Genomic DNA, 137,104 nt, shown 5'->3' with positions numbered 1-137,104 from the left:
TCGGCGTCCCGACAGTACCGCTACTGAAACCATCATCCCAGCCAAGGAGGGGGGCGCTATGTGCACTATATAAAACTTGCCTGCTCTCGGTCCAATGGCAACTCACGGGAGATATAATAATTTGCGCGCTAACCATATATACACCGGAACACCAATACTGTATGAGTGCGTCTAAAATAATTATTAATTTAATTATTACCGTACCGATTTTCCAAAAATCACCGTGGGAAATATACCAGTTTTCAATTTCACCATCCCACATTTTCCTTTAACATACCCGGTACGAAAATATCGATAACAATATAAAAATAATTTTTCTCATAACACGAGGTCCAACAAATAATATTCCACGGGCATAATTATAAAATTTAAACTACCAATTTAAACAAATAATTTCCTTAAAATATTTAAACCAATTATGCCCAAAAATAATATTAAAATCCAGATACGATTTATTATTGAAAATACCTTACTCATGCGTAATAAATACAATTAAATTACAATAATAAAAATCGGGAATTTCTTAATAACCCAAAATTCCGTTTAACACCAATAAACATATATGTACTTATAAAATAATATTTTTCCACAATTATAATTAAATTCCACCACATGAGCATAAATCCAGATATCAATTTAACACAACATAAACATAATTAATCATCCCAAAATAGTTTTCAAGGTGGGTCACTCACCTAGAACATGCAATTAACCTAAGATCCTCCATAGGATCGATTCCACAACGCATCCGTGCTCCTAAAACAACAATATTACACAACTCAAATAAATTAATATTTTATTCGGGTAAATAATACCCGGTGCCGGGGGGTCTAACACAAACGTTAACCAAAATTGACGAGTAATATACCGAATCGAAGCTTGAGTGACGAGGATTACAAATCCGGTCTCACTTCCCGGAGATCGGACCCGAGGTGGCTGGAATCTCGTCGGAAAGCTTTTAGGATTCAACTCTTCGATTCTCTCAAACCGTCGCGAATTGGAGGAAAAGGATCCCGGATTTGGATTCAGGTGGTCAGAATTAGTGGAGAGGGACCGGCGGTGCAACTGGCTACTTGCCGGAACAGTGATTTCTGACGAGCTGCCGTGGTCACCGGCAATCGTCACCGGCGGAGGCGCGTGCGGTGGCCGATGGCTGAGATTTTTGGTGTTTTTGTAGATCGAGGGGAGCGGGTTCCAATGGGACCGGCGGTGAGGCAAACGGAAGCCGGATGGCGAAGAAATCTGGGTTTGAAGATTTTCGGCCCCTCGCCGGTAAATACTCCGATCCCGGCGCGTTGGAGGTCCGGTGGCCATGAAATTTGGTAGGTAGGCCGGAATTCCCATGGGTGAGAGATCGGTTAGGCGCGTGTAGCTTGGGATGGCCGGAAACTAGGCAAATCGGCGGTGGCCGGTGGTGGAGGGAAAAAATCGTCGTCGCCGAAAAACGCTTCGATCCGGCGCGTTGCCGGTCGGTTGGCCTTGAAATTTGGGTGGCTGGTCGAAAATGGAGAGGCGCTCCTGCCTGGCCGGCGCGTGTGACAAGATTCGGCGGGAAAACGGCTAAGTGGCGGTGGCCGGTGGTCTTTCTCTCTCCCTCTTTCTCTCTCCTCTCTCTCTTTCTCTCTCCTCCCCTGCCGTTTTGCCAAAATAAAAGCCACCGTGGGTGATACTATTCACCCACGTGGACCTCTCAAATGTCGACATGTGGTGTTTTACTATTTATCGATTCAAAAATATTAAAATATTACGGTATTTGGAAAACTTCACACGTCCATAACTTTTTAACCAGATGTCCAATTTAAGTGTGCTTCTAGTCTATGAACTCGTATCGACTAGTACTTCACAACCATGCATGAGTCAAAGCTCAACTATGCATGAATAAAAAATCAACTCCGGTACCACTTGGACAGTTTGAATCTTGACTTGTTTTGCTCATAACTTTCAAACTGTAGCTCCGTTTTCAACGTGCTACTAGTCTACGAACTCGTGCCAACGTGTACTTCGTAACGGTACCACAGTCAACCCAGAATTCCATCCAAATCAAAAAGTCAACTTTTGATCCCTTTCGATCAATGGTCAAAGTCAAAGGTCAATAATCAACCTCGGTCAAGTTTGAAAATTTTTGTTGAACCTTGGAACGGGATATTACAATAAGTACATCAGATTTTTGGTCTTTATAAGTTGGGGAACCATAAATTAATCTACAGATTGAGGAAGATGAATTTCTAGCATTCGTATGATTTGACCTAAAAGATCCCAACAGGTTCACCTTTTTAATCTGTTATGTAAAGGAAGCCATTGCTACCAACCAATACGCTAATATTTGATTTAAGCTTTCTATATTGATCCGATCGGACAACCATTCCCTTCTTTTTCCACCATATCAAACCCATGCCTAGTTTAATTGATCTTCTTCTCTTCCCTTATAGTAATCTTTATTTGCAGTTTCGACTTTAATATAATTAAAAAGAAAAATATGCCTTCGAAGACGAAGAGGGAGAGCGGCAGTCCTGAGTTAAGCAGAGAAATTTGGGATTTCAAAAACTTAAAAACATAGAGATTATGGGTTCCAAAATAATAAAAAAAATATCTTGTTAATGAATATGCTTTTTTTTTTTTCCCCAAAAGTGTATATCTATATATATATTCATATAATATTTATATATTTTTTGAATCCTTTTGTTTTTTTTTTTTTACAATTTAATTTTTTCCAAAATAAATCTCTTTCAGAAATCTTAATTTGTAAATAATAAAAACAATACATGTATAATTTATTACATATTTGTGGTATGGTATTACGGTTGTGGTACATTTTCAACACCCTCAAAGCCGGGCCTGCTGAGAAATTTGACAAATTTGTCTCATTTGACATTCAATTTCAATGAGGTGATATGGTTGTTTGCGACATGTCCTGCAGCTGGAACCTGTTATGGCTTGACTTGACTGCATCACCGTTTGGTGGATGTTGATATACAAACTGCAGACCGGAGAAAAGTGCAGTCTTTCGCAAGGGACAACCACAAACTGAGTCCAAAATTCCAATCATGCAATGAATAATTTCTAATTAGGATCCAAATAACCCAAAAAAAAAAAAAAAAAAAAACAATCAATGACGTAGTTGACTTTTGTGACGGTGCCAAGTCAATTTCACCGTTCTAATTCATTATTTTATTTATATTATTTTTATTTTTGAGAACGTAAATTTTTTTCAAGACTGGTTCTTCTCTCTTAGACTTTTTGATCTTCTGGGGTAAACTAGCCATCTTTTTCTTCCTCAGCAATTATGGCTCACTGGAGCTCTAATTTTTTTCTTTTTTTTTTTTTTTTTTTTTTTTTTTTTTTTTTTAATTATAGAACCATCCATCGACTCCTTCAATCTTGGCTCATTCAAAACCTGGGTTTGAGATGGGTGGACAAAGGATGCATATGAGCGCTATAACATGAGATTTTGCATAAGTGGTCTGCCAAGAGGTTTTGAATAGTGGTTTTAACCCAAAAAAAAAAAAAAAAAAAAAAAAGAAAGAAAAAAAATACAAAAAAAGAGTTTCGAATGATTTTATTTATTTTGTTTTAATTATTATATTTTTGGTCACAAACAATATTCCAAAAGGTGTAAGAAGGAGGGGTTTAAGCGATATAGGCATGGAACGTGAAAAAAAAGCTTCCCATATGAACTAGGAGTGAAAAAGACTGTCAATGGTGCTTTGATCGCCAAAAGGCAAGCCTAGGCGTGAAAAGGGGTTATTCCTTTTCCCAAAAAATAAAATAAAATAAATTTATTTAAAGTTAATTTATTATTATTATTATTTTTAAAAAGAGTTAATAAAAAATAATTTAATAAGATATTAGAAACTCGCACATTTAACAACAAATGAAAAGTTTTGGTGCTACAAAGAAAACGATTTTGTATCAACTGATGTAAAATATAAATTAGATGAACAAGATAATGAATTGGAATAAAATAAAATAAATAAGAGAGATAAATTATAGTGATAGCTAAATTGTCTAATTATAGATTACTGAAAGATTTATATTTTTGTTGAAAATTTAAAAATTATGATTTTCTATGAATCATTATGATTAATTGTTTACGAACTTATTTTAATTGGATGCACTAGGGTGATATAAACTTGTAGAGATTTTAATGTTTAAAATATGTATTATTTTTTTGATTTAATGATTTTAGAATAAATTTTGACTTTTAAAGTATCTATTATTTTTTGATTTAATGGTTTCAGAATAATTAAAATAATAATAAAAATTTTTAAAAAAATATTTTTACATTTATGTTTTACCTAAGCACACCTAGCTAGACTTATAAAACTTGACACTTAACTTTGCCGTGTTCTCATGCTTTCTCCCTTTGAAAACCTTGGTCACAGTGGAAAGAGAGGAAGAAGAAGCCATAACCATGCATTTTTCTCTTGGTTTTGCATTTTTCAGAAACTTAAAAAAAAAAAAAAATGAAGAAGAAGAAGAATTAATAAATTGGGAAGATGTTAATGTGGCAAAGTTATTTTTTAGCATTTGTCACAAATTGACTTGGAATGGCACCATTTGACCCGGTATCTGATTCTCCTTTTATTTGTTCGATCATTCGGCCAAGGCATATGATTCTATACGATTGAAGCTTGATGCCATTGAACACTGGTCCCCAGGCGATTATTGTTTTAGTACAAGTTAAAAAATCAAAGTTTTGACCATGAATGTAGTTTTGTCGACTGGCATATTATGCAAAATTAAAAACTTTCTCTAAAAATAAGAATGGCCATGTATTATTATTTTTTTTTTTAAAAAATAAAAAAAGAAGGAAAAGCCATGTGAAAATAATTCAGGGTTCGATGTTTTGATCAATTTCTCCTTTTCTTTTTGTGCTTCTTCGCATTTTGACAGCTCGTGAGCAATCATAATAGAGCATGTCAAAGTAAATGCTATAATAGCTATGTATAATGGCATTGAACAATTCTCAAATTTTGATATGGGCACCTCTTGATCTCAAATACTAAATTAAAATGAAAATGCCAAATTAATAATTTAATATAGCATCGCATTTTATCATTATGCAATTATAGAAGTTGACAACGTCAATCAGTTTAGTATTTTTTTTTTTTTTTTTTTTACACTCTATCGATGATATTTTAAAATTATAAGATAAAATTGATTCAATTACTCATCTATTCACATTTATGTCTAAGAATAAAAAATCAAAAAACATTATTTTATAATATATCTTAATTAATTTCTAAATCTATGTTACTTTCAATATCACATATAATTATTTTTAATAATTCACATAATTTATAGCATGGGCGAGATGACTGACTCGTACTTGTTTGTAATTACATCAACCCATAGAAAATGAGACGTTATTTCTTGGTTATTGACTTATTTGAGTGCCATACATTTTTCTTTCGGTCTACGTTTTATTTATTGTCAAAAGTCTTTGTTACCACATGGAAGCAAACTCTTAAAGTTGACCGACGGGTCGTCGAACTCTATTCGATTCTTCCGCTTGCAATCTTGGACCCATGGACTTATACCACCTTCCTTTCACACAGGGAGCTACACGGATACATAAAATCATTCAACATTACGCTTCTTTTGCATGGTGATATATACCATGTGTGTGTGTGTGTGTGTGTGTGTGTGTGTGTATTAGTGCTCTAAGAAGCTTTTTATTGCAATAAAGAACAGCTAATTGTATACAAAAAAACAAGTTTAGCTTTTTTGGGGGGGTTAAATGTAAGTTGGCTCAGGATCATTGGCAATTTTTTTTTTTTTTTGGTTGCAAAATGGCGAGTAATGCCAGCAGTGATTTTCATGAGAAATCCAGAACAAGTTATTCAATGGAAATGGGAGCTTTCCCTGCGGGTTCTACATATGACATTAATGAAGAAAAAAGTGATGTTAAATGGGAAGCCCTCCATAGACTCCCTACTTATAACAGGTTGAAGAAAGGTTTTTTGATAACGCCCGGAGGCGATGAGGCACATGAAATTGATGTAAGAAACCTCGGACTTCAAGAGCGGAAGGAGTTGATCCAAAGATTAGTGGGAGATAATGAAGAGGATCACTCTGACTTCTTGTTCAAGATCAAGAACCGCCTTGATAGGTTTGCGCTTAAAAAAAAACATATACATATATATATATATAGTCATTTTGCTATCTAAATTTTAGGATAAAATTTTTATGTAAATTTAAAATATTTCAAAATAAAAATTCACAATTATTTTAAAATACATACATATCCTTAATTAGATATGTTCGGGTCTTACAAAACTTTTATAAGAATACTATAATGATTAAATTGTTATATATATATATATTATGTTTTTTCATTATCTCTAATCTATATGAAAATACAATATTATCTATGCCTATATAATGAAGAGAGAAGATTTTCTTATATATATATATATATATATTCTTTAAAGTTGTTTAATTTGTTGGTACAAAATATGTAGCGATAAGTTTTTCTTGATTATTTATCTCTGCAGGGTGGGAATTTGTATACCTACAATAGAAGTCAGATTCGAGCAGTTAAACGTTGAAGCTGAAGCTTATGTTGGAAGCAGAGCTTTGCCTACATTCTTAAACTTCTGCGCCAATTTACTCGAGGTAATTAATTATACTAACAAACAGTACATATATCATGTTTTTTCATATGCACCTTCTATTTCTAAAAAAATTGCATTTACTGGCTTTTTAGTTTCATTTTTCTTTTACATGTACGGATAGCAACGAGTTGTCCTTGCTCCACAGGGATTTTCCATCTCCATCCCCACCCTATTTCCCGATTATAAGGGAGGCGGGGTAGGATAGGGATTTCCTTGGTCAGGGCGGGTTTCCCAACTCCCCACCTTATTTTCTTCTTCTTTTTTTTATTTTGTTTTATTTTTTTATTTTTAAAATTGTTAATTTATTAAAAAATATTGAAAAATTAATTTCTTTTAAATAATATTTAAAAATGTTATTATTTTACAATTTAGAAAAAAGATAAAAGTAAACAAAGAAATATAAAACTTATTATTAAAGGTAAAAAATAAAAAACAATCATTTTTATTATATATATATATATATATATATAGGGCGAGAATTATATTCCCATCCTCACTCCGACCTTGATATAGTGCAAAAAAATGTAGCTCATATTCACCCTGCGGCCTATATTAATCGGGGAAAATCCTCCCCATTAAGGGTTGGAACCACATGATAAATTGCCACCTTTATTCACATGCTCCCTTTTCCTTGGTTCAACTTTAAAATATTGGTTAATATGATTTAATATTTATAATGACAAAAACACCCCAAATGTAAAATATGAAAATAAAAAAAATAACTGTTCTCAAAGTTATTTTATAAATAAATTTGTTCGTTAAAAAATTAAAATAAACTATAAAGTGGCACTTTTTGACAAAATAAAATTTAAATTTATTTATTTTTAAAATTTGTTTATTTTGGTATTGTTAATTTAGAAGCAAAGAATATAAATCCTATTGAGTTTTTTTACTTTAATATTTTATACTGAGTTTGGTCATTATTAAAAAAAAAAATTAAAGATACTTTAATATTTTATATTGAGTTTGGTCATTATTAAGGAAAAAAAAAATTAAAGCTTGATGACCACCGAATTTCAAAATTTGACTAAAGGAAAGGGAGTTTATCAAAGAAAATTGAATGTAGAAGGAGATCTAGGAATTTTATTTATTGGGGAACCAAATTTAAATGAGCTTTATTTGCTTGAAATTTCTATGCAAAATTAGTAAGGTAACTAACTATATAGAGGAATTATGGTAAATTCCATTCAAAATTAAAATAGGAATTTTGACCATATAGACACCAATAATTACATAATAATGAAAAATTTAAGTTGAATGATGTTAGAAAACAATTTTACATAATTTCCATAGAATAAACAGCTATATTAAAGGGGAAATAATAACATTTTCTTAAAGAACTTTTTTATATAAAGGATACAAAATTTCATGTAATTTAAAATTAAAAATTGAAAAGGGCACTATTCTATAATGGGGCTATTTTGAGAGGGGTACTATTTATTATTCTAAATAAATATTTAAAAAAATATAACATATATTAAAAAAAAGTTAATTGAACTTTTCTTCCCGCGAGTTTTAAAATAGACTCTCTATTTTAGAACTCACCATATTTGACCCTCTATTTTTTATTTTATATTGATCTAATTAGATCTCATCTAACTCACCATTTTAGTTTTATAAAATAAATAAATAAATAAAAACTCGACATTTTAGTAATTAACTTCAACTTCTTTTTTCATATTACCCTCTATTTTTCATTTTATATTGATCCAGTTAGATCTCATCTAACTCACCATTTTAGTTTTATAAAATAAATAAATAAAAACTCACTATTTTAGTAATTAACTTCACCTTCTTTTTTTTTTTTTTTCATATTAATAACAACAAACATAACTCATAGGTTATAAAATACAAAATTTAATATTTCACATTAGATCATTAAATTATGTCAAATATATTTTTGATATCATGTCAATTGGATTAATTTGCATCAAATCAAAAATAAAAAGCCTAATGTGGGAGGTTTGAAAACAAAAGGCCTAAATCGCAACATCTTGAAACTAAAAGGTACCAAAGTGCAATTTAAAAATTAAGAGGGGTGCTGATCCATCAGTTTATGAGGGTACATGCAATATTAAAAGATGAAAGGGTGTTTATGAAAAAGTTTGAAACTAGAAGGAGAGTTTTGTGCAATTTACCCTTACATATGATACATATTAAATTTATATATAAATAGTTAATCAACCAACTGAATCACTTTTTTTACAAAAGTATTGTTTGTATTGGTGTTTCAAAAGGGCTTCCTCAACTTCCTCCATATAATTCCCACAAGAAAGAAGCAGTTTTCAATTCTCAAAGATGTTAGTGGGATCATCAAGCCTGGAAGAATGACATTGCTTTTGGGTCCTCCGAGTTCTGGGAAAACGACACTCATGTTGGCTTTGGCTGGAAAGCTTGACCCTAATCTTAAGGTTATTTGTCTTTACATATTTATATCTTTACATATTTATATGTGTATATATATATGGAAATTCTATGGTGAGAACGGTCCGCATGAGGACCGCAGTATTAATGATGGTTTTTCATAGTATTAACGACGGTTTTTTAAAAAATCGTCATCAATATTATGAAAAACCGTCACCAATACTATGGTCCGCATAAGGACCATCCACACTATAGACGGACTGTATATATATATATATATATATATATATAACAATTTGTGACTGGTTTGTTAGAAAATAAATAAAATTGTTTGTATTTGTGGTTTTAGTTATCTGGAAGAGTGACTTACAATGGGCATGACATGCATGAGTTTGTACCTCAGAGAGCTGCTGCTTACGTGGCTCAGCATGATCTCCATATTGGAGAAATGACAGTCAGAGAAACCTTGGCCTTCTCTGCAAGATGCCAAGGGGTTGGACCACGTTATGGTAATTGGTTTATTTACATATGACTTTAATTTCTTTTCTTTTTATTTTATTTTCCTCAAGCTTCCTTTATCTATATTCAGGATTTAACTATACAAATGAAAGTATGACTACTGGGTAAATTTGTTTTTACAGAGATGCTAGCAGAGTTGCTCAGAAGAGAGAAAGAAGCAAATATCAAGCCCGAACCAGATATAGACATCTATATGAAGGTGACAAAAGCTAGATACTAACAAACACTTCGACCTGTACATTGTTTCTTTAAGAAATTTATAGATGGTTAAAACCAAAATTGTTTATTTATTTATTTATTTTATTTTTAAATGATCAATAAGTTAAATTTTTACAACAGGCAATAGCAGCAAAAGGCCAGGAAGAAAGCATTGTAACAGATTATGTTTTGAAGGTAACATAAACTGCTTCAAAAATGAAAATATATTAAACTTAATTAGACATGACCCAGTTGATCATTTCCTCTGATTCAATATTAAGACGTTCGATCATTGATATTTATTTTTCAGGTTTTGGGATTGGATGCCTGTGCAGATATATTGGTAGGAGATCAATTGTTAAGGGGTATCTCTGGAGGTCAAAAGAAGCGTGTTACAACAGGTAATGTTGGCTTACAGCATAGTAAAACAGAGCAGGAGAAACAGGGGAATTACTATGTTCGTAAAGATGAAGCTGACTAAATGTTGTCTCATTTGAAATTTAAACCATGAAATTTCTGTAAATTAACGATGAATTCTTTTCAATTAATTTATCATAGGGGAGATGCTGGTTGGACCTGCTAAGGCATTGTTTATGGATGAAATATCTACTGGCTTGGACAGCTCAACAACTTTTCAAATAGTGAACTCGATCAAGCAAAATGTTCACATTCTCAAAGAGACTGCATTCATCTCGCTCTTGCAACCAGCTCCTGAGACTTATGATCTTTTCGACGACATTATTCTTCTCACGGATGGCCAAATTGTGTATCAAGGTCCTCGGGAACAAGTTCTTGAGTTCTTTGAATCCATGGGCTTTACTTGTCCCACAAGGAAAGGCGTGGCAGATTTCCTCCAAGAAGTAAGCTAGCATACAGATATTTGTTTGGCGTTTTCTTTCTTGAATTTATGCTAGTTATTATATAGTCACTTAAAATTTACAACCAATTTTAATAGGTGACATCAAGGAAAGACCAGGAGCAGTATTGGGCAAGGAAAGATGAGCCTTATAGTTTTATCTCGGTCGAGAAATTTGCTGATGCATTCAAATCATTCCATGCGGGACAGATGCTCAATGATGAACTTGCAACTCCATTTGACAAATCCAAGGGCCATCCAGATGCTTTGACAACTCAAAAATATGGTGTTACAAAGAAAGAACTTCTTAAAGCTTGCTTCTCAAGAGAATTTTTGCTTATGAAAAGAAATTCAACTGTCTACCTTTTCATGTTCTTTCGGGTAGGTTCTAAATTTTGCTTCTAAGTAAATTTTTTATTTTTATTTTTTTATGTTCTTTAAATTTCTTGTTTGCAAGATTTATTTTTCTTTTCTCCGTTTAGCTTGCAGCAATAGGGCTGCTGACAATGTCAGTGTTCCCACGAACTGAGATGCACCGCAATTCAGCAACTGATGGAGGAATTTATATGGGAGCTTTGTTCTACAGTCTGATCATTGTTACATTCAATGGGGTATCTGACCTTTCCTTGATGGTTTCAAAGCTTCCCGTTTTCTACAAACAAAGAGACCTCAACTTCTTTCCTCCATGGGCATATACACTTCCCTTATGGATCCTGAAGATCCCTATCACATTTGCAGAAGTGGGTGCTTGGGTGTTTATTACGTACTATGTCATTGGATTTGATCCAAATGTAGGAAGGTAAAAGATGAAAGTTTCAATTGTATATCAGACTTCGTAATTTATTTTTTTTACTTTTTTTTTTTTGGGGTCAGTTTTTTCCATTCTAATAACATTTCCTTGTTTATGTACGGCATGCAGGTTGTTTAGGCAATTCTTTCTGATCGTCCTTGTTAGTCAGATGGCTTCTTCAATGAGCCGATTAATAGGTGCAATTGGTAGGAGCATGATTGTTGCGTCTACCATTTACTCATTTGCTCTAATTACACTTTCTTCTTTGGGTGGTTACATTTTGTCAAGAGGTATGTATATCTGAAGCTACAAGCTTACTAAATGAAAAAAGAAGTCTTCCAACTTGTTGTGTAATTCTTCTTTCCTCTTTTAACTTGATGCCAGAGAATATAAAGAAATGGTGGATTTGGGGTTACTGGTTATCACCTTTGATGTACGGACAAAATGCAATAGTAGTTAATGAGTTTCTTGGTAAAAGTTGGAATAAGGTAATTTCTAACCCAACTGTTTATTAGTCATCCATGTCTGTTTTTCTCTTAATGCCAATATGACTTGAATTTTCTTTTTCTATTAAAGGTTCTTCCTAACTCAGTGGAACCTCTTGGAGTTGAGGTTTTGAGGTCCCATGGATTTTACACTCAAGCATATTGGTATTGGATAGGCATAGGGGGATTGTTGATATATGTGCTACTGATCAACCTCTGTATTAGTCTGGCCCTTACATATATCAGCCGTGGGTATCTTTACATAATCAACGTTAAGATTTAAAAATTGGAGCCTACATATTGAATATTGAAATCTATAAATTGTTGTGCAGCTTATGTGAAGCAGTATGCTGCTAAATCAGAAGTATCTGAAAGTAATCAGAATGTCAGCAAGACAAGAGATAGTAGTTTTAGTCGACAAGCTGACGGAGGTGATATATTTGTATTGGCCCTGCCACATTATTCATCATTTGTGCAATTTTGTTAAGATGGTAATTGAATTCTATTTGACATGCAGAGAGTGGAGATCGAGAAATTAAGACTGGAAGTAATCCCTCCAGGTCCTCATCTGCTAGGATTGAAGCTGTTGCTGATATCAATTATACAAGGAAAACTGGAATGATTCTTCCATTTGAGCCGCATTTTATCACTTTCGAGGATATCACCTACTCTGTTGACATGCCACAGGTAGCATAAAAGAAATAAAGCTTGTTCGACTTTCAGATTTGTCTAGTGCCAAAATATAAGATTATTTATCTAAGTTCCACTTTCAGGAAATGAAAAACCGGGGTATCCTTGATGATAAACTAGTGATTCTCAACGGTTTGAGTGGAGCTTTCAGGCCAGGTGTTCTCACAGCTTTGATGGGTGTAAGTGGTGCTGGAAAAACAACGCTTTTGGATGTACTGGCTGGTAGGAAAACCGGCGGATATATTGAGGGCAGTATCAAAGTCTCTGGTTTCCCAAAGGTCCAACACACATTTGCTCGTATATCTGGGTACTGCGAGCAAAACGACATCCACTCTCCTCATGTTACTGTCTATGAGTCCTTGCTCTACTCAACGTGGCTGCGTTTGTCACCAGAAGTCAATTCTAAAACTAGGAAGGTTGGTATTTTAAATCTAAATTCTTTGCAGGCTTTTGCTTTTCATAATCATAACCAATTAATTCAAAACTAGATATTTTGTTGAGCAACATTAAGCTTTGGCTTTAACTTCAACTGAAGCCAGAGTCAAATTTTGTTCGTTGAAACATCACTTTTGAGAATTTAGTCACAAATAGAGCTTTCCCTTGTCATGGATGACAAAGACAAGTCGCAGAAAGTTAACATGTATTGTTGACTTTGATATAGCTATGTTTTTTAATAAATCAGATAGTTTATATAATAAACTTATTATATGTGCAAAAGGAAAGCAATAGCTCAAAATATTTTCAATACTTGATACCTTGAGCAGCAAGTCAACAATTTACATTGAAATTATTTTCGTATTGCACGAGGAGACTTGAATCTTTACAAGCTTTAAGTAATGCTAATTTTTTTGACACTGGATTCTGGTTTTGTATTGCACAATGTACATTAAAAATAATTTACAATGAAATTATTTTTGTATTGCACAAGAAGACTTGAATCTTTACAAGCCTTAAGTAATGCTAATTTTTTTGACACTGGTTTCTGGTTTTAGATGTTCATTGAGGAAGTGATGGAACTTGTAGAGCTGAACACATTAAAAGATGCAATGGTGGGGTTACCTGGTGAAACTGGTCTTTCAACTGAGCAGCGCAAGAGGCTAACAATTGCAGTTGAGCTAGTAGCTAACCCTTCCATAATATTCATGGATGAACCAACCTCAGGGCTTGATGCAAGAGCTGCTGCCATTGTTATGAGAACAGTTAGAAACACAGTGGACACTGGAAGAACAGTTGTATGCACAATCCATCAGCCAAGTATCGACATATTTGAAGCTTTTGATGAGGTAAGAAACGCTAACAGTGCGAAATATTTGAACTTTATTTGTTGTTTTCCTCCATATATTATATATTTGACATGACATTGCAGGTATTCCTAATGAAGCAAGGAGGTAAAGCGGTATATGTGGGTCCATTGGGTCAGCACTCTTGCCATTTAATCAAGTACTTTGAGGTATGATGCTGCCAAAACCAGCAACTAATTGCGGTTAAATTGAATTGTCATATTTTTAAGAATTAAGTTTACTGATACTAAAAACATTTGTTTTTCTTATCAAGGGAGTTCAAGGAGTTAGTAAAATTAAAGATGGTTATAATCCAGCAACTTGGATGTTAGAAGTTACAACTCCAGGGACAGAAAAAGATTTGGGAATTGATTTCGCTGATGTATACAGAAATTCAGAACTTTACATGTAAGTCTTCTCATATATTACTTATATAGTTGCACTGAATAAAAAAAGAAAAAAAAACTACTCTGGATTGAATATTCCAACACAAAGATAAAATTGTTGCTAAAAGCTTGTCCTGTTTATGCAACATCTGTTAATTACTAATGTGTTATCTCATATTGGTTTAGGAGAAACAAAGCACTTATTGAGGAGTTAAGCAGGCCTGCTCCTGGTTCAAAGGACCTCCATTTCCCTTATGAATTCTCACAATCACTTTTCACACAATGCTTGGCTTGCTTATGGAAACAGTATTTGTCTTATTGGCGCAATCCACACTACACAGCCATAAGATTCCTTTTCACAACTTTTATGGCTCTAGTGTTTGGGACAATGTTCATGAATCTTGGTTCCAAATGGTTAGTTCAAATAGTACCACATGAACACAGAAGTTGAAACTTTTGCTAGTATTTTTGATTCTATATATAATAATTTGTTGTCAATGTTGAATCCCCAGGACAGTGAAACAAGATCTTTTCAACGCCATAGGTTCCATGTATTGTGCGGGTCTCTTTCTTGGTATTAAAAATTCATCGGTAGTTCAGTCGGTGGTTTCTGTGGAACGAGCAGTCTTTTATAGAGAACGAGCGGCCGGAATGTATTCAGCCTTCCCATATGCCTTTGCACAGGTGAGTGACTAAATTCCATACTCTTATTCGAAACTTCCATTATCAAAAATTATTCCAAACATTTCTCTGATGAAGTGGGAATTTCACTTGTTTATGTAGGTCATGATTGAGGTTCCTTGCGTCTTTGTTCAAGCTTTGGCATATGGGGCAATTGTTTATGCTATGCTTGGGTTCCAATGGACTTTAGCCAAGTTCCTTTGGTATATATTTTTCATGTTCTTCACATTTCTATACTACACTTACTATGGGATGATGTCTGTGGCCTTGTCACCAAACCTGCACATTGCTGCTATATATTCCTCTGCATTTTATGCGGTGTGGAACCTCTTTTCGGGATACGTAATCCCAAGAAATGTAAGTTTTGTAATTTGTAAATAATGTTTAATGGAAGCATCTGCTTTATTCATCGTTTGTTTTTTTTTTCTTATTTATTTAATTTCCTGTGATTTTTGCATTTGCCAAACAGAGAATTCCTATATGGTGGAGATGGTATTACTGGGGAAATCCCATGGCTTGGAGCTTGTATGGTTTGGTTGCATCACAGTATGGTGATGTGGAGGAGTTTATGGAGACAGGACAAACAGTGAAAGAGTTTTTAAGGGACTACTACGGTTATGATCATGAATTCTTGGGAGTTGTTGCTGCTGTAACTGTTGGGTTCACAATCCTTTTCGCATTTGTATTTGCCTTGTGCATTAAGATTTTGAATTTCCAGAAGCGATAGGAAATTTACTTTCTTCTTGAAGCACAGTTGGAAGTCTTTTTTTTTTTACCTTCTTCTTTCTGTGCAAATTAAAACTTATATATGTTCTCTGTGTTACAAGGCATATCTTTCTTTTTGTAGCTATGTAATTATATCAATATAAAGAAGATTGAGATTAATAAATGTAGAGTGTATAATTGTGATGTGTTTTATACACAATTGCAATTATTTGATCAAAAACATAGTTGAATATGTATTTGTAAATATGTATTATCCATATCTTATTTATATGATATATGACTTTGATATATACTTTTTTTTACATCTGATGTCTACCCACAAACTTTAAATTCATATAAAAAAATAATAAAAAATAAAATGCTGATAAATTAGATTTTGAGGAAACTTGGACTCCCAAATCATCAAGTCAAATAGAAATTCTCACCATCAAATATAAAAATGTTAATATATAACATACAGAATGAGGAACCTGCATAAACAATATAAAAAATAATGTTCAAGTTTCCTCTTGTCGAAGATAAGTATGATGACTTTTCCAAATGATTTTCTGTCAAAGATAATATTTTTTCAACCATGATGACCAAACACTAATATAATTTATGTACACTAAAATATACCAAAAGTGCTCGCTAGAAAAAATGTATTCAACAAAATGTAATCGTTGAAGATGACGCCAAGACAATTAGAGGGTGACACTTGGCATATGTCTCTATTTGTTGCCATAAAAGATAATATCCATGTGACCTTTTTCTGAGGGAGACTCGAAGAAAAGTATGACGATTTTCGGTCAAAAAGATAATGTATAATATAAGGGCTCTAAAATCCACCACAAAGTTGCTCGCTAGACAAAATGTTTACAACAAAATGTCATCGTTGAAGATGAGGCCACAAAAGAGACAATGCCCATATTTAGCCGTTGGCTCTTGGCATAAGGCAGGGTCATTGGATTTGGAGTAAAACAATGGTGTAGAAGAAGCAGCTGATCGACTCATTTAACATGAATGCACGCAGACAATAATAATAAAAAGTGGTTCAGTTTTGCTTCTATTTGTGCCTAATAATTTATTATTTGCTTGTACCAATTGGCAATGTACTTGATGTTAATTTCCGACTACAGGGAAGAAATGCTTTGATTCAGTCCTTGCCTACAAATTTGGGCATTTGACCCACATGGATTTATGAAAATATATAATTAAAGTATTAAATATTTGCTAAGAACGAGACAAAAATTTTGAAACCTAAACAAGTTCACAGACTGTGCAAAACACAAGTGTGAGAAAATTTAAATGGATAGATTGTAGAAAACAGAGAGAATTTTATTAGATAAAATTATTGTCAACTTTCTGTTCTCAGCATTAAAATAAATTGAATTTACTATGTTGTTACATTACATCTTATAAATAATAGATCAATATAACAAATTTATTTTCTTGAAACTAAAGCATATTTGATTTTAATATATATATATATAATTAAATTTCGGATAACAGAAAAAAAAAAATTGTTGTAGATAAATTTCACTCCTTTTTTCCTAGTAGTGTTAAATGACATTGCTGAATAAGAAGAAAATCCTTATAAATGGAAGAAATATATAATTCTTTTATATAAGGCACTTGTATTCATTTTGTTCAATATGACTATTAATATTTGTTAACATAAATATTTAGTTGTTTCTAAACATTTATCTTTACAACGAAAAAATGCAGTATTCTTTTGTATTTAAAAATGGTACTTAATTTATATCATGTTTGACTAGAACTATTCACAAAGGATTCATTTCTTTTGAAAATAATTTGTAATATAAATAGCAATTACAAAATCAAAGTTCTTTTCTTGTAATGTAAAATATATATTATATATATAATTTTTTTTATTATCCACTAAAGTTAAAACAAAAATGAAATAGAATTAAAAACAACATAAAAATATTCCCTATTGTTGAGCCAAAGTTGAATCTTTCACAATATATCATAATCAATGAAAAAAAAAGAACAATCGAGGAGGAATTTAGATTTGTTTTGTAGACACTAAAAAAATAATAATATCAGAATTGATTGCGATATGTAAGTCTAGGTATAAGTCAGAAATGATTTAATACTAGCAGGAAGAATTCAAGGATCATGGGCATATATTCAACAAAATCTGCTACAGATGCAGCCTTATGAAACTGTATGATTGAGAAGAATATTTTGTCCTGTATATGCGAAAAGACCTTCCTCGATTGCGGCTTTCAAAATCCAAGACCACGGCTTTCAAAAAGATGGCTATTACTAACATTCTTACTTGTAGGCCACCCTTACGTAAGCTTTTCTCTTTACTTCAGAGAAATACCAAGCTGCGAGAAAACACTCTCCAATCAATCATAATCACATGCGAAAATATGTCTACAAATTTGGGTGGCCAAAAATTTCATAAGAAGGAGAAATGAAACTTGGACTTCACTTCTTCCTCTCTCTCTCTCTCTTTTGAAAAAAATAGGAGATATCCAACTTTTTTCTTTTTTGATGAATAATAAGAGATATCCAAATTGGATATGAAGGTGGTTTTTATCATCTGGCTTTTGGCTGCTGTGGGTGTAAATGAGTTGAATCGGGTCAAATATTAATATTTTCAAATTTGAATAAGCATGATGTAAAAATATGCATAAAATTCTGTTTCAAATTCATAAAATTTTAAATTTATTTTATAATTTTAAATGTACATAGATCTTATTTTAAATTCATAAATTTTAAAATTATTTATTCAAATACAACTTAATTTATTATTTTAACTATAGCTAGGTTACAATATAAAAACTTAAAAAGTTAAGTTTTCATTATAAAATTAATTGATTAACTGTGTCTTTTTTTTTTTTTTTGGGGTTAAAAAAAAAGGGCCTCTTTATAAGTATAATTGGCCCAGGAGCTGCGTGGATCCTTCCATCAGCTGTGATTTGAGCATAACGGCTTGCGCACAAGACACTAATAAAGTTTGTAAGAGATGGAACAAGAAGCAACCTCGAACCCAAAGTGATTAATCATCCGGTTGTCTTCCCACTCACTCTACCGATCACGTGTGTAATTTACTTATAAAACTAGGAGGTATCCAATTTGGTCGTGAAGCATCCTTGTAGTTTCCAAAAAGATAAATAAAATTACCAAAAAGTCCTGACTCTAACGAGGTTTTACCTTCTGGGGACTGATTGGCAGACTATATATATCTCTTTCCACTCTTGTTCCAAAACCAAAGGAAAAAAAAAGAAAACTCTTCACATCATTTTCTATTAGTAAGCCATGGGAGAGGTTGATCCAGCTTTCGTCCTAGAACCCGAGCACAGGCCTAAACTCTCCATCACCGAAGCCAAAAGCATTCCGGTTATCGACCTCTCACCGGTGGTGAACTCCTCCGGCGATGGTGATACCAAAGCTGCGGCCGCAGTGGTCAGAGAGATAGGCAAGGCATGCGAGGAGTGGGGTTTCTTCCAAGTGATCAACCATGGAATTCCGCTGGAAAAGCGAGAGAAGGCTTTCGCAGCTTCTGCGGATTTCTTCGCTCAGTCTTTGGAGGAGAAGAGGAAGGTGAAGAGGGATGAGTCGTTGAGCTGCGGTTACTACGACACCGAGCTCACAAAGAACGTAAGAGATTGGAAGGAGGTTTTTGATTTTCAACTGCAGGATCCCACCATTGTCTATGCTTCACCTGACCCTGATGACAAGAAAGTCATTCAATGGAACAACCAATGGCCTCAAAATCCTCCTCACTTCAGGTAATTAATCACTTATCAATCAATGATTAACTATGATTATTATTATGTGGAATAATTCATGTGGAGATGCAATAATAACATTTGTGTTATTTATTGAACAGGGAAGCATGTGAAGAATATAGTAGGGAAGTGGAAAAGTTGAGTTTTAGATTGACAGAGCTTATTGCACTGAGCCTAGGGTTGCCTGCAAAGAGGCTCAATGAGCATTTCAATGACCAAACCAGCTTTCTAAGACTCAATCACTATCCACCATGCCCTTTCCCTGAGCTTGCTCTTGGTGTTGGTCGCCATAAGGATGGTGGTGCTTTGACTGTGGTCGCTGAAGACCAAGTTGGTGGATTGGAAGTCAAACGCAAATCAGATGGAGAGTGGGTTCGTATTAAACCCACCCCTAATGCTTATATCATCAATGTTGGTGATACCATGCAGGTATACTATTTTCGTATGATCCTTGATCTCTTCTCTGTCTTATTTTTCATTTATTTATTTATTTATTTTTTTGTATTTCCATTCTTATCCCATGGATAAATCATGAATGTGTTTTTTGAATAGGTTTGGAGCAATGAAAGATATCAGAGTGTGGAACACAGAGCGATGGTGAACTCAGAGAAGGAAAGGTTTTCCATTCCATTCTTCTTCCACCCAGCACACTACACTGTAGTGAAGCCATTAGAGGAATTGATTGATGAGCAAAATCCTCCAAAGTATAAGCCCTTCAGCTGGGGCAAGTTCCTCGCTCATAGGAAGCTCACTAACTACAAGAAACTCAATGTTGAAAACCTCCAGATTTCCCAATTCAGAATACAGGATTAAGCTGGCCGGTATTGAAACTTGGAGGGCTACCCTACATCTATAGCTAGCTATATATATATATATATATATATATGTATATAAGAAATAATGGATGTCTTAATTAAATTTTAGTATGGATATAAACTTATTCAATTAAAGATATGCAGCTATTTTAAAATATATGCTTATCTTTAATTGGATATGTTTGAGTTCACATAAAATTTTTATTAAGATATCCTGGTTAGAGACTTACTAAAAGAAATAACTAGTTGGTTAGCCCAACTTCTTGTATGATGTTGTAGTTCTATGTTGCATCTTAATGGACAAAAACAAATAGAAAGCATCCTGCCTGTTTAGGGTAGGAATTGAGACTTTCAGAATATAGGTGAGTTTTGTTTTAAAATGAATAAAAGCATATTTTAATTATAAAATTTGATATGATGGGCGACATAATCCACCCCATGTTGGTCACTTTGATGATGGATTATACATAATTCAGATAATATATCTTGCAAATTATTTGCAATAAAACTGCCCAACCATGATATGGGAAATATCGCCAGCCTAGCAAGATTGTATATGTTATAGCAAATGACAGCAATAAACATATAATGATAGATATTCATGTATTCCTTTTCTTTCTAATTAATCAATTTAATTTAGAGGGGCATATGTCCGACTCTAAAAATATTGCACTCAAGAATTTTTTCTGCTCCATTTGATAAAAATTTAATTTGAAATAAAATGATGAATGGGGTTTGTTCCCAGCAATGACAAAGATTATCTTATGCTTGGTTCTTGGGTGGTTTATATATATATGGGTTCATGAAATGAAGGAAAACGTCTTAACACTTTAAGGGCATGATTGGATTAAGCTATTAGCTTAACTAGCTCAAGGATATTACATTACAATATGTTTTGGTCATGGTTTAAAGACACGATGGCCAAGTATATATAATTTATGAAATATATTATTCAGAATTACATATAATAAAAAAAAAATATGGTAAGAAATTAATAAAGAGGAAATTTATTGTAGCAACTAACAAGTATAGTTGTTTCAATATATGATTTCATTAGTAATATTAGACACGTCAAACATTATATATATATATATATATATTAACTTTTATATTGTAGTGAGTGAACATTTGTCTTGCACTCTGCACAGTAGTACACACAAATTCGTGCATCGATCTCTTTCAATTTCTCAAGCATACAAATATATTCAACCAGATCACTTCGACGACCGAATTAAAAAGTGTTAAGAGGATGAATATGACAACTATGTTTAATTTCACATGGCAATGGCCCACAAAGCAAAAGGACATGTTAAATCTACAATTGACAAAACGAAACATGTAACGTTTATCACAAGTAAGGTTCATCAGGGACAATTCTATCATATAGAAAAATAAAGTTTATTATCAGCAACCATTTGCTTGCAATATGAAAGAGAGAAACCAACAATCAATACACACGGGGATGGTTGGGATTTTCCTCTATGAGATAAATTAATGAGGTGATTATGACCTTGATATTTTTTCGACAGAACGTCTTAAAAAATGTGCAATAACCTACACACAAATAAAAGTTGCATGGAGAACAACAAAACAAGAAAACACGTAAATAAAAGTTGCATGCATGGAGAACAACAAAACAAGAAAACACATAAATAAAAGTTGCATGGAGAACAACAAAACAAGAAAACACATAAATAAAAGTTGCATGGAGAACAACAAAACAAGAAAAACACATAAATAAAAGTTGCATGGAGAACAACAAAACAAGAAGTTGAAATATCAGTTATTGTAAAAGAAAAGTTTGCAAATTTTACAAACTATAGGCTTGACCCGATATCGTTAACTCGCAAACAACGCATTATTTTCATATATACTGAACATCCTTGATCTTCTCAATAAGTTTCGAGGGTAGTCCATGACAAAAATATCGACCCTGCTCATTGCCTTTGCAAATCGTAGTAAGGAAATCGTAGAGCACAATTAATGTCTATGAAGAAATCGTATGTAAAGCATGTGTAAGCTAAGGAACTATCTTTCTACATGCATGCGACTTATGCTACAAAAAGAGGCCACCCATTCTCTGGCTAATCATAGTGAGAGGGTGGTTTGATCATAACCAAACTCTCAATTTGCAAGTCCTTAATAGAAAATCAATTCTTCATAATATTAGGAAGATGTATTCAATTTAGAATTTGAAGGATTTTAAGTCTTTAAATTTAGAGGTATTCAGTTTAGATTTTATAAGAGTACATACAAGTCTAATGATATTCAATTTAAAATTTGATAGATTTTATAAAAGTCCATTAAAATCTAAGTGTATTCAATTAAGATTTTGTAGAATTCTTTTAAAATCTGGTGGTATTTAAAAAATCATTGATTTTAAAAGACTTTAAAAAATGATGGATTTTAATGGATTTGAAAGGATTTTAACAGTAAAATTGTGAAGAAAATTGTTAATATGAAATCCAGCTTTAAACACAAAGATTTCGTTGGATTCTTATAAAATTTTTATAAAGTTTGTAGAATTCCATAACAATTCATCAAATTCTTTAAAGTTTATAACTCATTTTAAATCTATCAAATTCTAAATTGAATACATCTCCCTTAGTTTGTCATGATATTGATAATTACTAATGACATATAGCAATTTTCGCTTGCTTTTACAATGGTCGTCAATTTTGAAAAACGTTTCCTCCACGGCTTGCCTAACCCATATATGGAATTAATTATAGCAAGAAAATTTTCTCAGCTGTTGAAAATATATAGTAAAAGATCTATTAAAAAGTTCCATATACGAGTTATCAACATCATATATCCAGGTAGGTTTTGCAGTTCTAGGGCTAGATTTATTAATTAACATTAACAAAGTTTTCTTTGACAGGTCCCGCATACCATTTAGTCAAAAATATTTATGGGGTCCATGATCCATCAAAAACTATGAGTTGCACAATCACCAAAGTTGCGTGGCAAATTTGTGTAGTAAATATTAATTAGATCATTTAATTTTATTATTTTTTTATATTAAAATTTAAAAATTAAATATTTTAATAATAACTATTTAAATTGTTATTTATTATTCATTAATAACGATAAATAATATTTTTTCAAATATTATATATATAGAGGGCAATACTGTAGATATCAAATCTTTTTAATCAAAATTTTAGTAACTAATTATGTGATAATTTTTAAATTATTGTTAAATTGATACTACCTTGCAATATTCATGAGAGGTAAAATTATAAAAAGGTGTTAAATCATTGGATACTAAAATTTTGATTAAAAGAATTGATCACTTTAAATTTAATCATATATATAGTTATGGGGAAAAAGAAAATTATAAAAAAAACAAATTGTACTTGCGATCAGTTTTAGCCAAAGCAACAACAACTAGTGGATTTTTGAAAATTAAAAATGCTAAAAGTAAATTAAAAATGTAAAACAACATTAAAATAAGTTTTTAGATTGAACTAAATTAAAGACATAGAAGAGTAGAGGATAAACTATGAGGCAGTACTTACATAAATACATTATCTTTTATTTTGCATGTAAATAATTTTTTTTTTTAAGATTAAGTGTGATTAGCTCAGTTGTTAAATGAGTTGGACTCAATTAGTAAACCATTCATATCTACACTTGAAAAGTGAATTCAAAACATCGAAATAAGGAAGTCGGAATTATTGTAAATGTAAATATGATATTCTTGTAAATAATTAAAAAACAAATAAATAAAATTATTTCAGTTGGTATATATACCATTCACACTGCCTATGAATTTTTTTTAATGAGATTTAAACTAAAAATTATCGTCTAAATATATACATACATATATATATATATATATATATGTTATGAGTGGGGCTAGCATCAGGTCAGTCCTGATAACAATATACACGGTCCAAAAACGTGGAAAAAAAGCTGACCTTTAGATTAAAAACGGATGGCTCAGATCACCCACAATCTATACGACGTCACTTTGGACACCCACAAAATCCACCCACACTCCTTCCATGGTGGATTCCTGGATCTCACACTCTCTTCATCTCCACCACCACCACCCCACTGCCACACGCAACAACAACAACAACAACAACAACAACAACAACAACAACACCAACAATGACAACAACACTACCCTCCTCATGGTTGGCCTCCACATTGAGTGCCATCCCAATTTCAACCCCCAGATTGACAACCCCATACCCACCTTCAGCTCTGCATCGCCGATCGTTGCATCATCTTCCAGATCCTTCACTCTCCTTCGATTCCAAACTCACTCATTGATTTTCTTGGGAATCGAAGCTGTGCGTTTGTGGGTGTTGGGATTCAATTCAAAACGATGTGACGAAGCTTCTGCTGGATTATGGAACACTTCCAATATATATGTATAGAACACTTCCCAAATTCTCATTCTCTAATTCAAGAATCTCATTGCCACCACCCACCCTTATCATCATCATTGTCAGCTATAAAACCAGTAATACTAAAAAGGTGGAAAAGGAGGAGAAGAGGAAGGGAAGGCATACGAGGGAGCATTTTTTAGAAGGAAATTAAAGGTGTGATCTGAGCCATCCATTTTTAATCTAAAGGCCAGTATCTTTTCCACGTTTTTGGTCTGTGTATATTGCCATCAGGACCGACCTGATGCTAGCCCCACTCTATATGTTATTATGAAATCATAATCACTACGCGAAAATTGATATCTAGCGACACTCACTTAGCGACGCTACGAAACAAACACGTCTAAAAAAACAAAACCGTGACTTTAAGGTTAATGCATCAATAAAAATTTAATAAATATACGACGTACTATATAGATTGTGTGTCGCCTGTTCTCTCCTCCTTTTTTTTTTAGTTCTTTTAATTAATCTAATTTTAATTCAACAACAAATAATCCATAAAAATATTAGAGCAACATAACTGAGGTTGTTTTTTTTTTGTTATATTGTGTAACAAGCAATGCACCAGTAAGATTGTGCGTCGCCTGTTCTCTCTTCACTTTTTTTTTTTTAGATCTTTTAATCAATCTAATTTTATTTTAATAATAACAATCATTAAAAATATTAGTGCACCAAAACTGTGGTTTTTTTTTTTTTTTATATATATATATAGTTAACAGGTGACACACCAATAAGATTATGCGTCATCTGTTCTCTCTTCACTTTTTTATTTTTTATTTTTTAATCAATCTAATTTTATTTTAATAATAAATAACCAGTCAAAATATTAGTGCGTCAAAACTTAGCTTTTTTTTGTTTTGTTATATATAGTTAACAGGCGATGCACTATTAAAATTGTGCATCGCCTATTCTCTCTCCATCTTTTTTTTGTCTTTTAATAATCAAATTTTATTTCAGCAACAAATAACCAGTAAAACTATTAGAGCGCCAAAATTAAGCTTTTTGTTTATATATATATATATATATAGTTAAATGGCGATGCACTATTTAGATTGTGCGTAGCCTGTTCTCTTTTTAAGTTTTTTTAGTTTTTTTTATGTAGTTAACAGGCGACGCTAGAATTTGCGTTGCCTGTTCTTTTTTTTTTTTTTTTTAATTTTTTTGTTTTAACATTTAAAAATAAATAAAATCAAAATAGGACCATTACAAGAATTGAACCCAGGACCTCCTACACTTTCAAGAAATCACCACACCACCAAGTCAAATGACTTGTATGTACTAATGTAATAAAAACTGGTTAATATAGTGTTAGGCGATGAATTATTTAAAGAATGCATTGCCAAATAGATGAACACGCATTCTTCAACAAATGCTTTTTCAATTTTTTCGTTTAAACATTTAAAAATAAATAAAATCAAAATAGGACCATAACAAAAATTGAACCCAAGACCTCCTACACTCTCAAGAAATCACCACACCACCAGGCCAAATGACATATATGTACTAATATAGCAAAAACTAGTTAATATAGTGTTAGGCGACGCATTATGTTAAGAATGCGTCGCCAAATAGATGAACAGGCGATGCATTCTTCAACAAATGCGTCGCCTATTCTTTTTTTTTTCTTCAATTTTTTTGTTCAAACATTTAAAAAGAAAATAAAATCAAAATAGGGCCATAAAAAGAATTGAACGCAAGACTTTCTACACTCTCAAGAAATCACCACACCACCAGACCAAATAACTTATATGTACTGATACAACAAAAACTAGTTAATATACTGTTAGGCGATGTATTATGTTAAGAATGCGTCGCCAAATAGATGAACAAGCGACGCATTATTCAACAAATACGTCGCCTGTTCTTTTTTTTCTTTCCAATTTTTTTGTTTAAACATTTAAAAAAAAATAAAATCAAAATAGGGCGATAACAAGAATTGAACCTAAGACCTCCTACACTCTTAAGAAATCACCACACCACCAAGCCAAATGACTTGTATGTACTAATACAACAAAAAATAGTTAATATAGTGTTAGGCGACACATTATTTTAACAATGCGTCACCAAATAGATGAACAGGCGACGCATTCTTCTTGCGTCGCCCTTTTTTTTTTAATTTTTTTGTTTAAACATTTAAAAAAAAAATCAAAATAGGGTCATAACATGAACTGAATCTAGGACCTCCTATACTCTCAAGAAATCACCACACCATCAAGCCAAATCACTTGGATGTAATAATACAATAAGAACTAGCTAGTATAGTTTTAGGCGACTCAGTCTTTTAAGAAAGAGTCGCTAAATAGAATAAAAGGCGACGCATTTGTAAACAACTGCGTCACCGTTTCACCCAACCAATTTTTAACTTTTTTTTCAATTTGAAAATTATTTTTAGTAATTTTTTAGTTTTGTAAATATGCTTTTTTTTTTTAATTTGTAGATGACCAATCAACAAAACTAATTAAAGATTAAAAAAAGAAAATGGAATAGGCGACATGTTTTAATGGAATTGCGTCGCCTGTTCCTTCAATTATTTTTTATTTTTTTAAAAAAAGAGCAATTTAATAGATTTTCAATTTTTAAAAACAAGTAAACTATCAATGACCACAAACACATGAAAGTTAAGCTCATTTAACATACTTATCTAGATAAATTGGTCAATAAATGCTTGTTGAATTAGAATTCTATATTCGGTACCCTATCTCAAATTAGGTTTTGACATATTTTGTACCTCGTCTGTACACATATATGTATAACTGAGAAGAGTATTGACAAAACTATTTTTTAATTTTTAGATCAATGGAATTTATGTTCATTGGATTGCTACATGAATATATTTATAGATGAACAATTAAAAAATTATTTAAAAATTATAAAGAAAATATAAAAAAATGAAACAAGCGACGCTTTTCGACCATAATACGTCGCTTGATCCCAAAATTCAAGAACAAGCGACCCTTCTTGAAGAGAATACGTCGCCTATTCTCTCAATTAAAAAAAATAAAAATTTTGAAAGACATGCAAATTTTATAAAGAATAAAGGTGTACTTGAAAAATAGAAAAATAAACAGCAATATTCGATATTTTGCTTTGCATTTTTAAGAAATATTTTCAGTTTTTATTTGTAGTTGAAAAATAAAAAATTAATCAAAGAAAAAAAATGCAATTGGGAGGAAAGGTGCGTTCTTGCCATTTTTTGAAAATTTTTGGCGTGTTTTAAAATTTTTACGCGGTCCTTTGAATCCATTTTTTCTTTTTTAAAACTACATCAAGTACACTACCTAATCGATATTAGATTTGGAAGCAATCTAAGAGAGACTTGAAGAGTGAGATATTTCAGGTTTCATTTTTCATTTGCCTACGTTGTCGTCGGCGGAGAAGCTGGATTTCTCTGTGTCACCCTCGTGATTTTTTGGTTTTCTTCTTTCTTTGTCTCCATCGTTTAGGTGAGTTTCTTTTTTCTTGACATGAGGTGGGTTGTTTTTTTTTTTTTTTTTTTCATTTTAACTGCAGCTTAAGTTCATTGGGTTTTATTAATCTTGCTTTTGTAGAAATTATGTTTGTGATATTGCTTGACATTGTTTTGCCAAGTTCAACAAGTATTTTATGTTGAAGATCAACTTGATTCAATATGGTCTATTGTTTTAACTTCACCACAACATTGTACTTTTGTTGAAGAAAATGTTCTTGGAGATACAAAGATGGCTCACAATCCATTTGTCATATAGTTGCCAAGTATCGATGAAAATGATAATGGGGATGAATGTGAGAGTGACTATGTTTGTAATGACTGTGAGGAGACAAATGTGCCTCGTCAAATCTTAAGAACAACGGTAATATTCTTTAAATTTTCATTTACTAAATTACAAATTTAATAATGATTAATATTTTATTTATTTTGCATAAGTGCTAATAACTTTTTTAATTTTTCCATGTGCAGTATGAGGATGTAATATCGTCAACAAGAGGATGTCAACTTCCATCTCAATGAATATGCATTCATGGAAGTTTAATTAATATTAAATTTGTTATGAAAAATACAATAGCTTACAAATTATGTAAAAATATATCAATGAGATGATATTTAATTTATTTGATAATTAATTTGTTATGACAAAATATTTATTTAAAATTTTTGTATTCTATTTATTTTGGATGAAGCTAGTTTTCATTTTTTTGTATTTTAATTATTTTTATATTTTTACTATTTTAATCGCTTTTCACAAAATTTAAAAAAATTAAAAAAAAAAAAAAGAAGGGGCGACACATTAACAAATAATACATTGCTAAAAGTGTCGATGCGTCGTTAAGTAGGTGACTCGATGCATTAACAAATAATACGTCGCTAAAAGTGTCGATGCGTCGTTAAATAGGCGATTCTATTAATGCGTCGTTAAATAGGCGATTCTACTAATGTCTCACTAAATAGTTAACTCTATTAATGCATCGCTAAATAGGCGACTCTATTAATGCGTCGCTAAATAGTCACTTTATTAATGCATGGCTAAATAGGCGACTCTATTAATGAGTCGCTAAATAGTCAACTCTATTAATCCGACGCTAAATAGGCGACTCTATTAATATTTAGCGACTCTATTAATGTGTCGCTAAATATTCAACTCTATTAATGCGTCGCTAAATAGGCGACTCTATTAATGCATCGCTAATAGTCAACTCTATTAATGCGTAGCTAAATAGGCGACTCTATTAATGCGTCGCTAAAAGTCAATATGCATCGCTAAAAACTCAAAGATAAGCGATTCTCATACTGCGTCGCTTGTTGTCTTATAGATTTAGCGACAAGACATTAGGCGACACCGTGTGATACGTTGTTATTTAATTGTGCAACGCATTTATTGCATCATTTATTAATACGATTCTAGTAGTGAATATGCAGTAGGGGTTGTATTTTCACTCAAATTATGTTAAGCTAACAACACCGTTTTAGTTGGCATGCCTTCACATCTATGAGGTTGTAAATTCGAAACATGTGATTCCGCCCGAGCCCGCTCCACCGATAACCCGCTGGGGTGTTGACTCGACACGGATGAAGACTAGGCCAATCACAAGAGCTCAAATTAAGAGATTTAAGGGCAAGCTGGGATTATTTATACAGAGGGTAATCAATCTCAACAGAGCTTGTCCATACTTGAAGATACAAAGCCTATTTGAAGCATCCAAGTGGTGGAAGCCGATACGGACTCGGGTGACGGTTTTGGTACATTTTTGGAGTCCGGGAAGCATGAAATGGTTCCAATGCTTTATGGGTTCAATACATATGCCTAAGAGGTCATGGAATCAAGTTAAAGCAGCCTCAAATGCAATCAAAAAGGGCTTGTACGGACAGCTTCAACAATTTGGCCGAATTTGCTGTATTGCTTGCTGGCTTTACTGTATTGTACTGTATTAGCCTTTTCTTATTTTTCCAAGCATGGGCAACGTGTGGGCCTTCATATTCAGTTTATTTGGAATCCTATAAAGCATCTAGAAGCTGATTTGGAGCTCAATTTGGTCAAAGATTGGTCAAAGTCAACTTAGTCAAAAAGCTAGTATTATAGTTTCCTAATTTGATTCTACTTTTTGTTTTAGGAAATTACCATTACTTTTTAGTTTTTATTTATTTATTTTCTGGAAAAATAAGTTTAGGAAAGTTATTATTTTATTATTTTCATTGTAAATTAATTAATTCCTAATTCAAAATAAAGGAATTAATTAATCCAAATTAGATTAGGAAAGGAGTGAGAATTTCGGTCACCATAGAACTCTTTATTGTGTGGCTTGTTTTACCTAGGGTATTTAGGGTTTACTTTGTTTCTTTCAAAGCCTATTTAAAGGCTTATTTTTCAATATGAATACAACTTTGATTTGATTGAGAAAATACTTGTGAGATTAATTATCTCTTTGTTCTTTGAGAACACCTAAAACACCATTAGAGAATTGGTTGTTTTAGCTTGACTTATCAATAGGTTTTCCATCCCCTATTGTGGCATCTACATTATACCAAGGTTTCTAACCACAGGTTGGTTAGGGGTTGAGGTCCATTCCATTAGAACTTGAACTTAATTAAAGATCCGGGCTAATATAATACGGGTTTAGGAACAGGTCGTCCTAGGTTCGTATCATTTGGTATCAGAGCTAAATTTTGTTCAGGTTTGATCTATCTTTATTTGCTTTATTTGTTTTTGTGTTATTCTGCAATTTTAGCATTAGGTTAAGGTTGCATCCATCCTATACACGTTCACCATCTTAAAAAAAAAAAAAAAAAAAAAAATTCATTCCTAGTTGAATTAGGATTTCCTAGTTTTATCGTATTTTTGTTTACTAGTTTGTTGGTTGTCTTTTATCATTGTTCTTGTTAATTTGGTTTCTGTTGATTTTTCTTTGCTGTTTTAGTCTTAAATATTTGCATTCATATATTCAAAAAAAAAAAAAACAAGAAAAAAAAAAAAAGAAGTTTGCGGCAACATTTAAAAAAAAAAAAAAAAAAACTGCACATTTTGTTTATTTGGAGGTCACAGGTTTGGTGTTTGTTTTGGAGTTGGAATTGCAATTTTGGTAATTATTCTTGCTACTGCAGTTGTTTATGTTCTGTGAGTGAAAAAAAAAAAAAAAAAAGAAGGTAAAGCCGAATAAAAAAAAAAAAAAGAAAAAAAAATATTTCGGTTTGTTGGAGTTTGATTTGTTTGCTGGAAATTTGTTGGAGCTGCTGATTTTTTTTATTATTTATTCAATATTTGAGTTGCTGGAGAATTATTTTTGCTGCTAGATATTTGGATTTTGGGTGCTTAAATTATTTGGATTAAAATTAGATAAAGGAATTGATACAAAACTTGAATTACAAGAACAACAACCAACACTTTTCTATAATTTTGTTCTCTTTGATTCTTGTTCGTATTTGAATTTCTTTTTCTGGAATTTTATTCTTGAACTCATAATCTACTACCATCTGGTGCAGTTTTCAAAAATTCCAACGTTTTCCCATTATTTTGTGTTTTCTTGTCTAGAAAGCCGAAAAATTAGGATTTGTTGGATTCTTTCGGCATTGCCTATTTTTTGCTTATTGTTTGTTGATAAGTTTAATTAAAACATACTAGTGATCTAATTGCTGTTTTGTGGGTGTTTTAATTAGAACTTTGAGATAATTCATGGAGTGGAAAAAGGCAAAAGTGTGTGAGCTTTAAAAGAGGGTAAAAGCCGAAATAAGTGTGCAAACACTAGTGTCGAGTCCTCATTTGAGTGAAACACGTAAGGGAGTGAAATTGTAAGGTCCTATTTTATTTCTATTGCATTATTATACTAACATGATAGAATCAAGAATGAGGAGAGGAGATCCACCCTTTAGGATCAATGAGGAGGAATCCGTAGCATTCCATGGCGATGCCCAAGCTACCAGGAGTGGAAACCAAGTGGACATGAGAGTTGTTTTAGAGTCAATACAGCGGGTTAGTGCTCAAGTTGAGCATGTAAATCAAAGGATGGGAAGGCTAGAAGTTTCCCAAGGAATTCCGAAACAAGAAATAGGCAAGAATTCCATGGAGGAGGAGGCCGAGGACAAGGAGGTCGCGAGAGACCGAGAGAGGAATTTAATGAGGAGCCATTCGGTGGAGACTTTGAGGAAGGTATGAACAAAACTTTTGCTGTCCAAGATAGAGCTGGCCATGGAAGATATAGGAGGGAAGAAACAGATGACAATCTTAGCAATATCAAGATCAACATCCCACCATTCATGGGAAAAAGTGATCCCGAAGCATATTTGGAGTGGGAAGAAAAAATGGAGATGATATTTGACCACCATAATTATTCGGAGGCTAAGAAGGTGAAATTGGCAGCAATGGAGTTTGGCCATTATGCACTCCAATGGTGGACCAATGAGCAAAACACCCGAAGGAGAGTTGGTGATGACTTGATTACTACATGGCGACAAATGAAAGGAGTCATGCGGAAGCGATTCGTACCATCACACTATCATAGGTTGCTGCATCAAAGACTTCAATCTTTATCTCAAGGACATGGATCCGTGGAGGATTATTACAAGGAGATGGAGATGCTTATGATGAGACTGAACTTGAATGAAGATAGGGAAGCAACCATGGCAAGGTTTCTTGGTGGTTTGAATCGTGAAATAGCCAATCAACTAGAATTGCAACAATATGTGGAATTTGAGGAGTTGTTGCATGTGGCTATTAAATTAGAGCATCAATTCAAGAGGAGGGGTGTAAGATCATGGTTTGGAGGTGTTTCCAACAGCGGAAGGTCCAATTCAAGTGGCTGGAGGAACAATCCCATCTATGAAAGCAAGCTAAAGCCGAAAGTCAAAGAAGAAAGTTCAAACTGGCCAAGGAAGGAGACTAGAACCAAATCTGTCCAAGCACCAAAGAATGAGGTAAAATTAGATCCTAAACCTTCTAGAACTCATGATGTTGTGTGTTTTAAGTGCCAGGGAGGAGGACACATTGATAGCCAATGTCCGAATAGAAGAATCATGGTGTTAAAGGGCAATGACGAGCTAGAATCGAAAAGTGAAGAAAGTGAGGATGAAGCCAAGCAAGAGGAGGAGGACTTGGAGGATGAACCCGAAACCTTGCAAGCATCCAATACTGAATTAAACTTGCTTTCTAGGAGAGTACTTGCTGCATACAAAGATGAGGATGAAATTCAAAGAGAGAACATCTTCCACACCCGATGTGAAATTCAAGGTAAGATTTGTAGTATGATTATTGACAGTGGAAGTTGTACAAATGTAATTAGTAACATTGTAGTTGATAAATTAGGCTTAATAACTATTAAACATCCAGAACCTTATAGATTACAATGGCTTAATGATGGTGGTGAAATAAAAGTGAATAAACAAGCCAAAGTAAAATTTAATATAGGTAGATATGAGGATGTAGTTTTATGTGATATTGTACCCATGATTGCTGGACATATACTATTAGGTAGGCCATGGCAATTTGATAAAGATGCTACTCATTTTGGTCGAGAAAATAGTATTGTTTTCAGGTTTAAAGGGAAGAAGGTCAAGCTGGAACCATTATCTCCTAAAGAGGTTTACAAAGACCAATTACAAATGCAACAAAGGAGAGAAGCCGAAAAGCTTAAGGAAAAAGCAAGTATGGCACCAACGGCTTCACCATCCTTTCAAGAAGGTAAGAATGAGGTTGTTGATCAAGGTAAGGTTTTTAAGACTCATATTGAGTGGAAAGATCAAGGAAAAATCAAAAGAGAGGGGAAAGAGAGTGGCAAACCTGAGAGCTTGGAGAAGGAAGGGAAATCCGAAGGTTTGCACCAATCCAAGGGGGAAAAAGAAAAAGAAAGAAAAGAAAGGTCAAGTAGCAACTTTTATTTGAGTTTAGGGGATATTAATAAGGTTATTGAGTGTAAGAAACCTTTGCTAGTCATGATTTATAAAGAAAATTATTTTAATGATCAAACTAACTTTGAAGAACTTGAATTGCCAAGTTCAATGATTTCTCTTTTGAAGGAATTTAGAGATGTCTTCCTAAATGAAATTCCAAGTGGACTACCATCCAATCAAGAGGGAAAAGGTGAGCTTGCTATCCAAGGTAAGTCTTCTAATACTCAGGTTGTGTGGAAAGATTTTAATAAAACCAAGAGTGAAAAATTTGGTGCAAAAGCCGAGAGTGAGGAAGGTGAGATGGCCGTGAGTGAGAAAGGAAAAGGAAGACAAGAAAGGAAAAATATAAATTTTTATCTTAGCTTTGGTGATGTTAATAAAGTAATTATGAATAAGAAATCATTGCTGACCATGAATTTTAAGGACACTTATTTAAAGATGTCTTTATTGAATAGAACTTTATCTACATTGTTGAGAGCTTTACTTAGTGGCAATTTGAAAATTTGGGAAATATTGTTTGCTAACTTTAAAAAGTGTAATTTTTACCATAATGAGCATGTATTTCTAGATTTTGTTGTAATAGTGTTTGACCCAGGAGAATTGGTTTTGTTGCACTTACGAAAGGAAAGGTTTCCTAATCAAAGAAATTCAAAGCTCATGCCGCCTATGGATGGACCTTTTCAAGTTTTGGAGCCGAATAACAAGAATGCCTACAAGCTTGATTTACCGGGTGAGTATAACATGAGTGCTGCATTTAATGTTGCTGATTTAACTCCTTTTGCTGCAGGTAATGATCTTGATTTGAGGACAAATCCTTTTCAAGAGGAGGGGAATGATGTGATTCCGCCCGAGCCCGCTTCACCGATAACCCGCTGGGGTGTTGACTCGACACGGATGAAGACTAGGCCAATCACAAGAGCTCAAATTAAGAGATTTAAGGGCAAGCTGGGATTATTTATACAGAGGGTAATCAATCTCAACAGAGCTTGTCCATACTTGAAGATACAAAGCCTATTTGAAGCATCCAAGTGGTGGAAGCCGATACGGACCCGGGTGACGGTTTTGGTACATTTTTGGAGTCCGGGAAGCATGAAATGGTTCCAATGCTTTATGGGTTCAATAAATATGCCTAAGAGGTCATGGAATCAAGTTAAAGCAGCCTCAAATGCAATCAAAAAGGGCTTGTACGGACAGCTTCAACAATTTGGCCGAATTTGCTGTATTGCTTGCTGGCTTTACTGTATTGTACTGTATTAGCCTTTTCTTATTTTTCCAAGCATGGGCAACGTGTGGGCCTTCATATTCAGTTTATTTGGAATCCTATAAAGCATCTAGAAGCTGATTTGGAGCTCAATTTGGTCAAAGATTGGTCAAAGTCAACTTAGTCAAAAAGCTAGTATTATAGTTTCCTAATTTGATTCTACTTTTTGTTTTAGGAAATTACCATTACTTTTTAGTTTTTATTTATTTATTTTCTGGAAAAATAAGTTTAGGAAAGTTATTATTTTATTATTTTCATTGTAAATTAATTAATTCCTAATTCAAAATAAAGGAATTAATTAATCCAAATTAGATTAGGAAAGGAGTGAGAATTTCGGCCACCATAGAACTCTTTATTGTGTGGCTTGTTTTACCTAGGGTATTTAGGGTTTACTTTGTTTCTTTCAAAGCCTATTTAAAGGCTTATTTTTCAATATGAATACAACTTTGATTTGATTGAGAAAATACTTGTGAGATTAATTATCTCTTTGTTCTTTGAGAACACCTAAAACACCATTAGAGAATTGGTTGTTTTAGCTTGACTTATCAATAGGTTTTCCATCCCCTATTGTGGCGTCTACATTATACCAAGGTTTCTAACCACAGGTTGGTTAGGGGTTGAGGTCCATTCCATTAGAACTTGAACTTAATTAAAGATCCGGGCTAATATTATACGGGTTTAGGAGCAGGTCGTCCTAAGTTCGTATCAATACCTCTATCACCTTTAAAAATTGCTTTAATGATATAACCCAAAAAAAAAAAATTAATTGTCCCCGTGTTGTGAGTATAACTTAAAGGAAGTTTCCCATGGATTATGCAAGCATAACATTATTCAATCAAAAAAACCATTATAAAGGTACTAATTTTGCACAAGCAATAGCCGGTATAGATGAAGAGGTCCTTCAAGAAGTTATAACCATAAGTAGTGCAGTGAACGGTGACCTTCTGACTGGGTACGGGTTTGGGACCCGTTCCAGGCCCTAGAAGTTGCTTCTGCACATACATTTGCTTTTTAATTCCGATACTTAATCTGCCGTTGCTTCTTTTGCAATTTGCAGAGCTTTCCTCTTATCTTCTCCTTTTACACCGTCCCATGCCAAATTTCTATGTTTCTACTAATTTAGATTTTTATTTTTATATTATTTATTGTTTTATATGGAAATTTATTTCATAAATAAAATATATATATATATATATATATTTTTAAAATTATGAAATTTTATTCTGGAAATATAACTATTGGCTAAATAAAACTGATTTGAAGTGATCCTTTTAAAGATTTAAAAAAAATATTTTGAATTTTTGGAAACTTAAAAAGCTTAGAAAGTGAATATTACGTCAAAGTCACAGATGAAAGGGAGGAAAATATATATATATATATATATACATATATATATATATATATTCTAAAAGTGTGTCAATGAAAAATATTTTAAGTCGAGAGAAATTTTTTGTAATATTGACAAAAGATTGGGGGAGGTGAGTAATTTTTTTTCTTTATACGTATTTGATAGCTGTTTTGTTTTTCTTTTTAGCAAAAGGATAGTCGTTTTGTAAATAAGGAAAAAATTGTTTAATGCAATTAAGAAATGATTATTTTATTTAATAAAATAGTTTTAAAAAAGAATTTAAACTATAAATACAAAAATAATTACTTATTAAATAAAAAAGTGAGTAATATTTTATTCAACTTAATATTATTTAACAACGAAAATTTTGTTTCCATTTAGTTCAGTTAAAGTTGAAAAATCTCCCTAATTTTTTTTTCTCAAATTAAGATAGAATTTTTTTTTTTTTTTTTTTTTTTGGAAAGCAAATTAAGATAGACTTGGAAGTTGAGAAGATGCATACTTTACACTATATTTGGAATTAAGGGAGGAAAGCGAAAGAAATGATAAATTTATGAGCAAAGGAAAGGAAAATATTTGTTAAAAATTGTTATTTAGATATAACAAATGAGAAGGAATTGAAATGATATGAAAGGTAAAAATTATTTTCATGCAATAATAATAAGGAAAATTTGGAATATTAAAAAAATTATTAAATACTTTTCACTTTCATGCGTTTTCCGTCAATTTTGAAAGGAATACAAGATCTGATAAAAATGAAAAATCAATTCATTCCATTTTTTTCATTGTCCTTTCTTTTTCACATCATTTTTATTATCCATACAAGGTATATAATCGTTTACTTCCTATTCCTCTTATTCCATAAATCTAAATATAGAATTAAAAAGTATATACATATAATTTGTTAAAAGTATTTACAATATATATATATATATATGTATATATTGTTGAAGTGTGGCAATTTTGCCACTTGATGGTGCACTCACCGGCTAGCATGCACACCTTGGTATTATCTTCTTTTCTTTTATGAGTTTATATTTTTTTATATGTTTTTAATTGATGCGAGGTATATTTTGATAATGTTTTGTGTCTAAGTTATGTATGCAAAAGTATATGCAAAACTATGCACAAAAGAGTAGGAACATTATGCTTGAAATGCCTATAGTGCTGGATTCATAATTTCCAGCAACATAGGTCCACTGTTTATCTTATATCTCAGATTGCAAATGGAGTTTTGAGCTGAAATTTTGATGGATGTCTATAGACATATATAGAAGACTATGATTCAAATTTCAGGTCAAAATAACATGGGAAATTCCATTTTTTATTCCAAGCATATTGCTGTATCTGATGGGCCCAGTATGCAGAGTATGTGTCAGTTTTGGAGCTGTTTGGCCCATGATCCGGTTCCAGAACCTTCCTAGCTCTTGAAGCAATATTTATTGATGACCAAGGATGCCTCAAACCAAGTTTTATAAGCAGATACAAAAGGGAACTAAGTAGGTGAAGCTAGTTTGTTTGTTTACCCAAACTAATTAAGCAATAGAAACTTAGTTCAAACCATGTGTCGCTTTTTGCTATATTTGAAATAGACATGTTGTAGCTGATTTTTTACCTCTTTTGTGTATGAAAAGTTAGGTGTTGACCATTTTATTTTTAAATTTCAAATACTTTACTCATTTTGTAAGCTCACATGCTTGACATGTGTCAATTAGTTGTAATTTCATACTTATATTGTTGAATTAATGAGATGGGTATACATCCAAGCCTCATTTCAAAAACCAAGTGGTTCCCTTCTTCTCATCTCTTCTTCAATATCTTAAAACACTCTAGGAACCCTAAAAACACAACTCACACAACCATTCCCAAAAGCATCACCAAAAACTTAATTGTTGCTAATACTTCAAGCTAGCTTGCTCTTGGTCATAACCTTTTCACCCCAACATATATATATATATATATATATATATAACTTTTTAAGGAAGGATTCGAGCAAAAAGAAAAAGAAAAGTTTAAAAAAATCAAATATATATATACACATATACAGCTCTAATATAAGAAGGACACAGTAAAAATTTTATATAATAAATATATTTTATATGATGAGTTAGATCAATTAAATATTGTTACATCATTTAAATATATTTTGATTTTGTAAATAAAATCTAAAAAGAGTAGTTTTGTAAATACAATCTAAAAAGAGTAGTAATAACCGTGTTAGTTTTGTATGGATTCCCAATTAACAATTATTATAAAAGGTTAATTGAATTTTATAAAATTTCATTGATAATTTATTTTTTTATATGGCAACCAACATAAATAATATAACTTTGTTTTTTCTTTTTTATCATGAAACACATAGAATATTTGTATCATAAAATCCTCGTGGTGTTATTATTATATAAAAATTATATATATATGTATATATTTATATATAAGTGAGAAAGAAATACACAATTTAATCTTTCTAGAACTGGGGCAAAATTAAGGTAAGTGAGAGGAAGAGACAAATATAAAACTTTTCTCTTTTTTAATTAAAAGGAGGGCACAACAAAATTTTGAAATTGTAAATAACAAAAAAATAAAAAATTCTTTTATTGAACGAATTTGATTCATTTAAAAAAAAAAAAAAAAAAAGAATTTGATGAGGCCATATCCGTATCTACTTTGTGTCCCTCGTTATGTGCTTTTTTCATGAAATAATTGTTACTTAAAAAAAAAAATTGCTATTATGACGTTTGAGACAATACTCATGTTAGTACTAATTCATAAAAATAAATAAATAAATAAAATTATTAATTTAATAATGTTAAATTTATTAAATTTATTTATCAAATAACATGGTAACATTTAATTGATTTATTTTTTAATTATCTTATTTATTTAAAATTTCATCTTTATATATTTAGATTATATAAATATATTAACTAATAATATTTTAATACATATCAATTGATAAATAAATTTAATAATAACTACGAAAATGTTTCAAATATCCTACATGGGTTACTGGGCATGCCAGTTTGATGTAGCCCATTTGATATCTTCATATCCGAGAATCAACAAATTCAACTATTTTGATAACTATACCATTATTAATTACTAGCCAGTACTAAATACTTTTTTTTTCTTTTTCTTTTTAATCATTATAACTACTCAAATCAAGATTTTGATAATAAAAAGTAAAAAACATAAAAATGTTACATATAGAAATGTGTGTACATTAATGCCCCTTATGGAATCAGAAAAACCTAAAGGAGCCACGAGCCATATGCCGTGTTATGCCAAAGCTGGATTTCTTTTTCTCATCCTACAGTCTAAACCGTTGGGAACCTTTAGAGGTTGTAACCAAGGATGGTACGCATAGTTTCTCCTCCAAAAAGATTAATTATAGCAAGAAAATTTTCTACGATGTTGAAAATAATATAGTAAAATATATATTAAAAAAATCTATAAGTTGTCAACAATGTATATCCAGGTAGGTTTGCCGGGGCTAGATTTATTAATAAACATTAACAAAAGTTTTCTGAATCAGTCCTACGTACCATTTAGTCAAAAATATATATGGGGAAAAGTAAAATAAACAAGAAAAAAAAAAAATTGTAGTTACGGTCAATATTAGCCAGTCCAAGTCCAACCACAGTCAGCAAACTTTGCTTTTTGAAAATTAAAAACGTTAAAAGTAGTTAAAAGATGGGAAAAACAAATTAAAAAAAAAAATATATATATATATATATGTGTTTTTACATAGATAAGATTGACCTAAAGACATTAAGAGTTTCATTTTTTTTTTTTTTTTTTGGAGTAAAAATAACATCAAGAGTTGATAAGGTTATAAATGAGGTAGTACTTACGTAAATGCATTATCTTTTGTTTTGCATGTCTATGGATCATTTCTTCCAAAAAAAGATTTATTGTTAATTAGAATGTTTTTAATTTTTTTTAAAAGTCTTTTAATTCCAAAATGAAAATAAAAGCAAGTATTTTCTAATGAGACTCAATAACCATTCTTTTTTTTTTTTTTTTTTGGGTTAATCATTGGAAGTTCAGGAATTATGTAACTGGGGTTATATTCTCACTCAAAAGGACAAATTATGCGAGCAAAGGTTACAGGGGCTATACTTATTTCTGATATTAATTCTATTCCTAGATCAATAGAAGATGTACCTTTTGAGTTTTGATAGTCCCTGTCATGTTGTGATTAGGTGAGAGGAAGTAAAACTTCCCATGGATTATGAACAAAAGGCTCTGAAGCATTTAATGACAAAAGCCCCTCCATGGCCAACCAAAACATTCTGCATGTTATTAATAATACCTAGTTAGATGATCCTTAAATGAATTAGTCGAATATATCTTTCAAAATAATCTCACATAATTTTCCATAACACGTTTTCCCTTTCGATGTTATAAATGGTTCAGTGCCATGTATCATTTTCTACATGAATAAATCGTCTAGTTGTCCAAGTTTAATAATTAACTATCATAGTAATTATACATATATTTTTACCCATTGCTTTAAACAAGTTTTTTCGTATAATAATTCTGAATGAGACCCCTCATATATCTAATATAAAAAATAAATAAATAAAAAGAAAAAAAAATGAAAGTTTAATTAGTACCAAAAACACGGAACCATTGGCTCAACTTTAAAGTGAGATAAAAATAAATAAATAAATAAGTAGAAACAAATAACTATATATATAGCATTAAAAAACTATACATTTAGTATGCGACCAAATATATATATATATATATATAATTTAGTTTTCTTACATATTCGTAACTTTTAGTTAATATTCCAGCCTAAAAAAATTTATAATTAAAATTTGTTAATAATTTAAAATTTTTTTAAATGATTTAGGCATATAAGAATTAAAAATTGGTTTAAATTCTACATAAATATGAAAAATTCTTATAAAAGTTTGTTTTGAGTAAAGAAGTTTGTAAAAATAAATGACAAAAAGATTGTTTTTTAAAACATTATACATGAAGAGAATAATATATAAATTGAACACTTACTCTTTTTGGCATTAACCGTGTATCTTTATTGAGGTGGTATATCATTTATGTTACAGGAACAAACTAGTGACAAAGCAATTGTTTCTTCAATCAATGATTCTAATTACAAGTCTTCCACCCCACATAAAAATACAAAAAATATAAAATAGCACATTTATTGACATTGAGTGCAATTTACACGTAAAAGTACAGAATATAAAAAAGAAAAGAAACAAGATATGATACATCACATGATTTTTCCATTCCAAAACTCTTCATTCCAATGTAGATTGCTGACGAGCCTGAGATGAGATGGGGACCCAAACAAAAAAAACAAAAACAAAAACAAAAAAAAAAAAACACAAAAAAGAAGGAAGATAATTTGGACAGTTAAAACCCCTACAAGCGGGAATGTAAATGCATTAAGGAATTTGAGGACCACAATGAGAACCTTAAGCATAAAACAATCCCATGTTCATTCATAACATCTTCACTGGAATTTCTGGCTTATAAGCATAGCATTAAACTTCATATCCAGGGTTCACTTTCTGCTGTACATCTCCATAACTCTCTAACTCGTCTATGTCCTCTGAACTCCCCAAAAACAGAGGCAGCCTCTGATGCAGCTTGACTGGTTGAATTGAAAGAATCCTATTTTTACCATCAGAACCTTTTCCTCCAGCTTGTTCCACAAGAAAGCTAAGAGGGTTTGCTTCGTATACTAGACGAAGATGGTCCCTTGGATTCATTGCAACTCCACCGTACAATAAAGTCCTATGAAGATCAGCTACCAGAGAACAGATATAACGAGCCGAATACTTTTTCGGATATCTACCTTTCCCTTGCCTCACATTGTCTATATATTTTCTTAACCCTTCAGGCCAGTCAAAATATCGTGCATCGTTTACAGAATAGATTTGTCCTGAAGAACACAAACCCGTTATAAAGGGATACAAAAGCTTATTCTTGCATTGTTTAAAGGTCACATGAAATCAAAATGATATTGCAATTGAAAGGAAAAAGACTACTGTAGTTCACCAATGAATTTACTTATCTTGGAATGAGATTTAAAGAACAGAATTATTCAAATCCTCTCCGAATATAGGAGTCATAATGATGTGGTTGTGTTCGTATGACCCATTTTTCAGTTAATGTGTGGTCCATTTTTTCAGTTAATATGTGGTCCATCACTTAACAACTCAAATGATTACACGACAGCAAACCAAATGAGTTATTGAGGAATTGAAGATTTTTGTTATTTATCTTGAAATTTATGTAATCAAAGTTTTTCAAATTAACATAGTAACCCATCATGAGACCCTATGCCATCATCTTTCGATATGATTCATCATTAAATTTGACAACAATATATAGTCCTAATTATAGATCTCGAGGAAAAGGAGCAAGAGATGATAAAATTTAATAGCAGATTGAGACTCAACTATCAATGCACATTCTACTATTAAATCCTGATAGCCGGATGACAACAAAATTTAGTCACTGTAATCTTGTTAACTCGTAGCTCTAGAAAATGAATGGATAAACAATCCATGCTCACATAATAGGTACTAGCCAGTGTATATAGGTTCCTTTCTTAATTTTTTCTTTGGATAGCCATTATTGTTTTGATGTAGTCTAGTTTAATTTTGTTTATGGCATTTACACCTGTTTTACTGGAAGTGTATATTTTGTAGAAATCATCATATGTGCTATATTGAGCGGTAGAATTTCAATGGTGTTACCTCGTGTTGGAATTTTAATGTTTGCATGCGTGAGAATGAAATCTCCAGTTGAATGATCCAGGGTAAATGCATGTGTTCCTGAACCAAAACTGGTGCAGAATAATGTGGCTGACGAATAGAGAACATAGCCAGCAGCTATTAGCCTAGTTCCACTCTGAAGTGAATTCAGCTGAGCCTTTTCCTCCCTGGGTAGATGATCCAATTCCACAAGGCGTCTATAAATCCCAAAAATCGTTCCAGTGGGAATAGATGCATCAATATTCCGAGAACCATCTAGAGGATCTGTTACCACCACAAATGGTCCATCATCTGTTATCCAAATTGGATTATTATCTTCTTCTGAAGCCATGACAGCAACTTTTCCGGAATTTCTAAGAGAAGATAAAATTATCTCATTCTGTAAAAAGGAAACTAAATCAGTTAGTCAGAAATGTTTGTTCTTGTCATCATTTTGGTTGTAAAGAAAGCCTAGTTGATTTGACTGATACTAAAACACCATGTCATAGGCTTATCTTAAGACCATTTGACATAAATTTTCTGGCACATATCAATCTACAGCCTTTAGGTCACCTGAAAAAAGCAACCCAAGATTGGGTCACGCTCTTATTCATATACATACAGATAAGGTTGCAATTGCTCCACAAAACCAGTTCTCATAGAAGGCTTAATTCTCAGACTGGAGTCTCAACCATTTACATTTACAGCATTTAGTCCAACTAGCATCCTTGATATCAAATTTGAAATTGTAAACTGAAGCTTCTACAATCAAAGTTAAAATCTCTAATCGTTCACACTAGATAAAAAGAGCAAAACTCCCAGAACTTGAAGAACCCCTATAATACAAAAAATTTCATAACATTCATACTATTGATTCCATATAAACTCCACATTAGATAAAAGAAAAGAAAAACAATCAGATAAAAGAAAAGAAAAACAAACATATACAAAAGTGAAAATGAGATTTTCTGGGATTTATTCAAAAGTAATCCAACTTACTGAGACAATATCCAATGGCTTAGGTGCATCCCTATCCGACCCACCAGCCACACTGCTGCCATCGACCCGACCCGTCTGCTTCCCAAGGCTGGAATTGAAAGGAGAAGCCACAAGAGCTGCAATTCTCTTGCAAGCAAACTGAATATGAGAGAGCAACACCACCAGATCATCTCCCACATCAATTCCTCCTTTGCCCACATAATCAATGAGAGTAGAGAACCCATTATCACTACCACTAGCACTGGCAGAGCATTTTGCTTGTGACCCAAAACCAAACCCAGAAAGAGATGCCATTTTTGGTCCCTGAAATGAGGTTCTCCCAAGAAACAGATTTCTTGGTGATGAGAAACTATGCAGCAGTTTTGAAGGGGAATGGAGTAACTTTGGCTGGAGAAGTGGAGCTGGGGAAACTTGTGCTGTTATATTTGGGGGTGATTGCATATTATATATCTATGTATAGAGATAGACAGAGAGAGAAAGCTTATGGAGGTTGATTAAGACTGAATCATAGTTGACGATGATTTGAGTTCCGTGAGTTTTTGTTAATGGTGGTCGGGAATCCAGATAAGGGGTTCTTGGTTGACTGGTTAGGACTTGAGATAACTGTAAACAGCGGTGGGCTATTGAAGTTGGGCGTGAGAGAACCATGGTGGGAATGTCAATCACATAAAATTTCTTTTTGCAATTGAAAACAAACTCTATACACCATACTTTTTTCCTTTTTTTTTTTTTTTTAAAAAAAAAAAAAATTTTGTGGGAGCGTGTATAAAGTTTGTTCAGCAATGTAAATATATTTTTTGTTTTGAAAAACTATAGCATTTAATTTCTGTTATTTTGTACAGCTGAAAAATATATTCAAATCATATTTATGAAAATCCTAAGATTATCATCCCAAAAATATATATATATATTTTACATAATTTATAGTTTTTTGTGGAATATATAATTTATACTTAATGGACTGTCAATTCAGCGTGACTATATATGGACAAAGATTTAATTGGGAAAATGAATGACTATATATGGAAAAAGATTTGTAATTGTGATGTATTAATTAACTTTTCTTTTTTCTAAGAAAAAAAATTATGCTATCATTTTCCAACTACAACAGACGATGAGATAGTTTTTTTTTTTTTTTTTAATTTTATTTTTCGCTAACAACAAGATGATAAGATCAATAAATAATCGACAAGAAGTGCAATTATTTTGTTGTGACGTTAGCCAAAATTGGACTGCACTTAAAAATATACTTTGCAAGACCCAAATTTCCACTACTAGTCAATGTCATGAAAAGTCAGTTTCCGGCTTAAAAAAGGGGTGTCTGCATATTTATATTGTTACATTTTGTATTTTTTTTTTGGTGAATTATATTCTTGCATTGTTGAATTTTGTTGTGGTGGAACAAAAATTTGGCTACCATCATTATTAATCACCAAACCTGACCCAATTTGAAGGTTGTTTGTCATGAAACATGCTAATCCAATTATATCCCACAATGTTAATTTATTTTAGGAAATATAAATTTTCTTTTAGCAAATGAATTGATAGTATCATGTTTGTTAAACAAAAAATAAATGAGAACAATCAAAATGTTAATATGTGTACTGAAAGTTTTATAATACTGTTTGGTGCAATAAAAAGACCCATGACCAGTGTATATGCTGGTTAAATAGTTGAAGTTAAGTCTTGTTTTTGTTCTTTTGTTCTTGTTTTTTTATCCTAAAAATTGAATATTTGAATTCTGAATCTTTGCTATAGAAAATAATAGTTTTGCTATTAGGCTGTTCTATGCAGATTCTAAACAAATATAACTAAAAACGGATTTGACTACGAGAACAACCTGCAACAAAATTAAAAAACAGCATAAAACCAACTCCGTTAGTTGGGTCCGTCAAGGAAATAAACCAACTTATATTAGCTAAGTCATGCCACTTTGTTCACTTTTTGAGTCCTTTTATGGCTATGGTTTGCTGCACTACAATAATTTTTCATTTATATATTCCATATAGACTCATAAGAGTCTGTATTTTAATATAAAAACAGCAATGCCTCATCCTGAAAACTATTTTACTATACAATATTCCAATCCAGTTGGAAACGTAATTGCATTGAGGATTTGATCTTATCCATTTTTGACTTGTCTACTAAAGGAGAATAAAAAAATCTAGGTTGGTTTGGACTTTAGCATTTAGACTCACATGGAAAGTCCTAATTCCACATCAGAGCCTATATAAAATGCGACAATCATTTCTCGTAATAATTTCAGTTCCACTTTGCTTGCTCTGTAAAGTAGTCAAATTTTCGAGCAGTGGAGAAAAACAAAATGGTGTTTCAGACAATTGATATTCTAAGAAATGAGATTCCACTTGAGCAGGAATCCGTAAATTTGCCCGAAGATGCTGTGACTGGCCTTGTTCTTGTGGATATAATCAATGGCTTCTGTACTGTCGGTGCTGGAAATCTGGTAAGTAACTCTCAAATTATAATTTATTTTTTTTTAGTTTTTTTTTTTTTTTTTTTGGGGGGGGGGGGGGGGGACGGATCGGCTGGTTTTGGTTTTTCACTTTGGTTTCTTTATATCTCCATCCTCTTCCACTATATGATCTCCTGGTTAACTTTAAACTTTTGAAACATTTTTTTTTTCCCCATCTAATTTCCATGTTTGGTTGGATTTTTATACCTTTTGTGTGGGTGTTTGTTTATGTTTTCCAGGCTCCAAGAGAACCCAATAGGCAGATATCAGGAATGATCAGTGAGTCAGAAGGAATAGCCAGACTCTTCTGCAATAAAAAATGGCCAGTTATGGCATTCCTAGATTCTCACCATCCAAACAAACCAGAGGACCCTTATCCTCCTCACTGTATTGCTGGAACTGACGAATCCAATTTGGTCCCTGGTGTGTATTTGTTTCTGCATCTCTCTCCCCACCAAAACATAATAAACTCCAAAATCCTAAATTTATTTACTTTATAAAGCACACATATCTCAGAATTCAACTAACCTGGTTTTGTAATTCAGCTCTAAGATGGTTGGAGAATGAATCAAATGTCACCATCAGACGCAAAGATTGCTTTGATGGATTTCTGGGTTCGATTGAGGCAGATGGTTCAAACGTTTTTGTTGATTGGGTGACCAAAAATCAGATCAAAACTGTAAGCTTTATTATTTGTGTTCATCTAGTCTCTTAACATCTCAGTGTGCTATATAATAACTCTTCGGATTTGTTTTTAAAAGACTAATTAGTCCTTAATTTAAACTTATCAAAATCGATCTCTTAAGAGACCGCATATTTGTAATATAATTTTGAGTGTTTTTTTGCTGGTGAAGTTACTGGTTGTAGGGATATGCACAGACATATGTGTGCTGGACTTCGTATGCTCAACATTATCAGCAAGAAACCTTGGTTTGCTTAAGCCTCTAAAGGATGTAGTGGTCTATTCACGAGCCTGTGCTACCTTTGATGTTTCGCTTCAAGTTGCGAGAAATACTAAAGGAGCTTTAGCTCATCCCCAGGTAATAACGATACTACTAAAAGATACTAATCACGGTACTCCATAGAGATTTCTCCAAGTCTGTCTATGCTTTTTGATAAAATATTGCGCCGAAAAGTAGAAATCCAAATTAAGTTTAGCTCATGTTTAATTTGGCAGGAGTTCATGCACCATGTAGGCTTGTACATGGCCAAAGAAAGAGGTGCCAAAATAGCAAACAGTGTGTCCTTCATCACAGCTGAAAAACCATGAAACCCATCATCTACCTTTTAAAGGATAGCTCTATAAATTTAAATAAACGGTGGGCATAGCTTGAGTCCAATTCTGGGTGATCCAATATATATGGAAAAAGCTATGTAAGAGATATATAGATAGAATTTGCTGATGGAAACATATATAAAATTGTGCACTTTGCTTGTAACCTTGCGTATGATGAATGAACCATGCAGAATAAACAAGTATTCACCACTACACATGGTTATGTTAACAGGGAGGCTTAAGAATGCACAGTGCTTTTCATTCTTTAACCGTTGTTGAGCTCAACCGTTACGTAAAATTTCTACGGTCAACGACATTGAAAGATGGGGAGACTTGAATCAAACAGTTTCTCATCATTAATCAAAACAAAAGGTTACAATAGTCTGGGGGTTAATCACACCAGACGAACGTTGCCCAAACCCTTAGGGACTCGGTTGAGTTTGTCACATAATGTTCTCCATAATAAGCTATGACACCTTCAAATAATATCCTATCTAAGAGGAAATATTTTTACATAATAACCTCACACCTCTCCTATGCCATGCACTTTCCAGCAGGGAAAATCATAACAGAAGCTCATGTCATTTTAACATAAACATTTGCATCAGAAAGATGTATTACATACTAAAAACGGAAAGCAGGTCAGAAGAGGCGCAGAAATGAATTTTCTTTATAGAAAGCTACCCAGATACAGGACTGCATAGCATATAATATGAACAAAAATATTTATTATAAGTTATCTTTACAATTGACCTATTCATAGAACAGAAAAAGAAGACAAGGTAATACAGAACAAACCTGACATTATGGGTCAATGCTGCCTGCAGTTAAAAAGGATTTTTGCCCTTCACAGAGAAAGGCAAGACATAAAAAATGCAAGAATGTGTTCTTTCTCTGTTGAACCATAAAACTGCATCGTATGGACTCACAACTAACAGTGAACTTACTTTCAATTTGATTCTTCTTTTCGTGAATATAAGCTTTCTAAACATACTGTAATCACCCACAATGACAAAAAATTTAAGCTTTAGCAAGGCAAAGGTATCATTCTGACATCATTAGTCATGACAATTCTGAAAATCAAAAATAAAAAAATAAAAAATAAAAAATAATGAATACCATATGCAATGCAAACTATTTTTTTTTTCCTTTTTTTGGGGTAATAAGCAATGCAAAACTATTTAGAAAACAAGATGTACTCCATACTGTACTTCATTTTATAATAAGACGTGCTCCAGCTAATCTGATGCAACATGCCATAGTTATTCTCTTAAACCGCCATCTGAGTAACATCCCCACAACTATACAACCACAGAATAGTACTATTCTCATTAATAAGACCCCTATATAGTCGTTACAAATATACTTTTAAACACACTTCATTTTTCACCAAGGAAAACACGCTATTTTCATATGCTACAAAATTTAAGTCCAAAGTAATAAATAAATAAATAAATAATGAAATAGCATTCAACAGAGATTATAGTAAACGTGGCCCTTCCATTAAAAATGCAGAAAGGAATACAAGATAATAATGTAATTGATTTCATAAGGCTTACTTTGAAATTTAAAGTTACATAATAGGCAATTTACAGGCTTCAAGTTATCACTTCTCTACCTCAGGCAATTCCTAAGTTCTTATACCACCTATCAATTGGAACTATCAAAGTGATACGAGCAATAAGAGTCAAAATTTATGGGGTATCAACTTCAAAAAGTATAAAAAGGACCTAAGAGCTGGGACGCAAATAAAAAATTTAAATACATACATTGATGGGTATATGATTTCCAAAACGAGGAGCAACAGAAAGGCCAATATTGTGTTCCAAAACCTCAGTGATTACTTCTGCTTGGTCAGTGAAGTGCACCATTCAGTTGAGTAAGCATTGAATACACATCAAAGATCTCAAAATTTCTGCATGCTTAACTTAGGAATTTTAGCAATATCTTCAGAGCTACAAAACAAAGATAATAAAAAACCTATATCAGAGCCTTATACCATCTTGTAATTGAATACATTTTAGCAATGTAAGTGACAAAGAAAAACCTTCCAATAATGATCTCAACATGAAAAGTAGTTCTATCTAGAATTTAAAGTTTAAATTCGTATACCACATTAATAACAAAAATGTGTGACTTAATAGCATGCATTTAATGTAGAAAAAGTGGAATGGAAAGACTTTGTAGTCTAAGTTTTACACTTTGTTTTTGCCCGAATGGATAGGCCACTAATAAAGGATTCACCACAAACTAAATCACCTTCTGAAAAGTTACCCAAAGTATTGTGCACAATATATCAACTAGATGAGATATTGCTAAATCCTGCAACAGATACCATATAGACAATTATAGGGTACACCTTTTTCCTGGCCACTAAATAATGTAATTGTGGTTCCAAAATATAATATAGTCCCTAATGCTAAAGGGCTCACATTATGTTTTAAGAAAATAGTGTACATTTTACACAAGCAAGTCTTACAACAACTACCCTTGGATTACCGTTTCAAACTAGAAATGTATGAGAATGGACATAATATAATATTAGAGAATTTAAAATATTGTTATCACTCCAGTATTAAAATAAATACATCAGCACCACTTCAAAATATATATACTTCAGATCTTTCTAAAGCATGGGAACTTACCCTGCAAAACTGAATGAAAAATCAAGAATCTTGAATAATATGTACAATGAAAATTTACTCTTGGAGCCTCAATCGATTAAAGAACACCAAGAAATGAGACTCCGGGGCCCAATATACAAATCCCACAACAGGCCCCCCTTTTATGTACTGCAAATTGAAAAAAAAAAAAAAAAAAAAAAAAAACCATCAACAGTTAGTATCCTATAAATGGCAATACAAACTATATTTTCTGATAACAACATAATGTATATGGTAAAACACTACATAAGATGAAAATGAAATTTAACCTTCCCATCAAGTATAACAAGTTCACCATCAACCCATCGAGGATTCCGAAAGCCTGGTGCAGCAAGTCTCCCTTGTCCTTTATACCGAGCAATCTGAGTTGTCAAATAAGATTATGAAGTGCTCTTCAACAAAACTAAAACCAAAAGGAGGAGAGGGGAAAGTATAAAAAATTATGAAATTTGATTTGATAAGCTGACAGCATACCACTCCAAATTCTTCTGGAATGATCCCTTTATGAGGAAGTTGGTACCTTTTCCCAACCTTTGCGCGAAATGCTACCTGCACAGACCAATTTCTACATCAGAATCAAGGTATATTATCTTTTCCTCTTTAATCAGTAAAACTTAATAGAACAGCAAAACCAAATTAAATAAAAAATCAATGGTAGGAAAAAGGGAAAATGTGGGATGGGCAGATATCCATGAAAACACCATCATAAAGTAGTCCTCAATCTCAATAATAGGATGCTACACTTCTTGAAGGAAACTTCTATTACCCACAGGCAAAATCTCTTTTCCATTAAGTTGGCAACTGTGAAAATCTCTCCAAAACTGCCACCCAAGCAAAGAAGCCGAGTCTTGGAGAATTTCCTAGTAGCTAAATCTCTCAAAACATAATCCAAGTTCTTAGGAATGGAGCAAAAGTAATCAAGGACGTTTAGAAAGACTAGTACAGCAGAGCAGCAGGCAGTACTAAGAAATAAGTTTAAGTCATAAGCTACACACCAAACCTAAAATTCCAAATAAGTGACAGATTAATCCAGTTTTAAGAAGTTACCTGGCCAGCAGGTACATAAGGATCCCCAGTGATTTTTAAGGCCTCTACATACTCATAGAACTCAAGATTCGAAGGATCATTAGTTCCACTATCCTCCTTCCATTGACCAAATTTTCGTTTCAGGTGAATGACTTCAGAAGTGTAGAGCCCATGTGCACCAATGTATAGACCTAATAAGATGAATTCATTTTCAATGTATATTATACAAGGCACACTTAAGGATCTTAAACAGAATATAGCATAGCAAAGGTTGGAGAATAAAAACATGAAAATATACTATAAACAGCATATCTCAAACAATGGCTCCAATCCAGCATATCTCAAAAAACGGCTCTAATCTAACTTAAGAGTATCATAAATTAACACAGAGATGAAAATAAAAGATAAATTACCATTTAAAGGATCTGAGGAAGCTGGTAACTCAATACGATTGAAGGTTGTTGATCCAGACAGTGGTTGATGGTCCTGAGCCTGACTAAAAGTGAGATTTATCAATTCACTGACATCTTTGAGCACCTGATATTGAAAACACATGATTATATACGAGGAAATCATTAGATATTTTCTCCACAAAGATATCAAAACTTAAATAAAATAATAAGCCAGTACGTCTTATACAAAATGAATACAAGATATGGCAAGCAGGAATCTGATTTCACCTTCATTGGTATTTTCTCTCTATCAATAAACTTAGTGAGATCTAACATAAGATGATCAATGCTACGACGACTTCTACGTCTACTTTTTTTATCTACTGAAGCCTGCTCCTTGTCATGGGAGTCTTGTTGATTAACATCTTTCTCTATTGAAAAAGAAAATGATGACCTTCCCTTCTTCTCCAGCTTAGCAGGCACCCGAAGCAAATCTTTTGCTGGCACGGCATTTGACATTTTCTGCACAAGACCATCAACTACAACCTTAACTGAAATTTCATTTCGCTCTTCACTTTCACCAATTCCAGTGCCAGCATCCAATTCAATCATGTCACTTTCTTGATCAATTTCACCCTTGATTTCCTCCTCTGTCTCTAAACTTTCTGTCTCATTGTCCTTATCTTCATCATCTTCCTCAATTATCTGCTCAATCACTTTAGATATCAGATCCCTGTCCACCTTCCCTGGTGCTGTGACTTTGAAAACCTTGACCTTCACAACAGGGATCATATCTTTCAAGATATTCTGAAAGCCAGAAAATCCTTCAGCTTGATCAGAATCATCCTTGTCATCATCATCTTCGCTTCCAGTATCTTCATTAACAGCAACAAGTAAATCGCTTTTATCTCCAGTTGAATCCAATGGATTAAAGGTGCTGGCGGAATCTGATGAGAAAACTGAAGAATCTTGAACAACACCTCCCCTCTTTAGATATACAGCCTGCACATAAAGAAATTACTCTAGGATAATATAACACATTCTAGAATCTACAAACAATTAAAACATAATTCAAAAACAGGGACCCAAAAAAAAAAAAAAAAAAAAAAAAAAAAGGAGGTAAAACCTGTCAAATGGAGGCCTACATGCACACACATGTACATCTGCAATTATTTATTGATATAAGCAGGCAGACACACAAGAATCCTTGCATACCTGGCTGCTGAAGTGAAAGGATAAGCCTCCATCAACATCCAAGCAACAAAGAATAAGAGACTCCAACAACTTTTCATACTAGCTTAACTTATCTGCATAATTGGGATTGAGCAGCAAGTTGCTAAAATGGTATTTAAAGTGAGTGGTGGAGAGATTTATAATGATATTGGTCAGGCAGAATAGAGAATACCAATGGATGTTTGGTCACCATTACTAGAAGACCCTCTATAAATCCCAGCATCCCAAGCAAAGAGATTAAAGAGAATCCAGCGTTCAGCAAACAGGCATGGTTAAGGAGGGAATGAGCATCATTTGATGGGTACGGAGAAAGTGCGTTGGCCAAATATTTTTTCTCTTGCTCAACCCCCACTAAGGTCTCAGGGAAATTTTAGCTGAGATTTTTATTAAGCAGGACCAATAACAAGTGACCTTCAGTAACTACATAAAAAATGGATCGAAAACCAAAGTCCAACCGTTAGAAGTGTCCATAAAACTTTACTTTTATTCTCTTTTATACATGTAGAGAATAGACATGCTAGGGTAGGAAGATGAGGCACTTCATGTTCTTAGCATAAAGAAAGAGAAAATTAACCAAATGTTTGGGATTCAAAGCACTTAATACACTTCAGTAGAAAAAAAAAAAATTGCAGAGTAAACCTCAAGTATGAAAACAAATTACATGGTCCAACTTTCCTTCCTCATTTCTTTTAATCGCTCTAGCTTGCATGTGGATTGCAATACAGGACTGCAGAACTAAAGATATCCGAATTTATTGGACATCAAACACCTCTCAATTAATTTATATGTAAAAATTCAGCAAGTTCCATTGATGCATCATATTAATTTTGGTTGAGCCTAAAATAGATACCAAAGCAACATTTAATTAAGCGGAAAAAGAAGATACCTGCTGTCTGTATTCACCCTTCTTACTCACTGTCAGGAAAATCTCAAACAAGGGAACGCCAGCTGCAGCAGTAGCAAGCTGCCTGAGAAGAAAGAAAAAACAAAAACAAAATGAAGCTACAAATGTAAGGTGGAGCAACATAAGCCCTTTAAAATTCATCATAATGGATCTTTTAAAGAAACGTAACTGCATAAGCAGCATGTATTACAGCACCATGACTAGAATGAAATTGATAGCATAACAATTGTCAATACATCTAAAGACTAAGCATCAGTAACATAAGCTTCCCTCATTATCTAACTAAATTAGGGATCCCTCATTAAAGCCTAACTGATATGTGTGTGTGTGTGTGTGTGTGTGTGTGTGTGTGTGTGTGTGTGTGTGTGTGTATTTTCGGTGAATTTCATATATATATATATATATATATATATAATATTGTCTAGAGTCAAAGTTATGAGAACCATCTAAAGAATCTTATAGCATGTCAGTCATGTGACTAAATTGTTGAATTAAATGGTTTTAAGTTTTAACCGGTGAGAGGAGTTGAATGACAGAAACAAAAATTGTTGCAGCTCAAAGTATAAAAATTAAACAAGATATAGCTATATCTAATATAATCAAAACTACATTCAAAATAAAGCACAATAATGATGTTAAGATCTCTTATTTTGAAGGGTAAAGGAAACTGTTTGTATATTGAATTTTTTAATTTTGCTGACAGTTCCAAAGGAGCACAGATTTTCAATGTACGTCCTATCCACCCTACAAGGCATTTACCAACTTTTGCTACCTTATCATCAGATCCCAGAATTAATTATACTCATTATAGTCCATAAACTTTCAATGTTAATATGCCTCCACTGTTTGCTTTCTTATCTTACCATACTTCTTCATATTTGTTCTGGTTCCTCCAAACTTCCAATCATTCCATCCAACTAGATTGGCATATAATGTTAAAAGACAAAGAGTAAAACACAGAAGCTGGGGCTTGCTTCTGGCTAAGAAGCTAGCACTGCTAATGATTCTTTCGGTTTTTCAATTTTAGGGGGAAAAAAAAATAATAAAAAATAATAAATAAAAGTCGAAATAGGACTCTTCTACCAGCAACTAAAAGAACATACCTTGGACTGTAACTTCTTGCAACATATCTTCCATGCTCTGCAGTTATTCGAATTATCATACCATGAGAATCATTATTAATTTTTGAAATGCCAGTCCACCATCCAACCTGAAAGCCAGAAGAAAATCCAAATTACATTAAAACAGAACATGTTATACAACAAGGAACCTTAAATGGTATTAAGTATTAACAACAAAATCTCTTTGGAAAAGACGGTACAATGATTTAGTAATGCCTAGTCAATATTCTGTACCAAAAGAAAAAATAAAAATACTAAGCAAATAAAATATTAAATCAAGCCCATTAGTTCATGATTTATCTAACAGAAGAAAAATAAATCCATTTTAATGGAAAAAGAGAATCAGACAAACAAAATTAAATTCGCATGACAAAATGGAACCTCTGCCCTAAGGAATATTGTTCACTAACTCAGTAACTCCTTAAACAAAACTGCATCTGAATTTCTTAACAAGTTGAAAATCCTGATAGGCAACAAAGCACAAAAAGGAAAATAGTTTTTGCTTATCGTAAAGAAAAACATATAAACAAGCCGCAGCAGAGCCCAGTCTAACGTCTGCCATGAACCAGAATCAAACATTGGCTCCATAATCCTTTTATATTTTTTAAAAGTAAAAGTAACCCAATATTTCTGATAAAGAAAGCTATTTACTCTATTTAATCGATTGAACTATGAGAAACAGGCACAACCAGATGAAAATATGAAGGAAAAAACTCCAAAATACAAAATCAAATAACAAGATTTATGATTTTTATCATCAACATAGCAATAAATTTCCTCCAACAACACAAATTTGCACACCATTATTGTTTATTGAGAAATTTATTTCAGTTTTGACTCACCAATCCAGCACCCCCATTATCTCTTACAAAGGCAGCATCCTTGTACCTCTCTTCCTCTATAGCTCTCTGTAAATGAAAGAAACAATGGATCAAAAGCAGCATAGACTTTGTAGAATATACAAACAAAAAAAAAAACAAAAAAATTAAATGCAAGTTAAGAAAATCCCACATTTAGCTTAGACATGACTCTGCCAACAGTGTCGTTTGTAGCCGCAGCTGCAATTGCCACCTTGAGCTTCGCAGCATCTCTGAAATCCTCTCTATTTACAGCATGACCCAACTGTGACTGTTTCACACACACAAACAAATACATCATTCAAAGCCAAAAATAAAAAAATAAAAAAATAAAAAATGATTCGGAATTTTTCGTTCGTTTTATTCAGCAATACCTTCAAAACCGAGAGAAGACGCTCTTGGTCGTCGACCTCACGGAAATGCATACGCCATCGATCCCAATCCCAAACGGGCTCGTCCGGCTCCGGCGGGTCAGGGGCGTCGCAATCGGAAACAACGCCAGGACCGTCGTGGGAGCGGTTAAGGTAGGAATCGAAGCGTTTGATGGCGGTCTTGATGACATCGGAGAAGGCGGTGTCCCATCGCCAGTGCCAGCGGACGGAGTCGGAAGGAGAAGGAGAGGAAGAAGAAGAGGAATTGTGGCATCGACAGGAAGCGGAATCGGGAACCCTAGAGAGAAAGGAATGGGAGTGAGAAGGGTAAGATGGTCTTTTGAGAGGGAAATTGGTGTTTGGGAATGCGAGCTTGTGAGGGGTTGGAGCAGATACGGAAGCCATGGATGAATACTTATTGGATTTTGATTGGGAATTTCAGAGAAAAATAGAAGAGAGAAAAGAAATTGTTTTTTTGTAATCAAAAAGGAGATTTGGTGGGGTTTTGATTCTTCAGGTGTTTGTGTTGGTGAGTTTGGTCTGCTTCTTCTTCTTCTTCGTTTCTTTGTTACTTGGTTTGGTTTGGTTTGGTTTGTGTGGCCAATTTCGGATGGGATAAGGAAGAAACAAATCTTTTTCTAACATACGGAAAAGTCAGAAACTCAAAATACATAAACATTTTAAAAATTTTACAAATTTTGCCTTTCACTTTAATTCCTGTCTCAATTTTACAAAATTACAATTTCCTAGTTAATTTTGTTCAGAAAGTTGTACTAATTTTTTAAATTTTACTGTTTATTATAATTGATGATATTAATAAATTTTAATCAAAATATTTCATTTTATTTTTATTTAAAAATTAATTAGAAAATCTTTGAAATTTTTTTTTATAACCACTCTTGAATTTTATTTTTCTTTTTTTCATAAATTTTCATTTTAAGGGGATGTATCCAATTTAAAATTTGAAAGATTTTAAAAATCTTTTAAAGTTTTGAGGTATTCGATTTAGATTTTAAAGAGTTCATACAAATCTAATGATATTCAATTCAGATTTTTATGGATTTTATAAAAGTCTCTTAAAATCTAGATGTATTCAATTAGGACTTTATATAATTTTTTTAAAATCTGATGGTATTCAAAAAGTCATTGATTTTAAAAGACTTTAAAAAATGATGGATTTTAATGGATTTGAAAATATTTTAATAGGAAAATTGTGAAAAAAATTGTCAATATGAAATCCACCTTTAAATCTAAAAATTTTATTGGATTCTTACAAAATCTTTATGGAGTCTGTAGAATTTCATAACAATCCATCAAATCCTTTAAAGTCTATAATTCATTTTAAATCCATCAAACTCTAAATTGAATACATCCCTCTTAGATTCATCTTTCTTTCTATCCTTTTAGAAAGGTATATTTTTTTCAACAAAAAATAGATAATTTCCATCTAAAATTAATAAATTATAAAATTACAATACCTATCTAATTAAAACATATTATTTACCATTTAATCTTTAAAAACTTATAATCAAACAATCATCTTAGCCTTAAAATTTATCTTCAAGGATAAAATTTACTAAAACATTGGAACACAACATCAGTTGTTCATTAGATATCATCTACCTATTACTTAAAATTTTTTAAAAAAAAAAAATTTGAATCATTTACCTATTTTCTTTTTTATGTTTCCTCTTATGATAGATGGATTTCAGTATATTATATTATTTAGGAATATCCAATTTGGCCAAGCATTCTAGGTAAAATCGCTCACTATTTCTCTATTTTGATTCTTTATTCTTATTTTCAAATAAAGTTTAGCATATATGTACCGTTTCTTAAATGTAATTATTTAGCATATATGTACCGTTTCTTAAATGTAATTATGGTTTGTAAGATTTACCTATGCTTAAATTATATTTATATGTATTTTTTTCTATCTCATATTATATATTTTAGCTACAACCTCGATATTCCAAGTCAATGTTGATATTAGAATTGAAATCAGAATAAAAATGATGCAATTTTCATATTTGATTGCAAATATCGATCGAAACTTAAATCCTTGTATAGGTATGCAATTTAAGAAAGCACAACAAACATTACATGTAGAAGGCATAACCATCAGAAATTGATTGAGGATAAATTTTGAGTTATGATTAGTATTTCAATACAAGTATTTAAAAGTCATTAATGGTTTGATTTTAATGCATAATCTATGTCAATTAGATGGGTGTTATGATCTTTTAACTAATTAATTTTGGATAAAATTATCTTTTTATGTTGGGAAGGGATAATCTTAAAAGAAAATGAAACTAGAAACGAAGTATATGAAAAAAAACAAAACACAAGGATGATTATAAAAAAATTTATAATTAGAAGGAAAGTTAAAGTTTTTGTAATTATCCATATTTTTTTATACTAAAAGTGAACTTTTAAAATAATCATTTAAATTGTTATGGGTGATTTCTTAATATTTTAATAAATAACAATTTTTTTCTTTTTCTTTTCCTATACGCACTTTTTGTTTTTTTTCTTTTTTTCATTGTTGAATTCAAACTAGGAATCTTAATACGTTCAATCAAATTTGGTTAGAAACTTTTCCATGTAAAAAGAATTATTATAAAATTTAAGGAGTAACCAAACAAATACTTCATAAGATTTCAATATATTAATATTATATTAGTTTTTTTGACTTTCTTAATTTTGGATAAATTGTGATATGCTTTTTTTTTTTTAAATATACTAATGATATAGTTTTATATGAAAAAGAAACTTATATAAAATTTATTTAATATTCTCAATTATATAATAGTATAAGTTTATATTTATTTTTCAAACATATTATCATATTATCTATCAATTTAATGTAAATAATTTATATTGTATTACTATATTAAAATGTTGATATAGACTCCAAATTCATAAGGATCCATGCTTGCTAAATTCTGTTTGTCCGATGCATTAATTAATTCGGGTTAGTTTATTATATTTCACTTCACTAGTTCCATAACATTCTATATAAGCCACCTGTTCTTTATACTTTCTTAAAAATACAATTGCATAGTGTGAAAAATCAGTTAAATCAATCTGGCTCCCAATGTGTCTGATTAAATTACTTTGAACAAATCTAAACACGTGGACTTCCTTAACGTGATTTGAAAGTGTGAAAGATGTTTATGTCATGATCAATTTGGAGTGACATGACATCGCGATGGTCTCGTCATTTCTATTTTTTCTACCCTTCCTTTTTGGCATTTTGTTCAGTTACTATTTAGGATGAGATTTCAACTTTACTATATGACTCAAACTCTCTTCATAGATCATTCAAAGATAGTTCCGAAAAAGTTCACATTAAAACGCAATTTCTTTTGGAGATTGCATTTTGACATTCTGTTAATTTAATTAATTGAGATATAATTAATTATAAAGATACAATTTAAATCTATAGACCTTATAGTAGTCATATCCTACTCTTCACGTGTCACACTATAACGTTGTACGACATTTTCAGATGTAATACCATCAGGAAGAAGAAAATCACGGGCATGTGTAAAGATCTCCACCTCTTGACACCGTATCATACACCAAACAAGTTATTCAACTTCAATCATTTTTCGAAGAAGAAAAAGAAATGAAGAACAAAAATGTAGCCTTTGAAATATACTTTTGGGTTAACTTTAGTAACCCTATTCATTTTATTTATTGTCATGGACTCCAATACTGTTCCAATTCCTGCACTGAATACAAAAATGGTCAGAACCAAAAGTTGAGCCTAAAGGCCTCATGAACATTTTCTGTTGATGGTTCTTATGAGCATTGTTTCTGTTTTAAACAGTAAAGTGGAAATATAAGCTAAATAGAATCTTACATCAGGGCACCAAATGTCCAAGAAAGATTATAATATTGAAAACTTGAAGAGTAACTTGTAATATTCGATTACTCATTATTGATCCAATCCTAGTTTACAATATGGGTTCCAAATACAGGTAATGAACACCCTAAAATACAAGTTGTGTAGTCTTATACCATGAAGTAGAATTTATCAAGTTCAAAACAATGTAGTGAAGAACTGCACATTAATTTGATAAAACATAAATTTAAAAGGAAAAATAAAGAAAAGTTACCGGGGAATCCAACATAAAATGCCGCCTTCCTACATTCAGTTGCTCTCTGCAAACCAGGTGCTGAAACTGTGCCAATAACTACGTCTCCTACTTCACCTGTATTCAAATTTGTTTTTCTCTATCACTGCCTGCATTGATAAGCTTCAATATATAAGTGCAAAATTATAAAAACTATAGCTTCACACTAACCAAACTTCCAGAAAAGCATAATCTCCAAGCAGCAGAACCAATCTTCGTTCTAAACATTTATTATTGAAAATTGTAGAAAATTTTAAATAAAGTTGATCAAAGGTATCCAACCTTCGAAATAGCAGCAAGCAAATCATCAGGAAGTGTGTCCTTGAAACCACCCTAATTCGATTTGGAAATGGCAGTGCGGTATGCACTATCTTTGCCATGATTTTTGTAGCGAATTATGGGAGATAATGAAAGACAAAAGCTTCCATTAAAAAAAAAAAAATGAAAAGAAAAGAGAGTTGCTATTAAATTATCTGAAATTACGAAATCAATAACCTACGCCACAATCACAACATCCTCTCCAAAAGAAATCTCCCTCTGGTATTCAGCACTGTTTCCTCTGATACTGTATATAAATTGGAATAAACATACAGAGAGAGTAGCAGAATTCTAGGTTCCTGGTTGAACGTCCTCCGAATCCATGTCAACAAGTACGATGGTTGCGAACTTAGAAAGCTGGGGTGCTGGTTCAGATAGCAGTATAGTACCAAAAATTCACAAATTACACAGAATCAAGCAAAATAGCAAAAAGGAAACCCAAAGAAAAAGAAGGGGGGGGGGGGGGGGGGCATACGACATCGTCGAGAAGGAGACAAACAATCAGAGGACGAGAACCTTGTCGATGGTGTCTCTGATGGTGCATCTTACATACAAATTCAAAAACCTATATTCATGATAGAGAATCTCAAAAATAAATAAATCAATATATAGAAAAAGAATAAGATCGATCAAAACCCAAAAAATAATAAAAAATAAAAAATTGAATGAAAAATTTGAATAATGTATTTAAAAACCCTAGCCTTAACATAATCGCTGCTGTTCGTTGAGGAAAAAGATCAAAAAGAGAAAGATGGTCTCTCTGAGCGGTAGCCTGGGCAGTGGGTTTCGGACGAACATTGGCTTGAACGGTGGCTCTTTCTGGTCGTGGGTTTTGGATGTCGATATGGGCTGAACGGCGGTGGCTCTGGCTATCGAACGGTCCCTACTTCTGGCTGGAAAGATGGGAGATAGGAGGGAAAGGAAGGAAATGGGATGGCTGCTTGCTTGAACACGGTGGGAAATGGGCGTCGAACACAGCCGGAGATGGGTGGGAAAGGAAAGGAATGGGAGGGAAATGGCAATCTAATCTGGACCATCAATTTCAATGCAACCGCCAGCAAAATAAGCATGTTTTTGGTCTGCATGATTTCTGTGCGGTCGGTCCCTATTCTAGACTCACTGCCAGTAAATATATATATATATATATATATTTATAGATATATATGAATATTCTTTCATTTTAATGTTTAGTAGGCTTGGATATCATCTGAATCCACTTAAACATGTATTTTATTTCTTTTTATAAACTTTAAAACAAATACTATTGATATTTTTCGTAACTGATGGTTTCAAATCATTTGTCGTTTATTTATTGAGTAAATATATTTGTCAAGTTATTATGGTGGACATATTGGTTGTAATTAATTTCTTTTTTATTTCTTGAAGACTGAAATTCTATATATAAAAGTGAATCTTAGTATCAGTTAACTATGGTCCTAACAAATCAAGACTGTTTATATATATATATATATATGTATATACAAATATATAATTTTGGCATAGTGTATTTATTGTCTACAAGAGACTGGTGGTACGTTCAAGTATCCTCAAACTTTGCAAATTTTTTCTGTGACAATATAGCTATCAGTAGCAAAGGCGCATGTCGTAGCAAACCCACCAAGGACAGGACTGATGCTCTTCTTCAAGAAGAAAGATTGGAACCATGCCATCTAAGTTCATTTCTATATGCTATTGTGGGCAAGACATCAATTCCCAGTCTCAAAGTACACAAATCTCAGGATCTTATCCCATAGTGAGTCTTTTCGATTGGTTGATTATTAGGAATACAATGTTCTGATCTCATATTGTCATCGTAATTAGATGATCAAAGAATTATGTGGTCAAGAATGACACGGGCAGGAGAGGATGATCCAAATGCAAATAGTGGTGCTAGTTGATGGAATTGGTGGTGGTGCATCAATGAGTAATTACTCTTTGTATGTTTGCAGACCTTCTTAGAATTTTTGAACATCGGACTGATTCTGCACCATATTAGGACCTTGCCTTCCACGGTTGTATGAATATATATAAATATATATATATATATATATTTTTTTTAAGGTATACTAACATTTCAATCCATTGCCCATATTATAGATCGACATATATTATTGCCTGTTGCATACTTTATTTACTTTTGCAGTAAGTTATGTGAGTTAAACAAACGATTCTGTATTTCTTTTTATTCTTTGCATGTATGGCAGCTTAAATTAGAAGTGTCAATCTAGGTCATGACACGATAACACGACTAAAAAACGATACGTAATAAATATGTTTGGGTTATAATCGGACCAACTCGTTTAACATGATTATTAATCGTATCATTTTCTGATTGACCCATTTAACTCGAAATTGATCCGTTATGACCTATTTATTAAACGTGTCAATTTCAACCCGACACGATTATATACCTATTACAACCCATTTAAATTATAATTTTATCTATAATATAAAATTTAATAACTAAAAAATATTATAAATTAAAAACTTTATAAAAATAATTTTCTATTATTAATTTTTTAAAGATAAAAAATAAATCTTTAATAAAACAAAAATAAATAGGTTAATTTTCAAGTTAATAGGTTAATTTTTGGATTAACGGATCAATTTCAGGTTAACAAATTAATAGGTCAACATGACCCATTAAAGTAATCGTGTTAAACGGATCGTGTCGTATTGATCTATTAATAAACATGTTGGGTTAGTGTTTTAGGTACCTAACATGATTAATAAATGGGTCGTGCTCAGATTAGACATTTTTGACACGATTATTAAACGGTTTGACACGAACACGACCTATGAACACGAATTGCCAGGTCTAGCCTAAATAATCTCATTCTATCAATTTATGAATTTTTTTTTTTTAATTTAATTTGAAAGTGCAAAGATGTTTTGATGGGGCATACTTTTTTATTTTTTGTTGGTATTTTACTTTGGTTTCTTTATTGGCAGAAAATTTTAGATTGTAGACATAACGATACATTCAGCAGAAAATTTTAATTTGAAAGTGCAAATTTGAGAGACATGTGATGCAATCATGCACTGTGATTTTCACGAGCTCTGTTTCTTGCTCTGTTTTCCTTCTTTTTCAGCAATATTTATCTGCTTGTTTAACGTGGGTTTGTCTTGGAATGTGTTTTTCTTGAGTTTTTTTTTTTGTTTGGGGTTGATTTATACCTAGAGAAAGAAAATGGAGGATCAGAAGGAAACAGGTTCATTATCATAAAGGAATTAATACTCAACTACACCAGCAGTTGATGGGGAATTTTTCTTTACATAAAGGAAAGACATTCTCATCAAATTCTATTTTGATTTTGCTCAGAAGAAAATCATGCCTTTAGTTTAATGGCTAAACCTTGTTCTTAATTACTTGTCATTCATCCCACATGGGCATCTACAAAGTAACATTCTGGCTCTCACTTGCTTCATAATTCATTCAGACATATTTTTTAGAGTTCCAGAAAAAGTTCCTACATAAAATACATGCAATTGCTTTTGGATTGCATTTCCTTGATAGTCTGTTAAACTTGCATTAATCAATTTGTCACAATTTTAGTTGTGTGTTTCAAAAGCAAGATCGGTACAAACCGGATGCCTTTCTATATAAAGGATTTAACTATTTTACTAGCAAGATGTTAAAAAATGGGTGAAGTTAATGTAACTATGTATACGGGTGAACATGAGGAAGTAGGATTTCTTTCCTGATTCTCACACACATACTGAGCTTATGAGGGGCTTTTTTGTGCTCTGGTTCTCCTGCAGATGCAAATGAACATATATGAAGATATGAAGAAGTCTCCAGATCCACCAGAGGGTTGCCGTCCAGGATTTTGTTGAAAGGTCCTCGGCTACTCCCTCATTGTGAAACAGAGTCTGGCCCATTCTAACGGATCCAGGCCTACGACCCATTTACAGTGTTTTGGATCTGGTCTCATATTGCAAATCTCTCGCCCAATCTTGGATTCCGGATCCAATCTAGATGTCCCAAATCCAATTGGGTGATTTTGGGTCCGGAACCAATTTGGATGATCCCAAGTCCAGCCCTCTTTTGTAAATATTAAAATGTTTATTAATTTTTTTGATATTAAATATTTATTAATAAAAAATAATTTTTTTTTTCATAAAATTTCATTGTTAAATGACCTCTCTTGAAAAAAAAAAAAAAAAAATTCAAACATAACCTTTAAGGTTATTTAGATCTAAATACACTTGTCCTTAAAGATTTAAGACCAAAGAAACAAACATAACCTTATGCGTGAGAGTTTTTTTAGGCATGAGAATTCCAAAATAATTAATGAAAGAGTGTTTGAATGAGGCCTCGGAATTGAAATGGAAAAAGGCAGCTTTGTTGTAGGCATAATTGCTTTGCGACCATGTATTCTGGTTATTAGATACGCTTCTCATCTCTCTTTATTTAATTTTATTGTATGCTGTACATTTTACCTTATTTTCATTTAGTGGTGACGGACCATTGACAGTATTATCGAAGTTATTCATACTATGTGCGAGTCTTTCCAACATGCATATTTGCTTCCTTCTTTGTGGTATTCTTATTCTTAAAGTATAATGAGCCCGCAAAAGCAGTTTAGTGGATCTGGCTTGCATTGTGTTTGATCGATTGCTCTAAAAAGAAATCTCTATATGCCCATTTACACCTTTAATGTAATTTTTTTTCTTTTCTTTTTTTCCTTGAGTAAACATTTAATTGATGTGAAAGCGCGAACATGTACCTATGGACCCACTTTCAAAATATAGTTTATACTTTTGATGACAAAAGAATAAATAAATAAACTATAGTCTAAGATTTTAGAAACAGTGGTAAATTCAATCAACAAAAAAAATTTCCAGGAAGCGTTATCTCTTTGCTTGGCCATCATGTACGGAATAGGAATGTCAATTTGTCCCGCCTATCCCCAAAACCGCGGTGCACCGCCCCTAACGGGGCGGTTTTTCTCCGAAAATTTGGGGATGCGGAACGGGCTCGGAGCAAATGCCTAAAAACCGAATCAGGGACGGGGAATAATAACCCCGTTCCAAATCCGCCCCGATATATATATATATATATAGATATATATATATATTTATTTTTTTTTTATAAAATTTTATTTATGTAAAATCATTTTCTTCTTTTTTTATTTATTTTTCTAAATATGTATTTTATTATAAATGTATTTTATTATATTTTTATTGCTATATTTTAATCATAAAATAATTTTTTTATATAAATTTTTTAAAAAAATATCAATTAAAAAACAAAATGGGGAAAACCGTCCCGTCCCTTCTCCGCCCCGCAAAATCTCCGATCCCACCCTGCACCTAAAGAAACGGAAAAAATTGTGGGGATGGGATGTAAAATTTCCCGCGGAGACGGAGACGAGATTTTAAAAACCGGTCCCGCCTTGTCCCGTTGACATCCCTAGTACGGAAAGTAATAGTGAGCCTTCTTTTATGAACCTTCAAAACTTTTTGTGGGGGGGGGGGGGGGGCGTGGGGGGGTTATTTGCAAGGTACTGTACAGGTGCAACTGTCAGGACCCGTCCAGAATTCCTTCCCCGGAACCCTAGACAACCCTGATCCCAGGGAAACCCTATCGGACTCTCCAATGGAAAATCCGGCACAGCCTCCCCTAAGGGATTTACTTACCACAAATTACCTGCACTGAAAAACACACTTCTATACTCATCTCCTTATTCCTCCCGCAAACTACAAATTATTCCACAATTTTCAGCACTTCTCAAAAACAACAACAGTCCAGTGCATAAATAAAACATAAGTATCCCAATAGTATACAGAGCTTTAAGAAGTGCTAAACAACAGAAATACAACAAGGATGAAAGAAATAATACACTGAAATGAAAGAGTACAGAAGTACTTCTCGAAACACAACAGCAGTGGAAAACTTGGTTCGCTTCGGAGAACGTCTACCACCACTTGCACCTAAGGGAACGGAATTTAAGAGTGTGAGATGCTAATCATCTCAGTGAGTGACCCTAACTACTAAACACTTTTAATGATAATAAAATAATATTAATAACAATTAAGGAATAGGACAAATACCAACAATAAATAAATAAATAATAATAACTGTTGGAAAATAATAATTTCCCTCAAAACTCTCACCAATCGCTCCGTTTGAAATGTTCCCTTTTTAAAACCTTTTCGCAAAACCCAATGTACATACCTCCCGAAAACCAAGGGATTAAACCATTCGATAAACAATAATTAAATAAATACATACCCCAATATATAATTAAAATGTAATAAATTATAGTAAATAATTTTGAACACCTTTGGAGTTTAAAACATTATTTGCAATTTACACCGACGCACCACACCATATACCGGTGATGCCCTCCGATACCCAGCGTCCTGAGCACCGACTGGCGGGGGGTTAAAGAGAGAAACCTGCAACCGGCACTTCGGCGTCCCGACAGTACCGCTGCTAAAACCATCAACCCGGCCAAGGAGGGGGGCGGCTGTGCACAACAATAACCTTGCCTGCCCACCGTCCAATGGCAACTCACGGTGAAGTAATAACCGCGCGCTAAACCACATAATAACTGCGTGCTAAACCATGTGTCCATACACCATACACCAGAACACCAATACTGTATGAGTGCGTCTAAAAATAAACATTATTAACCAACCGTACCGTTTTTCCAAAAACTACCGTGGGAAATATACCGAACTTTCACAAAATACCATCCCACATATTTTTATTTAACAACCCGGTACGAAACAGCGATAACAACAAACCACAATTTTCTCGAAATATGAGATGCAACCATAAAAATACAGCGGGCATAACTTGTAAAATTTAACCAAATATTTTCGTAAAATATTTATCCCAATTATGCCCGAAAAATTAATACTGAAAATCACGTACAAATACCACTGAAATACACTTTGCTCATGCATAATAAATAAATTAAACCACAATTAAATCACACCACATGAGCATAATTTAAATACCAATTTGAATACCAATTAAACATAATAAATTGCCCAAAATAATTTTTGAAGGTGGGTCACTCACCTTGAGCGCGTAAATCAACTAAGATCCTCCTCGGGATCAACTCCACCACTCGTACGCGCACCTAAACAACCACAGTGCACCGACCAAAAATATTAATATTTTATTCGGATAATTCCCAAATGGGTACCCGGGGAGCGAACACCAAACGATATCTAAAAGGTTACGAGTTATATACCGAATCGAAGCTCACGTGATGAGGATCACGGATTCGGTCTTACTTTCTGGTGATTGGACCCAACGGGGTCGGTATCTCGCCGGAAAGCTTTTCGGATTTCGGCTCCGCAATTCTCCCAAACCGTCGCGAATTGGCGGAAACAGATGCCGGATTCGGGTTCAGGAGGTCGAACACAGTGGACTGGAGCCGGCCGGAAAACTGGGTACTCGCCGGAACAGTACTTTCCGGCTAGCCGCCGCGGTCATCGGCAACCGTCGTCGGCGGCGGCGCGTGCGGTGGCCATTGGCTGTGATTTTTTGCAGACTTGTAGATCGTGGGTAGAGCAATCCAACGGGACCGGCAGTGAGCAAAATGGAGGCCGGACGGCGGAAAAATCACGGTTTGAAGATTTCCGGCCCCTCGCCGGAAAAAGCTCCGATCCCGGCGTATCGGTGGTCCGATGGCCGTGAAACTTGGTGGGTCGGCCGGACTTGAGGAGAGGATCAAGGGTGTAAGGTGCGTGTGGCCGGAAAATGGCCGGAAATGGGCAAATCGGCGGTGGAGGGAAAAACTCGCCGCTGATATTCGGACGTCCGATCCGGGCGCGTCCGGCGGTCGATCGCCGTGAAATTTGGAGGTTTTGCCGGAAATGGGGAGGGGAAACTTTCTGGTCAGCGCGGTGGCCGGCGGACTCTCTCTCTCTTTCTCTCTCCTCTCTCTCTTTCTCTCTCTTTCCCGAGAATTTTATCAAATAAAAACCCCTGTGTGATACTGTTCATACAACGTGGACCAATCAGAAGCTGACACATGGCATTTCACTGTTTACCGACTCAAAAACATTAAAATATTACGGTATCCGGTAAACTTCAAACGTCCATAACTTTTTAACCGGATGTCCGTTTTAAGCGTGCCGCTAGTCTGTGAACTCGTATTGACGACCACTTCACAACCATGCACAAGTCAAAGCTCATTTCCCCATAAATAAAAAGTCAACTTCGGCGCCCCTTGGACAGTTTGGACCGCAACTTGTTTTGCCCATAACTTTCAAACCGTAGCTCCGTTTTCGACGTGCTACCAGTCTACGAACTCGGAGCATCATGCACTTCGCTACGGTACTCTGGTCAACTCGAAATTCCAACTGGAGCAAAAAGTCAACTTTTGACCTGATCGGTCAACGGTCAACCTCGGTCAACGTGCACGGATTCCGGTGTGATTTGGGACGGGGTGTTACAGCAACAGAATGAGATATGAAGTTACTTATTTGTAAAGTAAAGGTTAGGAATTTTCTAGAATTTTAATTAGTTTTTGCTAAATTCGTTAAGCAACATATGATTTGCGTTGGTGGGACGGTGTTATTTATTCTATTAACATCTCATTTGGTTATGTCCAAGTAAAGTATTGAATATATACATACACCCACGAAAAGAAACTAAAATTATTCCCTTTTTTGGATTTTGTTTTTGCCTCATTCCTACCATAATCCGATATGCCTTTATTCATCCTTACCTTAATTATCTCTATATCCAGGTAAAATAATCAAAAGGAATGTGTGTGAGGCAAGCAAACTTAATTAGCGCATATATATATATATATATATATATGATTTATATAACATTAATTTCAGCAAGTGCCCTTATATTGTTGCTCATATATATACATATATATATATATATATCTAAGCTTCTGTCTCTATGTGTGTGTCAAGTATATTGAATCATCTTTTATATTTATTTCTTTTGTGAAAAGAGAGAAAATATTAGAGAAAAATGGAGATACAAAATTCTAATCATGAGCATCCCTTGGTGTTGAAGGGAGTAGACGTGTCCAGAAAAGGTAACTACTGCAAAGCCAATGAATGCTGTCGAGAGATCGACATACACTCAGCTTACTATGTCTGTGAAAAGTGCAACTATTACCTTCATTATTTATGTGCTGAACCTTCCTTCCAACAGTTCAACTATCTTTTCCACCGCCACCCTCTTACTCTGCAGCTTGGTAGGTACTACCGCCCTATTTCTTGTAGATTGTGTCGCGTTCCTTATGAAAGGAAGGACTGCTATTCATGTAAAACTTGCAATGTCAACTTACACATTGAGTGTGCTCTAAAAACCCCAACCATAACATTGGAAAGCAAACAAAACGTTGACGGTGGACAACATCTTTGTCATAACAAGGAGATGGAACTTGTTGAGATCAAGCATGGTAAAGGTGAAGCTGATAAGTATAGTTGCAGAATATGTGAGTTACCGTTATTGAGTAGCAGTTGTATTACTACTCATCAAGCTTATAGTTGCAGAATATGTAAGAATTTCTTTCACAGATATTGTATTGAGTCATCGCCTGAGATAACACACCCTTTCCATCCAAGCCACTCCCTAAAATTTACTTTTTTTATACATAAAAATACTGGTGGTGGAAAATGTAGATCATGTTGCAAAACATATCCCAACCGCTTCTTCTTTTATTGTGGTCCCTGCAAAATTTACATATGTGCAGGTTGCATATTTTCGAAAGAACCACCGTCTTTTAAGTATCAAGGTCATGACCATCTCCTTCATCTTATTGAGAAAATTCCTGATGTTACCGACGACGTTGATTGTGCTGCATCTCGTGCTTATTGCAAGCAAATGGTTGCTGTTAATGAACTTACTAATCTTCAACAATACGTATTTCGTTGCATAGATTGTAAATTCGACCTTCATTTTCTTTGTGGTCCATTGCCATGTTCCATTAGTCATCGTTTTCATATTCATCCTCTTGTACTTTTTGATCGGATTGTTGAAGATGATTCAGGTGAATACTACTGCGATGTTTGTGAAAACCAAAGAGATCCACGATTTGTGTTTACTATTGTGCAAAGTGCAAGTATGTTGCTCATGTCCACTGCGTAATCTCGGAGGTAAAATTCATTTCAGAAATGATCATTTAACAAGTCCAGTTTTATTGTTTATTTATATTTTGTTGATTCACCATAATTAAATTCCAAATATTAATATTATGGTTTTTCTTATTTTACATTGACAATCTGACTTTTGAAATATTTAGTTATGATCAAAACTTTATATAAGCTAGCAACACTTTTTCTAAAACAGTAACTAAGCGATGTGGCCATGTGGGGCAGGATTTGACATACCAATATGCAATAAATTTGTTGCACCGTTTAAAGTTGAAAGAATTAGAGTGAAATTAATTGAAAAAAAAAAAGATCAAATTTTCATTTGCTGGCCTCGAAGAAATTGAGGTGTTGAATTCAGAGAGGAGAGATACTGTTAGAGACAGATAACCAAGACCAACTTAGATGAATAAGGTATAATGAAGAATAACAATAGAGAGAAAAAAAAAAAGTGTTTGCCATTTTTATATTATTGATTTACATTTAGTTATATCTATCCGATTAATTTTTTAACGAATAAAATAATAATAATGTTAGAGTTATCAAAATAGTAATTAAATTTAGTTACCGAATAATGTAATAATATTTAATCAGTTTTTTTTTATTCACTTATCCATTTAAAAATGTATTTTATTTATATTTAAATTGTATGAATATATAAACCAATAATATATTAATGCAAGTTATTTGATAAAATGATTTTGATAAACATTTTGCTGTATATAATATTACTTATAAAATAAAAACACATATTACCTTAACGCTTCATTGTGATGAACATTTTAGTAGACTCTATATATATAGATATAAACATGCCAATTAGTCTGTTTAATAAAAGCTTCGTCTATACAATTTTCCGAGAGAGAATAAAATGCATACAAAATAAAGTTTTCTCATATATATATCAATATAACATTTATCTTTCCCTTCCGTCCTCTTTTTAGTGGGTCAGACATGAAATGATGACAGAAGATCTTCATTTAGTGGATAGTCTTATGGTCCCAATCTCCCATCTTTAGTTTAACGTTTGTTTAAAAATAAATAAATGATTGAATTGCAAGCATATATTGAAACAACTATAAATGCTAGCTTCTTCCTTCTTTTTTTTTTTTTTTTTTTTTTTTTGGGTGGGGGGGGGGGGTAAATTACGTTCTTTTCCAGTGAAAAATCTTCACTACGAATAATATATTTATTATGCTGTTTATAATTAAGACTTTATATATTCATCATAATGTGAGATTTTTCAGGTTGTACGAGTACTAAAAGAAGATCCTAGAGATGTCAATAAGCTTCGTATTTTGGGACAAAGGAAATTAGTTATATCACCGGAGCATAATGATATTGTAGTGGAAGAGGATGATGATCAGATCATTGAGGATCACGAACCAACACAGATGGCCTTGTCAGATTTAATAATCAGTTTAGATGAACAAGAATTGCAAAGACTAGAGTCGGATAAACTAGAATTGGATAAAGGTTATATCCGTCCACGACGGAGCTTGATTTTAAGCAGTGGACAATCCAAAGAGAAAACTGAGAGAAATAAGAAAAATGAGAAAGATGAGAGAAAAGTACTAGAAAGTGAAACATCCAGTGTAATGACATTAATATTGGAAAGAGAAAATCTTTGGCATGCGATTACTATTGGACCAGGTCCACAAGAGAGCACAATCCAAATCCAAGACCAAGAATTTTCCCATTATACATATGAAATGCTGGTTAATAAGCTCAAAAAGTGCCGAGATACTAGTTGGTGGACGAATTTAACGTTCCATGAACTAAAGTTGAAGATGGTAACTGTTGGAGGCTATATGATAACTTGGAACTTGGTCTCTGTTATGAATCATCTACTTGCTAAATATGGAGATATTAGTCCCCCTGAGCTCCTCCGCCTCCGGCGTTCGCGTCGTTCTTTTTATGCTCCTTACATAGACAAGTTGAGTTGGGAAATGAAAAGCTTGGTATATTTCCTCATATGTCGACTATTATATAGCATGTCAGAAACACTGGTTGTCCATATCACTGAACCTCTTCTTGCAAATTGGTATTCTTGCCTACAATTTGTGGAATACAAAGGTTTTGAGGTTGGCTTTATAAATTCTCGTCTACAGGAGGTTACACGTGCTCATTTTGGGCTTCGAAAAGATGCTAAAACAAGATTACATGAAGAGATTGCAAATTTAGAAGTTAATCTCAAGAGATATAAAGAGTTACTTCAAGGATATGAAAGAGACGGAGGAACAAAGTTTGACTCAGTGGAAGAGTATTCCATGGACGCTTCGAGATTAAAGTGGTTAACGGCGGCCGACGGTTTGTTCTAATGTGCCGCTTACCTAGCTACTACATATCTTCTGCTTGTTGTACTAAACTGTATTTATATATTTGATCATCGTATATAAATAAATTGCTTGATACATTTCCCAATGAATTAGCATCCTCTGCTTTTTTTTTTTTTTTTTTTTTTTTAATATGTTTGTTGATCTTTTGACTTTTATTTTCTTCCATGGATGGTCGATCCAATAGATAAAAGTAATCCATTCTATCAACAAAAAAATTTAAAGAAGGATAAGTAATTTCCATTTAAATGTGTCTTCAAATATATTTCGAGTGTTAAAAAGGCATGAAAAGGAAAACAGACAAAGGATCAATGTCCATTTTAAGTTATTTTTTTGCCATTATTTGAAACAAATCGTACGGACTATCTGTAAGACCAACCAATCTGTTTGGCCCTTAACTTGGGTTTTCCAAATTGATATTTTAATTTATTGGAATATGATTTTTTAAATCTTAATCGGTCTCACAGATTGGAAATCAAGGGTCACATTTTTTGTATACCTATAAATTAAAATTTTGAAGTTAGATTTTGCAAGAGACTCACGTTGGAATTGCATGAAGCAATTCAAAGCTTTTTGCATATATAAATAAGAATTTCATTGATTTTGAATAAATACATCTCTACATAACTACAGCATAATAGACTATTTAGTAATTATTATTTTAGAATCTACTATAATTAGTCAAGTGTTTTTAGTTGAAATTTTATTTTTAAAATTCATTGATTTTAAAAGCAAGACCGATTTGTTAATTATTGTGTTCTCCATAGTTAATAATAAAAGCCTGACTAGTTTTGGTTTTGATTTATTTGGCATACTTTTCTTTTTCTTAGCTTTAGTTACTAGTATTCTTACACTATTTGAATGTAAGATCTGAAGGCCTTTTTTTTATTGGTTTTACCATTGGACCAACTTTTAGATACGATTATCAAAATCTTATTAATTGTTAAGTTCGTTACCATGCTAAATTTATTGATCGCATTGGTTGGTGCTCTGGCTCTTGGTTAAGTAGATTATATATATATCAAACATATATATATGATTATATCTATCAAACATATATATATATATATATATATATTAATATAACTTTTAGGTAACATGGCATATGCAGAAATTTTCAATTTTCAATTTGACATCCAATTATAATTGATTTGTAAGATATATTATCCGAATTATATGTAATTAGATGTTAGATGGCCAACAAAACTAGATTGGACCATAATTAGATGTTAGTGGCCAACAAAACTAGTTGGACCATGATGCCTGTAGATTAAAAACTTATGTCATATTTATGTTACTTGCAAGACATTATTATCAAAAAAAAAAAAAAAAAATCCTTGCAAATATTATTGATATTTTTAGTTCTTAAATATATGGTCATGTGACTAATCTAGTAAAAAAATATAAATTTTCTTTCATTTTAATGTTTAGTAGTCTTGGACATCATCTGAATCCTCTTAAACATTTATTTTACATCTTTTTATAACTATAAAACAAATATTATTGATATTTTTAGTATTTCAGTATAAGGAATCATGGTTTCAAATCATTTGTCGTTTACTTATTGAGCAAAGCTATTTATCATTGTTATTATGGTGGACACATTGACAGTAATTAATTGCATTTTATTTAAATTTTTTTAATTTCTTTAAAACTGAAAATCTATATAGAAAAGTGAATCTTATTATTAGTTAACTCTATTCCTCACAAATCAAAACTGTTTATATATATATATATACACACAAAATTCTGCAATAGTATATCTATTGTCGACAAGAGACTGGTGGTATATCCAAGTATATTTTTAAGGACAATATTGCTATCGGTAGCAAGGGTGCATGTTGTAGCATACCCACCAAGGGCAGGAGTTGTGTTCTTCTTCAAGAAGAAAGATTGGGACCATGCCATCTAAGTTCATTTCTATATACTATGGCGGGCAACACATCGATTCCCAGTCCCAAGGTACCCAAATATCTGGATCTTACCCCATAGTGAGTCTTTGATTGGTTAATTACTAGTAATACAATGTTCTGATTTCATATTGTCATCTTAATTGGATAATCAAAGAATTATGTGGTCAAGAAAGACAGGGGCTGGAGAGGATGATCCAAATGCAAATAGCGGTGCTAGTTGATGGAATTGGTGGTGGTGTATCAATGAGTAATTACTCTTTGTAAGTATGTTGGCAGACCTTGTTAGAATTTTGAACATCCGACTGATTCTGCATCTTATTAGGACCTTGCCTTCAAAGGTTGTATGAATATAGTTTGTTTGTGAAGTTATATAACATTTCAATCCATTGCCCATATTATAGATGGATATTTCTTATTGCCTATTGCATACTTTATTTACTTTTACAGTAAGTTCTGCGAGTTAAACAAACTATTCTGTATGTCTTTTTATTCTCAGCATATATGGCAGCCTAAATAATCTCATTCTGTCAATTTATGATTTTTTTTCTTAAATTTAATTTGAAAGTGCAAAGATGTCTTAATGGGGAATACTTTTTTATTTTTTGGTACTTTACTTTCTCTGTCAACAGATAATACGTATGAGGTTGAGTGCCTCCAAATAGCTAAAACTGCTTATTCTTCCACTCTTCTCCAAATGCAATATCCAGTTCCAAAATTGTAAATATGATTAATTCATAAGTTTATGTTGGTGGAATATTTTTATCTTACTCAATGAATAATTACATTTGATTAATGTCCAAGTATAGTATTGAATATATATACAAAAAGAATCTAAGATTTGCCCTTTGGGTTTCTTTTTGCCTCTTTCCTATCATTTCCTCATATGCCTTTACACATCCTTAAGTTATCCCTGTCTCCTGGTTTAGTAAAAAGAAAATGCATGGAAGACAAAAGCAAATTAGGTAGCATATATAAAATATTTCAGCAAGAGCACTATTACCCTCAATTTGTTCATCATCATTCAAAGTTGCTTTATATATACTTGTTTTTTCCAAGTTTACTGAATCAATCTTTTTACCTGTTATTTTGTGAAAAAAAAGAAAAAAAGAAAAAAAGAAAAAAAGAAAAAAAGAAAAAAAGAAAAAAAGAAAAAAATGGAGATACAACATTCTAGTCATGATCATCCTTTGGTCTTCACTGAAACAGGGCATAATGGAGATGAACACCAAGCAACCATCCTCTGCCACAAATGCTCTGAAATGATCAAAATAGGATTTTACTATGCCTGTTTGAAGTGCAACTATTACCTTCATTATTGTTAGAGTTAGTGACCCGAATTCTTGTTGATCCGACCCGAAAAACTTGCGGTGCGACTCATTTTGGGGAAACTAATTTTGGAGAAAAATTTGGGACTTTGTGGTGGAAGCAGAGATCTCGGGCCGATAGGCCCGAGATCGTAGCCCACCATTGAGCCCGACGGGGGTGCGGGGGCAGCGCCCCCGCGGTACGGACCTGTTCAATTTTAGGGTTTCTTCTGTACTATATATATTTAGTTTTCGACTGTAATTAGGGTTTTAAGGTATCGCACAATTCGGCTCACCTTTTGTACCAATCTTTCGATATTGGATTTGCTTCTCCCTGTCCGTGGTTTTTCCCGTCAAGGGTTTCCACGTTAATTGTGTGTTTGTTCTTCGCTTTCTTTGTTTCCGTTGCTATTTGTTTTTCTCCCAATTTCGTAACAATTATTTATGTGCTGTTCCTTCTTTCGACCAGCTCAACCACCCTTCCCATTCAGACCACCCTCTCACTCTACAGCCTATAGATAAAAATTATAGGTGTGCTATGTGTTCTAGTCATTATGAAAATTGGTCTTATTCATGTGATCTGTGCAATTTCAGCATAGATATTTATTGTGCTCTGAAGAGCCCCACCGTGGCATTCGAAAGCAAAGAGAAGGGTCAACATCTTTGTCATAAGCAACCAATGAAACATGTCGAGATCAAGCATGGTAAAGAAGTTAAGTGCTATATATGTGAGCTACCATTGTTGAGGCAAGCATATACTTGCAACATTTGCAGGTATTTCTTTCACAAATCATGCATTGAGTTGTTGCCTGAACCTATCCATCTTAAACCAACTCTAATGTATCCAACTCATGATCACCTCCTATGTCTTAAGAGGAAAAGAAATGAAGATGAAAAAACCAGATGCAATGCCTGTTATACCTATTGTAAGCAATTGGTTGCCTGTAATGAACTTGCTCATACTGAACGTTACATATTTTGTTGTCAAAATTGTAACTTCGAGGTTCATTTGCTTTGTGGTCTCTTACCATGTGTTATTAAACATAATTGTCATATTCATCCTCTTACACTTGTTGATTCACTCGTCGAAGATGATACTGGTGAATATTACTGTGACGTTTGTGAAACCGAAAGAGATCCGCGAATTTGTGTGTATTACTGTGAAGAATGCAAATTTATCTCCCATGTCTACTGTGTGATTTCTGAGGTAAGTATATATGTTTATAATTATTCCACAATACACATTTTCTTTGTTGTTTGCTTATACTAACAAATTGATAATTTTGCTTTTCTTTTAATTTTTTTAGCCATAACATTTGGTACTTAATCGTCACCCTGCATTAAAAGTAGAATAAATACACAAAGCCCATTAATTGTAAAATAAAGTCTTGAGATTTAGAATTGATTAAATATATTTAGTTTACATGCCATTAGACTGTTCATTAAGCGCTTATTATTTTCTTGATCAATTTGCTTTAGATCAAGATCAGGCATGCAGGAGAGACTCCAATAAATAATTGTTTAATATTAATAATTAAGGAAGACATAATAGATATATATGTAACAAACAAATTGAATAGTGTATAGGAAATCAATGTTAAACTTTAATTGGTATGTATGTTCTTCATAAGAATTCATCTATGTGATTCAGGTTGTACGTATACTACAGGGAGACTGTAAAGATGTTGAGCTTCGGATTGTCGGACAAAGGATATCGGTTGTAAAACCAGAACATATTCTAAAACAGGTTGAGAAACGAATAAACAATGAAGGATTGGAACAGGAAGAGGTAATCTTTCTCACATTGGAAATGTTGATCTTGTTGACAGGGCAAGAACAAGGTATAGATTTAAATAATCATTTGAATTTTAATGCACTGGAAGAATTAGAGGAAGCAGATAAGGAAGGCAATGATGATTTGATGGATCACTTAGGTATTTTGTTGATAATTAGATGTTTAACTGATCAAAGAAAAAAATACATTAATTTTGACCCAAAAAACAACTTAACCAAAAGTGGAAATCAAGAAGAACAAACCAGAGAAAGCATCCAAGATCAATTTTCGTCTTATACTTTTGAAGAGCTCGTCCGCAGGCTCAAGAATTTCAATCATCCAACGAGGTGGAGTAAAATAACATCGAATGAGTTGAGGTTGAAAACTGTGAAGGTTGGAGGTTATGTGATAACTTGGAACTTAGCCTATGTTCTTAAAGATCTGCTTGATAATCATGGAGATATTAGTGGTGGTGACAATAATAAGTTGAGTCTATCATTTAAGTGTTTCATTTTTTTCCTTGTTTGTCGACTCTTATACAACATGTCAAGAACAATGGTAATCGATTTGACTGAAGATCTTCTCGGAGATTGGTATGCTTGCATGCAATTTGTGAAATCTAAGGGCTTTAAAGTCGACTTTATCAATTATGGTCTAGAACAAGTCACTCGTGCTTATTTTGGTCTTCAAGCAGAACTTGAAGAGTATGAAAGACATGTGACTGGTAAAATAGATTCGAGCTTGGAGATAAAAGATGACTTAGTGAAAGATTGTATGATGAAGGCCACAAAATTGAAGTGGAAATACGTAACTGATTGTCTGTCTTAATGTAATATAATATATAATTGCTTGTGGACATATATTATAGGCAAGTTAGTTTTGGTGTGATGAGAACATGTTCCTACCTTAGGCTAGAAATCATACATTTACAATATGTGATATGTGATATGTGATAAGGGTCATCTTACTATCTATATTTTTAATTTTAAATTAATAATTGAGATGACATCTTTAACATTTGACATATTAATATGATTTTTAACATGATTAAGGTAAAATTTTGTTGTGTATGCATGATATCAAATTTAATCTATGTGTCAAATTTCCATGGTTCGTACTGTAAGCTATATATTTCGATGTGATTTTGTTTAAAAAGTCAAATGCAGCCAGCAAACGGGAGCAGCCTATATTGCAATCTTTGCTAGAGCACATGTTGTGTGCTGTTGTTTTATCGTCTTTTACGCAAGCAAATTAGAAACTTTTGAAATGGTCCATCTAGGGGCAAAAAGTTTGAAGGTGTGGTCGCTCTTACCGAATCAAGATCTTAAGTACATTTTCTAATGCCACTTGTTCAGTCATTAAGGAAATTTCCTTTCACTAAATTTTTAATTAACAAAACTGGTCAGTAAAAAGTACGATTTCATAAGCAGTTTGAGCCAAATTATTTTTCTTTTTTTCTTTTTTGGCTAATGAGCCAAAATTAAACTTGATGGTTAAAATATAAATTTAAATTTAAATTGGGGGTCTATCTCCGTTTTCCAATCTTAATATATATCACCCAACTATTGAAGTTTCCACCCATACAAAATTCAAAAAAAGAAAAAAAAAAAAAAGAAGGTAAAATGAAAAATTTTCTTGGGATTCTTCCGTTGGATTAATTCAATCCTTCGTTTAAGAAACAAAAATGGCCGACTCAAAATCAATGTCTTTCTTGTACTACTCTTCATCTACTTCGAGATTTCAGCAGGTGAGCTAATTATTTAATTATCAAAAAATCTGCAATAAATTAATTCGTCCAATAATTTTTTATTTTTTATTTTTGTTCTTTTGTGAAGCAATAGAGGTCCAATTGAGCGATGGAGTTAAAGGATACCTAGATGGTAATATCGTCCATGGCACCAAGAATATCTCGTCTTCGTTGCAGATTCAGCCGCAAGCATAAATTGGTGTGCTATAATAATAAACAACATTATTAACCAAAAAAAAAAACATTTAAGATTTAAACTGTATATGACAAAATAGGTTAGCTTAGTATTTCTATTTGTGTTCATGAAAATATAAATTTAAATCATATAGAAAACAAAAAAAAATAGATAATTTGTATTTAGATAATTTATTAAAAAAAAATTTTAACTGTATTTTTTATCTTAAAAAAATTAATAATAATAATAATATGGGTATATATAGAACTACCATACATGCCATACATGGTGTGGGTGGGCACCCACCGACACGGTAATGTTGGCCCAATCAATTTCATAAAACCCATCGGCTATGATAGGTTATAGGATGCACCTATATATAATTTATCATGTATATCTATGAATTATATATTAATTAACTGCATACACATTCATTTTATTCAAAATAAGTTTAATTTATTATAACACCCTTAGTTTTAATATATATTTATATATAGAAATATATGATTTTTGTCATAATGGACGAGATAGCCTAATTTTTAATCAAGAACACAAACTTTCGGCATAGTCAAGAGATTTGGGTAAATTATAATAAGATCCACCCTTTACTCTTATGCTGTTTCAGTTAGTTTGGAAAATGTAATTTTCATTTGAGATCAATAAGGGTCCATTTCAAATAGATGCCAAAAAGAAAAAAAGAAAAAGAAAAAAAAAAGAAGATAAAAATATTATAGTATTCCTATTTCCTACAAACTCCAAATTATATTATAATCGTTTGTATATTTATATAATTAATGGTCTACAGGGAGAAAATTCTCCTGTCATATGGCAAAATTAGTCTTCACACTCAATGTTGTGTTAAATAAAAATTTTAGGGCTATTCATGCTAGTGTTAATTGCAAACTTAAAATCAAACAAATATGAAATGGATTAACAAAAGTTTTTTTTTTTGTTTTTTTTGAGCCGCCAATATATATATATATATATATATATTTTTGAAAAGAAACTCAGAAAAATTTTATTAAATCAAAGAAACATGATTACAGTCATCAGCCTGAAGAATGTGTTGAAGCCATTGAGGACCATCTTCGAGCCAAGATTGAAAAGATTTCAACCCAAGCATGCTGAGCTATACAATGAGCAAATAAAATTTTAGTTGTTTATTTTATTGATAGATTGGATTAAGAAAAGTTTAAATCAGATATATATTATTTGAAATAAAAAATCAATCATATAATACAAAATAATGAAAAATTGGGATAAATATCTTATTTATTTGTGCATATACAATTATAAAAATATCAAACTAATCATTATATTTTATTTAATTTTCACTAATAAATATTTATTTGATTGGCTAAAGATGAAATTAACTAGAAGGGTCATATATTATATTTGGTACGATATGGTATTTATTTTGAGGCCCAAGAAATTTTCTTCTTTTAGTAAAAATGTTCAAACATATTATTCGTAAATGGAAGCTCTTCAAATTTTTGGAGGTCCACGTCCAACCGGCCCACTAGATCCGCTTAGATGCCGGTATTTTAATACGGTAAGATAACGGGCTATCCATTTCAACCACCCAAATGCAAAAAATTAAAATATTGAAAAAAAAACTAAAAAAAAAAGTACAAAAAAAAAAGAACAATTCCAAAAACAATAAATTATTAAAACTAACCGAATATATATATAATCCTTTATTATATTAACTTAAATATATTAATAACTTAAATACATGAAATTATTATTCCGGACAGCGGGAATTGAACCCGCATTTTCTCTTCGGCAAAGAGAAATTTTACCATTCGACTATATAAGCATCTTTTTTTTATTTTTTATTCAGCGGGCGTGGTTATTGGCAAGAACTTATTAAATCCATCGTTTGGGCTCATAATAAAATTAAAAGTTGCTCCTGCTACTCAGCCTAGAGCCTTGAGTATTGTCCAAGTGTGCTAAAATATTAGCAGGAGTAGAAACTGCGGTGGTTAAGAAGTTGCAGCCTTCCAAAATAGGAGCTTGCTAATCCATGGGTATACCATGAAATTACAAAAGTTGTACCTGTAAACCAAGCTCCTAAGGCGAAATAATATATATATATATATATATATATATATAAATATATATATACACGACAATATAAGTATTGTTTTGTCCAAAACATTGGATAAATACATTAGATATTGGGTTTTTAATAAATTTTCTAATGATTCTTGTTTATAATTCACTTGAATAAAAGAAAGGGACAGATTTATCAAAAACCAAAAAAAAAAGGAAAAAAAGTAAAAGGAACAGAAAACAACATATATTATAACCTTACTAATGTCAAATTATATATTTCACATTGCCAAATAATTTGGGATAGTCACAATAGAATAAAATTAACATCCATGATATTAGGGTTATAAAAATATATAGTTTCAAATCTATAACCTCTCAAGTATAGATGTGAGTGATTTACCAATTAAATCAATTTAAATTGATATTTTAAACATATCATTTGATAAAGTTATTTTTCTTACTAAAAATTTAGTTTTAAAAAAAAAGGCAACCAATTAAATTTTCAAATGATATTTGAGTCCAATTGATACTCTATCACTAATGTTGACAAATAATATTTTTCAATTTTAAATACCAACAATACGTAAATAATATATATATATATATATATAAGATGCGGTAATATTTTATTAGTTTTATATGGAACATTTAAATGTTTTACTTCCATTTAATAGTTCAATAATATTTAATTGAAAATTATTCATGTTAAAGAAGTGAGAAACTTTATCAGTGGTTTATCTATGTAGTGAAAAAGGGCAATAGATTTGTCTTTTATAACTTACTCTTATATTAATCAATAAGAATGTCATTTACCAATTAAATTATTTAACAACTGTTTTTAATGGACAGTCTAGTGGGAAAGTCCAAATTTTTATGGGCAGTCTAGATAAAAAAACAATTTATATGATGGATGGTGATTCAAATATAAAGTTGGGGTTGATTGGGGAAAAAAAAACGTTGTTTTAGAGATCAAATAAATTACCTAAAAGGCTAGCTTATAGCAAAAAGCAATTTAATTCGACTTTGCTGATGTACAAGAGTTGTCTAACTGTTTTTACTTTTTTTTTTTTTTTTTTTTTTTTCCCGTGCGTATATATATATATATTTCACGTTTTCAAATTAGTTGGCTCTGTAAACCAGAAATTTTATACTTTTTTATGGAAACAATATTATAACAATAAAACATATACACTACATTTATTTTAACAATAAAACAATGAAATTACAATATCAAACGACCTCATAAGCTGGTCAATGGTCTATCAACACCAGTCAAAGCTCAGTCAACATAGGTTTGAGGCTGGTTGAGGCCAGTCAAAGGTCGGTCAATACCGGTCAAAGTTCAATTAACACCAGACAAAGGTTGGTCAACTGACAACCAACGCCAATCGTGCCCGTCAACCCTGATCAATGATTTTAAATACATATATACATATATATATATATATATATATATATATATATATATAACATCCTTGCAAACTATATGCATATACATATATAACATTTGAATTTGATTATTAATCCAATTGATTAGAAAGGATAAGGACTATGAAGGATCAATATTGACTTAGAAGATTCTAGAATTAACTAGTATATTTGATATACTTGGTTGGAAGTTGAGCATTGGAATTTGTGAAAAAAATATCTAAAATTGGGGATGAGAGCAAGGACATAGTGGAGAAGTCTAGAAGCTTTGAGAACGCCAAAGCAACCGACTTTGTCAAGTATAAAAGGAAGCTTTGGCTTCCTTGCTTGGTGAGCTACACAAGTGAGCTCCAAGGAGGCTCTTGGTTGGTGTGAATGAAAGAGCTACTCAATTGAGTAGAGTAAGCTCTTAGAAAGAGAGAGCTTTCATGTGTCAATAAATGTTAAGAGTTGTGTTTATGTGTTGAGTCTTAATTATGTGTGTGGGTCCTGCTGCATGTGTATGAGTATTTTATATTATATCAATGTATTTGCTTGTATAAATTATTAGTATAGTAGAATTAATTTATTTTCTCCCCCAACAATTTGGTATCAGAGCGGGGTAAGATTCAATAGGATAATAGTTTAATGGGTTTGGTAAGTTTTGGTGTCTTGCTTGGTATAAAAGAGTGGTATGTAAGAGTTTGTTAGGGATCAAGGCATGAGCATTGGTGACCACAATATTGGAGGAAACGGTCAAAGACCGTATGGTGAACGGTTAGAGACCACAAGTGCCAGAGGATGGTCAAGGACCATAAAGTTGTGAGGCAATCAGGGATCGCGGTGATGCATGGAGGCAGTCTAGGACTGTAGTGGCAAGAGGTGGTCAAGAATCGTTGTTGGTGGAGCTTCGTATGATCGTGCACAATCTGGGATTGTGGAGCTTGCTGTTTGGGACCAAGCTTGTTTGGTGCGTGAGCGGACCACCAAACCACGATGAATGACCTTCAAAAGATAGAAGGTATGTGGAAGCTCAATAGCATAGATTACAATATATGTGGTCGTTGCAGGGATAGAATTTCTGGGAGATCGTTGGAGGCGACAAGATTATGTCGCTGGTGAATGTCGCTGCTTTGATGAAGTGGAAGATCAAAGCTAGTAAGGCATGTTGGTAATTAAGACTACCATGGAGGAGATAATTTCGAAGCCTACTGGAGATGCCAAGACACCAAAGGAAGAATGTGATAATTTTTCAGCACTCAAGAAGAAAAGAAAGAATGGGAAGTCAATATTGAGGGGGAGAATTGAAGGATCAATATTGACTTAGAAGATTCTAGAATTAACTAGTATATTTGATATACTTGGTTGGAAGTTGAGCATTGGAATTTGTGAAAAAAATATCTAAAATTGGGGATGAGAGCAAGGACATAGTGGAGAAGTCTAGAAGCTTTGAGAACGCCAAAGCAACCGACTTTGTCAAGTATAAAAGGAAGCTTTGGCTTCCTTGCTTGGTGAGCTACACAAGTGAGCTCCAAGGAGGCTCTTGGTTGGTGTGAATGAAAGAGCTACTCAATTGAGTAGAGTAAGCTCTTAGAAAGAGAGAGCTTTCATGTGTCAATAAATGTTAAGAGTTGTGTTTATGTGTTGAGTCTTAATTATGTGTGTGGGTCCTGCTGCATGTGTATGAGTATTTTATATTATATCAATGTATTTGCTTGTATAAATTATTAGTATAGTAGAATTAATTTATTTTCTCCCCCAACAGACTAGACTATTTATTGTCCAATCAAATAAGAAAAAAATATGCAACAAACATTGCTGTCAGGATGATTCATGACAGCAATGTAGTGGATGGTGTATTTGACATCTTTCCTTCTTCATCAATATATAATTTATCACTCATCAGAATACTTTTATAAAATTGGTGTGAACTTCAATATTATATAATATGTTATAAAAAAAAATTTATCTCTACAACATGTTAAGTGATATAGTGTAATCCATATTAAATTCCATCAGAGTAATTGGTGTTATAATCAACTTTTTTTCTCATTACAGTCATGCTAGAATTTTCTTTAATATTTCGGGAGAATCACTCCACATTTTTGTCCTGCTATATATATATATATATATACATATATTTAAAACATTTCATTTATATTATCCAGGTTGTACGTGTACTACAAAATAACCATGGAGATGTAGACCTTCGGATTGTGGGACAAAAGTTGGTTACAGAAATGGTTCACCGTAACAATGTGGTGCTAGAGAATAAAAGAACAATTGAAGGACCAAAAGAGGAAGAAGAAGAAGAAGAAAAAGAGGAAGTAAAAATAACATATCAGAAGGACTGTCCAACCCGAAAAGGTTGTTACATATTATCCTTTTAGTAGCAGAAAAAGATTTTGTCGTCGTGAATTATTCTAAGGATCCAAAGGTTGACGAAGAAGATATAGAGGAACTCAAAGAGATAGGGAAAGATGGAGACAAGGGCTACCTGTGGGCACATTCTGCAATGAATTCATTAACTGGGAAAAAACAAGGGGTTAAAGGTCAAAGAACGGGTGCCAAAAACCCCTTTATCGAAAAAAGAAAAGATCTAGGAGGAGGAGGAGGAGGAGTCACAAATTTAACTAAAGTTGCAGAACAAGAACGACATGAACAAGCAGAACAAGAAGGTCAAGAACAAGATGACATGTGTATGACATGTAGGGTGCTTGTTATAAAATGTTATAGTTTCTTCTTTTTTTTTTTTTTAATTTTTTTTTTCCATTGGCTTATTTTTTATTTCGCCGAAATTTACTATAAGACCAATCCCTTCCGTTGATGTACCTATTTGACAAAATTTACCCGTGAGGTAAGTTTGGACCCACCTATCAAAAGCCCACTACAATGAATCCAAAAACCCAACACCACAAGCTCAAATCCATATTATTCATCCGAATCAATCTCATGACAGCTGTAGAGAAGCTTATTACATACAACGGGAAGCACGTGGCAACCAGAAGAAGCTTAAGGCAACATATGGTGACAGGTGGAGAAACAAAGGAGAAAAACTAGGATATATTCCTAAAAAAGATAATATATATATATATATATATATAGAGAATTGCTATGAAGTGAGATTTCTCATACGGTATGGAGTGAGATGTCGTTACTCTTAACTCCAATTTGATTTGCACTGTACATTTATTTTGAAAAAAAAAAAACTTGCTGTTGCTTTGCATGGGTTAAATGAAACGGAGCGTGGCACCTATTTTCAAAAAAAAAAAAAAAAAAAAAAAAAAAAAATAGAACACGAAACTGCAGAGAAGAGAAGCTCCCGCACCTCCAGTTCCAGATCCAGAATCCCTAAACCAGCAGCAGCTCAAGCTCACTCTCGTTCTTCTCTGCAGCCAGCGTGCTCCTCTCTGCTGCCCAACACCTCCAGCAGCCACCCCGCACCTCCAGCAACACAGCCGCTTTCAGGTTCGTTCCTTCTCTTCCTCTCTCATTCTGCGATTTTTGGGTATCACCTCTGCTATATTTTATTTTCTGATTGTAATTTTAATAAGACTATACTAGAGTTGGTTTTATAAATTTGTCCAGGTATGATGCATTACTGTATTTCTGTTCTAAGTAATTGGGATATGGAACTGCATAAAAGTTTTTCTGTCCTGTAGGTTGGGCGTCTCAACTGCATTCAAATATTGTGCATCTCTTGTTAGTAATGTAATGAGGGACGTTTATAAATTTTTTCTGCATGGAATTTTATGAAAATTCTTTTTTATGACCTAGCAATTCTTCAAATATCAAATCTAATCATGGGGACCATGTGGTTTGCATTCTGCTTGTCTTCACATTAGCGGTGCTGTTGCAACAATTTTTTTTGAGCTGCATTGCTGCTTATTGTTGTAGTCTTGTGTTGAACAAAATAGTCTTCTGCATCTTGCTTGGTGCAAAATAATGCCGGATTATACATGAATGCAAAAGAATGTTTGATAATTGCTGTGAATATAATTGATGCATTTATTGTACGGTTGTTTTTCCATTTTTGTGAGTATAACAGTTCAAGTACAGAGATTTGTGGGCAAATGGTCTATGCGATGGGTATAAGCTCCTTGTTGATTTTGAATATAGGTCATTTTATAATGTGAAGTGATTGCTGTTAAGTTGGACAATAGTATATAGAAATTTAGGTGTTTCTGTATTTGTATTATGTTCTAGGCCCTTCATTTGAGGAGCTAGTTTAATGATTTGGTCCTGGTGTTGCTGGTTATGTTTTCAGTTTAACTATGAAGATTAAATTGAAATTCACCAGCCATGCATGTTATTTGAAATCTAATATTCATTAAATCTCATAATCTTAAATGTACGGTGTATGGTTTTTACGTGAAAGGTAGGAAATAAAAACTTGTTTCTTGTGAATTCTGTCATATACATACATGGATATGCATTTGACAATTGGTGTGACATTTACTGTACGAAATTTTTAATGTCATATTAGTTTGGTTCATATAATTCTATGTGAATGTTTTGGTTCTTGACTATAGTTATTTTCTTTGCTTTTTGGATTTTTCTGCATTGTATTTCTTGAATAGACATAGAGCTATGTGAATGACATAAGCTAAATTTGCTTGCAGCAATATGTTAGACGACACTGGAACTCAATTGTACACTCCACAAGTTGTAGAACAAAAAAAGCCAAATGTTAAACAAGAATTTCAAACAATTGAAGAGGCTTTTCAATTTTACAATGCATATGCAAGAGAATGTGGATTTAGTGCAAGAATGAGTACTAGTAAGAGAAAAAAAGGAACAAATGAGCTAATATGGAAACAGTTTGTGTGTTTTAAGGAAGCAAAGACAAATGAACATTATCAGAAGAAAGAAAAACATACAGTTCAAAGATCTGGTGAAAGGAATCGAGGATTAGTTCGAGTTTGCTGCAAAGCTAAGATGACAGTGGTTAAGAGTCAAACAGGACCAAATTGGATTGTTAGTCAATTTGTAGAAGAGCATAACCATGCACTTGCTACTCCAAGCAAGATACATTTGTTAAGATCTCATAGAGTTGTATCAGCTGCAAAAAGAGGTTTGAGCCAACAGTTATCAGAAGCAAATATTCCAATGTGTCAACAAATAAGGGTGCTAGAAATAGAAGCTGGTGGTCCTCAAAATATCGGATGTGTTGAGAAAGATATAAGGAACTATGGACAGAGGGTGAGAGATGAACAAAAAGATAATGATGCAGAATTGTTAATTGAATTTTTTTCTTCTGAGGAAGAAAAAAATCCAACCTTTTACTTTAAGTATGAACTCAATGAAGAAAGCAGGCTTGTTAGATGCTTCTGGGCAGATCCTTTTGCAAGGAGATCGTATCATTTCTTTGGTGATGTAGTAGTGTTTGATACAACTTACAACACGAATAAATACGATATGATATTTGCTCCATTGGCAGGAGTAAACCATCATGGTCAGACTGTTATTTTTGGATGTGCTTTGTTGAGTGGTGAAAAAACCGAATCTTTTGTTTGGTTATTCAATCAATTGTTGGATGCAATGTCGAGGGGTGCACCTCAGGTGATTATTACGGATCAAGATCCTGTAATGACGAAGGCCATTGCTCAAGTTCTTCCATCAACTTGTCATTGATACTGTATCTGGCATATTTTGAATAAATTTGCGGAGAAGATAAATACAATGGTTTATCGGGATAACTATCATTGGTTCAAAAATATAATTTGTAACTCGAAGACTATTGAAGAGTTTGAGACTAGTTGGGCTGAGTTGTTGAAGAATAGTAATTTGGGAGATAATACATGGTTGCGCCAAATGTATGAAATCCGCAACAAGTGGGTTCCTGTTTATTTTAATCATATATTCAATGCAGGAATGTTGAGCAGTCAAAGAGCAGAAAGTTCACATGCATTTTTCAAAAGGTACATCTCAAACAAAAATTCATTGATGGACTTTATTGTACGTTTTAATAGAGCTATTAATCATCAAAGACATGATGAGTTAGTTCCAGATCATATTGATGTGAATGAGCAACCAAAGTTGAAAACTATGTGCCCAATGGAGACTCAAATGGTGAAAATTTACACAAACAGAAATTTTATAATTTTTCAAGATGAGTTATTTGAAAGTTCTGCGTATTTCTTAAGTTGCACGTTTGAGGATGATGAGTCTATGTTTTATAGTGTACGGAAGGCTAGTGGAAGTTGCTCATCAAGGAATAGACAGCTTAAATATAATAAACTTTCAGATTCTGTGTCATGTAGTTGTAGGCTATTTAACTTTAATGGAATTCCATGTAGATATATATTAGCCTAGTTTCGAATTAAACAAGTCATATTTTTGCCAAGCGAATACATTCTTAGGAGATGGACAAAAAGTGCAAAAATTGGTGAAGTGTGGGATAACAATGGTCAAGAAATGAATGACCATGACGATATGTCATTGGTGACTAGGCATGCAAGTTTATCTCGAGCTTGTTCTAATTTAATTGATGATGCATCTCTTACAGTTGAGGGTACCAAATTTATTTTGAATGAGATTGAATTGCTACGTGGTAAAATTAAAGAAATGAATGGTGATGGAATGACAGTGCCAGAAACAACTAGCAAAAGAAGTACAAAAGAGCTTTCAAGTATTAATAATCCGTCACATGTACGATCAAAAGGATGTGGGAAAAGATTTAAAAATCCAAAAGAGATGTTAGTTTCAAAATCACACTTTTGTCGAGGATGTGGACTTCGTGGACAGCAACACAATAAGAGGAATTGTCCTCGTGTAACAGCCTAGTACCACCCGCATCAAGATATTGTCCTCTTTGGCCCAGGGTTCACTCCCTCTCTCCCCCCTGGCCTCAAGGTTTTGTTAAAACGCGTCTTGAAGGGAGATGTATCCACAGCCTTATAAAGACCGCTTTGTGCCCCTCTCCAACCGATGTGGGATGTTACAATCCTCCCCCCTTGGGGCCCAGCATCCTCGCTGGCACATCGATCCGGGTCCGGCTCTGATACCACTGTAACAGCCCAGTACCACCCACATCAAGATATTGTCCTCTTTGGCCCAGGGTTCACTCCCTCTCTCCCCCCTGGCCTCAAGGTTTTGTCAAAACACATTTTGAAGGGAGAGGTATCCACAGCCTTATAAAGACCGCTTCGTGCCCCTCTCCAACCGATGTGGGATGTTACAATCCTCCCCCCTTGGGGCCCAGCGTCCTCGCTGGCACACCGATCCGGGTCCGGCTCTGATACCACTGTAACAGCCCAGTACCACCCGCATCAAGATATTGTCCTCTTTGGCCCAGGGTTCACTCCCTCTCTCCCCCCTGGTCTCAAGGTTTTGTCAAAACGCGTCTTGAAGGGAGAGGTATCCACAGCCTTATAAAGACCGCTTCGTGCCCCTCTCCAACCGATGTGGGATGTTACACCTCGGTTGCAAGAAAGGTAAATATATGAGATTCTCTCTTAGATATATATATATATATATATTAAGCAAAAAATAATTTTATATATGCAAGATAATTTTATTCATATAATTTTTCAGCTTTGTAATATATATTTTATTTTTTTATCATATAAATCTACAACGAATGACCAAGACATCAATTCCAATTCGGCAAGTGAAGATGATGACTTAACTTCTCATGCTGGTAATTTCTTCTATATGAATAGACATAAACTTTTTATTATGCTGGTAATTTGAATCCTCATAATGTTATTTTTATTGTAGGATCAAATTTACATGGTGCAAAAAGATCGTAATTGTCATATCGTGGAAGCTATGTGACCAGGAAGATTGATAGGAGATTATGAATATCAATATGAATTTGAAAGCTGGTTGTATGAAAACTATGTGTAATGTATGAGAACTATGTGTAATTTGGTCACTTTGATTATTTAAACATATGCTGGTTTTTGGACCTATGTGTAATGTGTCACATTTTGTAGTTTTTAAAGCAACTTCTGTAGAATTATTCATATTCAAATTATAATTATATTTTTATTATTATATATTTAAATCTGAAAAATATAAAAGTTAGTTCATCTTATTATATAAAAACTGATTTTTCATATACATATATATTGATAGTAAGCATTTGTTTGTGGAAACTAAGTTATATAGCTTTTATATTTTTCGGCTCATAAACTATGTTATGTAATTGTTTGTTTGTTTTTAAAATAAAAGTTGCTATTTGATTGCCAGTGTATGACCGTTCAATAATTTTTACACATATCAAATACAATTTTTACACATATCAATTTTTACAATTTTTACACATTGCTTCAAATTCCTCTAATAATTGTCAAACATACTTTCAAGTACAAATTATTACATATCATTTCTAATAAATCTACATATTCTTATAAAAATAACAAATTGATATGGTAGCTATAACAATGACAGTTAGAAATCTCCAGTCATAGTCGCTTTTCCTTTGATGCTGCTGCTTTTCTGTCAAGATTTTAAGTAGACCCTTGGCAGTATAATTCAACTCCCTTACATTATTATTTAGACTAACCATTTCATTAATCAACATTTCTGTCTCCGTTTTGTTCATGTTTCCATGTGTATGATGTATTTCATCATCCCATACAAACTTTCTACAATATTTACCATCCTGCATAACATTCATATGGTGAATAAATAATTGATCCACTAATTTCATAACACAATATCATATATAATTTTTATATTTACCTTATTATTATAGCATTTTCAAAATTTTCTATTTGGATTTTTTTCGGAACGAGATATCTGCAGTTTCATATAACCACCACAAGCACACTTTTGTTGCCAAGCACTTTCATTTATATTGGATGTTGACATATCATCAAAGTCCAGGTTACCTGCCACTTTATCGGAAAAAGGAAGCCTCAAAGTCATTAAAGTTGCTAACAAAGAGGAGCCTGTGTGATCAACAATGTAACACCCCGTCCCGAACCATGTCGGAATTTTTGCATGTTGACCGAGGTTGACCGTTGACCGTTGACCGAAGGGGTCAAAAGTTGACTTTTTGATCCGGTTGAAATTTTAGGTTGACTGAGGTACCGTTACAAAGTACACGTTGGCACGAGTTCGTAGACTGGTAGCACGTTGAAAACAGAGCTACGGTTTGAAAGTTTTGAGCAAAACAAGTTGAGGTCCAAACTGTCCAAGGGGTGCCGGAGTTGACTTTTTATTCATGCAAGGTTGAGCTTTGACTCATGCATGGTTGTGAAGTGCTCATCGATACGAGTCCGTAGATTGGCGGCACGTCCGATTTGGGCATGTGGTTTGAAAGTTATGGACCTGTAAAGTTTTTCAAATACTGTATTATTTTATTATTATTTTTACACGCATAACGATGTGCCACGTGTGACTCAATGAAGGTGGCCATGTGTCACCATGATGAAATGCCACATATCAACCATGTGTAAAATCAAATTATTTTTATTATTATTTTAAATAATAATATTAGTATTTAATTATTTTTTTATATATATTTTATTTTATTTCTTTTCTTTTCTTTTTCCTTTTCTTTTTCTTTTTCTTTTCCCCAGTGGGAAAACACCTTTTTCTTTTTTCTTTGTCTTTTTCTTTTTTCCTTTTCTTCCTTCTCTTCCCCGACCCATCAACAAAAAAACGCAGAATTTCTCTTCTCCCTTTCTCTCTCCTTTCACTCTCACCCTCTCCCCGTTTGACCGGTGTTTCGCCGGATTTCAATCCCCAGAATGCTACACGCGCCAGCCACCGTCCAAGCCCGCCACCTCGCGACCTCGGCCACCAAATTTCCCGGCCAGCCGCCACCGGAAGCGCCCAGATCGGGCCGGCGAAGTCGCGGCGGCGGGTGGAAATTTTTCCGGTGATTCTAGCCGTTTCCGACCAACCCAGCCCGTCCCATACCTCTATCCCACTATTTTCGACCCCTCTGAGTCCATTTCCGGGGTTAGATTGCCCAAAATCCCCACCGTTTGAAAGATCCCTCAAGATCAAAACCGGCCGAAACTTCCCGACCAAATTCCGGCCACCTCCGGCGGAATTGGGGTCGATGGAGACCGGATTTGTGATCCTCGTCCCACGAGCTTCAATTCGGTATATTATTTGCCTATTTTGGTTAACGTTTGTGTTTGACCCCCCGGATACCGGGTATTATTTACCCGAATAAAATATTATTTTATTTGACTGTCTGTGAATTTTGTTCTAGGAGCACCAATGAGTCGTGAAATTGATCCCGTAGTGGATCGTGGGTTAATTGTGTGCTTCAGGTGAGTGACCCACCTTCAAATTAATTTTGGAGAATTTAATTTGTGAATATAGTATGTGTGTGATTTAAATATTTGGAATTTAATTTCTATGTGCCAAATATTTATTGGATTTATTGTGGAATTATTTATGAATTTATTGGATTTAAGAAAATGTGCATTTTACAAATTTATGCCATGTGAAATTATTTTATGGTTTTGAGGATTTTGAAATTGGTGTGGTTTTAATGGTAAATTGGGCACGATTTGATTTTCAAATATTTCAAGGAAAATATTTGGTTATGTTGGTGATTTCAATTTTTATAAAATATGCCCATGGAATATTATGAGATTTGATTATGATATTTCGAGAAATTATTTATGCTTGGAAAAATGTGGATATTTGAATTGGTGGATTTGGGAGTTGGTGGATTTGAAAATCATGGAATTTATGGTGTTGATTATAAAGAAATTACGGAGAATTTCCGGGTTCAAGCGGATGGATTATACCCGCTCTATTTATGCAAAATGTGAGTTTTGATATACAAATTAAATATGTGAATTTTATGATTTTTAGATGCACCGTGCACGTACTGGTGTTCTGTTTATATGTGATATGGTTAGTGTGCACACGGTTGTGATTAGCGCGCAGGTGGGTGTGATTAGCGCGCAGGTGATGTGATTAGCGCGCAGGTGGGTGTGATTAGCGCGCGGTTGATATTATGAGGGTGTCCTGTGGTTGCCATCGGATGAGGGTGGCCACCCCCCCATGGCCGGGACACCAGGTTAGCAGCGGCGCAGTGGGACGCCACGCGACCGTATGCTGGTTTCTTTCTATAACCTCCTGTGTGGCGGTACCTTGGGACGCTGGGCACTGTTGGCGCCACTGGTATATAGTGGGTGCATCAACTGATTTTCAGAACTGTGTTTTAAAAATAAAATGTTTTAAAACTGTATTGGAGTTAAAATATAATTATTACTGTTCGGATATTTATTTGATGTCTTGGTTTTCGGGGAATATGAATAATGGGTTTTGTGAAAATGTTTTAAAAGGGGAACCTTTCCAACTGAGAGAATTGTAAGGGTTTTGAGAGAAAATATTATTTCCAAATAATTATTATTTATATACCTATTACTGTGGTATTATATTGTATAGTAGTAGGGTCGCTCACTGAGATGATTAGCATCTCACACTCTTAAATTTCGTTCCTCTAGGTACCAGGTTGTCGGTGTTCATTCGGAGCGGACTTGATCTTCGTCGCTGTTTTAGTTCGGCAGTACCCGTTTATTCTTTTATTGCAGTTGTAATATTTCTTTCACTCTTGTTGTATTTATCTTGCACTGGATTACTGTATTTATTTTGAAGTGCTACAATTTGTGGAACAATTTGTAGTATTGTGGGAGGAATAAGGGGATATTTTTGAAGTGTGTTTTCAGTGCAGGTAAATTTGTGGTAAGTAAATCCCTTAGGGGAGGTGCTGCCGGATTTTCCGTTGGAAGGTCCGGTGGTATTTCCCTGGGATCAGGGCTTGTCTAGGGTTCCGGGGAAGGAATTCTGGACGGGTCCTGACAAACAACCAATGCAGTACAAGTTACCAGCTAATTTTATCAGTCAAGGGGATACCAATTCACATATCATCATGGGGCAAGATTGAAGATCCAGTAGCAAAAAAAAAAAAAAAAAAAAAAAAAATAGAATATAAGTTAAGTAATATAGCGTAAATATGCAATAGATATGACATGGTACTGCATGCCAATATACATCATTCAACTGCAGAACTGATGGGCATTCATTCTCATATCATGCTGCATATTACTAACTAAAACACACTGGAAGTAAAAAGAGTTAAAAACTAGAGAAAACTTCAAACAAAACTACGAGAAAGTTCAAAAACCGAAGAGATCAGATAATCATTATCATTGAAATACACCATATTACATCAACCATGCAAGTAAAACTGGGCGTCAGAAGCTATCATCACATCTCCCGTCATTCCAGGTGAATCAAATTAACCATAAACAAAAACAGAAAATATGTATCAAAGGAATTAAAGAATTAATAAGAAAACTAAATAGAAATTATTTGCTCAAAAATAACTGGGGTCAGATAAAAATGTCAATCCCCACCTTGCAATAATAGTTGAAAAGAAAAAAACATAACCTGCAGAAAAACCCTTTTAGACAAATTAAACAACAATTATAATTAACTGAAAACATAACCAGCAACACCAGGACAAATCATTAAACTAGCTCCTCAAATGAAGGGGCTAGAACATAATACAAATACAGAAACACCTAAATTTCTATATACTGTTATCCAACTTAACAGCAATCACTTCACATTATAAAATGACCTATATTCAAAATCAACAAGGAGCTTATACCCAACGCATAGACCATTCGCCCACAGATCTCTGTACTTGAACTGTTATACTCACACAGATGGAAAAACAACCATACAATAAATGCATCAATTATATTCACTGCAATTATCAAACATTCTTTTGCATTCATGTATAATCCGACATTATTTTGCACCAAGCAAGCTGCAGAAGACTATTTTGTTCAACACAAGACTACAACAATAAGCAGCAATGCAGCTCAAAAAAAATTGTTGCAACAACAAAGCTGATGTGAAGAGAAGCAGAATGCACAATATTTGAATGCAGTTGAGACGCCCAACCTACAGGACAGAAAAACTTTTATGCAGTTCCATATCCCAATTACTTAGAACAGAAATATAGTAATGCATCAGGACAAATTTATAAAACCAACTCTTGTAAAGTCTTATTAAGCAATAATTACAATCAGAAAATAAAATATAGCAGAGGTTATACCGTAACAGAGATCAAATATGTCTCTTCCTTTTAACTCAGAGATGGTAAAAATGAAATTACTAGGAAAAGAAAAAATTAACAAATAAGATTAAGTAATGGAATATATAACCACCTATCGGAGTCAAGACTAACTGGTTATTCACAAAAGTAAGAATGCATCAACTATCAAGTAACATAAACTTCCCCCTACCGCCCCAAATTTAAAAAAAAAAAAAAAAAAAAAAGACAAAGTGTCATAAATAAATTGCAGAAAATAAAAAATCATAAATAGAACTTGCATTTTCTATAAAGATCAAAAGAGCACAAAACCAATATCAATTGTTTGCGTATCTGCTAAGCATTCTTTCTTTTGGTATAATCGGTTTGATGATACCCAAAAATTACAGAATGAGAGAGGAAGAGAAGGAACGAACCTGAAAGCGGCTGTGTTGCTGGAGGTGCAGGGTGGCTGCTGGAGGTGTTGGGCGGCAAAGAGGAGCACCCTGGCGGCAGAGAAGAACGAGAGTGAGCTTGAGCTGCTGCTGGTTTAGGGATTCTGGATCTGGAGCTGGAGGTGCGGGAGCTTCTCTTCTCTGCAGTTTCGTGTTCTGTTTTTTTTTTTTTTTTTTTTTTTTTGAAAATAGGTGCCACGCTCCGTTTCATTTAACCCAGGCAAAGCAACAGCAAGTTTTTTTTTTTCAAAATAAATGTACAGTGCAAATCAAACGGGGGTTAAGAGTAACGGCATCTTACTTTATACCGTGTGAGAAATCTCACTTCATAGCAATTCTCTATATATATATATATGTATACATCGACAAAAGCAAAAATTAAAATTAAAACAAAAACTTGCCCAGTATTTTTTTCAGCTTCTCCTGCCCCGTTTCCACAAAAGCCTAAATTACTAGAATTGAAAAATAATAATAATAATTTTTTTTCTCTAACTAATTAACGTGCTTTCTTAACAATAATAAAAAAATTATTGTTTTACCCTTTTTGATAATTTTGTTTACATTTTTATTTAAAATTATTGCATTTTGGTATCTTGGATTTTAAAAGTTTAATAAGTTAGACTTTTAATTTTCAATCTTTGATTTTTTTTACTTGTTACATATTGATTCAATATTCAATTTGGAATAACAAATTGATAACAATTTTATCTAACTGCTTCTTTTCTTTCTTCACATATTCTCCCGCTTTCAATTCTATTATAGAAACAAATTGGTAGATGGAAGGTTAACAATTTTTTTGACCAAATTGTAGATTAAATTAATTTGCATCAAATTAAAAAATAAAAAATTTATATAACTACCTTTAAAAGTTAATAACCTAAATTGTAAAACTTTAAAAATGAAATGGTATTCAAATGTAATTAATTTTCTTGTCTAACTAATTAATGTGCTTACATTTTTAGATACTCCCCAGCAGTTTATGTTAAATAGCTGGTGCCTATAATAGTATTATGTTTTTGCAATCTTTGTTATAAAGAAGATTAGGTTTTAACGTAAAACAATATATTGTATTGTAAAAGATCTTCATTATGGAACATGTTATCTAACGTGGCGCATTATAAAAAGGATAGATCTTCTCTAAGTAAAATTATATATATATATATATATATATATATATATATATATGTATAGATATACATTTCTTTGTTAAGTTGACTTTTTAATTAATTGCCCCTTTTCTGTTATCAATTTCATCTGGCCATGACAGATTTTAACACCCCGATGCCATAAGCATCCTCCTAATTCAGCCTTATAATAACAAGCACTGGACACTGAAAAAGAGAAAATAATAAAAAAATTACAATACGACGACATTGTTTAAAAGCATGCAGACAATCGCTTTCCTCGCCATACGTCCTCATAGAAGGCATTAAAATATCTCTATTTATTCTTCCATGTTCATATCTCTTCCATCTCTTTTGCTTCATAGTATTTAGTAAAATAATAATAGCCAATATATATAAATAACTGATTCTTATCAGTTCCGTCTCTATCAAAAATTGTTAGTTCGAATTATTTAGTAAGATAACTTTTCTAGTTTTGGACATACAAATTGAGGAAGATGTTTTCTGCTCCAAACCTGATTGCTAGTAATATAACTTTGTAAAATTAAAAACATATACTGAGTGCTCATTTGTGAATGATTATAAAATGTCTAAATCATTTTTGGAAAGATTAAAGCATGCACTTTTTGATATATATATATATATATATATGAACTCATTTTTAAGAGAGATTTTGTTTATGAAAAATTACTTATTTGTGATTTTCAAGAAACCAATTTATAAAAAAAATTCAAAAAAAAGAGTAATTTTTGGAAATCATTTTTAAATGGATTTAAAGGAGGGAAATGTAGATTAATCCAGAGATATTCTTTTAATGTGACAATTGTTGAAATTGATATTCTTGGCATTTAACATGTTAATATGTTCCTATTTTATATTGAGAATATGTTTTCAATAGAACATTACTCTCTATATAATTAAAATATAATATATATATATAACCAAAAAGATTCTAATATCAACCCCATGGTTTTCCTTTGGGGCTCTTTGCTGTTATCTTATCCCATATCATATTCCTTAACTCCTCCTCACTCTATCCCTAACACCATGTTTTAAGTGAAAGACATGTAAAACGCAAGGTGAGGAATATATATATATATATATATATACACCATTTCATCATGAGCATGCCTTTGTTCCTTCATCGCATTTCAAACCAGCAGCTCATTTCTCACTTTGTTTACCAATTTTGAAAATGGACCTTAATTTTTATGTTCTTAACTTTGGTGAGGTAAATCAGAGAAAAATGGAGATACAACATCCAGGTCATGAGCATCCATTGGTCCTGTTCAAGGGATCTGATATTTTCATTGAAGGTGTTTGTCACATATGCTCTGACGACATCTTGGATGCAATTCACTATGCCTGTCTTGAGTGCAACTATTACCTTCACTTTCCATGTGCTGTACCATTCTTGCGCGAGATCGAACACCCTTTTCATCCTCATGATTATTTACGTCTGATTTCTTCTGATGTTAAGCGATTTGGCCTCCGGTGTAGAATTTGTAACACGAAATTCGATAGTTCCTTCTTTTACGTGTGTCATGGTTGCAAATCTGTTGTCTGTATATATTGTGTTCTAAGAACGCCCACTGCAACATGTGAAAACAAAGACAAGGGTTGGGATCAACCTTTTTGTCATAAGCAACCGATGGAAGTTTTAGGGGTCAAGAAATATGATGTAGATGAAGCTATGATCAAGTGCTATTTATGTGAGTTATCTTTATCAAGTAGCACTAGTCAAGCCTATAGTTGCAAAATATGCAAATATTTCTTTCACAAATCATGTCTTGAGTTACCTTCTAAGCTAAGGCATCCCTTTCATCTAAAGCATTCTTTGATTCTTAAAGTAGTTGGGGCAAATGCAGACAATACTAGATGCCATTTATGTGACAAAACATGTGTCAACTTCATCTTTGCTTGTCCTCTATGCCACTTTTATGTGTGTGTAAGATGCTTGTCTTCGAGACCAACTATAATGTATCAAGGTCACAATCACCTCCTATATCTTGTAGACAAATTAGCTTATAAAGATGACACCATTAGATGTTGCAGTGCCTCTTATACCTATTGTCAGCCATTGGTGAGTGCCCCTAATGAACTTGTCCATACTGAACGTTACTTATTTTTTTGTGAAAATTGTAACTTCAGCGTGCATTTGCTTTGCGGTCCATTGCCATGTGTCATTAAGCATAATTGTCATCTTCATCCACTTATACTTTTTGAGTCAATCGTTGAAGATTATTCGGGTGAAAACTATTGTGATGCTTGCGAGACGGAAAGAGATCCACGAATTTGTGTATACTATTGTGAACAGTGCAAATATATTGCTCATGTCCATTGTGTGTTATCTGAGGTAAGCAAGTGTTTATTCGTAATTGATTTTTATAAATAAATATTTAACAAATCTATGCTTTATATATTATTGGTATTCATATTTTTATTAATTCATGAATTTAATATTAACTAAACAGTCAATAAAATATTGATAAAAATTTAAACAGGGCACATTAAAATTGGGTTATTGATTAGAATATCAAATTCGAACCCCTAATATATATATATATATATATTTGTTGGAGTATTTAAAATTTAGCCAGATGTTGTTAGACAGGACTTCTAGTGGTTTAGTCTAATCCACTCCAATCATGCATTACAAACAGGATAAAAGTATAAGAACTACCACGATGCACACAAGTAATTTTGTGTTAAAGCTTGAATGAATTGAAAGTTATTTAATTATCTTTAATAATTTGCACGCCAACTAGTTTGTTCATTAACCAATGCTTTTTATTCATGTCCAAAAAGTAAAATATAATTAAGTACTTCTTATTTTTTTAAATTAATTTACTTTAGATAGACCGGCATGCAAAAGGAGGTTCACTTTTTTTTTCTTTTTTTTTTTCCCTGGAAGAAAAATACTTTAATTAGACGACTGTTACAGAAGAGATAATAAATTCATAATCAACTTTCACGTTTGTTTAATCAATAAGACTATTAAACAAAGTATATAGACACAATCAATTTAAATGCTTTGTCCTTTCCTACTGTTATTTTTTTATTTATTATATAGATATATACAAACTGATGCTAGATATATTTTTTAAAAGATTTCAATATTTATATATGATTCAGGTTGTACGTGCACTACAGGGAGATTGTAGAGATGTCGATCTTCGGATTGTGAAACAAATGAAGTTGGTTACAAAAACAGATCACCATGATGATACAATGCTTGAGAATGAAAGAAGGAACATTGAAGAGTCAAAAGAGAAAGAGAAGCAGAAACCTATATTGTTATCTATTATTCTTTCAGCAGAAAAGGATTTGGGTGTTGATGCTAATTTGGAATTTAGGATAGACGAGGAAGAGGAAAACGAAGTTAACAATGAGATAGAGGGAATTAGCGAAAGTGAAAAGTACCGGAGAGGGTTGTGCATAATGTATTTGTTAATCGAAAAAAATAGATACATTGTAGATCAAAAAAGCAATTTAGCTAAAGGAGAAGATGATGAAGATCAACAAATTGAAAAAAGAATCCAAGAGTTTTCCTCCGATAAGAGTTTTGAAGAGCTCCTTAATAAGCTTAACAACTTCGATTATCCTACAAGGTGGAGTAAAGTAACGCTCAAAGAGTTGAGATTGGAGCTTGTGAATGTTGGATATTATAAGATACCTTGGAATTTGGCTCATGTTCTTAAACATCTACTTGCCAAGTATGGAGATATTAGTGGTGATGATCAAAAAACAAGTAAGCTTAAGCCAGATACTAAAAGTCTTATTTACTTCCTTTTATGTAGACTCTTACATGGCATGTCAAGAATAATGCTTGTTGATGTAACTGAAAATCTTCTTGGAGATTGGTATTCTTGCCTCCGATTATTGAAATCTAAAGGATTTAAAGTTGAGTTTATCAATTCTGCTCTTGAACAACTTGTACATGCTTATATTGGTTTTCGAACAAATAGAGATGCTATCAAGACAAAAATAAACCAAAAGATTTTAGATCTAGAACATAATATTGCAAAATTAGAAGCTAAGCTGAAGAAGTATAAGGAATATCGTGACATATGTGATAGACATGCCATTTTTAGTTGTCGTGATGGAGGCTCTAAAAAAACCAATTACTCAATGGAAGAAGAATATTTGAACGGGGCTTCGAAAATGAAGTGGAAAATTGTGGCGGATTATTTGGGGTTGAGCTGATTCAAACTCGAGAACAGTATCACGTGAGAAAATAATGGTTTTGTCGCTCGACTTTTCCTTAGAGATGGCTTATTGTTGTACAAATACAATAATTACATATGGTCCTGTATAAAATATACTGTGCTTTTTTTTTTCTTTTTTCCTTTTTTTTTTTTTATATCCATATTTTCTTTCAAAAGCTACCAAGACTATTGGATTGTATGTATTTGACAAAGAATCAAACATGCTAATTTTTTTCTTGGTAAATTCAAACATGTTAATTTGATATACTTGAAATATCTACTTTTGGTATATTGTTAAAGTCATAATAATAAGTGGGATGAATCATAGTGAGTTAAATGGGTACAATGGTTTTAGTTTGATAATCTCCTGACACTTGGAAACAAACAAATGGAAAAACCAAGATTTGTTTTCGTTCTTTCTTTTTCATCTTTCTTATATATTGATCTTCAAAGAAATAGAGTTGAAAATGATTTCAAAACAAACGAAAAAATTGCAAATTTAGAAACTAAGCTGATATATAAGAAATATGGTTGAGTGTATTAAAAACTTGGGATTTTTAAAAGCTCTTAAACAACTAATTACTCATGAATGGAAAAGTTTCTTGATGATGCTTGAAATTGAAATGGAAATTTATGGGTGATTGTTTGTTCTAATGCAATAGTTGTTTGCGCGCGCATGTAGTGTTTCATATATATATATATAAACACATGTCTATTTATTTTCCTTTTCCCAGTTGAAGTCTTTTTTTTTTTTTTTTTTTAATTTATTCAAAATTGTCACACTTAGTATGTTCCACCTTGCATAAAGCCATACATTAGATAAATAAACTCATGTGCTTACCAAAAAAAGAATAATAATAATAAATCATATACACCAGTAAAAAAGAACCATACAATAGATATAAAAAAAATAAAATAAAAACTAAAAAAATCATGTGCTTTAGCAAGGTTATAATCCTTATAGGCACAGTTCAATAGTAAAAGTCATTGCAAATATCGAATCTAATGATAAAAAACATTATTTCTTTCTATAACAATGTGTTTAGATTTTCCTGTTTTCAATATCATTTAAAAACAAAAGAAAAGTAAGATTACAAATTTATAATAACAGGATAGATGATTTGATGAATGTGACATAGAATGTCCCTTTATAAATTTATAAATATGTATACTCAATGATTACTATTTCACTGATCCATTTACTTAGAAGTTAGAAGAGATTAGTGACTCAGACATGCAACAATTTTTCCATCTTGCTTAAAAAAACTAATAATAAAATTACTGAGAAAAAAAAAAAAAAAAGAAATTACATCAGATAAATTAACATTTTTTTCTCGACCTTTTCTCTCTGTCTCTTCACATGGTGGTGACTGAGGAATCGACGATGACAATGATGATCGGCGAGAGATTTTTTTACGAGTTTACCGATCCGTCATTTTTCGATTTGTTCAAGCGCCGAGACTGACGGATCGATTCTGGTAAGACCGGAGGCTTTCTTTCTTTTCTTCTTTTTGAAGATTTTTCTTGCGAACATTTTTAGCTTTTGTCTCGTGTTTGGAATCTATTAAGGAAAAGACAAAATGGAAACTAAAGAGAGAGAGCGACTTTTTTACTCCGGTATTTAATGGTTTGCATTAGGCTTTTTTTTTTTTTTTTTTTTTTTTTTCAATTCATATGGATTTTTAGGGTTTCGTTTTAGTTTCAAGGTTTTAAAAAATTGGGGGAAAATGATAAACGAAAAATAAGAAACTGCAGCCAGATCTATTTTCGGTTTAATTTTTGGAAAATACAAAAAAAAAAAAAAAGAAAAAAAAAAAAAGAAGCATCTCTTGTGTTTGCTTGTTGGTTTGTTTGAAAATTTTCTTAAACGAAGATATTTCTAGTCATAGTTTCCAGTTTGTCTTTATTTTGTGCAGTTCTCACTGCTTTGCCTGGAAATGAAAGTAACAGAGTATTTGGGTACTGATCATAAGATGCTCCACTTTAAAAAGGTATGCCCAGTAGTAATGATTTTTAGATAAACAAATGTGGAAAACATTAGTATTTGGTATTAATTTTCCTGGATCATTTTGCCCCCCTACTGATTAATTGAGATTCAATAAGAGTGTTATATTGTCATAATTTGTAGCATTAGAGAGTGAATTGTGGTGGATGTCTAAGTGTATGAAATTGTAATTGCAAATTCATATTACTTTATTGTCTTTGATGATGGATTGGTTTTAGTCTGGTACTGTTTTATTGTGTGATAATAAATATTTCGAATGTGAATGTCTTCCTCAACGTTTCTGTAAAGCAGGAACTCATTTACAAGAAGATCCTGGAAATACAAAAGCCAAAAACAGAGCAAACTGACACAAAGATTGAGTGGGAACTTTTATAATAACAGCTATTACTGCCCTGCCCTTCATCATCTTAACGTGCTAGGTAGTTAATATTCTTTTTCCTGTTATTTTCAATGAGTATTTCTACTATAGAGCTTTTAGAAATTTGATCTTTTTATATTGTAGATTCCAACTATAATCTGCGAGCTTCTAAAAATTTGTTCTTGTGAAGTAAGAGGCATCAGATCCTTAATATTTTAAAAAAATATATATATAATACCCAATCACATACCGTTTTTGTATTTTTAATATGTAAAGTTTACAATTTTACATAGAGAGAGCCTAGTGATAAAGTCCATGATAAGGATAGATATAAATTTTAAAAATAAAATGGTTAACTGTTAGTATTGAAATTTGAATGAATAGGTGATTATAACATACATCATAGCATGCAATTGGTGGGGAATGTATATATTATCTTTACTTTTGGCGCTCACTTTCATGGATGATATCATAATATGCATATTAACATTGATTATTGATGATGAGAACTATCAAAGTAGGAGCCTAGTATAGTCTTCTGTGGTCTTTGTATATATACATATGTATATATATATATATATATATATATTGTATCTAGGTTTTGTATGTTTGGTTGTGTGAAGATGATCTAATACTAAGAATGGATGATTATTTAGGTTTGGGAGAGGAGATACCATGCCGGGATTGGCAGGGGCTCTTCTTCTCCCCTGTGGTTGTGTTGGTGTTTTCTGCTTTCCGCCTCCCCCTGCATTCCTTTTATTTCTGCTCTCTTCAATTTTTTTTTTTTTGGCCATCTTTCTTCCCTTTACTTTTTTCTTATCTAATTTTTCTCTCTGGTTTTAGTTTTTTACATTTTTCTCTAAATTTCTCTCTATATTTCTTCCTCTGCTTTTTCTCTGCTTTTTCTCTATTTAATTCTTTCTCTTTACTAAATTCTCTATTTATTTTATTTCTCCGCTTTCCCTTTTTTTATTTTTCTCTTTAATTGCTTTGTCACCTTCACTTTTCTCACTTTACTTTTTTCTCTCCAGTTTTATTTACAGTCTCTCTTCTCTCATTTTATCTTTATGGCACTAAATGAAAAACAAAGCTTGATAAACTATAGAGAAATGTTGTAGAGAAAAGGAAGTGTGAGGAAACAAAGGATAGAGAATGTAGTGAAATTGTGAAAAGAAAGAAAGGATGAGATGTGTAAGGAAAAAGAAAGCGGAAGCGAATAGGAAAGGGTCTTGAAATGGAGAAACTAGGGGAAGAAAAAAAATAGGAGAGAAGTAGAGAAAAAATGAAAAGAGAATAGGAGAGAAAGTGTGGTTTGAGGTAGAGAAAAGAATGCCTAGAGAGAAAATGGAGAAATGGAGAGAGTTGGGAAAGAGAATGATGAGAGGAAAAACACAAAAATAGGAGAGAAAGCAGAGGGGGTAATTTTATTTATTTATTGTCTTTTGTTTATTTTTATTTTGTTTTTCCTATTACCATGCAACTTTTTATTTGAATGTGCCTTGTATTTTTATTTTACTTTTTATTCCTCTACTATTTGAATGAATAATTCATCACGCTTAGAATTTCAGCATATTAGAATTTTAGAAATGTATCAACTTGTTATATCGTAAAAATACTAAAAGATAATAATAATAATAAGAAAAATAAAAGTTGTAACTAATTTTCGTGATTGAGGCAAGTGTTCGAAATAATGCGACAATGTGTCTAAGGATTCCTATTTTTACAGACGAACAGGTGGGATCGATTTTGTATAATATCTCTCACTAAAACAATTAGTAAGGATTAATGTTTGCCATCGCAAAATGTGTGAAGCAATTTCTACTGATAGAAAAAGAGTTAAAATATGTATATATATATATATATATATATATATGAGACCAGGTTGGATTTTTTTCATAAAAAGGTGGAAATGTGGGCAAAGAGAAAACTATTCACTGCTGTTTGTCCAAAATAGTGTCAATGATTTATATAACTTGCAAAAAAATATATAAGGAAACATCAATTGCAACATCGAATGTTTATTTGAAACACTCAATACAAAAACATCATTTGCATCATTTGCAAATGACATCATTTGCATCATTAAAAGATCATTTGCATCATTTGCAAATGATGTCATTTGCAAATGACATAATTTGCATCATTTGCATCATTAAAAGTTATATAACGTCAATTGCATCATTTAAAGTCTTTCACACAAACAACCGGCAATATATATATATATATTTTTATAAAATACTTGATACAATAAAAATAAATACAGGGAAATCATATTGTAGGTAGCTAGGAAAGAGGGGAATTGGTTTCCATATTATTTAGGATAGGCCTCAATAATGCATTCTGTAGCTGGAATTTTGAAGATTTTATAACGAGGAAACCCTCCTTCCTCTAACAGCTTCTTCCATTCAGCCTCTGTTCTCTCTTTTCCACTAGTGATCACCATCATTATTAAATCTAATAGCACATGTGATTCCTTAAATACATAGTCACTTTCCAACTCAAGAACATTATCCACAATAATAAGTTTTCCGGTATTTTCAGGTATTGCTTTCCGACAGTTTTTTAGAATTTCCACGCACATCTCATCTGTCCAATCGTGTATTATGCCCTGCATGGTAATTTACAAATATATATACATATAAATAGCATGAAAAGGTGTAAGATACAAATGAAACTTCTTACGAGCATTCGGCACAAAGAGTCAACTTTTTTCCACTAGCTATACGCTACAACTATTAGCAATCTATTCTATTTTCTTCCACATATAAAATATACTCTGCTAGGCACAGCTAATGCCTGAGTCCAAGAACTAAATGTAATTCAGGTGAAGTATCCCAGACATCAATGCAAAGCGCATCATCCAACAGAAAAAAGTATGTTCATGTGATGTAAGTCATGTAATAAAATTAAAGTTAATGCAATGTAAACCAAGTTTTTTAAGATCAAGATAAAGTTTTAAAAAATAAAAATAATAATAAAGTAAAAATCAAAGAAGAAGAAAAATTACCTTCATGAAAACCGCATCTGCATTAGGAATAGACTCAAACATGTTGCCTCCAACATTGGTGACGCCTTTGAATAAGGGTGCTTTGGCAATGACATGTGGCAGATCAAAATTAATGCCTTTGATGTGCGGATGTGATTTCACAATCTCATGCAAGTTTTCTCCTGTTCTTCCTCCTACATCCACCAATGATCCAATGCCACTAAACCCATCTTTATAAGCTTCTATGAAGGCATGCATCGTCACAGAAACCGTATCGGACATAGCATCATTGAACAAAGTGTCGATCTCAGGGTTTGTAGAGCTAAACTCCCAAATACTACTGCAACCATGAGCCTTCTTAAAAGCAAAATCACCATCTTTAACACATTGGCTGAGATATTGCCACGGAGCCATCATTAATGGATGGTTCACTATTCGTATTAATGGCACTAAGCTGGGTTTGGTGTCCCATAATATCCATTTTGACAAATCTGTGAGTCCATATAGAGTAGTAGGACTACTAGTGGTTTGATCTTTACCCAAATTAGAAGAATGATCATGATCAACATGATGTGCGGAGAAGATGTTCTTTTGAACTAATAATCTCATAATGCGTTCAAGATAGGACATATTAAGAGATTGTGAGTTGGTAGTAGTAATACCAGAAGCTATTTGAGATAGAGAAATAGGACCGCCATGGGAGTGTATAATGTCAGCAATGCGAAGCTCCACTGCACATTTCAATACCATGGAGCCTACATAGCCAGCAATGTGCTGCCAAATCTCTGCTTGCCCTTTTAGTTTTGAATCATCTTCTACTTTCTCCATTTTTTTTTTTTTTTTTTTAAGATAGAAATCTTATGGTGCTGGTTTGTGAAAGCTTCCTCCCTATTTATAGTCTACATGAGGTATTTTTTTTTTTTTTGAAAAACAAAATAAACTAAACTAAAATAAAATTCATCTTCACAATTAATGTGCAAAGACAAAAGCAGAACAATGAAAAATTCTGTTTTTCTCAGCTTTACCATGTGATTATAAGTCAGATATTGTTATGTGCATGGTCTCCAAATGGCCATGTTAAGTCCATTTGTCTAAGGAAATTTGCCACGTATATATGCTGGTCCATGGATATGCATGCAGCCTTGTATGAATTAATGTGGCTTAATATTTTAGTATAGTGGTTGTAGTTTGGTTCGATGAAAATCTCAATATTGTAAATAGATCTGTCTATGGCAAGAAAGAAAAACACTTTTTTTTTTTTTTTGGTATGTTAAAATGAATTTCTAATGAACAAAAGTGACGATATTACATTATCATTAAGCAATTACTCAAAACAAAAAGATTAATGTATATTAATATTCCCAAAGAATAAAGTACTATGTTTTATTTTTTTCCTTCTGTTTTCCATGTTTATCTTTTAATCCTAGTCACAGATTTCTAAATTATTTAAACTAATGGGCTATATTGATGATACAACATCATTTAAATTAAACGAGGCCCATTACATTTTTCTTACATTTGATTTAAGGGGAATTTGGCCCAATACCCTCATAGGACCGAGGTTAATGATTTTGGCCCCCTTACTTGATATCTTTTTTGTTCTACCCCTCAATATCCATTGTAACCTTCAAACAAAAAAAAAATTACTTACATATTCTATTATATTTTAAACCAAACAAAAATCAACTTTTTCTAAACGTCTTTACACGAACACACAAATATAAAAAACCAAACAAACGTCTTTACACGAACACACAAATACAAAAAACCAAACCAAAGTTGCCGTGGAAAAGCCAAACATTAGGATCTTATCTCAGCACTGTCCGAGGTAATTGGTTGAATATTTTTGTTTATTTGTTGCCGTGGGACCGGTGTGGGTTGTTTTTGTGTGGATTTGTCTTTGTGTTTATTTCTTTCGTTGCCGTGGAGTGTGCGTTTTTATTTTTATTTTTTGTGTTTATTTGTTGCCTTACCTTACCGTTAAATACTTACAAATTTAGTACAATGAGATATTGAAACTTGTGATTTCTGTTTAGTGTTTGAGAACCGGTTTAAAATGTAGAATTTTTGAAGATTTAGGTTTTCGTATGGAAGTGATTATAACCTAAGTTTTAGGATAGATTGATATTGGGTATTAGTAGGAAATGAAGAGAGGAAAAAAAGGGGACCGGTTTGGCCTTGAACGGTGGCCGGAGGTGGAAGAAATAACCGGGTCAAGAATCGGATCGGGACTGGTTTAGGCGGGTTCGGGTCGACCCGGACAAGGGTTGAAGATGGATTGAACGACATGTCTTCTGGCATGAACGACACCCAGACGACATGTCGTTTTTAATATTTTTAAATTTTTTATAAAATTTTTTTTTTTTCGGTTCCATCAACAGACATCCCTGAGCATGGAAAATAAATAAAGGATGAAGGCAGGGAAATCAATGAATTTGATGAAGAATAATGTTAGTTTGTAATAAAAAAACATAATATATGTATATATATGTATTTGTTACAACTTAGGGATATAAGGATTTTTACCCTGATTGAAGTTTAAATCCTTAAGCTAAAGGTGTTATCTCATTAGTGCATGATACTCAAACTCTGTCTAGAAAACTACTTTTGTGGGTTGAAAAGAAGAATTTTTTTAAAAACATACTTGACCCTTAGGAAACTAATTATATTTCTTTTTGGATTTGTATACAGATAAAATAAATATGAAATGAATGATTTGTATAGCATATATAGGTGTCGGTAGGTCTGAGCTTTAATAACCAAATCAGGTTAAACACAAGCAGTATGGGGAAGAGATGTAGCTACATTAGTTGACATACTTGTATAGAAGTGGTGGACATGTTGCAGTCCAGCTTAACCTATATGTTCAGATTATAGTATGTAACTTTCTGTGCACATTTTTTAGACATATATTGTATGGTAAGAAATAATTAAATATAACATGAATATGATATGTATATATACAGTCTAAGGACTGCTTTTGATTGGCTTATAACAATTTGTCTGTTGTGTCGCTTCTATCTAGTCTTCCACCTCTATACTTCACTTTCTTGTTTTTCTATTTTGGGTGAATTGACTACTTCCTCTCCAGTCATTTCAATATTTCACTTTATCTGCTTCTGCATGTAGCATCATAATTGGCCACAATTGTGGGTTGCTCTATTAAAACCCCACTTTAGACTATAGCTGCATTAGAAATCTTAGTTGCTTTTCAGACCTTCTTTTTTCTTTTAAGTTTTTTCTTCTTCCTTTTTGCTAGGGTAATTTATACTAAAAATCAGTACATGGAGATAAGAGAAAAATACTTTATGATTAATTAGAATTGAAGTTGAGAATTCCAGAGTTAGTACTTTCTAAAGGTATAGATATATATATATATATATAGAGAGAGAAGATCGGTGCATAAAATTTTAGGTACATGGTTAGCTAGAAGCAAACACGCAAACACTTTATCCCTAAAAAAGAAAAAAAGAAAAAAATTAAAGAAGAAGAAGATAGAAAGATTTAGAAGTAAACACACTGCTATACAGTAAATGTTCAGTAAATGTTTTGTAGATGGCATACACAATATCCTTAGGAAGAGAGCGTATGAAATTGAGGATTGCGGATATTTATACATGTATGTATACATAGTTGACAATGTTGTTAAAGGTAGATAAAAGTTTATTAATGTTGTCAATGTACATTTGTAGGTTGTACTTTATAATGGCACCAAAGAGGAACTTGCGACGTCAACCGAAGAAGGGAGTTAAGAAGGTGGAAAGTAAGAGACGCGGGGGTAGCACAGTAGCACCCAACTCTAAGCGTCGATGAACTACTAGGCAAAAATCCAAAGCTGAGACGGAAAGCACCAAACTTCGAGGGCACGTTCCACTTTCCTCTCCCCCATCTGATATGGTAAGTTTTATATTCATTTATGTTGTTTTGTGCGGTAAATGATAAGACATCTGACAGTATTTATTCATGAATGTGAAAATTGAAGAAAAACTTCACCGATGGCCATCGGGCTTTTTTCTAGTTCATTGTAGGTTGATTACCGATGGTTTCATCGGTAATTACCACTTGTGCAAAAATGTGAACCCATATGTCTTAAGATTTAGTTGGAAATCATTATTATCAAGTTAGGGTGGAAAAATAGGGTATGATTAAATCGTTGATGTCAGTTCCATTTATGTAATTCATTTTGCAGCCCATCGATGCTCCAAAGGAACGGATGTTGCAGGATGCCGATATAAATAAAGTTAGGGCACATTCATTCGGGAATCCAATAGAAGCGAACAAAGTAATTACAAGTGTCCTCACAAGTGAGCAGCTGGAAGAGTATAGACAAACATGTTTTGGACACTTACTTGACATGAAGAACCTCCGGTTCTCTGGTCAGGTAGTGCATCACCTGCTTTGCAGACAAGTTGTGTCCAACAATCCAGAAGTACTGGAGTTTAACTTCGGTGGATCTGCAGTGTGGTTTACGAAGTGGGAATTCGCACTCATTAGTGGCTTAAAGTTTTGTAGGTACCCTTCGATGTATGATGTGCAAATTTCCAAAGGAAATGAGCTGCGCATGAGGTTGCTAGATGACAGGAGTGACTTAAAACTGCCCGAACTGGAACGACTATTCAAGGATACACTTTTTGTGGATGATTGGGATGCTGTTAGAATTGCGTTACTATATTTCTTAGTTCATGGTGTACTCGGAATGGATCCGAAGGTTCAAATAAATAAAAAATTCATTGATTTGGTTGCTGATCTCGACGTATTTAATTCCTACCCTTGGGGCATTCTGAGCTACAAGGAGACGATCAACTCATTCCACAATGCATTCCAGCAACGAGGACGAGGACGTGCAGTAAAGAATAAATCACAGTATTATGACCTAAAAGGTTTTCCATTGGTGTTTCAGGTACGGTAATATATTTAATACATGTAGCGTTTACTTAAAAATTATATTTAATAACTTATAATTTATATTTTGTAGCTGTGGGGGTTTGAAACAATCCCTGATTTTGGTAACCAATTTGCCGATCGGTTGGAAACCTGTTGTCCGAGGATCCTTGGATGGCATACTCCAAGGCAACCGAACCATTTTGCTGTCCATAATTGGTTCTCCTCAAATAGCAATGTAAGGCAAATTTTTTTTAGACTACATGGTACGACTACATTCAAGTTACATTACCATAGTCAGTTTCCAAATTTACTTTTTTTTCCTTTCTTCATTTCATGTAGTATGTTGTGCACTGGAGGTTAGATGTTACCGATGAGGAGAAGACTATGGATTACTGGCGAACAATAGCAGTTGACATACATGAAGTTCGCTACACGTCACCTCCACTTGTAGCACCAATAGTTGGCACTAAAGATGTTGGCGTTAAAGATGTTAGTGCTAAAGATGCGTCCAAAGCTGAGGAACATTCTAGTGGCCCTCCAGATGCTAATTTCAGGGTATGCAATTGTTACTTGCATGCCAATTTGTATTTCATATGTTGTACTAATATATGTTGACTTATGTTTTGGATATTGATATTGATTAGCTTGCTTGCTTGGAGGCAAAATTTGATAAATTAAATAAAGAGATGGCAGCGTTAAGGAAGATGCTTAGTTCTGTTATTGACCAACAAAAGCATCAGGTATCATTTAGACAACTTAGTATACTTTACTTTAGTACTTCAGCATTATTAAATTACATATTGTAATTCAGCAATTATTTGTTGTTAGAGTTTGGGAACTGCAAAAATAACCATTGTGTTTTGCAGGCCAAGCATCATATGCATAGCCATTCACCGTCATCTTCGGTTAGACCATCATCCCCTGTGGCACCGTCTGTTGGAGAGCAAGCCGAAGAATTTGATGCACCCATAGACGGTTCCAATGGTAGGAAGGAGGATGATGATTGTACTACACCGTTTGAGCCTATCGTACCTGGAGGACCCTATGTGGAGGATTCCTGGGCTTTGGTGCCATATCGGCCTTTGCATTTCGGGTGGGATATTTGATACGAACCTAGGATGATCCGCTCCTAAACCCGTATTATATTAGCCCGGATCTTTAATTAAGTTCAAGTTCTAATGGAATGGACCTCAACCCCTAACCAACCTGTGGTTAGAAACCTTGGTATAATGTAGACGCCACAATAGGGGATGGAAAACTTATTGATAAGTCAAGCTAAAACAACCAATTCTCTAATGGTGTTTTAGGTGTTCTCAAAGAACAAAGAGATAATTAATCTCACAAGTATTTTCTTATTCAAATCAAAGTTGTTTTCTTATTGATAACTAAGCCTTTAAATAGGCTACAAAGCCACGAAATAAAACCCTAGAACATAAAGAAAACCAGCCACCACACATAAAGAAACCTAGTTGGCTGAAGCTATACTTTCTTTCCTAATCTAAGTTTGATTAATTAATTCCTTTATATTAAATTAGGAATTAATTAATTTACAATGGAAAGAATAAAATAAAAACCTTCCTAAAGTTATTTTTCCAGAAAATAAATAAATAAAAGCCAAAAAGTAATGGTAGTTTCCTAAAACAGAAAGTAAAAACAAATTAGGAAACTAAAAATGCTAGCCTTTTTTATCAAGTTGACTTTGATCAATCTTTAACCTCTTTGAGCTTCAAATCAGCTTCTAGATGATTTTTAGGATGCCAAATAAGCTGAATATGAAGTCCCACACGTTGCCCATGCTTGGAAAAATAAGAAAAGGCTAATACAGTAAAATATAGTAAAGCTAGCAAGCAATACAGCAAATTCGACCAAATTGTTGAGGCTGTCCGTACAAGCCCTTTTTGATTGCATTTGAGGCTGATTTAACTTGATTCCATGACCTCTTAGGCATATGTATTGAACCCATAAAGCATTGGAACCATTTCATGCTTCCCGGACTCCAAAAATGTACCAAAACCGTCACCCGGGTCCGTATCGGCTTCCACCATTTGGATGCTTAGAATAGGCTTTGTATCTTCAAGTATGGACAAGCTCTGTTGAGATTGATTACCCCCTGTATAAATACTCCTAGGTTGCCCTTAAATCTCTTAATTTGAGCTCTTGTGATTGGCCTAGTCTTCATCCGTGTCGAGTCAGCACCCCAGCGAGTTATCGGTGGAGCGGGCTCGGGCGGAATCACATCAATATTGGTGCTTCAGCTGACAGTCCACATCATGACCAATCAGCTGAGATTGAGGTGGAAGATCAGACGCATAAAGTTGGTGATACAAGCCGATTCGGTCGAGTTTACCACCAGTCACATCACGTCATCTCTCCTTACACCGACCCGTGTAAAAAGAAGGTCAAATTTAATCTTACTCGACCTATTGATGCATCAAAGGAGAGGGCGTTCGATGAGTGGTATAGGGTGGCACCGAAGGAAGCAACCGTGTGTACATCTTATATGATGGTGGGAAAGAAATTTTTTGCTGAGCTACTTACCGATGAAGGATGGTTGAATTCCGATGTAAGTTATATGCTTTATGTTTATGTAAAATCATTGTGGTCCTACGTTTGGAATGATGTTTTATTTATCACCTCGCACTTGTTACTTATTTCCTTTAATGTGGTTTTGCAGCATATTGACACTATTTTGTATTTCATACGAAAAAGGCAGTTTGATAATGAGAAGATGTTCACCAACACCTGTGCCATATTAGACGTGTTATTTTGGGTAAGATGATGGGATGTTACTGCGTTGCTTAATGTTATATTGATGATATTTTATATTGTATATATTTCATTATTTGGCAGTCATCCATCAAAGGGCGTTATCCCATATGGAGGGCATCTCATAGCACATATTCATGTGATGCGACCCTTTGTAGCTATGTGCGTGGGAAGTCACCCAAACCTAGCGTGTCGTGGCGGATATGTGATTATGTAAGTCCCTACATATATTGAAAAAAATTCTCACTAAGTTTCCCATTTTGTGGATAATGAGGTTATATTCTAATTTGCAGGTGTACATCCCTGTCAACAATGGAGGCGCGCATTGGTTGGCAGCATGTGTGGACTTGAAGGCCCGACATATTGATTTATACGATCCAAATATGGGAAATAAATATGTCCAGAATAGAGAGTTGAAGAATGCGAAATGCCTTACGTATGTGCTGCCTTACCTATTGAAGGATGGGGGATATTACGAGAAGAATCCGGACGTGCCTCCCACTTTAGATCCATTCACGATGACCATGATCAAAGATGCACCCCGCCAAGATAATGGGTATGAATGTGTTGTCATTTCAAACAACTTGTATTGCTGCTGTTTTATTGTGGTTACGTGTGAAAATACACGTGGTTGGTTTTCATTAATGCTAATCATTAATGCTATTCTGCAGGGGTGATTGTGGCGTCTATGCTTTGAAATTTATTGAATACATGAGTAGTGAGGAGAATCCTTCATTTGGTCCGCAAGACATTATGTTTTCTAGAAAAAAATATGTTGTTGATTTGTACTTTAATAAACTTTCAATGTAGATCGTATGTTTAATGTTATGACACTCTATACTAATGTTATCTTAATATGCTGAACCTATCTTTACTAATGACAACCGTTGAAAGAAAAAAAAAGAAAAGAAAAAAAAACCCTCGGTTGTGGAAAAAATTAAAGCAAAGATGATTACCGATGGTGCATCGATAATTCCCGATTCACCATCGGTAATTACAGAAACGCTTTTGTTAATATGAATTAACATTTTTTTCCCTAAATACTCAGCTAATAGAGTGTTTCTGGCAATAAAATGCAAATTATACATTCATCAATGCCCCCAAATGTTCCGAAAACGTTCTCCTATTGGCACAAATATTTAATTACCGAAGGTTTCGTCGGTAATTACCTAAATCCTATGCTAATCACATTTTACTAATTTTTTGGGCCCCACAAGTCCCATAACGTGTGTTGAATGCAAAAACATGCAAAATAGGGATTCTAAAATTATACTAAGGAGAGAAAATCCCAAAATTTCATAAAAGTGTCTCAAATTTTGCAAAAAAATTGGATGTTTGTTCACCCTCGGTAATTCCCGAGGAAATCGTCGGTAACCAACACATACCTTTTGGAAAAATTACCGACGGTTTCGTCGGTAATTATCGAGGGTGCACAGTCTATCACATTTTACCAATTTTTTTGGGCCCCACAAGTCCCATAACGTGTGTTGAATGCAAAGACATGCAAAATAGGGATTCTAAAATTATACGAAGGAGAGAAAATCCCAAAATCTCATAAAAGTGTCCTAAATTTTGCAACAAAATTGGATGATTGTTCACCCTCGGTAATTCCCGAGGAAATCGTCGGTAACAAACACATACCCTCTGGAAAACTTACCGACGGTTTCGTTGGTAATTACCGAGGGTGTACAGTCTATCACATTTTACCAATTTTTTTGGGCCCCACAAGTCCCATAACTTGTGTTGAATACAAAAACATGCAAAATATGGATTCTAAAATTATAATAAGGAGAGAAAATACCAAAATTCCATAAACATGTCTCAAATTTTGCAAAAAAATTGGATAACTGTACCCCCTCGGTAATTCCCGAGGAAACCGTCGGTAACCAATAAATTTCCCCTGGAAAAATTACTGACGGTTTCATCGGTAATTACCGAGGGTGTATAGTCAATCATATTTTACCAATTTTTTGGGCCCCACAAGTCCCATAACGTGTGTTGAATGCAAAAACATGCAAAATAAGGATTCGAAAATTATACTAAGGAGATAAAATCCCAAAACTTCATAAAAATGTTCCAAATTTTCCAAAAAAATAGGATGACTGTACCCCCACGGTAATTCCCGAGGAAACCGTCAGTAACCAATAAATTCCACCTGGAAAAATTACCGATGGTTTCGTCGGTAATTACCGAGGGCGTACAGTCTATCACATTTTACCAATTTTTTTGGGCCCCACAAGTCCCATAACGTGCGTTGAATGCAAAAACTTGCAAAATATGGATTCTAAAATTGTAATAAGGAGAGAAAATCCCAAAATTTCATAAACGTGTCTCAAATTTTGCAAAAAAATTGGATAACTGTACCCCCTCGGTAATTCCCGAGGAAACCGTCGGTAACCAATAAATTCCCCCTGTAAAAATTACTGACGGTTTCGTCCATAATTACCGAGGGTGTACAGTCAATCATATTTTACCAATTTTTTGGGCTCCACAAGTCCCATAACGTGTGTTGAATACAAAAACATGTAAAATAGGGATTCTAAAATTATACTAAGGAGATAAAATCCCAAAATTTCATACAAATGTTCCAAATTTTCCAAAAAAATAGGATGACTGTACCCCCACGGTAATTCCCGAGGAAACCGTCAGTAACCAATAAATTCCACCTGGTAAAATTACCGATGGTTTCGTCAGTAATTACCGAGGGAGTACAGTCTATCACATTTTACCAATTTTTTTGGGCCCCACAAGTCCCATAACGTGTGTTGAATGCAAAAACATGCAAAATATGGATTCTAAAATTATAATAAGGAGAGAAAATCCCATAATTTCATAAACGTGTCTCAAATTTTGCAAAAAAATTGGATAACTGTACCCCCTCGGTAATTCCCGAGGAAACCGTCGGTAACCAATAAATTCCCCCTGGAAAAAGTACTGATAGTTTCATCGGTAATTTACCGAGGGTGTATAGTCTATCACATTTTACCAATTTTTTTGGGCCCCACAAGTCCCATAACGTGTGTTGAATGCAAAAACATGCAAAATAGGGATTCTAAAATTATACTAAGGAGAGAAAATCCCAAAATTTCATAAAAGTGTCTCAAATTTTGCAACAAAATTGGATGACTGTTCACCCTCAGTAATTCCCGAGGAAATCGTCGGTAACCAACACATACCCTCTGGAAAAATTACCGACGGCTTCGTTGGTAATTACCGAGGGTGTACAGTCTATCACATTTTACCAATTTTTTTTGGCCCCACAAGTCCCATAACGTGTGTTGAATGCAAAAACATGCAAAATAGGGATTCTAAAATTATACGAAGGAGAGAAAATCCCAAAATCTCATAAAAGTGTCCTAAATTTTGCAACAAAATTGGATGATTGTTCACCCTCGGTAATTCCCGAGGAAATCGTCGGTAACAAACACATACCCTCTGGAAAACTTACCGACGGTTTCGTTGGTAATTACCGAGGGTGTACAGTCTATCACATTTTACCAATTTTTTTGGGCCCCACAAGTCCCATAACTTGTGTTGAATACAAAAACATGCAAAATATGGATTCTAAAATTATAATAAGGAGAGAAAATACCAAAATTCCATAAACATGTCTCAAATTTTGCAAAAAAATTGGATAACTGTACCCCCTCGGTAATTCCCGAGGAAACCGTCGGTAACCAATAAATTCCCCCTGGAAAAATTACTGACGGTTTCATCGGTAATTACCGAGGGTGTATAGTCAATCATATTTTACCAATTTTTTGGGCCCCACAAGTCCCATAACGTGTGTTGAATGCAAAAACATGCAAAATAGGGATTCTAAAATTATACTAAGGAGATAAAATCCCAAAACTTCATAAAAATGTTCCAAATTTTCGAAAAAAATCGGATGACTGTGCCCCCAAGGTAATTCCCGAGGAAACCGTCAATAACCAATAAATTTCACCTGGAAAAATTACCGATGGTTTCGTCGGTAATTACCGAGGGCATACAGTCTATCACATTTTACCAATTTTTTTGGGCCCCACAAGTCCCATAACGTGTGTTGAATGCAAAAACATGCAAAATATGGATTCTAAAATTATAATAAGGAGAGAAAATCCCAAAATTTCATAAACGTGTCTCACATTTTGCAAAAACATTGGATAACTGTACCCCCTCGGTAATTCCCAAGGAAACCGTCGGTAACCAATAAATTCCCCCTGTAAAAATTACTGACGGTTTCGTCGATAATTACCGAGGGTGTACAGTAAATCATATTTTACCAATTTGTTGGGCCCCAAAAGTCCCATAACGTGTGTTGAATACAAAAACATGTAAAATAGGGATTCTAAAATTATACTAAGGAGATAAAATCCCAAAATTTCAAACAAATGTTCCAAATTTTCCAAAAAAATAGGATGATTGTACCCCCTTGATAATTCCCGAGGAAACCGTCGGTAACCAACACATACCCTCTGAAAACATTACCGACAGTTTCGTCGGTAATTACCTAAAGTGTACAGTCAATCACATTTTACCAATTTCTTGGGCCCCATAAGTCCCATAACGTGTGTTGAATGCAAAAACATGCAAAATAGGGATTCTCAAATTATACTAAGGAGAGAAAATCCTAAAATTTCATAAAAGTGTCTCAAATTCTGCAAAAAAAATTGGATGACTGTTCACCCTCGATAATTCCCGAGGAAACCGTCGGTAACCAATAAATTCCCCCTGGAAAAATTACCGACGGTTTCCTTGGAGTTTACCGAAAGTGTACAGTCAATCACATTTTAACAATTTCTTGGGCCCCACAAGTCCCATAACGTGTGTTGAATGCAAAAACATGCAAAATAGGGATTCTAAAATTATACTAAGGAGAGAAAATCCCAAAATTTCATAAAAATGTTCCAAATTTTCGAAAAAAAGAGGATGACTGTACCCTCTCGGTAATTCCCGAGGAAACCGTCGGTAATTATGAAATTTTGGGATTTTCTCTCCTTAGTATAATTTTAGAATCCCTATTTTGCATGTTTTTGCATTCAACACACGTTATGGGATTTGTGGGGCCCAAGAAATTGGTAAAATGTGATTGACTGTACACTTTCGGTAAACTCCAAGGAAACCGTCGGTAATTTTTCTTGGGGGAATTCATTGGTTACCGACGGTTGCCTCTGGAATTACCGAGGGTGAACAGTCATCCAATTTTTTTGCAGAATTTGAGACACTTTTATGAAATTTGAGGATTTTCTCTCCTTAGTATAATTTGAGAATCCCTATTTTGCATGTTTTTGCATTCAACACACGTTATGGGACTTGTGGGGCCCAAAAAATTGGTAAAATGTGATTGACTGTACACCCTCGGTAATTACCGATGAAACCGTCGGAAATTTTTCCAGAGGGTATGTGTTGGTTACCGACCATTTTCTCTGGAAGTACCGAGGGTGAACAGTCATCCAATGTTTTTGCAGAATTTGAGACACTTTTATGAAATTTTGGCATTTTATCTCCTTAGTATAATTTTAGAATCCCTATTTTGCATGTTTTTGCATTCAACACACGTTATGGGACTTGTGGGGCCCAAGAAATTGTTAAAATGTGATTGACTGTACACTTTTGGTAATTACCGACGAAACTGTCGGTAATTTTTCCAGAGGGTATGTGTTGGTTACCGACGGTTTCCTCGGGAATTACCGAGGGTGAAAAGTCATCCTATTTTTTTGGAAAAGCTAAGACACTTTTATGAAATTTTGGGATTTTCTCTCCTTAGTATAATTTTAGAATCCCTATTTTGCATGTTTTTGCATTCAACATACGTTATGGGACTTGTGGGGCCCAAAAAATTGGTAAAATGTGATTGACTGTACACCTTCGGTAATTACCGATGAAACCGTCGGTAATTTTTCCAGAGGGTATGTGTTGGTTACTGACCATTTCCTCGGGAAGTACCGAGGGGGAACAGTTATCCAATTTTTTTGCAGAATTTGAGAAACTTTTATGAAATTTTGGCATTTTATCTCCTTAGTATAATTTTAGAATCCCTATTTTGCATGTTTTTGCATTCAACATACATTATGGGACTTGTAGGGCCCAAAAAATTGGTAAAATGTGATTGACTGTACACCTTCGGTAATTACCGATGAAGCCGTCGGTAATTTTTCCAGAGGGTATGTGTTGGTTACCGACCATTTCCTCGGGAAGTACCGAGGGTGAACAGTCATCCAATTTTATTGCAGAATTTGAGACACTTTTATGAAATTTTGGCATTTTATCTCCTTAGTATAATTTTAGAATCCCTATTTTGCATGTTTTTGCATTCAACACCCGTGATGGGACTTGTGGGGCCAAACAAATTGGTAAAATATGATTGGCTGTACACCCTCAGTAATTACCGACGAAACCGCCGGTAATTTTTCCAGGGGGAATTTATTGGTTACCGACGGTTTCCTCGGGAATTACCGAGAGGGTACAGTCATCCTCTTTTTTTCGAAAATTTGGAACATTTTTATGAAATTTTGGGATTTTCTCTCCTTAGTATAATTTTAGAATCCCTATTTTTCAAGTTTTTGCATTCAACACACGTTATGGGACTTGTGGGACCCAAGAAATTGGTAAAATGTGATTGACTATACACTTTTGGTAATTACCGACGAAACTGTCGGTAATTTTTCCAGAGGGTATGTGTTGGTTACCGACGGTTTCCTCGGGAATTACCGAGGGTGAAAAGTCATCCTATTTTTTTGGAAAATTTGAGACACTTTTATGAAATTTTGGGATTTTCTCTCCTTAGTATAATTTTGGAATCCCTATTTTGCATGTTTTTGCATTTAACATACATTATGGGACTTGTGGGGCCCAAAAAATTGGTAAAATGTGATTGACTGTACACCTTCGGTAATTACCGATGAAACCGTCGGTAATTTTTCCAGAGGGTATGTGTTGGTTACCGACCATTTCCTCAGGAAGTACCGAGGGTGAACAGTCATCCAATTTTTTTGCAGAATTTGAGAAACTTTTATGAAATTTTGGCATTTTATCTCCTTAGTATAATTTTAGAATCCCTATTTTGCATGTTTTTGCATTCAACATACATTATGGGACTTGTAGGGCCCAAAACATTCGTAAAATGTGATTGACTGTACACCTTCGGTAATTACAGATGAAACCGTCGGTAATTTTTCCAGAGGGTATGTGTTTGTTACCGACCATTTCCTCGGGAAGTACCGAGGGTGAACAGTCATCCAATTTTTTTGCAGAATTTGAGACACTTTTATGAAATTTTGGCATTTTATCTCCTTAGTATAATTTTAGAATCCCTATTTTGCATGTTTTTGCATTCAACACCCGTGATGGGACTTGTGGGGCCAAACAAATTGGTAAAATATGATTGGCTGTACACCCTCAGTAATTACCGACGAAATTGCCGGTAATTTTTCCAGGGGGAATTTATTGGTTACCGACGGTTTCCTCGGGAATTACCGAGGGTGAAAAGTCATCCTATTTTTTTGGAAAATTTGAGACACTTTTATGAAATTTTGGGATTTTCTCTCCTTAGTATAATTTTGGAATCCCTATTTTGCATGTTTTTGCATTCAACATACATTATGGGACTTGTGGGGCCCAAAAAATTGGTAAAATGTGATTGACTGTACACCTTCGGTAATTACCGATGAAACCGTCGGTAATTTTTCCAGAGGGTATGTGTTGGTTACCGACCATTTCCTCGGGAAGTACCGAGGGTGAACAATCATCCAATTTTTTTGCAAAATTTGAGACACTTTTATGAAATTTTGGCATTTTATCTCCTTAGTATAATTTTAGAATCCCTATTTTGCATGTTTTTGCATTCAACATACATTATGGGACTTGTAGGGCCCAAAAAATTGGTAAAATGTGATTGACTGTATACCTTCGGTAATTACCGATGAAACCGTCGGTAATTTTTCCAAAGGGTATGTGTTTGTTACCGACCATTTCCTCGGGAAGTACCGAGGGTGAACAGTCATCCAATTTTTTTGCAGAATTTGAGACACTTTTATGAAATTTTGGCATTTTATCTCCTTAGTATAATTTTAGAATCCCTATTTTGCATGTTTTTGCATTCAACACACGTGATGGGACTTCTGGGGCCCAAAAAAATTGGTAAAATTTGATTGACTGTACACCCTCGGTAATTACCGACAAAACCGTCGGTAATTTTTCCAGAGGGTATGTGTTGGTTTCCTCGAGAATTACCGAGGGTGAACAGTCATCCAATTTTTTTGCAGAATTTGAGACACTTTTGTGAAATTTTGGGATTTTCTCTCCTTAGTATAATTTTAGAATCCCTATTTTGCATGTTTTTGCATTCAACACACGTTATCGGACTTTTGGGGTCCAAAAAATTTGTAAAATGTGATTAACTGTACACCCTCGGTAATTACCGACGAAACCGTCGGTAATTTTTCCAGAGGGTATTTGTTGGTTACGGACGGTTTCCTCGGGAATTACCGATCGTGTACAGTCATCGTATGTTTTTAGAAAATTTGAGAACTTTTTAAGTAATTTTGGGATTTTATCTCCTTAGGATAATTTTATAATCCATATTTTTCATTTTTTTTGCATTCAACACACTTTAGGGGACTTGTGGGGCCCAAAAAATTGGTAAAATGTGATTGCCATAGGGTTTCGGTAATTACCGACGAAACCTTCGGTAATTTGTGAATCAAAAACAAATTTAACGTTGTCATATTTTAATGCCGTTTGATCACTTACTTTGCTAGAATTTATCATTAATAATGCTACGTTTAGCATGTTATTGGTTGGAACACACATGATTGAAGTTGCCGGATGGAATTGTTGTGAGTCTTTTACGACGGTGTACAAATGTCAATTACCAATGATGCATTGGTCATTACCATGGGGCGGTAATATCATCCATGCAATAGTAAGAAACATACAAACAACTGAACCAAAAACTGAAGACGGAATGATATGTTATCAAAACAATATGACAGATGAATTTGACAATAAAAGAACACATAAGGCCAACGTCTATTACGCCAAAACACATGTTACGCAGTTGACCAACTAATTGCATTCTTGACTACATTTCATACACACGCATACCACATAACATGGCCCCATTGTCTGAATATAGCATCATGCGATTGATGGGCGTTCGTTTCAGTGGTGCTGTTGGTTGTTAGTGCTATCAAGAGGTACGGCGGCGGAGCATGATCAGCTGCTGTGACCAACCTGTTTGCACCTCCTGCATCTATATTGATGGTGCTTCTCTCCTTGAGATTGAATCCTCTTCTTTCTCAGTCTTCCTGACTGTTTGCCAATTTGAGGTGGAAGTACAACCTGGTTTATGACATCATCTGGAGCATGCCACTGACATTTATCTCCAAGTGGATATATTGTTTCCGAATATGCATCACGGAGTGAGTCAACTGAGTAATGTGCCGAGCAAAGGAAATATGAAGAAATATGTCGATGCTTACATGCTACAATTGCATGGACATAAGGAAATCCATCAATGTCAAATTCCTTGCATGAGCACGTCTTATTTTCTAAGTTAACAACTCCAACGAACATGCCATGGCCAACAACTTGAAACTCATATAAGTTCATTGGCATAACACGTAAGCCTCTGCCATTATTTCAGCGGTCCTGCATGATTTTTTCCAACCAATTAGTAACAGGAGTTTGCATTGCAGCAGCATTAGTTCGACGTTCATACCACCACCTTTGCAAGACATCACGAATGTGATCTAGTAATGGCAAAACAGGTTTATCCCTAGCATCAATAAGCACAGAGTTCATGCTCTCTGCAATGTTAGTTGTCATTATGTTGTATCTATTGCCCAAAAAATGTGATCTAGCCCATTTTGAAGGACTTGCATCCTTGAGATATTATACAGCTTCAATACTAACCCCTTCTAAAAGCTGCATGGCCTTATCAAAATCCTCAACAATATATGCTCTAGCTGCATCATCAAAAGTTGATATAATCGCGTTGACATTACCTTTAAACTTCTTAGCACGTAAATTTGTACCAAGATGATATGTGCAGTGGCCATGGTGATTATTAGGGAAAACTGTACGTATTGCTTTTGCAATGCTCTTGTGTCTATCCGATATAAAAGCTATATTCGGATCATCCCCAAACGCTTCTTTAAAGCTCTCAAAAAACCACGTGTAAGCCGCATCCGTCTCCCCAGGGCCTATTCCATAAGCAAGTGGATAAATTTGATTGTTCCCATCCAAACATGGTGCAATATATAACAAACCTCTATATCTATTCTTCAGTGTAGTTCCATCGACAGCTACGACTCTCCGCATATGCTGGAACCCTCTAATGCTAGCTCCAAGTGCCATGAAAAAATATAAAAATCTGTTTTGATCATCAGTTTCAATTTGAGTAAACATGTCCGGATTTTTGCTCTTCAAAACGTGACTCCATAAAGGAAGTTTTGCATATGAATCTTCTGGCGTGCCCCACAAACCTGATAGTGCAACTTCCTTAGCGGCCCATGCTTTGTTGTAGCTTATGTTTACTCCGTAATTAGAGCGAATGTCATGCATGATATCTCGAGGTTTGTATTGCCTTGAAATCCCATCAAACATTGGCTGGATGATGTCTCCGATAACTGAACTTGTTGCTTGACGATGATCCCTTTTCATGATATTTAAAGAGCAAATATGCTCATCCTTGAAGGCCCTAATCACGAAGGCCTCTGTATTATCACCATGTAGTTTGGTAGCACGCATTCGCCACATGCAATTGTCGTTTGCACATACAACCTCATATCGGACTCTATCCGACTTCTTGACCTTGAATTCAAAATTTCTCCTTAGTGCATAAAGACTAATCTTCTTCTGTAGCGCATTCTTACTCGCAAAGATTTGGTTGATTCGAATGATTTCATGGGCATTGACGGATGAGAAGCGATGGTTAACCCTAAGTTCAGCCATGGTTGCGATAGAATCCTATCTAATGTCCAAATGGTTTTCGGTACAAGGAGAGGCAAGCACATCATCATTCACATTATCAATTGGACTACTACCATAAGGAGACTCACCATGTCAACTATCACCAGGTGAAAGTCCCGAATGTTGGGTCCAACAAATGTCTTGTAACCCATCTTCACTACGATCAGTGTTGACCTCAACCTCAAATTGTTCATCTTGGTCATAATCATGTCCACGATATTCATTCATATCATTAATGTCGAAGTGCTCATTATCATGATCATGTTCCACAGATTGCACATTGTTTTCACAAATTTGATTTTCAGAGAATCCAGGTTGAGTTTCCGGCACATGAAGTTTGGTCACTGGGGACTGCATGTCAGCATCAGAGGTACAAGTAGCTGTCTCGGGAACTACAGATAGTGGGGCAGCAGTCATAATTCGGAACTTGTAGGTATCCTATTCACAACACATCCAATAGTATTAATACTCTTTGGAACCCTGGATAACACATCAACAATAAGTGGAGATTTGTCTTGAGGTCTGTGTGAACTATACTCTTCTATAAAACTTTGTAGGTCTTCATCATTTTCCACAACGTACGGCTCACATGACAAACACACATGGTATATGAACTTGAAGATTAATTGATGTTGTGTAGAATCTAAGTTGAGAGCGTTGTAGACAACATCTTCAAGTTCGGCCAACGTACAATTCCTTTTGATACGTATAATCTTCGTTCTTTGACGTTGGTATCTCCAGGTACCTTCAGAACATACACTCCATGTTCCATCGTAGAACAGTAAAACTGAAATTTGTGACATTGAACACAAAGAGTTTACCAATTCAACACATACTAAGTATCTACTTCTGCAATCGTAGAATCTTTGCTGGAAGGTTTAACTATAATCTTGAAGCAAAAGTAATGAAAAAATACAAATACATTTTTAGTAAATGAGTACAGAAAATAAGCCAAACAATTATGTTATTAACGCCTAGTGGAATAGCATTTTAAATACAAATACAAATGCATTTTCAGTAAACGAGTAAAGATAAAATACAAATGCATTTTATGTAAATGAGTACAAATGCTGTTTAAGGGAAAAATGTTGCCATATATGTACACATATTTATATTTATAACACACCCTGTGAAAGCTGATTGAAGGTACTAGCTGCTGGATAGAGAAGACAAACGAGTTTTCATAGTTGGTCAATGTTTTCCCTTTCTGACCATGTAAATGTTATTTTTTTAATACAATATTGACTAATTAAATTCTTATTCTTAGGCTAATATAAATATATATATATATATATATTTATTAATTAAATCGATCCATTGAAAGGTCTAATGCTCTAAATTTGACCTCGATGTCATCTTTCTGTGAATTCAAACAAAACATTTTTGATTCATTTTTATAATATTATATTTAATTTTTTGTTTATAGTTTATAACGCATCCTTTGTTCGTACCAATTCATACTTTTTCCTCACTGCTAGTATTGTGCTAAGGCTAAGTCATTATTTGATTTTGACTTTATCTATCACCTATACGTAAAGTATATTTTAGGAAATTTTTTTCGTAAAATCAATTAACAAAATTAATATGAAGTATATTGTATTTATTTTTTGGCTTAGTTATTAAGCCATTTATGTTTACTATTGGGAGTTCATGATTTCAAAATATTAAGATGGAAAAAAATTATTATAAATGATAAAAAAAATTATGTAAAGAAGTAGCATAAAGCCAAATTATGTATATATATATATATATCCACATACCAGGTAATCGTTAACTCCGATCTGCAAAAACATACAATTTAATTACATCCTTTTGAAGTGTATGGGCTCCACAATGAAGATTTTCAGATGATGCAGGGAGAGTGAACTGAACTGAAGAGATTTTGGGATTTTCTGTAATGTTCGTCAATGCAAAGAAAGGCTGAAAGGTACCTAACCAACAAAAGAGAAAGAGAGAGGAAGACACAGTATACATTTAATGTGGTAGCAGGGACAGTAAGAGAGAGGGACAGAAGTTAATGAGGGTAGATAGAAATGAGAGATGGTCAAAAAAATTGTTTAATATTTTCACCTGTATTCGAGACAGTCAATGAGAAATGAGGGTAGAGGAGAAATGGAAAACTGTTATTTTTATTTTACACTTTCATATCCATGTATTTAAATAGTTTACAAAAGCCAGACAATTAATTCCCTCCTAACAAGTCTCATTTGGACATACTACCATGGAGCCGTTCATGTAAAAGTGATTGATACCATCCATTTAAATTATCATCCTTCTTATTTATTGCTTCTCCACATATCAAATAATATGGAGAATTTAATAATGAAATTGGATCCTTACACATCATATTGACACAAGAATCATGTACAAAAACTAAAAACAAAATCTGAATTAGCAAGAGGAAATTGTACAAGTGTTTTATGAATAAAAACAAGAGAATATTACACCTCCTAGAGAATATTACAGCTCCTAGAGAATATTACAGCTCCTACAAAAGCCTCTGTTGGTATCAATCCCGACTTGACCCAATGTTCCCCATCAATGTCAAAATCTCGAACACCAACTGGCACCACAATTGGTATGATGCCAAACTTTAGTGACACCATTAAAAGCATATGGGGCACCTCCACTAAAACGGAGACAGATTTGATACCTGGATGAAATCAAACGAAATATCTGCAGTTAGTTATAATATTTAGCATACAAGTTTCAAAGAAAATAATTATTGTAAATAATTAAGGAAAATTACTAAAGCATTTTGTTTTAAATCTCAACCTAAAAAAATGACTAACTTTTTTTAATACTTGACAAAAAAGCATATCTGATTTAATAAAATAAGGGATTCCCTCAAAAAAATTTTAAATAAATATAATGAGAAGTGAAGACCTTAGCTGTCCTCATATGCGATAAATGCTATATGCAAACTGTGAAGAGTAGAATTATTGGTCTAGACATCAACAAAGGAAGAAAAATATCACAAAGCGAGTCATTATCAAACTGTATTGTAAGTAGTAAGTATGCAAGTGGATATGTTGTCCCAAAGATTGAATTGGATAATCAAAATAATTAAGTCTTCCATCTAAATATCCTATTTCCATTCACTGACTTCATATCAGAAATTCTAAGGAAATTTTAGAAATCATGAAAGCAACAAAGTATCTAAAATATCTATAAAACAGATGAAATCAGAAATGGAAAGGCTTGAAATTGTCACAGCAATTAAACATCAGCCATGGTAGTCAAGGATCACCTACTGACAACATGATTAACTGTTGGTTGAACAAATATATGAACCCTGCAGAAAGCAAGTAGCTGTCAATAAGCAAAAAATACTATCTAGTTTACATGAAAAGAATCATGAAAAGGAAATTCCATATGAATGATAAACTTTCGGGTGTACCATTTTCCAGGGAATCATGAAAAGGAAACTCCATATGAATGATAAACTTTCTATGTACTTTCATGATTTTCTTCTTTTGGAAAATTCGCCTTCCCTGTATCAGACTTCTTATCTGCAGAAACCTATATGAACAACATAAAATAAAAGTGAAAAATATAATGAGCACTGGGAAATAAAAACCACCATAGCTGAATATATTACCCTCGGTAGAAATGGAGGTTTCTGTTAACGTATATAATGTGCAACCATGGAGTTTAAATAGTAAATTTCCCTTATGATTCTCATGTTGATAATGAAGTAAATGCAATAACTGACAGTTTGCATTAAACATTGAGGAAAACAAGAATTATACATGACAACAATAACTGATAACAACGAAAGCAGTTATATTTAATCACCAACAGCAATTATAGTAATAAAATAACTATAACTACAATTATATTAAAACACAAATAAGCATGCAGACAATTAAATTTAATAAATAAGCAGCATTCAATAATGGAAAACACACAAGACCCAAAAAAATAATAATAATATAAAACACACAATTACCATCTTTAGAATAACCTCCACAGCACCTTTGCCATCACCAAGAGCTCCATCTATTTCATCAATCACCTAGAGAAAAAGTAGTAACTTGTTTCTTCTGCATACATTCTAGAATAAGAAGGGTAACCATAAAAAATAATGCCAACCAAGCACTTTGGCCTCGAGTCAATAGTGATAGAGTTCATCTGCATTACATCAAGAAACTAAACTGTTGTATAAAGTAACCTATAACACAAAGCAATACATTGTAATAGCTAGGGAAAAAAAAAGAGAGAGAAAAAAAAAAAACAAAGTAACTTTATACAAAATTTCCAATCTTGAAAGAATCTAATATTCAGCAGATAAGAACTAATGCAGATCCATGTGAAAAAAAACAAAAACGAAAAAAAAGAAGAAGCATATATATACAAATACATACATCAGGGACCAAACCCATGGATTTCATTTGGTCAAAAAAGTAGAAAGCGTCCTACAAGCAAGAGCTTTTCATGGTTCCAATGATGACAGAATGGAATGTATCCCTAGTTGGCTGTACTCCATCCAGCATCATATCATCATACATATCTCTCAGCAAGAAATGCCTACCACCACCGTTACTTAAAAAAAAAAAAAAAAAAAAAAAAAGAACACAACTTTCACAATTTCTCCCAAAAAAAAAAAATATCCCAAAACCACTAAAAGAAAATCAAAATTAGAGACACTGCTTGCATAGTTCCTCCGTCCCAATAACAATCTAAAATATATTATTTATTTAAAAAAAAACTAGTTCATTATTAGCGAAACAAGTAAGAAAATGTCTGGGGAAAAGCTTAAGAATTTGAAAATGGAGAGGAGAAGATTACCAGTGATTGATCAAATGAGCCTCATGCTTTCCTACTTCGTTGTTGCCTACCTGTTGCTTCTGCTTCTGCTCCTAGGGCTTTCTAAAACCCTGCAGTTTTCTCTTTGAGTCGCCTCTTCACCATCTCCTTCAAAATGCACAGTCTCCACGCTTACAATCCAGCCGATGCGAAAGGAAACAGAGGGCTCCTAATGGTCTGGATATTGATTATAAGGAGGAGAAAAGGCGGATGAAGAAAGGAAAGAAAAAAACATATAAAAAAAAAACATAAGGGTATTTTGGGATTATAAAAGATTGAAGGGGTAGAACAAAAAAGATATCAAGTGAGGGGGCAAAAATCATTAACCTCGGTCCTATGAGGGTATTAGGCCAAATTCTCCTTGATTTAAGGGGAATCTAGCCCAATACCCTTATTTTGAGAGTCTTAACAAATAATATCCCTTCTTTTTTAAACATTATCTACCCATCTTCTTTTCATTATTCCAACCCTACCCTTCTCTCTTACCCATGTCTCACCTATCACATTTCACATCCACTTTCCCTCTCTCTCTTTACTGATAACCCTTCTCATATTCAAGTTCTTTCTCTTGTTGGACTCGCAGGACGATCTCAAAGCTATGGAAGGAGGTTTTATGCTCAATTTTAGGTCTAGCAAATAGGATGATTGATTTGTCGCTCATAAATGTTCATTTGAAGGTTTCAACAATGAGATAGATATGGCTGTGGGACAAACAAATAAGAGAAAATAGAATAGAGAGAGAGAGAGAAAAGGAGAGCCAAAAAAAAGGAAAAAGAAAGAAAAGAAAACCCATTTCCCAAATTTGCTTCTCTCAATTTTCAACAAACTTTGATAAATCTTTCATTTCATCTCTCTCTCTCTTTCATTTTGCTTTTTCTTCTGTTAATTTTTTATTTTATATATATATTTTTTGGGCTGTTTTTTATCTATAACAAACAGCCCATCATACAAAATTATTCAATCTTTCTTTGTGGATTACTTTTGTCTTTATATTTTCTCTATCTGAGAAGTTTTGGATGTTTGATTTTCATTTCTCACATATTTAAAGCCATCCTTTTTTTCATTTTCCCTTATTTTTCTCTCTTTCTTTTTATCTCCTCCAGCTACAAAATTCATAAATTATCTTTATTTTATTAAATTCAAAATTCAATCTGGGTTCGTTGGCTACCTTGGGTTTGTGAGAAATTTTTTTTTTTTTTTGAGGTTGTAAAATAAAAAAATGATGATGAAGATGACGTGGGGGACGAAGGGGTTTTTGTTTGTTTTGAATGGAAATTTTTTTTCGAAGAATGGTGAATAGTGGACATGGGGGAATGTAAAATAAGGATATGCAAGTTAATTGTAATTTTCTTAAGGATAAAATAGACATTAAAAGGTAAAATAAAAAAGATCCAAAAAGTGTTGGTAAATATCTTTAAAGCTTGCGAAACAGGGGCATTGGACCAAATTTCCCTTGATTTAATTGTATCAACTTTTCAATCCACTACATTGTCATTGTATTCATGTATATATATAATTTAATGACACAACCATTAAAAATACACTTCTAAATTCCTAGCTCGAGTAGATCTGGTGAAATCTGCAACCCATTTTAGTTTACAATATATTGAAATCTTAAAATAAAATAATTAAAAAACATTTTCAATCACATTGATAGTAAAAGTATAGAAACTGTTGTAAATGATAAAAAAAGAAATTGCATTGTTTAAAACATATTAAAAGGAGCAAAAAAGCATGTGGAAGTCAAAAAGTCAATTGAAGAAAAGGGCAATATGAGAAACAGTAACACACCTTTCCGAAAGATTGAAGGGTAATTTTGGTAATGCGAAAATGTTGGCATTGGGCATGTGGAAAGAACCCTTGTCACGATAATTAGCCGCATTGGATTTTCTTTTACTGATCTCTCTTTGCCATGTTATTGGTTCCATAAACCTTTACTTATCTTCAGGATATCTCTCTTTCGAAGTTTTAATATTAGAAAACTGTTTTCAAAATAAAAAATTACATGTTTGGCTACTAGTTTTCAAAAACAGTTCTAGAAAACAAATGAAAAAAAAAATTGAAAAACGAGAAAATAATGTTTTCACTTGTTTTGAAAATAATAAAATACATATTATTTTAATTTGTTTTCTTCATCGTTTTTTTTTTTTTAGTTTGCGTTTCTCTATCTTATAGAAAAAGCTGTAGAAAGAAAATATTATTTCGAATATCCTAAAGAGAGAAAGATAGAATGCTAAGTCTTGATAAATGTATCCGATTAAATTTTCTTATTTTCTTATTTTATTTTTTTCTTTTGTTTTAATTTTTTTAATAGAACAACTTTAAAAAATAGCTATTTCTCTCCTTTTTTTTTTTTAATCCCTTATAAATTACATCAATTATTTTATTGTTACTATTTTTTATTTCCTTTCCTTCGTTGTATACCTACTAAAATTTTATTTTTTTTATTTTACTTCTTTTATTAGTTTTTTTGGGGTAAATATTTCTTATATCAATTATTTATTTTGCTATGTTATTCTTTTTTCTTATTTTTTGTTTTTTCCTTATCAAATATGCTTTCTCTCTCTCTCTCTCTCTCTCTCTCTCTCTCTCTCTCTCTCTTTCTATTTTATTTTTTTTCCAAATTTTCCGTTTTTCCTCTATTCCATTATTTTTTTTTATTTTCCATTTCTATCAGATTGTTTTTTTTCAATTTTTGCTTTTTGTTTTTCTGTTTTTCTATAAGTTATTCTTTTTTTTTTCCCTTTATCTCCCATTGTATTTTTTTTTTCTTTTTATTGTTTATTTTTGCTTTTACCTTTCCAAATATGTTCAGCCAAACATGGTTTCTGTTTTTTAGTTTTAAAAATTGGTTTCAAGTATTAATGGTCATATACTCATTATTCTCATTAAACAACAGAAAATAATTTTCTATTCTCTATTTTAAAAATAATGTTTCGAAAACAGAAAACAGAAAACATGGCCAAACAGGCCCTAGAAATTTGAATTGTAGTCTTTTACTAATAAAACTTATATGGGAAAGAAAAACTCTAATCTACTCTTGATATTTACTCTTTATTTATCCATTCTGGAAATCTAACACTATTCCGTGATCTAAAAATGCCACTGCTCTAGCATTGGAGCTCCATGAAAGAAAAAAGATTTAAAAAAAAATTGGAGAAAAAAATCAAAACTCGATGCTAAAATTAAAAATTGTATTTTACTCAATTAAAGACTACTATTGGGCTACCCCAAATCTTCAATCTTGAAATCTCCTTCCTTTCGTGCCTAACTAGTGGTTTTTTTTTTTAAATTAATTGAAACAGCTATGTCCATGCTTCTCTATCTATGTCAATACTTGTAACATCCTGATCCAAAAAAATGTTCCAAATTTGAATTTTTGATCAAATCTAAAATTTCGAAAATGGATCCTGGATAGGGTTTTGATGTACTTCTCTCATATCGCCAACTCAAAATGAAAAACTCACATGCATTGCATATGAATTGTGGGTTTTAATAACCATATGAAAGTCATTTAATATGTTAAACGATATGCCATTTGTAACACCCCGTCCCAAATCGCACCGGAATCCGTGCACGTCGACCGAGGTTGACCGTTGACCGAGTGGGTCAAACATTGACTTTTCGTTCTAGTTGGAATTTCCATTTGACCAGGGTACCGTGGTGAAGTGCATGATGCCCCGAGTTCGTAGACTAGTAGCACATCGAAAACGGAGCTACGGTTTGAAAGTTATGGGTAAAACAAGTTGAGGTGCAAACAGTCTAAAAGGTGCCGGGAGTTGACTTTTTCTTGTGGTGTAATTTTGTTTTGACTCTTGTATGGTTGTAAAGTACTCGTCGATACGAGTTCATAGACTAGCGGCACGCTTGAATCGGACGTTTGGTTAAAAAGTTATGGACGTTTGAAATTCACCGGATACCGTATTATTTTATTATATTTGGCTTAAGTGCACAGTAACGCCATGTGTAAGCTTCTGATTGGTCCACGTGGCATGAACAGTGTCACACGGAGGTTTTCAAATTTTCCGGCTGATTCACTGTACACGCGCCGGCCAGCAAGAATCCTCTCCCCATTTCCGGCAAAACCTCAAAATTTCACGGCCATTGGCCGCCGGGCGCGCCGGGATCGAGGCAGCGAAGATCGGCGGTGACTTTTTCCCTCCACCGCTGGCCATCGCCGATTGACCCATTTCCGGCCATTTTCTGGCCACACGCGCCAGCTAGCCATCACCACCTCCTCAAGTCCGGCCGACCCACCGGACCACCGACGCGCCGGGATCGGAGTTTTTTTCGACGAGGGGCCGAAATTCTTCAAACCGTGATTTCTCCGCCGTCTGGCCTCCGTTTGCCTCACCGCCGGTCCCGTTGGATTGCTCTCCCCTCGATCTACAAATCTACAAAAAATCTCAGCCAACGGCCACCACACGCGCCGCCGCCGGTGACGGTTGCCGGTGACCTCGGCGGCTCGCCGGAAGTTACTGTTTTGGCGAGTACCCAGTCTCTGGGCCAGCCACTGTCCACTGTGTTCAACCTCCTGAACCCGAATCCGGCATCCGTTTCCGCCAATTTGCGACCGTTTGGGAGAATTGCGGAGTCGAAATCTGAAAAGCTTTCCGGCGAGATTCCGACCCCGTCGGGTCCGATCACCGGAAAGTAAGACCGAATCCATGATCCTCATCACTCGAGCTTCGATTCGGTATATAACTCGTAACTTTTAGATATCGTTTGGTGTTCGCTCCCCGGGTACCCATTTGGTTGGTATACTGTGGTTGTTTAGGTGCACGCGCGAGTAGTGGCGTTGATCCTGCGGAGGATCTTAGCTGAGTTACGCGCTTATGGTGAGTGACCCACCTTCAAAAATTATTTTGGGCAATTAATTATGTTTAAGTGGTATTTAAATTGCGCTCATGTGGTATGATTTAATTATGGTTTAATTTATTTATTATGCATGAGCAAATTATATTTCGGTAATAATCGTACGTGGTTTTAAGTATTATTTTCAGGCGTAATTAGGTTAAATATTTTACGAAAATATTTGTTTAAATTTTATAAATTATGCCCGCGGTGTTTTTATGGTTGCATCTCGTACTTCGAAAAACTTGTGGTTTATGTGTTATCGATGTTTCTTACCGATTTGTTAAATAAAAATATGTGGGATAGTAAGTGTGAGAATTTAATGTATTTCCCACGGTAATTTTTGGCAAACGGTACGGTTGGTTAATAATGATTATTTTAGACGCACTCATACAGTATTGGTGTTCTGGTGTATGGACACGTGGTAGCGCGCAAGTATTATGTGGTTTAGCACGCAGGAATTATTTCTCCCGTTGTTGCCATTGGACCGTGGGCAGGCAAGTTTGTCATTGGCCACAGCCGCCCCCCTCCTTGGCCGGGATGATGGTTTCAGCAGCGGTACTGTCGGGACGCCGAAGTGCCGTTTGCAAGTTTCTCTCTTTAACGCCCCCCCCCCGCCAGTCGGTGCTCGGGACGCTGGGTATCGGAGGGCATCACCGGTATATGGTGTGGTGCGTCAGGTGTAATTTGCAAATAATGTTTTAAACCCCAAAGGTGTTCAAAAATTATTTACTATAATTTATTACATTTTAATAATATATTGGGGTATGTATTTATTTATTTATTGTTTATCAAATGGTTTAATCCCTTGGTTTTCGGGAAGTATGTACATCGGGTTTTGTGAAATTG

At 33.4% G+C, this 137,104-nt stretch overlaps 9 protein-coding genes, 2 long non-coding RNA genes and 1 other non-coding gene across 16 annotated transcripts; 7 read left to right on the top strand and 5 right to left on the bottom strand.

Moving 5' to 3' along the window:
* The first annotated feature begins 5,623 nt into the window (after positions 1 to 5,623).
* On the top strand, positions 5,624 to 15,894 carry LOC107427689 (pleiotropic drug resistance protein 1-like). The gene is made up of 23 exons (XM_016038068.4): positions 5,624 to 6,112; positions 6,498 to 6,618; positions 8,855 to 9,028; positions 9,331 to 9,490; positions 9,623 to 9,699; positions 9,840 to 9,893; positions 10,009 to 10,099; positions 10,257 to 10,558; positions 10,654 to 10,935; positions 11,037 to 11,353; positions 11,474 to 11,634; positions 11,729 to 11,832; positions 11,921 to 12,077; positions 12,162 to 12,260; positions 12,347 to 12,516; positions 12,603 to 12,935; positions 13,512 to 13,802; positions 13,886 to 13,969; positions 14,074 to 14,207; positions 14,372 to 14,599; positions 14,698 to 14,869; positions 14,969 to 15,223; positions 15,336 to 15,894. The coding sequence occupies exons 1-23, from the start codon at positions 5,793 to 5,795 to the stop codon at positions 15,591 to 15,593; spliced, it is 4,344 nt and encodes a 1,447-aa protein (XP_015893554.3). The 5' UTR covers positions 5,624 to 5,792; the 3' UTR covers positions 15,594 to 15,894.
* Positions 15,895 to 18,782: 2,888 nt separating this feature from the next.
* On the top strand, positions 18,783 to 20,512 carry LOC107427682 (protein DMR6-LIKE OXYGENASE 2). The gene is made up of 3 exons (XM_016038058.4): positions 18,783 to 19,338; positions 19,440 to 19,767; positions 19,891 to 20,512. The coding sequence occupies exons 1-3, from the start codon at positions 18,866 to 18,868 to the stop codon at positions 20,149 to 20,151; spliced, it is 1,062 nt and encodes a 353-aa protein (XP_015893544.3). The 5' UTR covers positions 18,783 to 18,865; the 3' UTR covers positions 20,152 to 20,512.
* A 21,160-nt stretch (positions 20,513 to 41,672) lies between these two features.
* On the bottom strand, positions 41,673 to 44,930 carry LOC107427681 (fructose-1,6-bisphosphatase, chloroplastic). The gene is made up of 3 exons (XM_016038057.4): positions 44,251 to 44,930; positions 43,255 to 43,651; positions 41,673 to 42,434 (listed from the first exon to the last, which is right to left on the bottom strand). The coding sequence occupies exons 1-3, from the start codon at positions 44,689 to 44,691 to the stop codon at positions 42,034 to 42,036; spliced, it is 1,239 nt and encodes a 412-aa protein (XP_015893543.1). The 5' UTR covers positions 44,692 to 44,930; the 3' UTR covers positions 41,673 to 42,033.
* A 1,558-nt stretch (positions 44,931 to 46,488) lies between these two features.
* LOC107427678 (nicotinamidase 1) lies at positions 46,489 to 48,212 on the top strand. The gene is made up of 5 exons (XM_048481367.2): positions 46,489 to 46,714; positions 46,963 to 47,146; positions 47,269 to 47,402; positions 47,578 to 47,763; positions 47,901 to 48,212. The coding sequence occupies exons 1-5, from the start codon at positions 46,574 to 46,576 to the stop codon at positions 47,991 to 47,993; spliced, it is 738 nt and encodes a 245-aa protein (XP_048337324.2). The 5' UTR covers positions 46,489 to 46,573; the 3' UTR covers positions 47,994 to 48,212.
* A 1,267-nt stretch (positions 48,213 to 49,479) lies between these two features.
* Positions 49,480 to 57,197, bottom strand: LOC107427688 (protein EXECUTER 1, chloroplastic). 2 transcript variants are annotated; one of them, XR_007243126.2, is made up of 12 exons: positions 56,570 to 57,196; positions 56,350 to 56,466; positions 56,181 to 56,246; positions 55,321 to 55,427; positions 54,200 to 54,281; positions 52,369 to 53,082; positions 52,102 to 52,225; positions 51,710 to 51,879; positions 51,137 to 51,211; positions 50,932 to 51,024; positions 50,645 to 50,791; positions 49,480 to 49,954 (listed from the first exon to the last, which is right to left on the bottom strand). XR_007243126.2 is itself a non-coding variant. In XM_048481366.2 (11 exons), the coding sequence occupies exons 1-11, from the start codon at positions 56,969 to 56,971 to the stop codon at positions 50,699 to 50,701; spliced, it is 2,043 nt and encodes a 680-aa protein (XP_048337323.2). In that variant the 5' UTR covers positions 56,972 to 57,197; the 3' UTR covers positions 50,640 to 50,698. The 2 variants fall into 2 exon arrangements, 1 of the variants encoding a protein (XP_048337323.2); XM_048481366.2 differs by lacking the exon at positions 49,480 to 49,954 and having other exon boundaries at positions 50,640 to 50,791; positions 56,570 to 57,197.
* A 2,713-nt stretch (positions 57,198 to 59,910) lies between these two features.
* LOC132799515 (uncharacterized) lies at positions 59,911 to 62,103 on the bottom strand. The gene is made up of 3 exons (XR_009634233.1): positions 60,991 to 62,103; positions 60,691 to 60,818; positions 59,911 to 60,303 (listed from the first exon to the last, which is right to left on the bottom strand). It is a non-coding gene; the product is annotated as an uncharacterized LOC132799515 (long non-coding RNA).
* Positions 62,104 to 69,930: 7,827 nt separating this feature from the next.
* Positions 69,931 to 72,495, top strand: LOC107404096 (uncharacterized). The gene is made up of 2 exons (XM_048481490.2): positions 69,931 to 71,115; positions 72,357 to 72,495. Exon 1 carries the CDS (start codon positions 69,983 to 69,985, stop codon positions 71,105 to 71,107), a length of 1,125 nt encoding a protein of 374 aa, XP_048337447.2. The 5' UTR covers positions 69,931 to 69,982; the 3' UTR covers positions 71,108 to 71,115; positions 72,357 to 72,495.
* Positions 72,496 to 76,765: 4,270 nt separating this feature from the next.
* On the top strand, positions 76,766 to 79,322 carry LOC132799527 (uncharacterized). The gene is made up of 2 exons (XM_060811589.1): positions 76,766 to 77,869; positions 78,314 to 79,322. Exons 1-2 carry the CDS (start codon positions 77,201 to 77,203, stop codon positions 79,262 to 79,264), a joined length of 1,620 nt encoding a protein of 539 aa, XP_060667572.1. The 5' UTR covers positions 76,766 to 77,200; the 3' UTR covers positions 79,265 to 79,322.
* Positions 79,323 to 95,937: 16,615 nt separating this feature from the next.
* LOC125421706 (small nucleolar RNA U31b) lies at positions 95,938 to 96,023 on the bottom strand. Its single transcript, XR_007240017.1, has one exon. It is a non-coding gene; the product is annotated as a small nucleolar RNA U31b (small nucleolar RNA).
* Positions 96,024 to 99,573: 3,550 nt separating this feature from the next.
* LOC112489657 (uncharacterized) lies at positions 99,574 to 102,753 on the top strand. The gene is made up of 2 exons (XM_025068505.3): positions 99,574 to 100,785; positions 101,565 to 102,753. The coding sequence occupies exons 1-2, from the start codon at positions 99,625 to 99,627 to the stop codon at positions 102,633 to 102,635; spliced, it is 2,232 nt and encodes a 743-aa protein (XP_024924273.3). The 5' UTR covers positions 99,574 to 99,624; the 3' UTR covers positions 102,636 to 102,753.
* Positions 102,754 to 103,811: 1,058 nt separating this feature from the next.
* On the top strand, positions 103,812 to 106,567 carry LOC107404094 (uncharacterized). 4 transcript variants are annotated; one of them, XR_007243079.2, is made up of 4 exons: positions 103,812 to 104,115; positions 104,554 to 104,628; positions 104,934 to 105,061; positions 106,032 to 106,567. It is a non-coding gene; the product is annotated as an uncharacterized LOC107404094 (long non-coding RNA). The 4 variants fall into 4 exon arrangements; XR_007243078.2 differs by lacking the exon at positions 106,032 to 106,567 and adding an exon at positions 105,657 to 106,025; XR_009640794.1 differs by lacking the exon at positions 106,032 to 106,567 and adding an exon at positions 105,145 to 105,260.
* Positions 106,568 to 107,236: 669 nt separating this feature from the next.
* On the bottom strand, positions 107,237 to 108,878 carry LOC107404093 (desmethylxanthohumol 6'-O-methyltransferase-like). The gene is made up of 2 exons (XM_016011044.4): positions 108,008 to 108,878; positions 107,237 to 107,608 (listed from the first exon to the last, which is right to left on the bottom strand). Exons 1-2 carry the CDS (start codon positions 108,812 to 108,814, stop codon positions 107,312 to 107,314), a joined length of 1,104 nt encoding a protein of 367 aa, XP_015866530.3. The 5' UTR covers positions 108,815 to 108,878; the 3' UTR covers positions 107,237 to 107,311.
* Positions 108,879 to 137,104: the final 28,226 nt, after the last annotated feature.

Source organism: Ziziphus jujuba, chromosome 9 (assembly GCF_031755915.1).
Source record: "Ziziphus jujuba cultivar Dongzao chromosome 9, ASM3175591v1".
In the NCBI taxonomy this organism is placed as follows: Eukaryota; Viridiplantae; Streptophyta; class Magnoliopsida; order Rosales; family Rhamnaceae; genus Ziziphus; species Ziziphus jujuba.
This window is presented reverse-complemented; position numbering and strand designations above follow the sequence as displayed.

Bases quoted from the DNA above. Each gene is read 5' to 3' on its own strand.
- LOC107427682 (XM_016038058.4), top strand. From the start codon at position 18,866: ATGGGAGAGGTTGATCCAGCTTTCGTCCTAGAACCCGAGCACAGGCCT. The intron at 19,339-19,439 runs GTAATTAATCAC...TTTATTGAACAG, and splicing joins CAAAATCCTCCTCACTTCAG to GGAAGCATGTGAAGAATATA. The intron at 19,768-19,890 runs GTATACTATTTT...TTTTTTGAATAG, and splicing joins ATGTTGGTGATACCATGCAG to GTTTGGAGCAATGAAAGATA.
- LOC107404093 (XM_016011044.4), bottom strand. From the start codon at position 108,814: ATGGAGAAAGTAGAAGATGATTCAAAACTAAAAGGGCAAGCAGAGATT. The intron at 107,609-108,007 runs GTAATTTTTCTT...ATTACCATGCAG, and splicing joins CAGATGCGGTTTTCATGAAG to GGCATAATACACGATTGGAC.
- LOC107427681 (XM_016038057.4), bottom strand. From the start codon at position 44,691: ATGCAATCACCCCCAAATATAACAGCACAAGTTTCCCCAGCTCCACTT. The intron at 43,652-44,250 runs GTAAGTTGGATT...TCCTTTTTACAG, and splicing joins AGCCATTGGATATTGTCTCA to AATGAGATAATTTTATCTTC. The intron at 42,435-43,254 runs GTAACACCATTG...TGTGTTCTTCAG, and splicing joins CATTAAAATTCCAACACGAG to GACAAATCTATTCTGTAAAC.
- LOC112489657 (XM_025068505.3), top strand. From the start codon at position 99,625: ATGGACCTTAATTTTTATGTTCTTAACTTTGGTGAGGTAAATCAGAGA. The intron at 100,786-101,564 runs GTAAGCAAGTGT...TATATGATTCAG, and splicing joins TCCATTGTGTGTTATCTGAG to GTTGTACGTGCACTACAGGG.
- LOC107427678 (XM_048481367.2), top strand. From the start codon at position 46,574: ATGGTGTTTCAGACAATTGATATTCTAAGAAATGAGATTCCACTTGAG. The intron at 46,715-46,962 runs GTAAGTAACTCT...TATGTTTTCCAG, and splicing joins CTGTCGGTGCTGGAAATCTG to GCTCCAAGAGAACCCAATAG. The intron at 47,147-47,268 runs GTGTGTATTTGT...TTTGTAATTCAG, and splicing joins CGAATCCAATTTGGTCCCTG to CTCTAAGATGGTTGGAGAAT.
- LOC132799527 (XM_060811589.1), top strand. From the start codon at position 77,201: ATGTGTTCTAGTCATTATGAAAATTGGTCTTATTCATGTGATCTGTGC. The intron at 77,870-78,313 runs GTAAGTATATAT...TATGTGATTCAG, and splicing joins TCTACTGTGTGATTTCTGAG to GTTGTACGTATACTACAGGG.
- LOC107427688 (XM_048481366.2), bottom strand. From the start codon at position 56,971: ATGGCTTCCGTATCTGCTCCAACCCCTCACAAGCTCGCATTCCCAAAC. The intron at 51,880-52,101 runs GTAATTTATCTT...TCATCTTATTAG, and splicing joins TTCCTCAGATCCTTTAAATG to GTCTATACATTGGTGCACAT. The intron at 51,212-51,709 runs GTAACTTCTTAA...TGGTCTGTGCAG, and splicing joins CTTATGTACCTGCTGGCCAG to GTAGCATTTCGCGCAAAGGT.
- LOC107404096 (XM_048481490.2), top strand. From the start codon at position 69,983: ATGGAGATACAAAATTCTAATCATGAGCATCCCTTGGTGTTGAAGGGA.
- LOC107427689 (XM_016038068.4), top strand. From the start codon at position 5,793: ATGGCGAGTAATGCCAGCAGTGATTTTCATGAGAAATCCAGAACAAGT. The intron at 9,700-9,839 runs GTGACAAAAGCT...TTTTTACAACAG, and splicing joins ATATAGACATCTATATGAAG to GCAATAGCAGCAAAAGGCCA. The intron at 12,517-12,602 runs GTAGCATAAAAG...TTCCACTTTCAG, and splicing joins ACTCTGTTGACATGCCACAG to GAAATGAAAAACCGGGGTAT.